The sequence below is a fragment of the Agelaius tricolor genome, unplaced genomic scaffold, assembly GCF_023055355.1.
Source record: "Agelaius tricolor isolate 1412-34295 unplaced genomic scaffold, bAgeTri1.0.p SCAF_15, whole genome shotgun sequence".
In the NCBI taxonomy this organism is placed as follows: Eukaryota; Metazoa; Chordata; class Aves; order Passeriformes; family Icteridae; genus Agelaius; species Agelaius tricolor.
The window spans coordinates 10,137,011-10,281,189 of record NW_027269275.1 but is presented as its reverse complement, the minus strand read 5'-3'; positions in this window follow the sequence as shown (position 1 = coordinate 10,281,189).

The following is a 144,179-nucleotide window of genomic DNA, read 5'->3' as shown; positions in this document are numbered from 1 at the left end:
AAAATTAAAATAGTGGTTTTAGCAAGCATAAATATATTTAGTCCTGTTTTTCTTTTATAAATAAGTGTAATCATGAATACACATGATAGAAATTACAAAATGTTGTGTATCTGAATTTAGCTTTTATATTTGTTTCTAATAATGGCAAAATTTTTTGCTCTTCATGAGCTACCATAAACATGATTTGATGGAGTCAAGACAAGGAGGAGCTTTTTGATTTTTTCAGTCTTATGCTACTGTAAATATTTAATCAAGTTTTAAACATTAAAGAAGCACTTGGGCTCTCCTTGTACAGTTTTCCCGGTAGAGTTGTAGATCTTATTAAAATCATTTGTTATGTTGGTTGGGCGCTTTTAAATGAATCAAGCTTAATACCCTGGTTCTTCACCTCTGAAGGAAGGGGTTCAAAGATCTAGCTCAGGTCACAAGGTAAATTAGCTGGGTAACCCTAGCACAGCCCCTCGTGGATGGACAAACTGATTCTGCTCTTCTTCCCCCAGCCCCCACAGAAAAGTGGCATTTTCATCTCTACCGAGCATGTAAGAAGAATTTGGGTTTGCAAGTCACAGGCATGTTTTGGCATTAAACACAATTCTGCAATTGCATGTTCTGTCTTAGGGATCCAGGCTTTACACAGGCTCTTTTCTAAGCATAAACACACTTGAAAGTTTTGGAAATTCCCGTAAATAGTTATCCATGCTCTACTCATAACCTTATTTATTCAGATAGAGTTCTGTCTTTATAGCGGACCACAAACCTATTCAGTACTCACATATCAATAACTGTTGTGTTTAACAGAAGTTACTTGTTTTTCCAATGAAGCATCCTTTCAGTTTTTCAATTCTGCCACTGCTTTCCAATAGAATTGTGATCCCAGACTTTATTAGGGAGTTGCGGTCTCAGCTTCAATGCAAACTTGATGCCAATAAACTCGTACCTTGTTTCTCTTTTTATACTTTGTTTTTCACACAAAAATATCCAGATATTAGTTGAGAAGTTGTCTGACTCTCTTCTTACCAGTAGGAAAAAAAATGATGACTTGAAGCTTTTTCTTCTCTTATGATATTGAGGAACAGTTGAAAGAACAATTCTCAGTTGGGGACTAAATGGGAGATACCGACATTGGGAAGACTCACATCAGCCAGCTGCACTGGGGAGCAAGTAAAGGTTTCTTTTCTTGATCCACTAAATAAAGCAATGGAACAGCTTCTGAAAATGTTATTTTGAGATAAATATTAAAGATCATCCTGTCCTTTCAGTACTCTTACCCAGAGGACCCACTTATCACCCTGAAACTTAAATTTTTTGTCCTCAGAAGGGGAATTTCTCTTTGCTTGTATTCACAGTGCTAAGTGTATGTGAGATCTTGCCCATAGATTCTTTAATATTTGTTACAAAGTTTTTATTAATTTAAAGTTCTCTTTGTTCTAAAATGGCTGTAAAATAAGCCGCAGTAAATGTGAATTGGGATGGATTCTTGACCTCAGCATCTGATCCTGGTCTCAGGGGAAAAATCATCTGGAGAAATTGTAGACATTCATATAAAATTGAACCAATAACATAAAATTAAACCTGCAATATATTCATTTGCAGTTTATTTCTAGATTTGTTTGAATTTCTTAATTTTATTTAGTTGATATAAAGACTCTTTTTTACTTTTCAACTGTGTAATTCTTGAAAGAATGCAGAAGAAATAATTGGCTTCATCTTTTCAGTACTGTAAACCACAACATGGTCTAATAATATTCACAGCTAATAAATAATGCAAGACTGGCAGGCTGTACAACCCTGTTTAACAGCAAAGACTTTAGGAAAGCACACAGAATCTTAAGTTCTTTCATTATTTTTGACATTGATTTGTCATTAAGAAAATATATTAGTTCAGGTTAAATTGATCTGAAACATCCATTAATATAGGTGATAGATTCCTTTTTTTGTTTCACTTCCTTGATATCTCAAATTAGGCAATGCAGAAAAAGCTAATTGTACTGAATATTTTTCTCTGATAAATTTTGTTCTGAAAATAGGACTGGAGATCTATGGTGACAGGTAGATGCAAGTCTGAATTAGGCTTGCTGCTAATAAGGTCGGGTATAGTTGACATCATCCATCTATACAATGGATTAAACATTACTTACCAAAATGTACCAGAATATATTCACAACTACATCTAAAGAATGAATGACCCCATAGTGCCCAGAGGTGCTTTGATGGAAAAGAATATTTTTTCTCACCCTTTTTGATATCCCACATGGATTTATTTTTATGCTGTTGCTTATCTATGCAATTCATGCTAGCTAAAATACTTTGTGTACTCTACATGGTTGAGAATCTTCAAGTGCTCTCATTTTAACTGCTGAAAGCAGTTTTGAAGTTCACCATTCTCCCACAGCAAATTTTGTTCTCATTTCTTTCACTGAGCTCCTCTTCTGCTCCTTACCTGCTTTACTCAAAAAAACAAATCATAATAATTATGCTGATCTGAGCTAAAAGGACATGTTTAACTTTTTCACAAGAGGATGCAAGTCTAACATTTCCCATGCTTTGTTTTGTTCTTTACAAAATGTTTATTATTGGTTTATAATTTGGTTTATTATTTTTTTAGAAGAAATCTTTTTTTAAACTATTTTCAAAGCTATACTAATTTACTTTGCTTCCCACAAGAAGTTGTCTCAAAGAAATGTCACAGAAAGATGAGGCAGCAAATCATAGGGAGTCCTGTAAAATTATTGGTATTAGAGTATCATATACTGCTCTGTCAGTATGATCTCCAGCATGTCTGTATTTGTGGTATACATTCCTAAAAAGGGATTCTTTGAAAAATCCCTTTTCAGAGTCCGCTTTTATATGCAATTAACCTGTTGTGAGTTCAGTCTTTCAGTGAAAAGTTCCTTTTCATTATACTGAGTTTATTCTAGAAGGCTCTAAGAAACAGCAGTGAGAGAAAAAGCACCATATTTACAAATAACATCCCCTAAAATCGACTGCAGTGTCTATAACGTGCAGCTCTGTGTTTTGGACTGGAAGGGTGACTTGCTATGCATGACATTCTGGAGCATATTTAAGCAATTTTAGCAGGTCTTTGGAACCATGGGAGGACATTTATACAATGTCAAAATCTGTAGATGTTTTATTGTAATTCTTTGACATCTAGGTGCAAAAAGCTATCAAATCTCACGGTTCTTATTTCACGTTCGTATTTCAAATTTATCAAACATGGAGATTATCCAGGTGTGCCTCTTCAGGTTCCTCATCCTTCTGCCAGGTATGCCATGGAAGCAGGGACACTCAGGAAATTTTTCTGACACTCAGCAGCTACAGTTGGAGTAAGACTGGAAGCAGGGCATGCTGTCCAGCAATGCACAGCCGCCTGTCAGCTCTGGGGGCAGATAAATTTTGGTAGCAGTAGGACTGTGGGACTGCGTGTGCATTACACACATCCTGGAGTGCCTCACTGAACACGTGGTTTTGATACTGCAAAGGTAGACAGGAAGTAACCTTTTACAGCAAGAAGAAAGAAAAAGTGGTCTGTCAAAATAATGTAGCTGTTTAACTTCTTGTGGCAAAAATATCTGTAATGTGTAGAATTTTTGTTGGTGTACAAGGATGCAGACATTTCTTCAATGCTGACTACACAGATGTACTAATGCAGAATTTTTTTTCTTTTTTCACTTTTGGGAAAGTGACCATATATCCTAATTATTTTTCTAGATAATGTATAGAGGGTTTCTCTGTGTTGGAAAATGTTTTTTACAATGTTAAGAAATATCTGTAAAACCATCAATGGCTCTGTAAAAGTGGAAATGGAAGACATTTTCCAACATCAGAAAGCTTTCATAAAGAAGATTTTTCAAGCACACTTTTAAAATTAAATAATTAAAATGCATCTCTCCATTCTCTTACCATTTTATTTCAAATCAAAGAATGTCATATTGACACTTCATTATTTTTTTTAATAATCTACCATTTATAATGACCATGTTTAATTGCTCTAATTTAAAAAGACGCTATCTGATTGCCTGCATGCATATAACAAAAAACGTAATTGTCTTGTGCAAACCACTGAATAGATTTAGGAATCTTCAATAACGAAATTACATTAATAGCATATGCTATTAAAGATGATTGATGGCAAAATTGGAAGCATACTGGTTTTACACCACACAAAAGAGTACGGTGCTTTGAAGATGGTTCTGAGAGTGTCAACAACAGTACAAAGAAGAAAAACAGTGTAATACTCAAAGTCCCACTAGACTCAAAAAATGGATTTGGTCGTGGTGTACATCAAATTTTACTTTAATTGGCATGACAGTATTTCTCTACTTGTTCTGAATATCTCTTGTGTATATGATTACATATTTCAACATATATTGTGCTTAAATTTGTTTAAATACCTATTTTATCTCACAGAAGAAGATGAAGAAGAAGCTTAACTTATAGCCAGGTTTCAGAGACAAAAAAATCTCAACTCCATAGTATTTCTCAGTTCATTCAATCTATTTTTACAGCATTTCCTACTGTGAAAACATAAGCAAACATGGGTTCTGTTAATCAGTTTGCAATATTCTGACCTTTCAAAGCTTGTTTCTGTATTTAAAAGAAATAAAAGCTAGAAAAAAAACAATGCAGGGCAAGTGATGATCATAACATTCTTAAGTTAGTTTGAGAATAGCTTCTAGTTTTTATTTATGCAGGATTGTAATGTGACGTTCTCCAAAACTAAATTTTTACAGCAGGCACATTTTTAATACATACATTATTATATTTTAATATATACATATATACACACACATGCACACACATTATTATAAAGACATTAATTTAAATTACATCTACTCTACTCCAGTTTTACATTATAGTTCTGAATTTTATTTTTTGGTACCTTTTAAAATAGCAGGTATTTTTCCATGTCCTTCTGAGATTTACAGTCCAGGTTTTAAGGGGCATTTGATATTAATCAGTTTTCCAGCATTAACATGTATTACTTTTATATTCATATCTAAAGTAATTCTTGTACAACATTATTTTCACTTTTTGTAAAATAATTAAGATCAATAATTGGATTTGTACTGGTGGATACATCCAGGAGCACATATTTACAGTTTTACCTTTGTTTTCGTTTGGTTTATTGAATTATTTAGTTCTTTACATTCTTATTTAGATAAATACTTGATTATAATATTTATTTATAAATCAACTATTTTACGTGTAACAGTGCATAATATTAATGAATATGATACTCCTCTATCAGACTCAGGCTGATAAAAGAGCAAGTTCAAAAAGAGCAAGTATTCTTACTTTGGATCATGTGAGTTTTATTCTTTGGGTTTTATTGCTGTGTTTTTGCATCTTAAAATGTACTTACATGATAACTTAATAAAACCTATTTGAGAAAGTTTGGTTTATATTGTGACATCATTCATTTTGCATATAGTTGATAGATCCTAAAGAGAATTTTCCATCTCTAGTAACTACTGCTGACAAATATTATTTTTGCTTTTTTCAGAAAGTTCTTTTGTACTGCAAAAGACTTATTGGTGATCTCAGAGTTGCATACAATCCTTTCAAATTACCTGTAGATTGGTAGCTATATTTTAATACCTCATTAAAAGATTTTAAAATATTTTGAAATCAAGGATTTTTCTTTTTGTGGCAAGGAGGTGAAGGGGTACTGCCTGCAAGACCCACTTTGTCAGCATGGAACCAGTCTCATAAATTTTTATTGAAATGAGCTCATTAGTTTTCATTTTTGCCGGCTCTTTAGTAATTCAGGGAACAGTTTTCCATTTTTTAAAAGCAACCAATCAATTACTTAAATATATGCATTATTAGATGTGTGAGCTGGCCTTTCCAAGGATGGTATTAAGGAAAACGATATTGTTGCCATTTAGGGTATGGGTTGGAGCATGGTTTCTGTGATTAATGAGGACCCAGAACATTTTTTGTCTTTGGCTGGTTGGCTGTCCCCTTCCCCACCCTGCAAGGTATCAACTTTATTCAGGCCAAACTGAGCATCTCTTACCTATAATTAGCATTTCTCAGACTGTAACAGATTCAGTTACCAACTTCGAGGAAATAAACCTTCAGGTGGTGCAGCTCATTAAAAGTGTAACTTTTCTCATACCTGCTCAGTACACAGCATTTTTCAGCGATATGGTGAGAAAAGTACTTTTATAATAGTCACTTGCTGACAACATTTGAAGTGAAAATTGCCAGAGTTCTTGATTCTTTACACATTTCTGTGAGTGATCATCATTTCCTTAGAATTCCAGAGTCTTGTGTGAATCATGCCTACGGGGTACATATGTTAAATGTTAACGAGAAAATACTTCCCAGAAATCAAATGGAGGATTCTTAAAGCTTTTGAAGTGCAACTACAAGATTGAATGATGAGATCCTTGTAGTACAGAATGAAGAACTAATTCATTTGAGAGCTAAAACATCAGAATTACTTTAGTCATAAAAAAGTACTTATTATTTATCAAACAAAATAACTGTTACTGAATAAGTGTAAATCTATTTTAGGTGATATGTCCTATGGAAATGCTTAATCACTAATACAGAAAAGTAATGTCTGGTGGCATGTTCTTTCAGTAATTTATGTGGATAGAGCTGTTATACCCTATTAAATGCAGCTTGGATAATATATATTTATATATATGTAATGGCTATCAATCAGAAGATTGGCAATATTAGGCATTCATTTAAGTGCATCAGTGAAATGGTCTAATTTTATATGACTGCATATAATTCCTATTGTATGTATCATTGCATTCCTCCCAGCCACAGGCAATCATATAAAATCAGTTATAAATACCTTTATGAATTTCTTTGTCACCATGTTCCAGTCTCTAATTAGTATTTCAGTGGTGTGTCCTATGTTCATATTTAGCATATGTTTTTTTATTTTTACACCAGGATTCAGTGTAATGCATTCAGGCTTTTAAACTTTCAGCCAGACCATTGAAATTAAAACAAAAAAAAAAATTCCCTAGTAAAAGATGCATTCATATATGTATGTAAAATTAGATTTTATGATACTGACAATTTGTGTATTATGTTAGACCTTAAAGTAGGTCTGGTCCTTACCCAGGGCTATATTGCTGCCCTTAATCATGCTATGTTGGACTTTTTTCCACAAGTGAACTAATTAAAATCAATACACAAAAGAATTTACCTCATTAGTAGGAGTGGTGGAATAGGGCTCTGCCTTGTTATTCAAGCCTGGGTATTTAACAGACTCCCGAGATCTGACTGTTGTGCTCCTGGTGCTCTCCAAGCAGGGCTGGGAGAGGCAGCAGGGCTCTATTGAGCTCATTTGTCACTACTTACAATAAAACAAGAAAATATGATGTTAAGGGTATCACAGTCACTTTAAAATGTACCTTTAAAACCACTTTAAAATGGTTCCTGACTGCTACAAAACTCTTAATACACAGAACTATAAATTTCTTGTTTGAACATTCTTTCATAAGTTTTATGGACGCTTAAGAATGTATTAAGACAAATTGTCAAAGAGTAAGAGAATTTAAATATAGATGCATTTGAAAATTTTAAAAGACATCAGTAAGTTTGATGAAATGGCACAGTTAAGGTTTTCAAAATTTGCCAGTCACTTTGGTTGTATTTGTATTTGCAAACATAGTTACATTAGAAATTTTGGAGAAATTATGAGAATAAATACACTTAAAGTCTATTCAAAAGGTCATAAAGATTTTCTAAGTTAAAGGACTTAGCTGAAAGTTGAGGTCTAGGGTTTTTAATTTAATTTTTTTTTTTTTCATTTAGAAAATATGTCTACTGGTCAGGACACACCCCAAAATTGTTGCTTTTTCTGTAATGTGAACAATTAGGGTATCAGTGTTCACAAAGTGGCTGGGAGAAGTAAAATCTTCAAATATACCAATTATATTTATCAGAAATTTCACAATACTAATACCTTGGAATTTCTAAATTCCAGGGGAGAAAAGGTACATAGTTCATCTAAACTTCTGCTAACTTTTAATTTTTTCAGTGAATTAAGAACCAAGGAAGACTTTGCAATGATTGCTTAATCCACGCAGTCTTTCCAAATTTCATTTGTCCTGCATTAATTTTAAAATCTCCTACAATACTTGATATTTTTATACTTTTTTTAAAATTGTGTAAGTATGGTCATAGATATCTAGTTTACTGGATATATCTGGGTTGTGATATGCCGTTACCTTCCACCTTGAGTAGTCCTTTTTCAGACAACTTACCCTTCACCAATGAAAACATGGGATGGTTTTGTTACCCAGGTTAAGGACACAAGTGAAGTGTTTCAGTTCTCTGCCTCCAGCACTGGTATTCTGAATGGATACAGAAAAGAAAGTTATTTGAATAGGTGCATAATTGCCATGTGTTCTTCATGTTTAACTCAAAGCTCCAAAAGCAGTTTTGAATCACTTCAATTCATTGCCAACCTATTTTCTTAATGAATAAATTCCATGATCTTTTCTTCTGTTTTTAATATTCTCATGACGAGAAGCATCTGTAGGTTGCTTGCTACTATGAATTGTTAAACTTGCTTAGGTGTCATGGGAATAGTAATTGCTACTGAAAAGTTGGATCGAATTTTAAGGCCAGTGGTAATATCTGGATTTTTTTCCTGGCCATGCTTAGAAGACTTAAGCTAAATTAAGGACAGCAATCCAATATTTATATTTCTGCAGAAAAGATAAAGTAGCGTTGAAGTAGTCTCATTTTCATTTCTTATGCAAAAAACATTGATGCTTCATTGTGCTGAAGTACTGTAGGATTATGTTACAAGTCACAAAGTCATTCCTTTTCCTAAAAGATTCTTAGTTTTCCTAAAAAGTTTTGTAAAAATTCCTTCACCTGTTTCCTTCACAACCTTCCCCACCCATCCCCCAGATTTCTGTTACAATTAAAAGACTCTCAGAAAAATTCTTTGAATACAGTGTATAGGTAGATATGCTAAACTACTTTAAGTGAATAGCTGCTTCTACCAGAACTCAGGTTAAAAATATTTCCAATGAAAATTAGTAACAGAAAATAAGAAATAAAAGGGGCAATCTACAAAGTAAGATAAAATTTTCAATCTTCTTACAAAGATATACAACACTTGTGTCTAATATAAGACAATTTACCTCTAGAACCCATTTCCTATTTCTCCTAAAATAAATGCTGTGTGAGTGTCATGTGCTAGTACAAGAGGTAATTAAAGGCCTCCTGTAGTTCTGATAAATTTTTCAAAAGAAGTTTATTCTACTTTGAAACAAGCTAAAGCACTCCTGTACTTACTCTTTTATCTTACTCTTCAAATAAAAATAAAAAGCTTCATTGGTTAATGTGACATCCTTGAGGGATTAATGGATTTTCTTTTTTTTTTTTTTTAACTTCTACTATTACAGATCTTTAAGTAGAGTGTAAATAGTGTAAGTGAGCTGATGTTGCTTAGATTAGTATCTCAAGTCACTGAAACTGTCATTTTATACACTCTGATTTGGAGGGTTCTGAATTTAATGGAGGATCTTGAAGGCTTTGTTCATCTATTGACTTGGAAGTTTAGCAGCAGGCTGCTGGTGAATGATCTGTTTCCTAGCAGTGGTCATCCACTGCCATTGGAACATGCAGGCTGATCTAAAACTGCTCAGCTAGATATGACAGCTGGAGTGTTTATAAAGAGAAACCTGCAGCATAAATCATTTTAGAAGATAGAATTTCTATGAATGTCATAGTCCTTTGAAGAACATAAGACAAGGCATAACATCAGGCATTTGCAAGTGGGTGCTGCCTCACGTGAAATAAAGGCTGACTTCTGTCTGAGCACTCCAAAGCATGTGAAGATCTGCACAGTGTGGAGGTGAATCTACATTATATTTGTGACCAGCTCACTTTTCCTTTCTTTTTTTTTTTGGAGTGTTGAAGGGGGAAGATGCTTAATGCACTTTAATCTCACTGTTTTGAGGAGAATAGGTGTTTGTATTGTTAAACTGGTTTCTCCCCATAATTTATTCAGGAGTCTAGAATGTGAGATGAATAAGTGTTGTCTGAATGCATTAGAGGAAGCAAATAAGGTATAATGAACTTTTGTCAGGACCTCAGGAAGATGAGGTTTTCAATTAATAAAAAAAGCATCTCCTACTAGAAATCCTGTACAATGAGGTTAGGTGTTATGCACTATCCAGGGGAGATCAAACCTTATGAAGAAGTTTTCTTTCTTAGAAACGTGAGGCTTGGTAAGTATGTAATGGAGGCAGTGACAGCTCCTTTGAGAGGTGTGACTGAACTTCTCAGCCTGTTTCACTGGAGCACTGATAAGTCTCAGTCTATCCCATTCTTTTAAAGGACCTTAGTAGATTTAAACTGTCATGACTGTTCTTGTTTCTAGATTTCTCCATGTGTCTGCAGGATGCAGTTATTGGGATTATGAGACAGCAGTTTAAAATCTGTTTTCATTTTCAATAGCAGCTACTGACTTCAAGGGTCTTCTGAGAATGCCCAGAAGTATTGAGCTGATTTCAGCATTTCTGCATGTCAACAATTGTCTTGGACTGAGAGACACGATGCAATAATAGTTTTTTTGGCTGATTTATCTTTAAAACATGGCTGGTGTACTGCCTGGAAAATATTTCATATATGTGGTACTGTACTAAATCACCCTGGGTTCAGCTATTAAAAAAAAACCCTACAAAATAAGTGCTGCCTTTCCCACAGTGTCTTTCCTGCACACACACACAAAAAAAGAAAATGTTTTGAGCATCTTTGTTACTATAAAACTGTTGAACGCTTTAGTGATTGTGGAAAAAATACCAGGAAGGAACAGGCTCATTTCACACCTTCTTTAAGCAGATATATGGAAAAGTCATGAGAGATTTGTGAATGTGATCAATGCTGTTTAAAATTGGGGTCATAGTGTAGAAGTCTTTAGTCTTTAGTATACTTATTATTTGGCTCACAGGTACATCTCAAATGTTAAGAAAAGCAGTTCAACTGTTGGTGCTCTAATCAAAGCAGATTCAAAAACATTGGGAGCTACAAGAAATACATATGCTTAAATAGTCTGCAGAGTTGTTTAACTGAATAAATCCAACACAGTTTCATTACATTAAAGACCAGCTGTTAGGCACAGTCAGGATGCCAATATAAAATCAACATATGTAATCTTGGCCAAGTTGGGTTTTTTCCCCATCAAAAAGAATATTTTTGCCAAGAGCATATGCTGCAAAAGGACTAAAACACAGTCCCATTACCACTGCAGGGTACATAATTACATAAATTTACCTAAATATGGAAAAATTGTAACAAATAGGGGAGACTTGGCAGATATTTTGGTTTCACATTTGGTATTTGGCATAACACAGTGTCCTGTTTAATTCCCATTGCTGCTACTTAGTGTTTCCTTTAATTGTGGAGCACATGGCAGCTCTTATTCTATTTAATTTTCTCATAGCAGCTCTCACATTTTGGCTACAACCACATTACATGAAAAAAGCACGTAAGTATAGATTATACTGTACTACAGCCTGAGGGTATAGCATATAAAAATAGTAATTTCTCAAGCATAAAAGCTTCTTGAATATAGAAGTTAAACTCTATTTTAGAAAACAAGTACAAGACACAATGCATTTGTATGCACGTATTGAAAAGTTTTAGTGTCCCAGAGTGGTAGAGGGAAGAAAGAAGGAGGAAGATCTATTCCAAACCTCAGCTAGTAGCTTTTGGTCTATTTGGCATTCTTTTGCATTTGCAGTCTGGGCACTGACACTGCTTTCCTTCCCTATAACAAATCCCTTATTCCTGTTGTGTACTACACATGGCTTCTGTGTTAAGGAGAATCCTAAAATGTCTACGATTTTCAGTGGCTCTGAGGATAGGTTCAGGGATCTGGTACGCATTTAAGGCAGAAAATTAAAAGTGCAGATCAGTACTATGTGAATTTAAAACATGCATTGTTACCAACTGAGTTGTTTGTTTTGATTGAAAGGACTACTCCATAGATCTATTCTGTGTGTTGCATTAAGCATGATTTTATTTTTCTCCCGAAGTTCACAGAGGTCTCATAAACATTGCATCTTAGTGTTTGATGCACAAATGGTCTTGGGCCAAGTGGTTACCTCATTTTATTATTTTTCTTCTTCTATCTCCATATGTATCTCTGGGCAATCTGAGTGTAAAGTTGTGCTGTAGTGCTGATGGGGCTATAGAATGAGAGCCTTTATTCTCAGCTGTGGGGCTCTGGGAGCCCTATTACTGTGTTACCATTTTACTGATGCATTCAGTAGCACAGATCTGTTTGTAAAGTAATTTGGGAACAATTTCTTGCTATTTTAGTTGCATGGAAATGTTGTTGAGAATGATCTTCCAGCTTGTATGGATGGTGCCACAAGCCCCAAAGAAATCCAGTGATAGTTTGTTAATAACCTTCAAAATAGGCTGTATTGCAGCTTTGAGGGAGGTCTTGCACTTTTACTTACTGGTGTTTTTTTTTTTAATTATAGTTCTTGATTAATGCACTCTTGCATTGCAAAATAACAGAAAGCCATAGAATAGAAAATGTTGCCATGTATTTTAAATTGTGTTTGAACAAATCTGAGCATTTGTAGGACAAAAATTGACAGCAACAGTTTGATGAATTAGACTGTTTAGTCACCCATGAGGAGAACTGTAAGAGGCTGTAGTGGTATGTTATTGCACTACTCCTGAAATGAATATCCAGTGTGCCCATCTTATACAACACCTTGAAAGAATGAATGTAAAATGAGGATAATAATTGAATAATCATGACATCTGTTACTCCAGCACCTCTTAGTGGGAAATTAACCAAGTAAATCGCAGGTTCAAATTCTGTTAACAATTCTATAGAAAATATAGCTGAACTAAGTGGTGAGAGAAGGGTAATGGGGATGAAATTGGACTCTCAGATAATCATTTGACACACAGATAATTGAGCAGCTATCCAGTGGACTCATGATCACTTGTAAGGAATTATATTTATTGCTATGTTGTAGGTACCCAGTTTGTGGTGATTGGGATGGGGCTGGGCCCAACCTCATCCCCAATGAGCTGCAGCTGTGAGCAGCAGGTGAGCAGCACTGACAGCAATGAGCCATGGAGTGCCCAGGGGCACTGAGCAACACCAAAGGGAGCAGAGGGCACACAGGGGCAGGGCATGGACAGTGAGGGGCACACAGGGGCAGGGCATGGACAGTGAGTGGCAGGGCATGAACAGTGAGGGGCACACAGGGGCAGGGCATGAACAGTGAGGGGCACACAGGGGCAGGGCATGAACAGTGATGGGCACACAGGTGCAATGCATGAATGCATGAACAGGAGGGTTGGGCTAAAGAACAAGAAGGGCAGAAATTTGCAGCCTTCTGAAGTGACTTGGTGTTACTCTTCATGGGCAGATGCCTGAAGCCTTCTGATGTGGTAAGATGTTACTCTGTTTGGGAGAATGCTAAAAGCCTTCTGAAATGATGTGGTGATGCTCTGTGTGTTGTGGCCATCTCAACTGTGCCATGTGCTGTGCTATTATGTGTGGTGGGTTTTTTTTGGTGGAATTTCTTTTCTTTTGATGGCTATTCAGAATCTGCAGTCTCAAATTAATAGGGATCAGTGGGAAATAAAAGGTATATTTTTTAATTGCAAAATAATTCTCAAATATCATGTTATGGTACTGATAAGCGGAAAAAGAATCTTGAGCATTTCATCCTAGAAATTGTGTGAGCAATGACTTTAACTCTGAAATGGCTTATCAATGTGGAGTTCTTGTGTGTTAAAAATGTCAGTCAAAGTTCTTCTGTAATATGGCAGCTTAATCCATAAAGAGCAGAAGATTATTCTATTACTTTGCTTTTTTTTCTCTAAATAACTTGTTGTCCTGTTTATGGTTTTAGTTGGAGAATGTCTGCATACTTTTTCAGAGTGTAAGATTGGTTATCAGAAATATGAAGGAATATGTAATCTGTGAAAAAACAGTAAACCTCATTAAGAAAGGTTATTGCACCTATAGCTTCTTCTCTCAGTGCTCATTGATTAGAGATTAAACATTATCCTTTGTGCTATTCAGATTGGGATTTTTAATTAGGATGTCATTATTACACAGATATACTAAATGCTAAATTGATTTTTGAGACCTTTTGAAATAATGGCACCACTTCTGCAAAATGAAAATCATAATAGATTATTGACTTATACTTGGCTTTTGGTTCAAGGGCACATCTCCAATGTCAACATTTTCAATATTTTTAGTTTCATGTGAAGAGACACTCATAATTAGGCTTATATTAAAAGTTTGTGCCTATTGACTCATATTTTATTAATGACAATACTATAGCATTGATTGTCCTTGATTTATAATAGTAAGCCGTGATGCCTGTTGCTGACAAGTAAACACAGCATAAACTTTCAACCAGATTATTTTATTTGAGAATTTGTATTCATGCAAGAAGTATCATAAGAGCTTTGGCATTTTAAAGCAGATATTCCCTTCAGCTGGAAGTTGGTTTTATGTGAAGAAGTTCTCTTTTCTCTACAGAATGCATCAGGTGATTGGGATTTATAATGTATTCTTAAAGAGGATTTCAGGATAGACCTTCAGAATAGAAACAGCATTTCAAAGCAGGCAAATACTAATACTTTTGTTTATTAGTGCCTATTTACTTAAATTCGGTTCAAATATAGTTCAATTCTACTTTTGTGATCAGACCCATTCAGCTTTTGTTTTTCCACAGACTGAAACAAACTTATCTGTCTTGCTAAAATCATTTAAAATCTAACATTCATGGTGGCTTTTGTTTGTAGATAGACTTGACATACACTACTTGTCAGGCATTTCCAGATCAAACAGAAGAGCTGATGTTGACAAATTTGTGTGTTAGGATTGGAAATTCTCAGAATAGGGACTGTATTTCCTAGTAAAATGTGGTCATTGTTGGTGCATTTTTGTTTCAAAACAAGGAGAAAAGTCTCCCTGTAGCCAAGCCTCTCCAGTGTCTGTTTTGAAAGGGATAATTTTTCTGTGAGGTGGGACATGCCCATCAACTCCATAGCATTTCAAATAAGTCAGTATTAATATCCAGTATGAGTCCAGGGATGCCTTGTTGCCCTACTTGCTCTCCTGGAAGAGTGGTGTGTGGTGTGTTCTCTTGGAGACAGGCACAAGGGGAACACAGTGATATCAGTTACCTTTCTGTGTAAAATACCCTTCTGCATATCATAATTTTGTTGTTGCCACAGTCTTAAATTTTTTGCTTAGTTGGAATTCCATCTATAAGGTCAACGCCTCACCTATTCAAGAACAGGAATCATCCCTCCTACAGCTAAGAATACACAGTGCCTTGGAAATCTATAGAAATACTTTCCTTCAGATGACACAATTCATGTCTGTTCTTTGTTGGCACAATAAATCTTCATGCACCACTTCTCTGCTTCGTATTTATAGTTTGATTGAATGATCTTAAATGCCTTTTCCAACCTAATGAATTCTGTGTATGTAGTGGTCTAAAATATAAGTTCAGATCTGGAGGTAGATGGCAGTTGAAGGTATGTGCAACTGTGTAAATTTGAGGAACTACACATTGCTTCGTGCTAATACAGAAGCTGTATTCTATATTCCTTATTTTAATTAGAGTGTACTAAAGTAAAATGGTAGTCTAGAAAACATTGGGAAGTTGTCTTTTTATTAAACACTTAGCAAAAAGCATAATTTTTATTGGTAGTAATTTGATGTGAGATGTCTTTCTCACGATTCAAATGACAACAAATGTAGGACATGCATTTTAGAAGGATTTATGATAATTTTAAGTGTAGTGGCTAAGTATTCTTGAATAAAGCCTTTTAATTATGGGATGGACTAAATTTGGTTTAGACACAGGACTTCTAGTAAAGTTGGCTATTTATTCTTTTACAACTCTCATACAGCAATTTTATCATTTATTCATCCTTAAAACAGTTCTTTGCAAGTTTGTCAATGCACCTCCCTATTTGGTAATGGGAGCTGATGTGACTGCAAGAAAAAAATGGAAAAGATCCTAAAATACAAACCACAGAATCACAAACTGAAGTGAGGGTACTGTTTCCAGTTCTGTCTTTTCATCTTTGACTAATATTTTTCTAGAAGAAATTTGGCATGTTCATTGGTTGCCACAGTATCATCTGTGCAGCACCATTATGTCTAATATTCATCATAGATGACTAACAAGGCTGGGACTATACCACAGCAGGGAAATTTCTCTGAAATAAAAACTCATGAAGTCATGCTGACAAAAAAATACTTATATGACTTTTCTTCAGATTCAACCAAGTTCTTCAGTTGCATAATTGCCTGTAATTTGGCTGGGACATTGTTCTATTTTTCCAAGTTCTAGAAGATGATTGCCTGAGAAATTTATGTGCTTTCAAGTAGACAAATATTCAAGCTTCTTGCTATCACCATTTATAATTTATTACTCTTTAATAATATGCAACTACACAAAATAAGCCTATCTCAATATAGATAGGTATAGCTACATAAGATACAGGTGTTTCTCAAATTAAGTATGTACAGTTTGGCATTTTAATACACCTCTGAAGAATTTAGCAGTGATGTTGTGCAGCATGTTCAAAGCTTTTTTATAATTTTGTTGTGCAGATGATATTACAGAAAAGGAGAGCTGTGATAACACTGCTGATGTGTTTTTCCACTTTGTATATGGTGGCTTCAAGAGAAGATTAGACAGGTTTTTTAGGTTGTGAAGGATAAATTTCTGTAGTTGTCTACTGGATGACAGACCACTCTTGTTTAAAGGATATACACAAGGTGGGGAGTAACATAGTTCAAGAAATATTTGAAAAGGCACCACTAATGATGGAAAATAAGGGATGCAATAACTCTTCACATGCTGTAAATCTAATTATGTATACATGCAATAAAAACTTCCTGAATAATATATCAGTTTTATTCAAAGTAATATTATGTTATTGCATTTTACAAGGATGCCTTGGCAGAACAGATTAGCTGTTAGAACACTTCAATTATTCTACAGGGACAAAAAATTTGGAGGACCCAAACCAAGCAAAACCTTCCATGGTTGACTCTGCATTGTGAGGCAAAGCATGAAATGGAGATCAGGAAAAAAATTTTGCTCAAACTACTAAATAACTTAAAGATTACTGCATTCACCTTTCACTGTCAATTCTCCAAAGTATTTTATCTAAAGTAAGAGGGGGGTTTTAAAAAACAAGTCCTTAGAATACTCTAATAAGATTTTCTTAACTAGCATTTTTTGTTCCTGACAGATACCTTGGTGCAGATCTACAGTGCATTTAGACATGGAACTTGTGCCTATGGGCCTTGCTTGCAATCATGTTTCTGCTGCATTTTTCTTAAATAGTTCTGTTCATACCCCTACAAAATAATTTCTCAGAGTCTATCTTAATGGGAGTTAAATATCAAAATACTTGTATGCAATAAATGCAAAGTCTTAAAATCTTTAGCGGGACCTCAAACAGGGAGATGGAGCCTCCCTTTGAGACAAATCATTTTATTTTTGTGAACAGATAAATTAAAATTCTATCTCCTCCCATTGAAATAAGTGCAATTGGGGGGGGAGGGGGGGTGCAGGGTGAAATAAAACTGCAGCTGTTGTATTTTACCAAAAAAAGGATATATCATGTTTTTTCCCCCATAGCCTTTAGTAGCACATTTCTACATTGTGCTGTGTATTGGTATAAGGGGATTTGGATCAACACAAGAGCACAGAGAGCTACCTGCAGGCACTCTTAATGAATTTGGAATAAGATTCTTTCTATGGGAACAGCCTATGAAGAACCCATGATTAAAGAAAAGTGTAAAATTCAAGTTCATATATTGGTGAAGATATAAGAAAAGGTTCAGGAAGTCAATTTTACTAAAACTGGTTTTAAGTACTCAGAACAGGAAGCCATTTAGCATGGATGTTAGATCTTTCTAATGACTGTCTAACTGGAAACAGGCTATCTTAATTCTCAGCCCCAAGCAAGTACAAATGGCCCTGTTTCCAGACTTCATTGCAATATTTATTGCAATTTGAATGGAAGACTTTTGACACGGTAGTCATAAAAATTACAGGGGACCACTTCTCTGTGTTTGATATGAGACAGAGTGTGGACCTGGAAGTTCCAGTCTCCAGCAGGCTTTAACATTACTATTTAATGGTCTTGGTGGCCAAAGACCAGTTCAAAAGGTAGTGGTGATCCAGTACATTTCCTTCAAATATAAAATTTTTCCTCTCTTCTGAAGAAAACTGCATGTGTACTGTTCCTGTTGATGGCAGAAGACAAGTCTAACTAAGTAGGCAGAGAGTTGATCATTTCACTTAAGAAACTTTTCTGTAATATTTATTACATGACTTGTTATTTAATCCTGCAAAACATTACTAAGTAACACAACAAGTTCTAAAAAACAGAATTACAATACTTCTTTTATTACCTTCAGAGGTTGCTAAATTTGTACTGTCTTTAGACATGGCCATAATACTTTCTCTGGTATTAACACTTTTCTCAGGTAGCTTGTCTATGTTTCCATCTATACTGTAAATTCTGGAAGATTTTTACAGAGTAAATAGTTTTATTAAATATTCGCAGGAATATTCTTGTAAGCTAACATTTTTCATATTTATTAATGCATACCAGGTCTTTCATGAAGTAATGTATAAAATGAAGACATTATACTTGTCAGTCCTGATCATCAGTTCAAGTGATGATTTTGTTGTTAAAATTCACTTATATGAGAATAAGGAAAACTGTGTCTTGTTTAAACTGTAAAATAAGTTACTTGTTTTGACCTATTGCATATCCTATTTCAAGCTGGGTTTGCACTAAGCACAGAGGTGGTACCTGCTCAACATTCTCCAGCCATCAGGGTTTCAAATCTCAGAAAGGGGGAGGCTGCTCTAGCAGTCTGTCTGCTGCTTTAGGCTGTACTTTGGGCTAGGCTGGACTAATTGTCATATTGCCCCTCAAACCACAAGTTTGCAGCTTGGTAGACTTTCTGTGAGGAAGTGTGTGGGGGAATCTCTTTTATTGAACTAGATAAAAAGTATCAAACCTTTTAATAAACTTGAAAGTAAGCAGTCAGAAAACCCCAAATAAGATAATGGAAAGAAATTGATTAGATTTCTTTTTGTTTTCTTTTTTCTTATATTCTTCTATAGCTCTCCACTATTCCATGTCTTTCAGAAAAAGACTTTAAGAAGATGTTCTTTATAACTGGGGAGCCAATGTTCAACATGGGTTAATCAGGGACCTGTCACTCAATTATGGAGAAATGTTTTTTTGAAGTGCCCGAACCCTAAAAGCCATATACTTACTGTCCATTTATGAATTCAAATTAATGTTTTTCATTATTAAGATGGCCTGTATTAATAACTGCAAACTCAGTGAAGAGCAGATGTGATCAATTTCTAGTTTAAGACAAGTCATGAATATATGTTCCACATATACATAGGACAATAAATATTTATTCCCTTATACAAATATTGGTTAAATAGCAGAGCTAGAACACTGAGACTACTGGGAGGGTGAGGTTAAAAGTTTATATTTTTTTACTGTGTCACGTCACAAAGTTTGGAGTTATCAGAGGTGGTGTTTGACATTGATCCATCTCAGGTTTATGCAAACATGGCTCATGCTGATCAATTGCACAGTAACTGTATTTAGGTAATTGAACAATGGAAAGCAAATTATTTCATAGTTCATCTCTGAAGGGAATCCCTTGCTGTTTGTTTAGTAAATTCCTGAGTAAAAACAAACTAGCTAGGCAGTTGATATTATGTAAACTAGGCCTAGTCTCTATTCCATAAGCATCTTTGGAAGCTTGTTATGCTTCATTTATACTCTGAATTTGATGTTTACATATCCCAAATGTGCTGTTTTGCTGTTTCTGGTTTTTAAAGCTACCACAAATGGCTTAACCTTACTCTCCAAGTATTTTATTTAGCCACTAAAGCTGGATTTTACTTTTGAATAGAAGCAGATATTCTGCAGTGTTTTCTTTTAACAGATCTCAGACTGCTGAACAAAGAAAGCAAAGTGCATATTCTTCCTCCTTCCATGTGGAGCAACTGAAGGGAGAGGAAGTGGTATTAAAGGAATGTGGGAGTAGAGCTGAGATCTAATTAATTCACATAGTTAAATTAGGAACTTAGAAATACTGTAGGAAGTTTAATTAGTGGCAAGAAATGCTCTTTAAAATAGGCATAAACAAGGTAGGAATTTCAACCAAGTTAAATGTGCTTAAAATACTTTTGATAGACCCAGGGCATGGCATCAATTGCAGGTGAGGTCTGGAATTTCTGACATTTAAATAAAGAGCCTAAGTTAGTGTAATTTACAGTTTTAGTAGGAAATAGAGTCATGTAATATTCAAAGTAAAGAATCATGTTGTTCAGAAATGGGCAATAAAGTTAACAATGTAGTTTTCCTTGAAATAAATCCACTCATTTGGTTTGACTGGAATTTTTAAAAAATTACTATTCAGGTTGTTTTGGACTGGCCTGCTCATTTTTTTCTTTCCTGTAATGTGACTTGGAGAAGCATTCAAGACTTTGTCACTAAGAAATATTTCATCAAGTTAATTAACAATTAATGTCCACGTTTTATCACATTGACCATGTCTGTTATTACAGTCAGCAACAGGGCTGTTATATTTATTTGCTCTAACATTATATTTACTTGCTCTAAGATGCCTTTTACCTAATTGGTCAGTAGGATTAAAAACATTCTGATGTAGTGAATGCATTTAATGGCCTCACACCTCACTTCCCATAAAGCTGTATTTCTATTCCTGTTCTGCATCCTTTTAAAGCACTCACCCAGCAGTTTACTGATGTGAGCAATTAGACTACAAAAGAGGTGAGATTTCAGAAGCTGTTTCAGAATTACTGGCCCCTTTCAGATCTACAGCAAAGGAAGCTTATTTACAAATTTAATTATTATTACTTTTATATGTTGTTTAAAAGTTTAGTTAAAATACATTTAATTTGCAGTAATTTATTTTAAGACGAGAATTTAAGTGGACTTGGGATTCATGTAGATGTTTTGCCAAGACTTTCTGAAAATTGAATTCATTCAAACTAGCATTTATTTTAAAACACTAAGTAAATATGTAGATTCTCTCACTAATATCTTCTATCTAGAAAGATACTTTGTTCATTCAATGATCAGGATGACACATCTAGGCCAGGATTATTTTATTCCAGTGATAATTTTAGGTTTTTTCCTTCATAACATTGATTACTGATTATCAACTTCTTGAAGAAAAAGCATGCCACTTAGGTTCATGCCACTTAGGTTCAAGCATCTGTCAGTTTATCTTTAAGCTATACCATGTTTTTAAATGTGAGTAGGCAGCAGAATGCACTATCAATGTCATCCCTAACCAGTGAGCGAGGAAACTCCATTCCCTAAAAGCTGCAGTTTTTTCTTTCTATGTTCTGTATTTGTGAGATATTTTATCTTTGAGTAGTTCAGTCCCTTTCTTCAATTTCAGTGGCAAAATGCTGTTTCCTAGAATGGGCATTATGGCTGTTTAGAATAAATGTCCAGGTAAGGGGCAGGGCAAAACCATCAGGGTGCTGAGATTCAGGTGTTACCATGTACCTTTCTTTAGCTACATTAACCATTAAATTGTCTAATTGTCCAAATAAATTAGATTTTCTCAGAGACTTGAGGTCTATTTTTAGTGATATATTTCCCTCCAAACTTTGCTATGCACAGCTCTCAGGTATATTTAGCTTTGCAATACAAGGCCCTTGCTTTACTAAAACAGGAAAAAAAGTCTGGGAAAAGTCTCATACATTCAGATACCAGTAGAAATTGTTTAATAGCCATGTTTTCCCCTTGTTGCTTGTGTTAAAAAGAAAACCTTAGTATTAATTACACTTAAGCTGACTCTAGGATTATATTCCAGAAGAATTTCAAGGACTAACAGAAATCAAGATCTTTTCTAATAGCCTGGGAAAGTTAAAGAAGTGCAGGTGATCGAATGATCATATTTCACCAATACCCTGAAAACTATTGAATATTATACTAAGAAGAATTTTTTTTCTCCAAGGAGAATTTTGAATGAAATATGAACATTCAATTTTGTGTGCAAACAAATGAACCTGAGATGCTTTGTTATGTAATCCACTTTCTTAACCTTCTGCTTATGTACAGAAGGTCGTTGATTCACAAGGGGGATAAAATCAGGTGGTTTCATGCTGCAACAGGCTGTTTATTTGTTTAATTTTAACTGTCAAATCCAATAAAAAATTTATAAAGTTTCATTAATAGAAGTAGGCCATAAAGGGTACCTTGTTATAGTCAGATGTTCAAAAAGATGCTGATTTCTAAGCACACAGCTGCCTGTCCTGCTGTGCCTGCAGCAGTTCTTATCACCCATGCAGCATTCTGGCAGTGTGTTCAATATCAAAGGCATCCTCATAGTTTAATTTTCAATAACTGACATTGAGTTAATTATGAATTTTGTTCTCAGCAAGATTAAAACTGGGATTTTCAGTAATAACTTTCTGTGGAGCTCTCAGAATAAACTACAGGCAGAATTACTGCACTTGATTATATGCTTTGTTTCTAATCATTATCAAGTATGTGCCAGACACCTCTTCATCTTTGGCTTGGGCTTCTCTGTGCTCCTGCTGTTTGTGTTGCAGTGATATAATGAACTTTTCTTTCAGACATGCAGAGTAAATCTTTAAAGGGGTACAGTGAAAATGACTGGAAACTTGGCAAGAATTTTGACGGTGTGTGTTTGTAAAAGGTGCTGTTTTGGGTGGGCACAAGATGTGCAAAGCTTTGCTGATGTGTAAGAGGACTCTTACCTGCCTCCTGCCTTGCAGAATTGTCTCCTTTGGTGAGCTGGCTCTACATGCAGTCATATTTTCCATGTCCATGCTTCTACCAGAGATTTGAATGTTCTCTGTCTACTCTCCAGGTCTGCCCTTCTTCTCTGTACCTTCTACCAAACATGCTTGTGTGAAGCACAGTAATATTTCAGCTGTTCAGTGGAGTCTTGCATTGACAAAAATTGCCATTTAATGGGCTGATGCTGCAAAGAGTCTCTTTGCTTACTCCCCATTTTGGAAGTGCGTATTAGAAGTTACCCTGCCAGGTTCTAAGAATCTGAGCTGTGTTTTATGAAGTTTGTTGCTGTTGTGAGTGTTTGGGGCTTTTTTAATTGATTGTTTTTTTTACTTCTCTCATTTGGCACAGGGTTCAGACAGGATGTTGTGAGTGGGTGATGTGGATTATGGTCCTTGTTGTGGTCTAGATTAGTAAAGCAGTTCTATATTGAGAGTATTAAGAAGATATTTTCCACTGTGTGAAATACATAATATTTTTCCCATCTGATCTCTATCAATATTTGTATCATTCTGTATGATTTCTGTCTGTTGTCTGCTTAGGTGTCTCTAAGCCTGTGTTTAGAAAGTGTTGATCAAAGTATTCAGGAAGGAACAAAACCAGATGGTTTATTGCTTTCTTCTTTTATTGCAACTAATACCAATCAAGATCACAATATTGTAGAGCCTTAATAAATAAAATGTGGATAGAAGGCTAATTTTTGAAGTAGAAATGTTTGTTGTGAGTAAACCAGAATTTTTAAACCTGTGAATGACTTCATATTGTTTTAAGCTATATGTACACAACTGAATATTGTGTCTGTACAGTACATCACCATGGTAAAGAGCCTACTCTTCAAGAGAATTTTTTCTTAATTTAGGTCATAAGCCAACAGTGTGGTGTCTGAAAAATTGCCAAATTCTGAGAATAAATGTCATCTCTGATGTGATAGTTAAGGTCTGTCATGAAGCAGAAACCTGTAAGTAGTGATTCAGTTTCGTCTTTTCATTCTCCAAACAGCCTCTGTTTCTAGTGGCAGATTTAATGGTATGATTTACAGCTCTAAAAGACCTTTATCAGGGCCAGAAAAATGACAAACAATAAATATATGGAGCATTATGTTAACAGCCACCACACAATACCTTGTCAGTTCCAGCTTGATAGTGATACATTTTAATTTTGTCTTTCATAAAAAATCTTGGCATGTATGCCTTCTTTGAACACAGGCTTGGAAGTCAAGTGTGTCATCCAAGCATGCAGTTTATCACCCTCTATATTTTTTGTCCTTTTCACTTAATGTCATCTCTATGGCAACAGGCATCGCCCTGGAAATCATTTTCAAAACAGCTTGTTTGTTTGAGGGGGCCTGTCTGAAGTTCAAAGATGTTTGGTTTAGAAGAGCAACTTTAGTTTGTGTTTAATAATAATTCTGAAGAGTTTCATGTAAACAGCACCAGACTGGATCCAGAGAGATTAGGAAGACATCCTTTTAACCAGACAAGGGTTGTACCAAGCTGTGCTGTTTGGTGCAGAAATGATAATTATAATTGTCTGCTTGGGGAATGACTGTGCCTGTGTGGGAAAGGGCTGTGAGCCTCAGGTGCTGCTGGCAATTTGGGATTCCTCTGTTCCCACAGCCAGGCAGCAAACCCCTGACCCCACCCAGGGCTGGTTCTCTGCCTGGGACGTGGTGCCAGCAGCTCCTTGGGACAGGAGACCTGTGCAGGTGCAGGGTCCTGGCTCACAGGAGCCACCACTGAGCCTTGTGTGTATCTACACTTGGTAGAAAGAAATAATTTAATGGATTTCAGCATTTCATGGATTTCCAGAATTCCAGCCATTTCTGGGGCTGTTCCAAGCCCCAGGCTGAGCTGGTGATAAGGGTGAAGAGGACATAATGTTTTCAGATACCCTCCTTCCTAAAAGCTGCCTATTTTAAGTAGGATTCTGAGGAAATTTTAAGGACAGAAAAAATAGATTCTTACCTAAGGACTCTGCTTTGTTTCTCATTGCCCTCAGTGTTCCACTGTGAAGCAAAGTGAATTGCAAATATAACAGTTGGATGGGTTATTGTGACGTTTTTTGTTTGCCTGTGTTTTACTGAAAAGGTAATTTTGCTAGTAATAAAGCTCTTGGTTTACACTATATCCCAACTCTAAAAATAGGAATAGATGTGAATTTTAGTAGAATTCCCTAATACAACAGATGACTAATTATGTTGGGTTTTGTTGCTGGTTTATTAAACATTTTGTTTCTTTAATGTAAATTACACAGTTTCCTCTCAGACTTTTCTAAATTGCATGATGAGTTTAGTTGCATATATTATTCTTCCTAGTTCAAGGGCCAGGCTAATTTATTTGTAAAACCTCTTCAGAAAAGGAAATTCCATCTTAAGCATATAGGGTGGCTTTCTGTTTGCTTCAAGTAAAGTGTTGGTGAGCATGTAGTAGATTTGCTTTATGCTTAATGGTTATGGAAAAGCCTTATTTTTTAAAAAATCATGTTTCTTTCACTGTGATCTTTTGTATCGCACAGCACAATCCAATGTGAGCAATGTTTGCCATCTGCAATTTAACACTGAAGTCTTGCAGAATATCAGATATGTATAATTATAGTTGTATCTGAAGTAACTATAAATTGGCACACTCACACTCCTAAATGCTATTTTAAGAGAAATTTTTAAAGATTCTAAGAAATTAAATGCCAATTTCACTATTGATAGTTGTTTGCAGGCTTTAATGAATAATTAAATGAAAATTTCAAGAACCTTACAGAACCCTACTCGCACACTTTTTTCCTTGGTGTTGTGCACTGGAAAAGGTGCAAGAGAAATCTGGTCCTCAAAGCTCATTGTGAGTGATGCTGCTCAAGGACTTAGAAGGGAGCCTGTAATTCCCTTCCAGTACCCAGCCCAGGTCAGTGCTCACAAATGCACACCTACATTTCCATTTCTTAGCACCTGGTAAAGGGACCTTTGCTTCAAACCATCCAGAGTGTGGATTCAGGAAAAGTGCAGATGAAAGAAATTATAGCAACTTTCCACTTCATCTGGGTTGATGCAGTTACCACTAGCAGCTTGCTGTGGAGAGCAGTTGCAAGGGGATTATATGGAAAATGGACTAGTGAAAGATATGGGATAAAAAGCAACCCCAAGGGAAGACCTCCCTTTTGGTGTTTTGCCATTGCATTAACTAATGGAGTTTAGTGGTTTCCTTCCATCACCGTAAACAGACACATGCTCATAAACACACAGGGATATTCAGACTTCTAAAGGAGGGGGAGGAGATGAGAGTTTTCTTAGCAATAACTCCAAGCACATGGAAAAAAAAAATATTGTTTGTTATAGCTCATGGGCTTATGATATTTATATTAAAATAGATTTTCCTAAATAAAAATAGTCTTTATGACATATGGCTATTAAAATGGTGCCATTCTGTTTCTCGGCATTGTTAAAAAGTAATGTTTTTAAATGTTTCATAACACCTTGAATTTTTGGCTGGCTTTCAACAGCACTGAAACTTGCCATTCAGAAATTAAAGCAAAAAAAAGAAAAAGAAAAGAAAGGCAGTGTAGATAATAGGATATCTCCATGGCCCAATTACAGCTCCTCAGTATTCCCCCTTTGAGGATTTTTCTTCTTGCTTTATAACTACTTAGAAGCATAAAAGTTTTAACTCAGTATTTAAAAAATAAACAACAAATCAGCAAAGAAAAGCTAGTTGTGAAATGATGGCTGGGAATTTTCTCAGTGATGTCAACTCTCGTTAAAATTGAGCAGATTGTTTCCACAGCAAACATCCAACAAAGCACAAATCCAGGTGCTTTCCTACTTCCCACACACCTCTACTTTTAAATTCTAAGAACAATCTTATTTTCTCTTGAAAAATTAATTATTCATTTGACTGATTGAAGAACACCTCTCTTCTTGATGAAAATTTATCTGTATGTTTATCTCTCAAATTAGAATCCGTACTTGGGCTCTCTGGGTTTTTAGCACTGTACTCTAAATCACCTGAAAATTGATCAGGTGTCCTAAAGCTTTGCATTACAGGGGAGGCTTTTTGGATCATGCAAGAGATGTGGAAGAAATCTCAGAGACAGAGAGAAGTTGTTACTCTCTGCCTTTTTTCAGGCAGATGTAAGTTCAGGTAAAGGGGCAGACTGAGATGTTGGCCAAATTCAGCCTTTGGAAAAGTTCTTGGACCTGGCAGGAAAGGCAGTAGAATTTCTCAGGCACAGATTTGGTGGGCATATTGGCCCATATAAAATCTAATGTGCATTTAAATGGATTTATAGCAGAGTTTTCCACTGCACCTGCCTTTCTAGTTCTTCAATGTGGGAAACTGTTTTAAGGGCTTAAAACAAGTTGGTCTTCAAAGCTCATTTAGCATGCTGCCCTGAGCATTGTACTCAGAATTTGGGACAGACAAGTGATTTTGAAAACTGCCAGGGGCAAAATATATTGAGTCTTTGATATCTTGTTGAAGTGTGAGTGCAAAGAGATCTGTTCTTCAATTTTGTAATGGCAGAACCTGATGGCTGAACTGGCAGAGCAAGAGGCTCTGCAGCCAAGTTGTGCTGCGGTTGTGGTTTGCAGGGAAGCTGGGACATGGCTGTGCTCAAGAGCTGAAGCTGGGTCCAGGTGAGAACTGCCAAGGGGAAGCTCTCAGCTTGGACTTTCACCTTTGTTTTTTTTGTGAGAATAAACAGGTTTTGAGACAGTGTGCAGAAATGTATAGAAGTGCTGTTCACTTTGGCAGTGCTAGACAATAACCTTCCAGAGTGGAAATGGGAGAATATGGGCTTCACAATAATTCCCTCTTTTTCCAGGGGACAGGCTAACAACATGAACTGTTGATCAAGAAGATAGGAAAATTTAAAAATTTGGAGTCTTGCTGGTAAACAGAAACCTGCACAAACAATTTCCACTTTTTCTTTTTTAATTTCCTTTCTCTTTTTAAGGATACCTAAGGCTAACATTCTGTAAGTGTCATTTGAATGAATTTCAAATTTTGAAATGTGTTTACATTTATTATAGTGCATTTACCCTTATTTTTAAAATCTGATTAGGTTCACTGGAGGAGATATACACAAAGTGAGATGAACCTGTCATAAAGAAAAAAATAGAGGAGTGGGAGTTGCACGATATTTTTTAAATGACTACAAACATATCCTAACCCAAACCAGTTTGCACTACAGGTCAAAAAAATTGCTTATCATGAAGAAAACTGAGATTTTTATTATAAGACTTTCACTTACTAGCAAACTGTATTCCTAACACACTTTTCTGACACAAATAAGGCACAGAATGCCTTGAATATTAGAACTCTTACTTGTAGAACTTTCAGTCTCACTTGTAGGGGTTATTTCCATACAGAATCACAGTCAGCTGGAAACAAGCACAGGCCTTTAAAGAGCATCTTGGAACAAGATATTAAAGTAGTTAGCTGTGGGTTTATTCACAATGAGCTTGGATAGTAATTTATTATGTTACCAATTCTGTTCCCTTAAAAGTGCAGCCTGTATTTTCATGGAACAGAGTTAATGAATTACCACTTTTTCCTTCATAGAAAAATGATAGCTTCTTGAATATATGGTGTGAATCAGGGATACCAGTGGTAGGAAAATGGCTATTTGTTTACATAAATATATTGTAAAAATCAAGAAATGTGGTATATTAACAGAAAAAACAAAAAATTAAATTTCTATTAAGTAAATATTACTTTCTTAATTCAGCCTAGTTTAACGTTTGTGTACAAGCCCAATATTAGTTACTAACTTCTATTTCTCTTTCATTCTTATGAAAGAGAAATAGAAGTTAGTAACATTCTGGCAGTGTTATGCCAGCATGGCCTATTGATGACAATTACTTCATTGGTTAAAGCATTCCATGCATCTCATGTTGCTTGAATTTATATTAATACAGATATTATGCTCTGTTAAAGGATCAAAACAGAAATAACAATAACAAGTTGTTCTATTAATGCCTTAAACCTCCAAAAGTATTAGGATTAAAAATTCAGTCAGGTGAAAAGGCTAATCAAACATTCCTATATAATAGACCAGATCCTGTTTCAGCAGATGCTTAGGGTTTGTTTTTCTTGGGTTTTGTTTTGAATTGCAAAATTATAGTGTTTTAAAATAATTTTTCAGGTATTTTGCATGTCAGAACCTGGTTAGCCGTAATCCATAACCAACCTGGATTAATTTAGAACATCCATTTTAGTCCTTCTATTTGTATTTTACAGCTAAGGAACTGGTTGTGGTCACATAATCAAGGACATCGCTATTTTATAGGTAGAAACTGGGTTTTTAATAAGTACAATACCTGAACATCTGCTTTAATAAAAACAACAAAAAAACAATAACCAAAACCAACCACATTCAGAGATATTATAAATTGATTATTAATTAACTTGTATGTTTTCTGTCTCATGAAAGCTTTGCTTGCTTCTAGTATATGATGTGTGCATATCCATTCCCTGTGTGTGTGCACTTAGAAGTAGTCTTGGGATAAAAAAAGAATTTACAGAAATTTTCACAGAGCAGGCTACGGGGATTTTGTCATGTGCATGAACAAGTCTTAACTTAAAGAAAAACATACATTTATGTGAAGTCATAGGAACAGATTTACACTAAGGTCTTAATTCTCCTCTAAGTCAAAGCTGCTTTGCAGAGCTTTAGTTCCTACTGTTGCTGTAACTGAATGATGGAAACAATTTCCCTCCCACTATAAGCAGTGAAGAGATGCCCCAGACAGAGCAGCTACTGAGGAAAGGGGGTGATGGGGTCCCCCCTGCATCCCAAGCAGAGTAGCTCTGTAATGATCCTGAGATTGATGGCTTTGCTGGTACACACTGGGAGCTAGCCCAGATTTTTGGGCATAGATCAATGGGGGAATCTTGGTGCCCTTTATTTCCTTTCTTGTTGAGCCACGTTTAAATGCCTTGTGTAGTGAGTGAGCCGGGAAGTGCTGGACAGATTTAGATGTTACAAAATCTTTAATTTTAAACAGAATCTTTTTTTGTACCATAATAAATTCAAAACTTGACTCCACATCTTCTTGTAGAGCTGAGGAGTGGGAAAGTCAAAGCATTCTCCTGACTTTGTGCTTTGCTGGGATTTTTCTCAGCAGTAACACTGCTGAAATATTGTGCAAGAATTTAGCTTGTCTTTAGATTGCCTTCTGACAATCCTGAGCAATTGTCATTCAGCAAGCTGCATGATAAGAGACCATGAATAAGTTGTTCCCTTGACCATTTTTTCCTTTGTTTATTTCTGTGTATAAAACAAAATCTACAAAATTGGATCAGAATATTATTTCATAATGTAGTGTTCTGGTTGTAACCTTCCTGTTTGTTTCGTGGTTTTCATTGTTTAATTCTCTGCAGTGAACATCATTAACCTAGAGACTCTGGGATCCTGTGAGTTTGGGCTTGGGGAAGTTTGTCTTTGCAGTATGACTATTAATGGTGGAAGTTTGGAATATTTTTCAGATAAACAAGTGCCATTTAAGTGTTTTGATATAAAGTAAACTGAAGTGTGTAGCAGCAGATGTAGTAATAGATTTGTGTTCAGCCATCAAAGTTTTTCATTGAAGGGAGTATCCAGAATATTAAGTATATTTTTAATACCAGTGCTATAGCAGGTAGAGTACAAGCTGATATAAGAATATCCTCTATTTTAAACTGTTAGTTTACTTTTATTTTGCACTATGCTAACTGCTTTGCCATTTGAAACTTTGCAGTACAGATAGTTTAAGTCTGAGTACAGTTTCATGTTGTTCGGATTTCCTTTCTATTTGAAGATAATGAAAGTTTGGGGGTAAAAAATAACAAAAAGAGGAAACAAAAGTAATTTTATTAATGCAGCTTCTTTGAAGGGCTAAACTCCCTGTCATATCCTCCTTCCAAGAGTTGCAAAACTAAAACTATTTATTGCCTTTTCTCTTCCCCATGTTCTGTGGCTTTCAAATGAATAATTTTTCCTTATCTTATGGTGGCATTTTAATGATTGTAAAAGTGCAAGATGGTGGAGTAGAGAACAAGACTTCTCCAGCACAATAGAAATGAAGTCTCATGATTTCAAATTTAAAGACTAGAAGAAATAAAAATTAATGGTGCTTATAGTAAATATATAAGTTCAAAATTGCCCTTTAGGTTAAGGTTCTACCTTGGAATGAGATGAACACATTGGGCAAGGAATGCTTTCAAAATAATACAGGGGGGGGGTTTGTCTATTTTTTATATTGTACAAAAATAGATATTATTGCCTTTGAAGGTTGGTGACATCACTTACAGCTATGTTATCATTTACCTTGATATTGTCATCACTGAAGAAGAATTCAGTACATGATCTTTATTTCTTGCTATAGTCAACAAATCTGGAAAAGGCTTTTTCCATAGGTGAGTTTTCCTTTTCACCTTGATCCTACCTTACCCTTCTTATTTCCAGTGTCACTTTCAATCAAGTCAAAGCAAGTTTTGGTGCAATCCAATTTTTGCTTGAACACAGGCAGTCAGACATAGAGATTGAGAGGGTTTTTTTGTTATCAGCTTGTTCCCTTAAAAAATACTTAAAGACATTTGATCTGCTTGGCTGCTGTATCCAGGAGAAATGCACTTCACTTTGAATTCACTGGTCAGTGTATCAAAAACCCCACTGTCCAGAATTCATCAATTGATCCAATACAGATGGAATATTCTTTTCAAAGTGATGTGTTTTGTTGCAATACTTTGAATGGTGATGAGCTTGTTTATTTTGTTGGACAAAAGTAATATTTGTAGCCTAGATTGTTTTTCATGTGCCATCCTAAACTGCCTTTGAACCAAAAAAGTCAAATATCAGACACATCTTAGCCATTAGCAATTTCTTTTCCAGGCTTTTAGTCTTTCTCAAATTCTGTATCACATTTATTTCTTTAAGCTGAATTCTTGTAGCCTGAGAAACTCTTTCCTCTGAGGGTTGGTATTATATTGCTAATCATGATGGAGAACAAGTGACCTTTTTAATCTTACCACTAAGAATGCATCTCTGTTAAGTGCTCAAATAATTCCAGTGGCTTTGTTATTTGCTGACTTCAGTCATGTGAATGTGTTTCTCTGCAATATAAAAGTATGAGTTTATTGTATGCTCTCTGTAGTTTTTATTGTACATTGTTCACGTTTCCAGGCACACAGATAGGATGAAAACATGATATTTGCTTAGGATTTGTCTGCAGAAGTTGGAATGGCTTGTTTTATCTGAAAATGGGTATTCCCTCTGACTCCTCTTTCTGTCAAAATTCAAGTTAGTCTCATTTACCAAAATAACCTTGATCAAATATCTGGCAACTGATGCTTTGGCTGTTGTGAGGTGATTAGAGATAGTTTGGATGTTTTAAGGTGGTTAGTGATATTTTGGATGTTCTAAGAAATGAGCTCAGTAATTTGTTTTAATCTTCCCTCCAAGGGTATGTTAAAGCAATTCTGCAAAAACAGTCTTTATACTTTTAGGTCATAATGTGTAGCTGAAAGAAACATAGATCTTGATTTCAAAAGAATCTAATTAATAAAACATTCTTAAAACAAAAATATAACTAATCAAAATAATTACAATGTATAATAGCAAAGTGCAGTTGTTCAGTGGTACATATTAGCTAGAAAAAGAATAATTATGTTTTTTTCTGAAACCAACTGGCAAAACCCAACTGCACTCATGTTTTATTAAAGGCCACTTTTATTGCACTGGCTGTTTTGTCTGAAATGTAATTTACATTTCCATCTGCAAGTACTTTCTTATAAAATTCTGTAGATAACTTCCAGTTGTCAGTACTTTTATAGTGTAAACTTTTCTTTGGTATATACTGAAAAATTGCATGTCAATTAAACATGCTTTAAATATGTCTTTGTTAACTTACAAGGTTGTTCCACAATGTGTTAATGAGATTTGCTATATTTTTTTCTGCCAATTTACTTTATTTCAGCACTTCCTCTCTGCCCTTTTGCAACTAGATTTCTTTACATTTCTAGTATACTGGTTATTTATAGTTCCAGCTACAGGCATAGCTTCCAGTTAATGGGTGAAGTACATAAATACGAGTTTTAAATCAGAAATGCAGAATGGCCAAGCTGAGCTCAGTCCTGATTTGTGGTTGATTTCAGCACTGTGCAGCAGCAATCTGTGCAGGAACAGGTATTGAACAAAAGCACTCAGCAGCAGAATTGTGCAGCCAGAGGAGCTGGGGAGCATCCAATCTGAAGGCTTGTGTCACATGAAGCTCTTGTCCTCTTATCTCCATTGTGAAACCACCTGAATAAACCCTTCTGAACGCACCCTCCATGAGGTTTTGGCACAGATTAATTTCTGTCTCTGATGTAATAATGGTTTGGCAAGTCCCAGATTCCCTAGGATGTAACCTTCTCATGTATAATTTTAGTTTGGGACTAGAATCTAGATCTGTGTAGGATGTTTAGACAACTCTAGTGGTATTTGTAGATGGGCAAACAAACAATCTGTCACACTCTGTATTCCCTTGCACAGAGCACAAATATTGAGAATCTTACCTGAAACCCATGAAGAGTTGATCAGTATGTTTAGATTAAGTAGCACTTGTCTTACCCAGTTCCTCCTAAGAGGCTGGGGAAGGAAAAAGAGTAACCTAAGTTTTCAGTTTATGTCCTGTTGCTCCCTTTACTTTCCAAAAATATTTAACTCGGGTAAATCACCAAACAGACTCAAGATGAGTCCATTAAATGAAACATTTCCAGATATTCACCTCTGAAATTAAGTTTTTTAACTCATATATTTAAAAACAACTTATGAAGCAGGCTTATTGAGGCATGAATGTTAGAATGGACATGCTTCCAAAAGACCTTTTGCTGTTCCACTGTTGCTGGAGGTTTTTAAATCAGTGGCTCAGAAGAGAAATGACCCTGATTTAGGCAGGAGGACAGGTTCCAAATTTCTGTTTCCTGCAGATGTGCATACAAGTGTTATTTGGGCCCAGAGAACATTTTAGGAACATTGACACGTGAAGACAGTATGAAGATACATAATAGAGAAGGAGGGGGCTAATAAAGGAGTTTGAGCATGGAGAGGGAGAAAGTGATGATTTCTGTTAAATGTTAAAAAGTGTAGGTTGGTGATATTACCATAAAAAGGGAAATGTGTTTATAGGCTCTAGATGACAAACAGTACCCTCATAGATGTTAAATGTAATCTTAATACTGTCTACGCTTTCCAGAAAAAATTTATTACTGCTATGGATTCTTTGCCTGATGAGCACTTTAATCTAGGTGATGTTCCAGCAATTTACATTGGGAAACAGATTACGAAAAGTGCTAAGTTATTTTAAAAAATTAATTGATGAAAATAATTTTTTAAATGCTCTTTAAGGTATAAGATTAAACGAACACAACTGCTTTCAGCCCATTTTCTGTTCAGCAGCATCCATTTGCAGAGATCACTGCTTCCCAGAAGGGAATAATTCACATTGTGCTGCTCCCATGTTAAGATTTCAGGTAAAAATTGACATGTGAGCGTTCCTTAACAGATTGAGGTCTTTGGGATCCCAAGCTCTCTAGATGCACGTTTGTTGTTCACAAATGTCACTGAAAACAATTGTGATCTAATTATTAACCTGACACCCTTCTCAGTGAAGTGTTAGCAGGAATGTTTGTGAATCGTACATAATGAACTGTGTAAGAAGACCTAAAGAGACTTTGGTTTTTTTCATCTGCATATACACAAAAAACCACTAATGCTTATAATAGAAATGCACTAAGTGATATTGAAGTGACATGAAGTGACTCCCACTGAAGAATGAGGGAGAAGAAAAGCCATCTTCTTGCTCAAGAAAGCTTACCTTAAAACAGGAGACATAATAATGAACAGGAAACTGAAATAAAGTACCTGCTTTGAGATGGGTACTGTATGTGTGCCTTTGATAGTCCATCAAGCTGCATTTTTGGTGGTTTCATCTCTGTGTTTTATGGATATGGTTTGCTGGTGGCCTGCTCATTTATACCATGAAACAGCTTATAAACTGGCTTTTCATTTTATTGCCTTAAATGAGCTGGGTTTCAAACTGAACAGATAATTAGATAATCACTAGAAAATACTTTATTCCTTTTCTAAGTTTTTAGTCACTCTTAAGATGTCCATTATATACTCAGAAATAAACATGTACCAATGTATAAGCACAGCTGCACTTTGTAGGCATAAAACCATAAAATAAAATTTTTAAGTATCTTTGAGGCAGTGCTCCTGTTTGTTTTAGTCTAGTCCATCATGGGACCAGTATTTCTTTCCAAGAAAATGGATAATTTCAGAAACTATTTTCACAATGGGAAATCAAAAGTTGTTTAGCACAGGTGTGTCTATGGATTTGATGTAAGATAAGAATATATAGGCCTAAAAAATGTACTGCCACCTGCTTACAATGTAGCTTTGGGATACAATATAAAATGGTAAAATTGCCTGGATCAAGCTGTTTTAAAATGATGAGGAATTTTTTGTTTGCTTTGCTTAGGTTTTTGGGTTTTTTCCCTGATATTATTGGTGCTCTTTTGTTCATGTGTATATATCTATATCTATATGGTTCTGGATTCCCTACCCAAACCCTTTGTTGTAGAAATAACTATATAATTAATAGAAAGCTGGTATAAACTTTAGAAAAGCTGTCAGCCAAGATAATGCTCAGCCAAGACACAACTCCGTAAGATGAGTATGGATGAGATAGATGTATTTTTAAAATTGTACAGTTTGTTTAAGAATGCAATTTGTTTTAAGTTTATTTCTTATTTAAATTTTCATAAGAAAATTGTATTTTTACAATATAATATATTGCAACTGTTTTTTGAGAATACAAATGTCAAGTGAGAGCACCTTTAAAGATGCTTATTGTCTATATGTACATTGTGAAGCTATAGAAATACATAATGCTAAATACAAACACAAATATTTTTTTCTATGATTAAAAAAAGCAAAAAGAATACTTTTACTCTAAGTACTGTAGCATTTAGCAAGCATATCTGTGGAATTGTGAAACTGACTTAATGAATTCCATGGCATGAATTAGGTTTTGTGTGTTTACAAATAATTACTGTAGAACAGATTTATTTTCCTCTCTGCCTGCATTTACAGATCCATAGCAAAGCTTATCCTCTTCCAAACTATTTTGTTGGAGCAGCTTTATCTTGAAGTCAGATTAGCTATGTGTGTATTCCACTTTTGGTTTGAGATCATACCAAATTTGAAAGGTCATTAAACATGCAATTTCATGCAAGCTGGGGGGTTTTCTTTATGAAGATGGTGAGTTACTCCTACCACATGGAAACTTCAAAGCATTAATTTCTCTTGAATTAAGAGAAGGCAGTGCGTAAATGAATTGGTTGTCATATTGCATTTTCCAGTCTTGATATAATGGCAATTATAGATCCACTTCAAAAATTGAGCTGTCTTTCAAACACTAGTGTAGTGGTCAGGTTTTGTTTGTTTTTTTCCTCTCCAAGGCTGTCAGATGCAGGATGGGACTGCCAGATTTCTGATGATTATTACCCAGTCTGTCATTTCTGCAAACATTCCTCCATGGCCTCTTGCAACTGAAGTGAATTCTGGTCGCATCTCACCTCCAGTGTGTTTCCAACTAGTGAAAAGTGGATTTCCTGATATCAGCTGGGTCATGTGCTCTGTGCTGCAGCAGGATTACACATGTGCTGCTGTGAAATGTGAAATCAGAGCAGAGCAAGACCTCCCCTGAGAAACACAGGCTATAAATCCTAAAACCTTTAAATGAAGGGCTAGAAGAAAAAGGCTTGCCTTAGGTTAGGGTTAATTGGTTTTGGTACAAAGAGTTTTATGTTCATAACTTACTGTCTGTCTATCTCTCCTCTTCCTGGTTTCTCTAAAGTTGTTTAGCTTTGGGGCAAGTTTGTATTTGTTTTTCCTGAGAATGATATGGTTGAAATTGAACTGTTCTTTAGGTGTGATGAACTTGAACTTATTTATTCAATGTCTATCAGATCTTTACCTTGAATGAAGATTCAGTTGTGTCTAAAAAGTTCATTTTCTGAATTAAATTTCCTCTCCTCTTATAACCTTTTCTGTTTCAAAGATTGCTCCTTTCTGATTTCACGTTAAAGTCCTTTAGTTTCATTAGTTTCTTGCAAAGCTCAAGTACTGCAATTCTTACCAACACAAACCTTAACATGACAGAAATTTGACTGAAAAATAGTGGTTCAACCAAGTATTGCTTAACACAGGTAACTTTGAGGGTGTGTTCTGCTGGTTGAGAAATTTAGGACAGTTGGATTTTTTGCAGCATGGTAATTCTTGACAATTGACTCTAAAGTATGGTTGGGTTAATTCTTTCCATGAACTCATGAAACCTAGAAGTGTTTTTCAATCTAAAACATTCAACTGCTCTGAAACAAACAAAACAACAAATAGCTTTTTCTCTTAAAATTTCAGTTGCCTGGGCAAAACTTTGCCCTCTGACAAGTCCATTTGAAAGCAGCTCAGGCTTGCTGAGAAACATGAGTTGTTCTGTGTAAATTATTGGGCAGCCCCACAACATTTAAATGAAATGGTGCCAGAAGAGATCAGATCTTTCTCAATACTGTAGTGGCAGTCTACTAATTTGTTAGGAAAGTACCAAAACATGTTAGATGGGAAATGTTACTAAGAGGAAAAAAAATTAAGTCCCCATCACTGTGTTCTATGAGCCAGAATTATCCATCATCTCTAAAAGTAAAAATCTGTTTAATTGACACTGACTGAAGGTAGCCCAACATATTGAAACTGCAGCAGCTTAGAGGTGTAACATGTTCCAAAACACATCTCCATATACAGTGGAAATTTGTAAGTATCGTGGATCTGAAGCCTCACTTTATTGCACTTGGAGATGATTTCTGACCTGACACATATGTAGTCACAGGAGTCACTTCTGCTTAATGCAGATGAGACTGAGACCAGAAACAGATCACAGATGGGTCAACAGCAAAGTGAGCATGAAAGCAGCAGGCTGGAGTAGATGGGTTAAGAAGGCTGGAAAGTGAGTGCATCATCTATAGGAAGAAAATGGTTTTAAGTTGTCTGGAGAATTAGGGAATATTTCTACATCTGTCATACAGGCTCCATGGCCATGGACATATAATCCTGTCAGATCCCATCCAAGATCATATTCTAAACAAAGCAAATGGATTGTTCCCTGAGCTTTCACACATTTACTTTCTCTAGTATGAGCCCAGTGACTTGCCACTTGAAGTAAATAAGATGTGGGTTTGGAGACTGACTTAAGTTTAAATGTCTGCTTGTACAGCCAGTTTAAAGACATTTAATTCAACTAGATGGTGTGATACATCCAAGTTGGTTTTTGGGATAACTAATACTATAGACATAGATAGCCACCAGTGCTGCAGAATTATACTGCAGTACTAGAAAAATCAATTTATCATTTACTTTTTAGTGTAAACATCAAGCTGTGCTTATCTGACAGTGTGATGGAATGCTGAATTGTTGCTCAGAGCCTGTGGGCCCCATAGTGCCGAGCACTACCTAGCTATGTGAAGGGATTTAGGGAGACTTAGGGCTTCCAAAGTGGGCTGAAAACATTTTACCTTACATGTCTCTGCTGTAGTTTCCTGTCTTATAAGAGGTGTAGCAATACCTGTGTATTTGAAACCTCCCTAAAAATTAATGCATAAATGCTTAGGAAGGGCTTGAAATGCAGTGGGTCTGGTCATAGAAAAGCTGATGAGAAATTAGCAGCTCATTTGTCAAGCAGGAATTGCACAGTACCTACTAAATAAAGGATCAACTCATATGTTGAAAGAAGGAGTAAAAAGGAGTAGAAGTTAATATCTAATTTTGTGATTGCCCTCAACTCTCACGTTGGGGGTGAGGAAAAGCATTGGAAAGAGTAAAGGCTGTAGATACAGAAAGTTCATCTACCCTGTGCATCCAACCCAGAGCCATTTCTGGTGGCAGCATCTTCCCCTCATTTCCATGTTCCCTGGGGTCAAACAGAACCTTGCTTGGAGGCCTCCCAAGCCAGGGGGAGATGGGCAGCTGAGCCCACAGTCACCCCCTGCCCTTTGTGTGAAAGGCTGAGATGAGAAGAAAAGCTGTGACAACTGTTGTGCCAGCTGGCATGGCCCCTGCCTGCCCCACTGCCAGGGCATTCCAGCAGCTGGGCAAGAGCCAGGCTGCTCCCCCAGCTCCTGCCCACCAGCTCCACCTCTGCAAGAAATCTGCTTCCAGCATGGTGAGATGCACTGTCAAGCACAGGTGCAGTGTGCAATGTGCCTGGGCAGGAGAAGTGCCCCAGTGCAGTACATGGTCCTTCCTTGCCGTGGGCAGGAGGCACGTGCCCTCTCCTGTGTGAGGGTTTGCTCTGCTGGCATCGTGTATTGGAATGACAAACTTGCCAATTTCTTCTCTTTTGATATTGTAGCTTAAATTTTTATATGCAAATGCCTTTAAAGGTAACACGGCTGTTCATCCACATGAGAGGCATAAATGAAATTATGGATGGAACGGTAGAAAAGATTTTAAAACCAGCAGATTTTATTTTCCACTGGGTTGTTATTACTGAATACTGTAATGTCTGTATTCTTTCCTCTTTGCTGCAACAGATTGGATTTATAAATACTCCCACTCTTTGATTGTAGTTAGATTGTGGTGTTGATTAGATGAATTTGGCAGACACATAGCAATAAGCAAAGTACAATCTCAGCAATAAAGTGGATAGCAGCATTTAATTTCCAAGATGTTTTTTACTAAAATCAGTAAATTAAAGTTACGAAACATACATGGTTACATGTGCTGTGTAATTTGAGCCATGTTGGCAATAAGCAAAGGAATAATTTGTTGTAGATAACAAACAACAAAACAAATTTAATTTATGTAGATGATGGAGAGGCTTAGACCTATTTCTAAGAAATAATTTAAGAAATAATTTCTAAGAAAGATTACACATAGGGAAACTGAGGCATAAACAGCAGCATGAAATATGCCTGACCATCACCTGGGGAATCCAGAAGTTGTAAAAGACCATGAGCCTGAAGAAATCTGATCTTTTTCCTTCTCCTTTTAGCCTTATGTCCAGCATTCAAAGCAAATTATAGCAAGTAAAGCTCTTAAATTGTTAATTGAACACCTTGTGGTAAAATCCTTACTCAGACAGTTGCATTATTTCATTCTATTGCTATGAATATTTCTCCATTCGAAGGTTTATTTTAATAGGGCTTTTTGGTAAGGAGTTTACCACCTTTGTTACAGTGAAGGGGTCAAATTATGACCTCAGTTTTATCATGATGTCAATACAGGGAACTTTTATTGGATCAGCCCTACCATTCCCAAAATTAGCACTGGGTTTGCACAGCATGAATGAAGAATGAAGCTCTCTTGTGATCAAATCGTCTGTCATTAAAAGCTTTAGACATTTTATACCAGCTGAGATGAGAATCAGGTCTTGTACATAGGTTAAAAGCTATAAATCACTCATCTGGGTTTTGGTTTTTGGGAATGTTTTGGGAGTAATTGCTGATGTCTTGCAATACAAGAGGTCTGTCCATTTTGCAGTCTGATTGGTTTTTTTCTGCTTGATTCTGGAAGGGATGTGCTGATGCTGCCCTTGGCTGTGATTCTGTCTCCAGCAGCAATCTACTGCAAGGAAAAGACTTTAGTTAGTGTAACAATACCTAGAAACTGTTAAATATGTAGGACAAGTTCTTTTGACATGATACTGGTGTTTTGTGTTAGCTTTCTGGCAAAGCCTCGGTGGAGAGCTGACATAACAAACATGAGACAAACAGAAACACCACAGCGTGAAGATAATTCAGTGGAACTAAAAAGGTGCCTTCAATTTGTCATCAAAACAGATTGCACACACAGGGAACAGGAAGGGAAGGGGACAGGGTGTCAGTCTTTCAGGACCATTACCAGACAGTATTCCACAGCCTACTTAAATTCTTTTTCTGCTTCATATCAGTCCTACAGAGAGCGAGTTCAAAACTAAGGAAGTGATCGGGTAATTGATTACATCTTTCTTATGTTTTGCTTTTCATTTCAGTTTTAGTATTTGGAAAGCCTGCAAGAGCTTGTGAAGGCCAAATTTAATTTAGAATAAAAATAATTTTGCATCCAAATCAGGTTTTATCTTCACATGTGGGATATTTTACAAACAGCTGTTGGAAATATTAAAATCCGTGATTGTTAAAGTGAATGAAAGATTAAAAAAATCATATCAGATGTTAAACATTTGTGCACCAATTTGTATTTACAGTTTGTCTCATCTAGCTATGGATTGCTATGATGATGACTGAAGTAGGACCTTCCAGTTCTGTAAATGCTCCAAATCTCTCAGAGGCTCATCTTGTGTTGCATTCACATGCTTTGTACATTTGGCATACAACACACCTCAACCTAGGCTGAGCTTGTCTGATTAAATGTCACTTTTTGACAAAAATGCACCTGCATGGTGCAAATTCAAACAAAAAATCTCTGAAGAGCTCAGAGTGAAGTCAAGTCCCCTTCTATGCTGTCATTGTCTTAAGGAGAAATTCAGCCATTAATTCCAGCACGACTCAGTACAGACCTCCAGCACCAAAATGTAGAGATTCAATATCACATCTGCCATGATCATTCACTTCATAGGAGAAAAAAAATATACCACTATTTTCTTTTCAGTAACTGGAAATTTTATTATACAAAATGTCTAACTGTTTCTGAGATGTTTAATAATTAAGTGGAGCTGTGCTAACCTGGAATGTAAGCAAAATGTGCATTTCTTGGAGCATGAGCCAAAGCCTGTTAAAGTAAATGGGAATGTTCCTGTTTATGTAAGTGGGCTTTGGATCAGAGCCTGCACAATCACCTGAGAAGCAATTTGCTACCTGTTTTTTTTCTGTATCCTGAAAAGTCTGTTAAAAATGCAGCGTGTGCTGTGCTCAGCTGACTGCCTGAGTGCACTGAAGGGATGCTTGCAAGCATTGCAGATTTGTGTTCATGGCCCATTTTTAAGCTTTATTTTAATTTTAAAGGAATGTGAGCTAACTTTTTTTGGGAGGAGTAGACACTACTCTGAGTGTTCAAAATGCCATCTGATGGGACTAGTGCTCTATGATGTGCACTACCATAAAAGTGATCATTAATTTCTGAGATGATTCTTGATTAAAAAGGCATTGAAGTTCATGTTCTTAAATCACTTTTTAAAATTGCAGTTTATAAATTGTTGGAGTATCCTGATAAAATTGCTCTAACTGGCACTTCAGAGGAGCATCAATTAGCTCATTTTCTGTGCCACCTTTACATAACCTTTGACTCATACTCTCCTTGAGTAGCACATATTTCACAAATACTTCCCTCAAATGAATGTGTATGTTAGCATAGCAGGGCTGTGTGCTAAATATTACTATATTTCAAGATGCTCATACTTTTGAGAGATCTTAAAACTATAACTTAAATGTGGACATAAATGCATGTGCAGAATCCTCAAACTCAGAATTAATTTTAGTATCATATCATTAGTTTGATAACCACAGCAGTTTCCTCTTGATCAGTGGGAAAGGGAGTCACCATTTGACTTTGAAAATTCATCTGATTTATCCCAATCAAAAGTGTGCAGACAGAACTCGTGACCCAAGTCATTTGAAAATGCTTTATGTGTCACTGTTTTTAATACTGTTGTACTCTCTCAGCAAAGGTTCTTGTGAAAAATGTGGTGGGATGCTCATGTTTTATCCTAAAGAGCAGGAGCCACCTCAAACCTTTAGAACTTTTGCAGGCGATGTTTCCCTTGAACCTCTTATCAGTGTTCAATTTAGGTATTGAACTACTTCTACCAAAATATAATTGTACATACATCAGAGGATTCTCATAACAATTCAAAAGACCAAATTAATTCTTAATTAATTCAAAGAATCTGCCAAGGACAAACAATATATTTTAGCACTGACTATTTCTTCTTTCCTGATGCTATATTTAGAGTCTGTTGTTAGGCAGAGCCCTTGTGTGGGCCATTGGCCAGGTCAGAGTTTGGAAATACAGTTTTTCATTAAAACTTGCTTTATTGAGAGGCTTATTTGAGGGGGGGTGAGTAACCATATTATCATGTTGTTTCCTTATTAATAAATGAGATACCAAATACTGAAATAGATATTAGGCAGAACTTTATAATATGCTGGATCTGACAAAGTGAGAAGGCTTCTAAGTCCTTCTTTTACCTAAGGAATATGAAAATCTAAATGTTCATCTCATTTGGAGCTATTAGCAATGAGAAAAAAAAATTCTGTCCTTCCCAGAGTTTTACTTTGGGGACTTGAGGTGGCAGTGTGTATTTCTGATAGCTTTAACCATGTAAATGTTTTACTGTAGAAATGCAGTTGTGTTAGTCTTGATTGCAACCTTGAATTGCAAATAATGCCTTATATCCATATTCAAGGGAGAAACTGGCACTCATGAAGCCAGATTGCCATCCCGAAAGAGCAGGCACATTGTCAAGATTTCATTGGGAATTTAGACCCTTGTCTGGCTGCATACCTTCAGATTAGATTGCTCTTGATCTAATGTGGTGCCATTGTGCTCTAGGGGATACCAAGATCCAAATTTACTGAGAAGAGAAGGTGAAATCCCTGCCACTCAGGGATTTAATCCTGGTGCATGTCTTCAATGACTCACATTAAAATACTTTTTCAGTCTAGTCCTGTGCACAATCACCTTTAGGACAGTGTATTGTTTGAAAGGTTTGACTCTCAAGAACTCAGATTAACCACTCTCACATATGTTCAGGGAAATGTTCCCATTGACTTCAAGGAAAACTCCATGAACTGTGTGCACTTTTGAGAACTCTGCATGAAATCCAACACATTGTTCAAATGTTATTTTTGAGATCTGAAGTTTTTCAAGTGAACTATAACATTTTCAGTACAAAAACATGCTGGTGGCTTTTTTTTTGCGAGTAATGGAGAGTAAGGAAAAGAACATATTAGTACATATTATATAGGCCAGCACAGTGAAAATATAGTATGTCTGAAAATACTTAGTGCTTGCAGAGTAATTATTTAATATTTAGGATCATGCAAAGAAAGCCAAGGGGTTTTGGCCTTTCTTTGCAATCATCTGACTGATTTGCATTGATGTCATGATATATCCTTGAAAGGCTGGTGCCTGTGGAAAGTCCAAGGACACACACCTTGTGACTCTCCTGCATGTTGCTGGCGGCTATTCCAGTTGTTCCCATTGTGATGTGGGGAGTCTTCTACTTAATTTATTTTTAACTGTTGATCTCCAAAGACTGTTGTTTGCATCTGTTTATTAAATTGCAAACTCAGCTGTGAAAATGGTTTTTATGGTGTCATTTTATTACAGTCCCATTTACAATTGGAGTTGAGCACAAACATGATAAATATTTTTCTTTGTGGAGGCACACATTGTTGGAGGGCCATTGAAATAACATGAAACTGGAATTGTTTGTTTATGAGATCAGATTCATTCATTACTTTGGTGAGGAGCTGTGAAATGTAAATCTCACATTCCACTGGACAATAACAGCACCAGCTTGAACTCATTTAGAGGTGTGATATTGCATTCAAAGGACGGCTGTTAATTTTATTGACCAAATTTTGGAATTGGGGTAGCATTGATATTCAGGAATGCTTCTGAATTGCTTTACTTCTACACCATTTTTCATACCTTTGGGAAGGAGAAAGGGTTCATATTTATTGAAAAGTATTTCTAATTTGAGAAAAATGTAGTTTTGTTATTCTTTGTTAGAATTATTATTTTACGCATTTTCACATCTTTCTGAGAAAGTGTGAGTACAGGACTTAAAAAAAAAATAGTCATATTCTCTAGAGTTGGTCTTCATTCTCTTATGTAGGTTTGTCCTGGTGTACATTTTAGGCTGGTGGAATTCAACTCTTTTATCATGGTTCTGATCAGTTAGTGACAAAAGGTTTCATGCCAGAGCACAGACTTTGTAAAACAGTTGGAGCTGTTTGAAATAACATTTAAGAGACATTTTTAACTTAGTGACTGAAACTCCAATGTTGTAAGGAATATTATGGAATTGAGTCAATTCTTTATGCAAGACTTTTTAAGACCAATTTGTAATATGAGTGAATAATCTGTATTATGAATAAGACTAACAGAAACTGGAAACTGATCTTGTTAATTTTTTAAGTGAATTTCAGCTATAATCACTCAGTGTAACTAAAGACTCAGTATGAAACATTTTAAGCTTATGTTTATTTAACAAGTGGGTGTTCAGCACTTTTCTAAAATCAGCTGGTGTATTCCTGGCTTTTATTTGGCACCTAACCCCAGATACCCAAAACCTCTGCCTGGATAAACCAAGACCTGTAGTACTGTCTCTATACCTGTTGCCACTTCCAAGTATTTTGATTTATGAAGAAACAGAATTAACTTCACTTTATCCCCAGAGCTGACTTGTTAGGTCTCAAATAGGAAACTCATCAGACTAATTTTGTAACTGTTGAATTTCCTTTCCTCTGCTTTGTTACTGTTCCTGACATGCTGCTGTTTGGATGTGATATGAATAAAGGAAAATCAAAGAAAAACTGTCAACTGCTACTGCCCAAGTAGCCAGTAACAGCTTGAGTTTATCAAGGGATTTGACACAGTGCTAACCTTAATGTATTCCAGATATTAGTAATCTGGATCTTGATTATTTGGAGAAAAGGAGTGAATTATTTAGAGAGAAGGTTGCAGCTGGATCTACCTAGTGGATCTTTATATATAAAAGTTTTTTTTTTTTGTTTTCCCCTCTTCCTTGAGAAAGAGAATATTTACTGAGATGTTCTTAGGGAAAAGAATGAGAGTTTTGGGAGTATTGAACAGTGGCATATAAAAATATCAATGATGTCACAAAAGCTCTGTCATGAAGACATTTTATTGTTGATGAATTGTAAGAACCATCTGGGTACTATTCTAATGATTCAGAGGCCTCTGTATGGATGGTACAGATGCTTCTTTTGTTATTGATGTGATCTTGTAAATAGTTAAAATATTTACCAAGGCACCTCTGAGCCAAAGCTATACCATTTTATTATTTATACCTTTTCAGAGGGACAAAAATGGAGGTGTCCACTAAATGTGATGGATTAGGCTTATAAACAGCCATTATTGCCATCAAACCTCACATGTCAGCTCCCCCTTTTGTGTCTGTGCATTTCTAAGCTAACCAGTGATCCATGCATAAGATAGAAGGTTAAGAATGTGCAGAGAGAAAAGGGGTTGACTCCAAGCAAGATGTATCTTCTGCTGATTAGAAATACAGCTGTAGAAAGGGGAGAGAAAAGAGTTTTTGCAACATGACACTCCCCTTTTCATTTCACACAACTCACTGTTTAGAACCTGCAAATCACTAACTAGCAGAGTCACTTTGCTGTTTCATGTAACTTAGTGCAGCTGCCTTTTGTTTTCCCAAGATAAAAATCAGGAAATGCAAAAATTAAACAGGTCCAGAGAAGAGGAATAGCAGAGGGAATGAAAGGAAAAAGGTTGAGCAAGTGACTTCACAACTTGTTGACAGAGCAAAGTACCATTTCGTTATAATTAAGTATGCTTTAAAGGCTGGGCAGAAGGGAAAGCTAACAGAGTTTATTCGGTATAATCCCTGTCAGTAACTCCAGGCTGAAAAAGTAATTCCTACCCTACTGCACATGCAAAAAGAGAAATTATTTCGAAACTAGTAATGCATCTTTTAAAAATGTTTCCCTTTCCTCTGAAAATGTAGAGATTGTCATAGCAGCTTTTCCAAATGTCCCTATCTTTTAATGTGATTTTTTTCCCTTTTCTTCATGAAAAAGTATTTTATGTTAAAAGATTAATGAATATGAAAACACTGCAAATGAAAACTGAACACAGTAGGTTTGTTAACTTTTGATGTGATACTGGAATATAATGTGCTGTAGTCCAATTGTTTGTGATTTATTTCCTATTATCATTAAAATTGTTTAATATGTCAGTGTGTTACCCCTAAAAGAGGAGAACTGACTAAAAATCACATTCGATATTCTGGATGAACCATATAAGTGCTATGATGATTTATTTAGGCTTGTTATGTTATTACAAAGCTGATTTCTCTTTTGTCTTAACCAGAAAGTGATTGTAGCAAACTGTTAGATAATTCTCATGCACAACAGAAAGCCATATAGTTGTATATTCATGGGCTTCAGTGGGAAAAAAAAAGGATAAATATTATTTGTTTTCTCTGTAATATATTTGAAAACTCCAATATCACTGCTGAGAACTTTTACAGTGAGTTTAGAAAGCTATCTCTTAGAAGTAGGTGGTGAGACCAGAAGTTATGTTCCATGTCTAGAATTACGTGGAAGGGTCTGACATTAAACTGTGGTTTTACTTTAATTTATAAAATACTAACAAAGGCCAGTCTGGCAGTCAGCTGCATTAGTATGCTGGTGCACTGACCATCCTGTCTCTATAAGTACTGTGATCTGAATTGCACAACCAACGTGGCAAAGGTCCAGATTTCAGTTGCCACTCCCACTGGGAAAGAAAAAAACAAGCTTGTACACAATTTATGTCTGCAGTTGTTTCACTGTATACATTGAAAAAACCTCGTCAAGAGAATGGCATTCAGCCTTATTAGGGTCAAATGTAATGTGTACCAGCAGCATTCAAAAATGATTAAAAAATAGAGAAAAAGCCTTATTTTTTTCTAGAACTTACCAGTGCAGCAAAATGGATGTAGAAATATGGATGCTTTTGCATGCAGTAACCCAGGTCTGCTCCTCACACTTGCTGTTACCTGGCATTTCCTACAAGAGGAAAATAACAGTAAAATGACGAATGCCCAGTAAACTTGAATATAAAGTAAAGGAATATTTTCATCTCTGACCTCACAGTTTACATAAATTTCTGCAGGCTTTGATGTAGCTGTCTGAATTAACACTTGGGAATGTGAAATGAAATTACTCTAAGCAGTGAGTATGGGAAGAATTTCAAGTCCAGTTAGTCTTAATTAATGGTTTTATTATTCTGGGAGTTCTGCTTGGTAGCCTGTATGCATTTAACTACTTTGCTTATTTAGCTATGCCCCTTTGAATCAGGTTTTAATTTAGGATGCAGTCAGATTGTGAGTCACAACTATGCTGTTTAATACTCTATTGCTAGTAAAGCTTTACCTTTACTCTGTACTCCTTCTGTTGATGTAAAACATGTAAAGATATTCTTGAATACCCTTCAGAAGGGCCCAGGTCTTGTGGTGAATACCTGTAGGTAGCTCTGAGACCGAGAAATTTGGCCTGCATGTGTTTTTAGGTCATGAGAAGCTATCAGGTTTTTAGCCTTTTTAATTTAAAGAACAGAAATCTACATTCAAGTTCTATGTGATAACTCTTTTTATTAACATCTCCAATGGTGAGACTGTTCAATTATAAGTAAAAAGGGAAATGCAAAGCAAAAGTCTAGGAATGTGCATTGCCATTGTATTTTCATTTTTGACTGTGTCTTGTGAATAAAGTGGGGGTTGTTTGGGAGTTTTTTCACCAAGCAGAAGGCATACATCACTGCACTGATTTGTGGCTCAGCTTTCTTTGAGAGCTTGAAAAATGTTAAAACAAATCCTTCACCATTGTCTCTTTATGGCCTACGGAGCAAATGTTGGGGTTTTCAGTGTCTTAGACCTCCCATTAGTTGGGCAGAATCTGGAATTCTTCTTGGTTATGATTCAGTGATCATACAGACAAAAAGTGTAGGTTTAATTGAAAAGAGCATTTATAAACTTCTCGGCCTTTATGCTGTTACTGATGAATTCTGAACCTCTGACGGGCAAGAGGAAAGAGGTTTTTAAAAAAGAAGCCGAAATCCAGACTTTCTTGTAATCTTGTAGGTACCAGTGACTAATATCTCATGCAGACAAAAGCTAGTTAAAACTGACTTGAGATAAGCATTCTTCTGCAATGACTCATCTCCCCTAACAATAATGGAAATGTGGCCCCTGTTTATGAGATAGCTGAAGTGCAAATAGTAGTGTCCATGAAGCTGAGGTTAATTACAGGAAGGACTTTCATGATAATTGCTAATAAACAACACTTGTCCTCCTTTGAATCCGTATTATTCTCTGCAGAGGAAGTAGGCTTCTGCAATTTGAATAGAATTTTGAACATTTGCTCAGGAGGTATAGGCAGCAAGAGGCAGGAGTGAATAATAAAAGTCAGCCATAAAAGGGAAGGAGGCTGACCACATGTGACATTTTCTCTCTTATAAAATGTAGAATTCCGAGCGGGTGAGTGAATTCCCACAGATCGTCACTGTCTCAGCATGTAATGTGGGATGACCAAATGAAACAAGCCCCTGCATCCATTCTGAGCCTCAGCCTGAAAGCTAGGCAATCTGGGAGTGATCTGCAAAGGGACAGTAAAATATTCTTTTAAAGGCTTCTAGTTCTCTGGGGTGTCTAGAAAGCTGATTTCTGCTTTAATGGGTGTGTTCTGTGAGAGATTAAAATGGATTATAAATCCCCACACAAGTGAAATCATAGCAATTAGGCTTGGAAACATATCATTAGTATTATTTTAAACTGCAAAGAAAGCAATTTTGGAAGTATTTTGAGAGTTTTAAGTTTGTGATACTAATTTTATCAAGGAGCTAAAACTGAATCCCCTCTCTCCTGTGTGTCATCCTTCTTAAATTCCTGCAAATGTGCTGTAAATTCAGCTCCTTCCACAGGAAATACCCACAAAGGTCTGTGCTGAGGAGGGGCAGAAGGTGACCGGGTCTTAGTCTGTGCTTTTTACAATGCCACATAAGTATCTTTATCTTATCTATATTTGTTAAATCAATTAAAAGAACATATGGAAGTTAATCCATGGCTGACTTACTTCTGTGCTGTGACACGGTGTGAACACATGGGATTTCTTGTCAGTGTAGAAAACACAAAGTGGCTGCTTGAAAAACATCAGCAGGTCAGATTTGTGGTTGTGTAGAAAACAAACCTCCTTTGTCTTTGATAAAATTATTCAACATTTACTTGAGGTAGTTAATGATTTAAATTCCTTTTTACCACAAGCATTGCAACATTAAATAATGGTATGCAGCATTTTTGAGATGCAGAGTTCGACTTGCTTAGTGACAGAGCTGTTGGAAGCTGTCTGAATGTCACAGTATGTGAAAAATATAGATTTGGTCATCCAAAATTAATATTCTATAATTCTTCTTATCAGTCTGTGTGCATTGCATTACCTTAAAAAATTTGAAAATTCAGGTTACTTTTGTTGAGTGTGTGCTCATACCTCCAAGAAGTTGTCTGGTTGTCTTGGGCTGGAGATATGGGAACCTCTTCTCTTCAAGTAAAATAAGCATTTACTGGAGCAGGCACTAAAATCTGCAAGAGGTGGAGCTATACACTGCATGCAGATAATTAGGACATTCCCAGGAACTGGGGGATTCAGGCATGTGTCCTCCAAGGAAGAAGGAAAAAAAAGAGGGAAGATGAGAACTTTCTTTTTGTCTTTTTTTTGTGGATGCTCTTTATCTTGTGTCTAATTTTCCTTAGAAGCATCTCAAAATGAAATGCCTGATGTTAAATATAGGATTTAATACTTTTTGTATTTTTGTCTTTTGTCATTGCAAAAATTGTTTGAACCAATATTTCTGAGTGAGTTCAGTGGCTCCTCCAAGGTTTTTTATGGCCTGATTTTCACAGTGATGGTAAAGTAATAAACAAACTCATATGAGAATATGAGTCAGTGCAGGCACCTGTATCAGTAGGCATCAAAGTTGGTGAGGGCTCTGAGGTGCAGCACACTCCTAAACCCAGCTGAGGACAGAGGTGTTGCTGCAAGCTGTAGATTGAGTAGCATAAAGACCATGAACAGAACTCATGGTGTGCTTCTGAAGGAGTGTGACAACTGGTGGGGAAATCCAGAGCTATGCATGCAGGGAACTACACAGTATTCTTTAGGATCCTCTGTGTGGGGGGATGGCCAGCTAAGGGAGGAAAAGGAGTCTGATTTATCTATAATAACCTCAAAAACTGGCTGAAGTTCTGGAAATGGTCCTCTAGGTTCCCACAGGGATGCAATCCATGGAGGGCAGATATTGAATAAAGGACAGTGTCAGAGAGGAAAAGGCTTCTGCCTTTGCTGTGCCTGTCCCTCTCCTGGCAGTGCTTTGGGGGGTTTTGGACCCCCTGGTTACGGGGCTGCAGCTCCCAGGGCCACAGCAGTACACACACACAGAGATGCACAGAGAATCCCCACATTCTGTATCAGTACAGTCACCACTGCAATTGTAATTTACCCTGCAACAAGCTTCCAATTTTCAGGTGGTAGAGAAATCTTAGAAATTAGTGAATGTGTCCCACATATACTAGGGATTAAGTGCAGCCTTGATTGTTTCAGATTTTGTAATAATATTTAGTACTTTGGGAGTGATCACATAATTGGCCAGTAATATGCAGCATTTTGGCTTCCTAAGAGATCCAGAAGTTTCAGCATGTTCTGCCTAAATACATGTTAAAAGCAATTTGCAAATCAGAGTTAGGCAATTGCCTAGGGATGCAGCCTTCTAAAATGCAAAAAAAAAAAAAAAAAATTATGCCCAAAAGATCATGAATAATGTACAAATATTGACTTTTATGGTAGCTGCCTTAAAAATGCTCTATTTCTAATATTTTCTCAGGTTTTTAAAATGAAAACTGTCTTTTCACTAAATTTACTTTGGATATTTTAATGAAATTCTTCCTAGTTCATAGAAATAAAATTAACTGCACACAGTTTTGCAAGGGAAGTAGTTGGAGGCTTCAGCACAAAGCCTGGAAAACCAGATGTTTGTGAAGCTGCTGCTCACAGCTTACTGCCTGGGTCTGCAGAGCATGTCAGAGTCCTGAGCAGGCACTTCTAATGGAGTTTCAGACAATAAATATTTTTATTCCTTTAAATAGGTGTATAATCATCTTGTTAACATGGTTTTACTTAAGATAAATGGGGAGTGGGCAGAACAGAAGGGTAATTAATAGTGACCTTGGAGGAAAAGCTTCAGTTTGTCTTTGCCCCACTGCACTTGTCTCACACAGCCAGGCCACAGCTCCAGGCAGCAGAGCACTGGTTTCATAAAAGTTATGTGCCTGAAACATTCACACACAGTTTTTTTCCTAAATCACATTTCTCAGAGCGTAAATCTGGGCAGAACCTGAATGTAAAATTTCCTGGTACATTTTATGGTGCAAACACAGGATTGTCTGCTCCAATAATACAACTCCCATTTTTTTTATCTCTTTTGAATGGAGTGAGTTGTTTGGTACCTGAATAATGCAGCAGAAGGACCAAACTTAACTCCTCTCTCACCAGAAAACTTGTCACTAGGAAGTTGTGATATTGCATTTGACTATCAGAGAAATTGTTTTGAGAACAGCTCTTTCCTTTTACATTGGTAACGTACATTGTCAGAAAAATGAAAGTATTCTGTTAGGCACATACACTTGAGGAAGCCCAGTTCCCACCAGTTCCACAGCAGCTGCTTCACTATCACTGACTTTAAAGGACAGTAGCCCAGCCCACATGTCTTGGTTGTAAAACCTGGAGGGACTGTTTAGAAAAGGAATTCCAAGTGAATTAGAACCATTAACTAAAACATTACATTTATAATTTAAGCAAATGCATAAATTGAGTAAAGCAAAATTACAGGAAAGTTCCAGGTTAAACATTTCAATATAAGTAATTTGAAATAGTGTCAGAGGTATCAGTTCTACTTTACAGTTTTATCAGTAGTTTCAGTAAAAATTGTTATATTGATGAAACCTTTTGATTCTGTGATATTTTTAATTATGACAAAGATCAGAATTGTCAGGCTAGCTTGCATCTTTGTCTTATATTGTTTTGAATCTCTTTCACTTTTCTGTGACTGAGTTCCCATATTTACCAAGATCTTTGGCTAGCATACAGAACTCAGCTTCTCCCATCCAGGCTTTTTGGTACAGGATCTCATTAGACAAAGTTCTAGTTGGCAATTCATTTATTAGCATATTGTTTATTATCCTATTCCTCCATATATATGTCTTAAAGGAATTTATTTATTTATGTATTTATTAATTAATTTATTATTAAGATTCTGAAACTACTTGAAACATAGATCAAACCCACCTGATTAAATAATTGATCTACTTGTTTTTCTCAGTGGGGATTGCCTGGGTCATGGCAATACTGTCTAAAGATTTTATTCCTTTAAAGAGGTGTATGATCTGCCACTGTACTGATGAAATATAATTTTCTGTATATGATAGCTGAAGCTAAGCAATGGGAATCTTGGAGTCCAGAGTCTTCATTCAGCTTTTTAGAACCATTTTTATATCTTACTTATGAACATCTCCGCACCTCTCTTCATCTCTTCACACTGTGCTTAAATATCCAGGCAAAAATGGAATAAACATATTAAAAAAACCCACTAAACACATGTACACAACAGACAGAGGAAGGCACAGATGTAAACACATTTGTTTTCCCAAGCATTTATTACATGCATCTTGTTTCCATTGTGCCCTGGTCCCTCCTGATTTGTCTATGCACTCTCCTGTACTTTCCCTCCTAAATGGCTGTGATTGCTCACAACCTTCCTGTTTTCCTAATTCTTTGCTACTGACTTTAACTTCTAATAGTCACATATTTTCTTTTATGTAGGTACCTGGTTTCCTTCCTCTTTATGCTAATTATTGTTTTCATTATCATTAGGAGAGGTAGAAAGAGGGAAAAACTTTCAGAGGGATGTTGACTTTTGCTTAGCAAATACATAATCTTCTATATTTGTTGCTTCCCTCCATGATCTTTCAGAAAAATTAGAAGTTTATTTCATTGATTTGTGTAAAGCCTCATAGAATTGAGGGGGAAAGAAATCTTGCTCAAAGCAAAATGTGGTGTGCAGAAAGTGACTGAAATTTGAAAGTGTTTTCTGCACGTACCTAAGCACAATATCTTGTGTCCAGTAGAATAGAACCTTATGCAGTGCCAGTAATGCAAGCTTTTTTTCTGCTATTTCTTATGTTTAAAATAACTGCATTTAATAAGCTATAGACAGTAGCTCTACTGTCAGTAAAAGCTATTAACTATTAGTTGAGTTTCTTTCTAAATGTAAAGATGGGCATGAGGTCTGGAGAAATTATCACTGCTTTGGTTTCCCTCCCTGACCTGTCATCTGTGTGGTCTTCAGGCCAAAGAGTTTTTGTTTGTTCAATCCCTGCCTGAAGTGATGGGATGTTGCTTATTTACTACAATGCAAACAACAAAAATAACATAAACCACCAAAAGATCAGAACGGATCTGTTTAGTTTCACATGCTGAAGCATAATGGGGTTTGAGGACAGCAGGATGGCCTGGAATGGGAATTTCCCAAGTTTGTCCTGAGCTGGTCATTGTTTTGTTTGATGGCCCAAATGATGTTGGAAAGCAACTTGAATGAACCCCCAGGATGCTGAGCAGGGCCTCCACGTGGGCCTGCAGCTTCACAAAGGGCTCTCTGCCCACTTGCACTTTGGGGTTTTTCATGTATTTATGACAGACTCTGATTAAATAGCATTTTTCCGTGTTTTTCCACAAGATTTTGTATCCTTTGGTATAATTAAAAAGGATTAATGAGAATTTCCTTCAGTAAGTAATGAAATAGTTTTATTTGCATTTTAAGATTTTAAAGAATTCATGTATTTAAGCCTAAAAATAGTTTTCTTTCATAATCTGGGCTGCTTATGTCAGATATTTGATGATGCCTTGGAAACAATTGCCTTTGATTTTTTTAGAGGCTAGTGGTAATACTCGGGGTCTCTGAGAGATGCAAGAGCACATCTGAACTTTCTCATGGGTGGCTGTATGACTTTTTAAAGATCAGTCTTTGCTATTCTGATCAGTGTTATTTCTTTAGCCTTAGACTGACTCAATCTTCAGGTGTAGCTTTTCTGTGCTTCTTTAAAATAAAATAAATTTTAAAAGAAAAGAACAAAAATAGTTCAGCCCATATTTAGCTTCCTTGGCCTCTTTCTGAGCTGTTTAATGGACAACTGATTTGTTTTATTTATCTGACAGGGTTTCTTCATATTGTTTCAGGTTATCAGCACTCTTGCAGATCATATTACAGCTTGTGCTCGGATTTGACCCTCGCTAGGGTTCACTTTAAATCAGATCCTTATCATTAATGCAGTGATAAATAGAGATGCTTTGGAAGCAGTATACAGATTATTTATTTAGTGCTTCTCTGTATCATGTTTTATACAACCAGGGATCAATGTCAGACCTTTATGGATATAGCTTAGGTTGCATTCAGTAACTACAAACTAAAGGCCTTTAAATAATGTTAACTTAATAGCTGACGTTTTTATGAAATAAGTCTGCAAGGGGGAAATGTAATATTGCTCTACAGTGAGGAAGATTTTGATTTTTAGCTGCATCCCAAACCTAAAGGGATGTTTTTAGTTTAACAACTGCCTCTGAAGTCCCCATTAAAAAAAAATAAATAAAAAAGGAGGCAAATGCTTTTAAGGAAAAAAAAGAGTGCTCTACCACAGGTGTGACCTGGGGTTATTGCTTTTGTAGTGATACTTTTTGTGAGGCTCTAAATAATTTTTCTGCTTGTAACTCTTGCTGGTCCTTTCATGTCATAACTGATTTTCTTTTTTTGTCAGATAAATTCAGGCTGAATTAAAGCATAGTTTCCTACTTTCAGTCATAGTCTTATAACTTTATACAATACTTTCAAGTGTCATTCTTGCTCTGAAAAATGAAAAAGTTTTCTACCTTGGTTACATTTCCACTAACTTTAATTCTCCTTCTAGAGGAGATAACATGCAAATTCAGAGTGAAGACAACAAATTTTTCTATTGGAATTTCTGTGTAACAAGCAAATTAAACTACAGCTAGGTTAATGAAATAACTCATTTAAGCTTTTATATTGTTTCAGACTATTTTAACAGAAGGCTTCTTAAAGCAATTTAATGGCATATAAATAGAAGAGAGGTGCCCAGTCAAAAAGTGGTTTAGTACAAATTTAAGTTTTAGCAAAGATCAGGTACTTAGATTTGAAGATATACCATTCATTACATTGGTTTTAGGTTTGGGTATAAACACCAACATCTCAGCAGCTATTCTGATAAAATTTTTGTCCATACAGTAAAATTTCTAAGTCTTTAAATGCCTTCTTGAATGTTTTCTTCCTGTTCTTGGCATTTTTTTCTGGACTTGGAAATAAGATCTGCATGCCTAGGTTATTGGATTAAATTAAAAATCACTCTTGAAAAATAAGAGCAAATATAAAAATGGTTCAGCACTGTGGAATGGTTTTAAGATTTGCACCTGTTGCATTACCTTCCCCCACATTGGTCTGTTACTGTAGAAATGTGCTTTATAAAGAATTAAGCATTTGAGGTCCAGCACATTCAAGAAGAGCAGCTATAGGGATTTCATTACCTTTTCTCTTTCTTCCTCTTGTAACTGTAGTCCAAGCTGGGAATTGTATGGCTAAGATGGAGAGAAAACCAAAACTGAAACAAAATTCAAGTCCTTCAGGGGTTTGACTGATCTATAAGGCCTTCCATCTATCTACTATTCCATACTATCTTTATCTTGGAAAGGATAAAGTGATACTTTTCAAAGTGTAGGAATATATTACAATGTAAGTTTTGAAGTTGATGAAACACATTTTTTTTGTAAATGAAAAAAAATCACACCTGAAGTTTTGCTCATCCATTCAAATACTCAGGACTTAGCTGATGTACTCTATTCCTTGTAAATAGAGAAAACTGGAGGTACATGATTGATATGAGGTGTTCAAAGAAAATTTAAATAGAATTCATTCCTACTAAGCAAAGTATTAATTCATTTAGCTGGAAGCCATCCAAAAAAAGCAGCTGTCATCTCAGTTAAGTTTGTTCACATACTGTAAACTGTCTTGTTGCCTGTTTGTGGATGATCTTAGTGGCTCACTTAGCTGGATTCAGAAAATATTACTGAAATTACTGCTTTTTGCTTATGTGAAATTTCCCAGTCTTGTAAACTGGGGAGCTTGGGGGTGATTTGGTGGTTGGGCATGGTTTTGGTTGGTTGTTGGTTTGAGGTTTTTTTTATAACTTCAGTTTCTGGAGGTTCTCCCTTGCTTCTTCACATCTATACTGGCCATTGTAATAAAAGATATTAATTAATTCACCAGTTTCATCTGGCTTTCATCCTTCAATATTATGGTTAAAACAATGCTGAATCACTTATTTCTTGTCATTGATGGTTTTATATTATGTCATTTGTCTTCATGAGTATCCATGTAAGCCAAGAATTACTGCAGTGATTGATAATCCAAATTTCAAATAGTGTCTTGGTATAAATGTCACTTCCAGGTCAGCATTAATAAAGCAGGTACCTGTGTGGAGGTTTTCATGCTTGTCCCTGCTGCTGCCTTCAGTATGTGCTCAGAACACTGTGCATGAAGGGGCTTTAGATGGATATTTAACTGTATTATCTCTGCTTGTTGACGTGCTAATTGGCCTTAATGGATCCTGACAAACACTAAGTTAATGATAACTAAGTGCAACAGATGGATAATAATGAAGCCTAAAAACTGAAACCCAGATTTTCTCAGTGGAGGCTGAATTTACTATACAGTAGGCTGTTTCTCTTATAGCTCATTTTTAGATTAAATGCTTTTTGCAAAACTGCATTGTTCACTTTCTCTACCATAATTTCCCCATTTGTGGGGGTGAAAGGGTCCTAAGCCTTGCATGAAGATATTTCAAAATAAAGGGGAGGGTATAATATCAGGCAAGGATCTTATGAACATTTTGGTTTTGAATATATTTCTTGTGAATATTTGAGAAAGACGAGGTTGCACAAAGAGCTTAGTAGGCTGTGTTAATTCAATTCTTGCACAGTGAAATGAGAGAACATCCTTAAACTTTGTTCTTGCCAATCACCGGGAGTTGTGATACTGCTGCAATATTAAGTAGTGGGAGATACAATGCCACCATGCAGCATAGGCCTGTCTTTAAGATGAAAGATGTATTGATGGGCTTTAAATCCCACTTTAAAGAGGATGATGTATTTAAATCTGGATGCAAGGGGGAAGGGCAAGAACTTTCCTGAATGACAGTTACTGATATTTTCTCAGTGTTAATAGTGATTACTTTTACTCACACATCCCTGTGAGAATGTTAATATTGTTCTGTTGTCTTGGAACTGAAAAACCAATAAATCCCAATTTAAAGGAAAATTTCTAAACAGGAAAGTCCAGAAACACAAGTATTTTCATTCATATTGAATATGCTGTGTAGCAAGTAGATTAGAGTGCAGTGCTAAGTGCTGAAACACTACACAAATTCATCCTATGGGCTCTTATTATTTTGGGATTGTAATTAAGTGCCAAAACTTCGTGTTTAAATAGAATTAGGGGTTTGACAGTGATTGACAACAGCCAGGCAATTCCACATCATCCTACTTGCTGGCCCCAGCATTTCCATCAGACTGTATGAGACTTGAGTATTCAGTAGCTGTTTGAGGAGCTTGAACTTCATTCTGTAACTGTCTGTGTAAGGATCATGTGTCTTACTAAAAAAAAAGAAACTAAAAAAACTGCCACCTTTTCAGATATACTTGTTGGATTATAGCTAGAGAGAGGTTGGCACCATGAGCCCTGGAAATAGTGGAGAAATGGAGATGAACTGTACTGGAAGCCCTGCTTAGACAGAAACAACTGAAGTGGTTTGCAGCCCCTGAGTGGCTCCAGCTTGATTGAAGCCCTTGAATCTGTTCTCATTTCTGAGAATGTTCTCATTTCTGCTGGCATTGGTGTTTACTTAAAATGCCAAAATAAAAGGTTGGTGCAGATTAAAGACAACAGAATATAGCATCTGTAGAGGATGTCTGTTGACAAGTCTGCAGAAATTTCAGAGTGCTTATCCAGTGTGCTAAATTAAACCCTGTGTGTTTCTGATCCATTATCTTCTGTCTGAGCAGAGGCTCCAGAAGTAGGTGAATGAAATGCACAAGCCCTCTGACATCATGACAGTGCCATAATCTCCATATGGAAAAAAGGAAAATCTTTCCTAAACCCTAGAAGCCAGTTAGATTCTACCTTGATGATTATCTGATGACCCAGATCTTAAATTCTCAGCTTACACCCTATGAATTCCAAGCAGGTCTTTCAGCTTTAGGTTTCTCTTGGGCATACTTACAGCATTGTGTCTGGGGTTGTTCAGCATCTCTGATGCATTTCTGTTTCCTAGTCTCTAATGTCATCTCGCCTGGAAATGGGATCTGCAAATTCAGCTTCCCAAGGCAGCCAGAATTTGGTGCTGTGTTGTGACATTGCTGTCCAAGTCACACGTGCACTTGGTGTCTTTGGCTGGGGTCAGCTGTGAGCACATTCACATTGATTTAACTTTATCTCCTGCCCTGGAAGAGGGGGTGAGAAATAGACTCAGCCTTAGCAAATGCATTCCTGAGAGCAGTTACCTGATCCTAGCCCACACAAAGGATCTCTAAAGGGTTTGATTCTGAGCAGAAGATTGCTGAGGTTTTGAGAGTTTTAATTCCATGACCTTAAGAAATATTAGATTAACCTTAAGCAAAAATGATGGCAGAAAAAGATGAAAAATAATTAATATTACAGATATTTTTTCTTTGAGTAGATAAACAGAATTTTTATAAAACCTATACATGGATTTCTAGGATGTCATAAAGCTAGCAATCCTTCTTTATGTTTAGAAAAAAAATTGTAGGAATTTCCTTTTTTTTTTCTATAGCTGTGACACTTTTAGGAATTTTTGTCTCTTTTTATTCTTACTGCTGAAAGAAACTCCTTAGAATTAATAAACTTCAATGTGGGTTTTTTGGGTGGTTTTTTCCCAATAAAGATTCCATAAATATTTACCTCTTTTCCTTTAAAAAATATTAAAATTAAAACCTGCACTATAATGGGTTCTTGCTGTGTTGTTGATGAAACCAAATTTTTTTAAAATGCTACTGGTTTTATTGGGATGAAATGAAACCTTTCAGTCTTGTGGATGCGTGCATGTGCATTCCATACTCCATCACTCCCTGGATTTCAGGGTAAACACATCCAAGTTTCTGCTCTGAATGGAGCAGGGTAATTATTCCAAGGTATTGCTCCCAATATAGGTAATTACCCTGGATAGTCCTCACTGGTTTGGAAGCTGTTTGCAGCTGGCTGGACTTCAGGGCATGCCAAGAACCTTCCTTGATTAAAATTTTGTTTGGGCTGAAAAGGCAAACATTTCCTGATTTTTCCCTTGGGGGCAAAAATGTTTTATTAAGAAAATTATTGACAACGCTGAAATGAATATCTCATTTTAAAGAATTAATACTTTCTGTTCCCAAGTGGCTGTTAATGAAAGGATTCATATTCCTGGTTCCACCAGGCATTCACAGGTCACTGTGAAACAAGTTCAGACTGTGATATTTGGGGGGCCATTTCAGCCTTTCTTTTGGTGGTGTATAAGACTAACCTGGAAACCAGTTAATTGTCTAAATGATCCATTTTACATTTATACCAGTTTTTGACAGGAAAAACTGTACTACATGTTATCTTTCCTTTATTTTTTCTTCACAGTGTTGTGGCAAGTTAGTGTTAGATTTTTTATCTCAAGGAACAGATCAAGTTCACACATAAAAGTTATATTTCTTGGAAAAATTTGCATATATTATTTTATCAGCTTTTTTTCCTTAATTCATTACTCCTTTAAACATTTCCCAAATGCAGCTGTACTAAGTATATGTACTCTATTTTACAAAGTAACCTGGGTTTATATTTTACATTTATAATTCTTTTCAGCTGCAATTTTTCCTTCATATTATCATCTTTCATATTCTTTCAGTTTCCCTAAATGAGGCTACCTATGAAACTGCTGGCAGGTAGTGAGAAAATAAGTGCTTAATGAGTGAGGAAACTATTAGAGCAGTCAGGAAAGGGAAATTACAGCATATGTAATAGGACAATCATTACTTTTATAAAATTCAGTATTAAATTGTTAATGTCTCTTGACAGTTCTTTAGTAATTAAGATTTCATCTTGATTGTCTTTCTGTTAACATGAAATGATATGATAGTTAATATTGTTTAAATCACAATGTTAAGTGAATGAAAAATCATAGTGTAGAATCCTCTGGATAGTATTTGTTAGAGGCTTTAATGTTATACTCAATTTAGAAAAATGTTTTTTCATTAAATTGTGAATGTAGGTTTATAACATTTAAATTGTCTCTTGGTAATATTACATTTATAAAAGATATATACATGAATTCACATTCATACACTTTCCTGGCTTTTTAAAAATACATAAACTGTATAAATAAAAGCTAATTATGAAGTATGACTAAAAGGTAGACTTTTAGACTAATTTATAATCCAGTGAAACTCAGTATGTGTTAAAAATATTTGTAACAGATGTAATTGCTAAAAACATTTATAAGACAGGCAGACAGTTATTTTTTCATATTGTAGCTGAAGTAACATTTCACATTAGATATAATCTAGGTAAGAAACATCAAGGTAATAACCAGGCTAAGCAGGTGCTTACTCAGAGGATAAAGTATGTCATGGAAATCAGCCTCCCACAGAGCCTCAAGAGAAGGTTTTACAACTATTGGGTCTTGTCATAATGATGCATGACAGAAACAGCCAGCCCCCCAGCTGAAAAATAAAGCAGAAACTTTCCACCAGACAGAGAATTATGAAGGGCAGATTAACAGAAATAGTAGTAAAACATGAAAAAGTAGCTAAAATAGAGAAAATTGATACAGTAAATTTAATAAAAAACAGTCAAGGCCTTTTGACAAGCACACTATGCTTAAATTTAAGCAGTCAGAGCTGGGACCTACTCTGTGGCTATAGGAAAGTTAGTAGGTGATGAAATCTATTACCAATTCCTACTGTGGTCCAAAGATGTAAAATTGCTTTCTCGATGTCAGTGATTCAGTTCCTCAAGCATAAAACAGAAGGAATAACAATTTTCTGCCTTGAAGGCTCACAAGGATGCCAAAAAGGATGAACTTAATCATTCCTTAGCTGGAACAACTCTTCAATGACACAAGCACACCTGTTATAGTATGATAAAAAAATAAATAAATAGCACATTGTTTAAGAAAGGGAGGAAAGTCCTCGTGAGAAACTCTAATTCTGATATTTTGCATTTCATTCCATAACTCTTTCCCAAATCTTCTGTTACCCAGCAGTGAACACATTCTAGACACCAGGTGGAAAGCAGTGAATGCTTAGGCTGTGGAAGGTACAAATGTATGAAAATCAGTAGGGTTACTACCAGGAACATACTGACTTTCACTATCAACCATTTAAAATCAATTTGAAGGCATTTGGAAAGCATTTTAAAGAGCAACTAGGCATCAATAAAATTTAATTAATTGGGTCTACGGATGCACATGTAAATTGAGTGCTAATTGTGCTAGCAATGCTTTTCCATTAAAAATTAAACTCATGATTAGTAACTAAGAAAAAAACAAGCCAATGTTGTTCCATAAACAAATATCATTTTCTTTAATTGTGCCCCTACTTTAGATAACAATCATAATTCTCCATTTGCTTTGTTAAACATGAGCATCTCCTCAGCATGGGAAAGAGAGAACCATTGCCAGTTGTTCTAAGATATCACAGAAGTATCAACTTCTGGTGCAATGTTTTTGTTTAAATTGCCATATCCTCCCTTTTCTCTTAATATCTGACAGACTACTTAATTAAGGAGAAAACTAATTTTGTCACCCATATTTTTATAAAGAAAGGTTTAATAGTAGTGTGGGGATCAGTGGGGTAATCTACTTTATTTACCTATGGGTCTGAGGATACAGAGATGAAATTCAGCATGAGGGTCAGTTCAGGGTGCTGCAGGTATTTGAAGCTTCAGTTTTCTTCTTGCTCTTCCACAAATTCTGCTGTTGTGCTTTCAGAACAAACACAAATCTAGGGCAGGGAGGAATATGTGCTCAGTCTTGGTAGAAAATTCATGGATTTCAGGAGTGAAAGGTAGGATCTAGTGCTTGTCAAACAGAAATACATCGAAAAAAGCTGGGCTGAGGCTTCTGAAAGCAGATCCTCTCATGGCACTGTGCTGGAGTAGCTTCACTATTCTGGGTTCAGTTCCTGGGCAGGCAGCTGGGAGTCAGGAACTGGAAACCCTAAATTTTATTAATTTAATTGAAATCCTGGCAGTCAATGCTGATCATTTGTCTGATCCCACAAGTGTTTGTCCACTGAAAGATTTTCAGAGCACAGAGATGTTCAAGTGGGACTGGACTGGGTTTCTGTGGTATCTGCTCAGGTAGAAGGAAGTAAAGGCTCTTTACAGAGTGTGCACTGGCCTGTGTCTGAGCCACAGAGCAGATCCTGCTCATTCCTTACTACTCTGGCACTCTTGATTTAAAGCTGCTGTTAGGTGGACAGAGAGCTTAGGAGTAGCTTGGTTTTAGTTTCCCTCTTGCAAATCAGGAAAATAAGGTGGCTTTGGAAGGCAGAATAGCTGACTGCTAGTGCAGGGGAGGAGAGCAGAAGGCATTTCAGACCAGGCTGAAGAATACTGGGGCTCTGTAAAGAATCCTGCTGGCAACTGCCCCCTCCTCCCGTGTCAGATAAAGTTTGCCAGCATACTTTCAAGCAGCTTAAACCTCCTCCTAATCTTATAAGAGAAATGGAACCATTTGCTTCTATCTACAGTTGGTTTCTCTCTTTTCTGTCAGGTGACCCAGATCCTAAACCTCTTTGTAAACTTCAATTAAATGTTTAGCCATGGATGGGGGATGTGTTTCACACAAGTCTTGGCCAGTGCAACAACATGCCTTGAACTGTAAATTGAGATGATAAAGAAAGTAGATGGAAATTTGCTGTTCAACCTCTATCTGATCTGATAAATTCCCACTCATTTCTATGAGTGCTAACAGTTAAACATTCAGAACTGATGACAGAAATTTAAATCTCTTTTTTGTTAAAGATTTGTATTCATTAGCTTTCAATCAGAATGGATTAAGAGGTGGGAAACACAATTGTGCTAAATAGAAACAGAAAGATAAATACAGTTTTTGAGGTTTGCTTTGAGGTTTGAAGTTTTGGAGATTTGGGTAGATTTTTTTTGTTGTTTTGTTGTTGTTTCCCCCCCCCCCAAACCAGGTAGCTACCTTTGCATTGCAATATCATTCCTCTGGACCAGGCTGCCCTCCTGACATTACTTTTACAAAATTTTACACTTTTTAAATACAAAGTCAATTTTGGAAGTGAGGAAGAAATAATGTGTTTTCCTGTGGAAATAGTTATTTTGTTTAGAATATTTACTATCCCATGCTTATTACCATCATATTAGCAACTGAAAGTCTAGGGAAAAAAATTAGGAAATCTCAAAATAGTAATTTTCCATTAGCAAAAGCTGTTTCCACAAACTAATTTCTTAGCATTATATTAATTTTATACACTTAAATATTAAAAAGACACAATCCAAATATTTTATTTTGAGAAATAGTTCTTTAATTATTTTTTCTTTTTGTTACTTTGAGTTTTAAATTTCACCACAAGACAAAACAAAATTATGATGCATAATGAATACGAGGTGAGAATTTATTTCTTTATTACAGATAAATTGTGCTTCTCATTTGGAAAAGTTGATATAGTTCAAACCCAAACTAAATAACTAAATTTTCCAACTTGTTTAAATCTAAAAAATTGTAATCTGTTCATTGACATCCAGTAACTTTTCACAGGCAGTAGAATTATGACAGGCTAATATTACATAATGTCACGCATTTCAATGTATGTCAAATGACAAATTCAGCTATAATATGACAATAGCAGTATTTTATCGTATACATTACTCCTACACAGATATATAAGAGAAAAGTAATGCTAAATGCATACAGTGAAAGTATGTGTAACTGCTCTCTGAAAGAGAATACCAGGACTTGATTGATTATAAACTCAATATTTTTGAAAATTAATTTAATGGGAGTTTTTTAAAATGCTATTTTTATTTAGAACATAATTCTTCATGAGAAATCAATACATTTTAATAAGTGGAGGGCTCAATTTAACACAGAAATTCCAGGACTGGAAGTGGCTGTTCTAGGAACTAGGATGGGAATTTCATTTTTGAATTAGATTAAGAAATGCACAGAAAGACCAACCATGTGAGGACAGTTACCACAGTCTCTCTTCAAATCCAGCTGCTGGATTTGGTCAAGGTGTTAAGCAAAATCTCCCTTTGATAGCAACAGGACATGCAGTAACCAGGGGCCAGCTCTTGCTGTCTCAAAGTGCCCGAAGGAAAGACCAGGGAAGAGTTGAAAATGCTGAACAGCTCTCCTGGACAGCAAAGTGGCCAGATCCAAAACTTTGCTTATTCTCAGGAAAATATTCTATTATATGACGCTGATTCTAGTTTATTTTTGCCTATATTTTTATTATTTTTATTTACGCTGTAAAAGACAATATAAAAAGGCCCATAATGAGAAATGCATTTTTTCCTCTTGGCTATTAGTTCACAAGCTGACCAAGCTTCAACATTCCTAATCATTTTCTAGATAACTGCATGTGTTGGTGGTTGTTTGATGCTATTCTCTCAGGGGTATCCCATGTTGGTGACTCACTCCTGTGAGCTGTTTCTGAGCTCTGTATGGTACTGTGAGTTTGGATAGTTTTAAAACCTAAAATAATTTCTCATTTTCCTCTGACCTAAAATGCCTTTTACCTACAAAAGGAGATATCAGAGCTTTATGAAATCTACTAGGAGAAAAACAAGAAGTAGGAAAAGCCTCTGCTGTTTGTTTTTCTCATGCTGCTTTGCTTGTGTCAGGTTTCAGGCCTTGAATGCCTTTTGGTTTGTCCATGTACTTTTTGTTTGTTAAACTTCATGTGCTTATCTAACTTCCTAATCTCCTGTGGGGATTTGATAACCTCAGTGTTTTTTTCATGCTGCTTCTAGTGCCATGATTAATGGGATAGACCACTAAACTGGCCACCTCCAAAATTATGGAATGCATTAATCAGATGGGCAGATGACCTCAGGGAGTGCAATGACCCCAGGATCAAAGGTCAGATTTTAACAATATGACAAATACAAGGATGTTGTCATTTCAAACTAAAAAAGGGTAAATAGATAAAGGGTAACTTGAGAGTGACATACTTATTTCTTGCAGGTTTTATGCGTACAAATGGACTTTTGCCATTAAATAGCGAGTAATGTATGGCTCGCTATATGAGGTCAAAGTTCCAGGGGAAAGATTGTTGGAAAGGTACATGACACAAAGAACAAAAGGTTTGGTTTCAGTTTTAGCATTTGATGTAAAACAACCTGTTATTTCTGAGCCTTCGTTTTCCTCTCTACAAATATTCCAGAATAGGATCCCTGGTGGAGCTGTTCAAAAACCAAGCACTCATGGTGGTGCAGGAGGGCAATGCAGTGTTGCTGTCAGTGCTGCTGATGAAGAGCTCTTTCAGATATTATCTATTTAACTGGAAACATGACACCCTATGGTGGTTTAGTATGGAATTTTATTTTTCTCAATTGTTCAAGTGATCTCTGTGGAGTTGTGGTACAGAAGGAAAAAGACTCAGTCTACAGCCTGCTACAGCTGAGAAAGAGGAGTTAATATACAAATCTGTGCTGCCATTGCACTGAGTGGCCAGATAACACAACAGACTTGGAAATAATTTGAGAGAGATCTAGGTTACACTAGCTGGGAACCTGTCAGGGGACTGTTTGATTTTTCCCAACCATGGTATGAAATCTGCTCAGTACTTCCTAACTCAACCTTCAACTAGGCCTTGAGATTAGTACAGAAATGCTTTGTCAAGGAGAATTATTTGTTCTCCTTTATGGCAGCTTTATAGTCTCAGCTTTGCAGACCTGTTAAATGTAGGGCAGGAGTTTGAAGCTTAAGTGATTTGAGCCAATGAAACATCAAGCAGACAGTGCAGTATCTTTAGTGTGGTTTTTATTCAGCGGAATTCGTAGTGGACAGCATAGTCTAGGGTACCTTGGCCCAGTTATTTAACACTTTTTCTTATCTGCAGCCCTGATTATTTCACAAATGGCACAAGAAGCAGTACGAAGCCCCATGATCTCTAAACAAACCAAGTATTGGAAGTGATGTATAAACTTTCATAATGGTACTGCTGTCCTAGCTGTGCTGGTTCAAGGACACCAGCAAGTTTTGTGCTGGATCATAGTACCCTTTGTTATTATCAGCATATCAGCTTAGATTTATTCTCAGCTTCCATGTTTTTCCAAGTTTGTTGCTTCTGTTTCAAACTTAGGAATTAGTCAAAAGCATCCCTGCTGATTCCCCACCTCCTATGTTGTTGACTGGTTCAATACAAAAAATTTCTTCTCCCCAGAAGCCCAGATTTGCCTTAGGAAATTGTCATGAATGCCCAGATGCTCTGTTACATGTTGGTTGTATTGACAGTAAAGGAGACAAAGCACTGAGGAATAACTCATAAACCATCAATTCACCTTTATTACTTAGAGACAGCTCAAACTCGGTTGTGGCAGTGTGAGTGAGTAAAGAATGTAGCCCAGCACAGGAGCTAAAAGGGCTAAGTCAGACTGGAAAGGTAACTCTTTGATATTTTCAATTAATATTCAGCTTTAAGGGCAACCTCCCTACTAGAGAAATATTTCCTTAATAGGTTCCAGATTATTTTTTATTTGTAGCTAATAATGGAAATGAGTTCTACTGAATATGGTCAGTTCAGACTTGGAATGAAGTATTCTTTTCTGGGGGCATATGTATTTATGTTCTATGTTCACAAAAAATGGTTTATAACAATAATAAAAAAGAAAAGAAACCATTTTGCATGAAAACATGTTTTAACGGTATTTGTAACACTCAGTAAATAAATTACAGGTTTTATATCATTCAGAAAGAGCTGCGAGTGATTTATTCAGTTATTAACTTCACACGCTTGGAAGAATGAATTAAATACCAGTCCTTGTTGAAGGTTTTTGGATTATTCTGCCAGAATATACCACTTAAAAGTTTTGGCAGCTCACTGTGTGTTGTGTGATGAGCAGGAAGGTTTTGTTGGAAGCTGAAGCAGATGAGTCTGTATCTTGACAGTTTACAGCATCTTATAAATTCCATAAAATGAAAATGAATTATGTATTATTGGGTTTACATAAGGTCACCAGATGAACTCTGACCCTTCTCTTTTCTCATTTGGCTCAATTATTAGATGAAATGACAGATCTGATCTCTTTTCAAATTGTATTAGAAGGGGCCTCTTTATTTTGCCCTCTAGCAGCAATTCTCTGACAGAACTAGGCAAGTGCATTAATTATGATTGATTTAGTGGGTCTATAAGGTGATTATTTCTCAAATTCTACTTCTGTGAGAAAACCTTTTGACCTCTCTCAGGCCACACAGCAAATGAAATCCATAAGAAGATTTAAGAGGGGACTGACCAGCGCTGCAGTTTCTTTCTGCTGTTTGAACTCAAAACACTTTGGGACACCCAAGCAAATCCAAAGGATTGTATTACCAGGACATAGTGTGGTTAAAATGTTAAACAATTTGATATCTCTGTTTAAAGTAAATGGCATGAAATTGATCACAAGGGGGAAAAGTCCCCTTTTTGGAGGGGGGGAATAGCAAAAAGGATTTCTTGCTTTGTAAATTAGATATGAGAAAATGACCAAGATGCCTAATATAGAGACTGATGGAGTGTGTTACATTGCAGTGAGAATAGAATTTCAGCCATGTTCTTCTAATCAAATGGCAAAGTAATTTCATAAATCTGTGTAAGAGTCTACTTTTTCTTGGTGTGATGTGTGTATTTATATGTGTGTGTATAGATATGTTTATGTACACATATATAAGCATAGGGAAGAATACAGTTTGAAACCAAATGTGAGTTCAGAAAGAAAAACTGCACACTATAAATTTGTTCCTAAGTCATGTTTAGCTGATGTTTTGTTTATAGGCTAATAGAAAAGCCAATCCTGTTTCCAGATAAACCTCTCTGGTTTTGGCAAGCATTCTCTGGGAGGCCTGCAGTCCTACACCATACAAGTGCAGTAATTCTGGATATGAGCTTGGTGTAATGATGCCTTTTATAGCTCTGTTGTTATTAGCAGTCAGAGGAGGTGTGCATCAGGACAAGATTCTTGGGAGCAGACCTGGCTGATCCTCACTGCCAGCTCAGAGCAGTATTTCCTCTGCCCGGCCCATTTTACCTGATTAAATTTTTGCTGAGTTTCAACTTCTGCTAACTGGTCTCCAGAAACAGACTTGTAGAGGAATAGAAATAATGTTAAATAAGCTTCTCCTTGTTAGCCTGGATTTCTCACTCTATTATTGGAAGAGTGAATGTCTTGTAAGTGTGAGATAAATGCCTTTTTAAAAATTTTTTTGGAAACCAGATATTTCTAAGGAGGTAATCATGACTAATAATCTAGGTAAGGCTCAGTAGCTGAATTAAATCTGTATTTTTAATCTTTTATAATTTATTCATTAAGAGTAATTTAAATTTGTTAGGGAGTTTTTTCATACACTATGTGGAGATGGATGCTATTGTTCAAGTGATCTCTCAGGAACTCCTGAAAAAAATTCTGAAAATCCACCTAATCAAGATGAGGTTTTGACAGTAGACTTTAACTTTTAAATGTAAAACTAAACAAGTTAAAAAACAATCAAAATAGAATGAGAATTGCAGACAGATTTCTGTACTCCACAGGTAAAGAAACTTTAGCTGCAGCTTAATATACTACAGTAAAATCATTTAGTTCTAATTAGTTACACGAAGCAGAGTATGAACAGAAAACGTCTGATGCTTTTTTTGTGTGTGAAATAATTTAGAAATTGCTCTAGGATGCAGAAGGATGTTCATATCTCTACTCTGCTTGAGATAGAGTGATCAGATATGAGAATCTCTGCTTTGAATCAGGCAGAAAAATAACATGACCTGGCTCTTGTGATGCAGGAAGCATCCCTGCTGTTTGGTACATGCATTTGTGCACATACAATAAAAATGGGAACCAGGAAACAATTGTTTTTCTATGGAGCTGTTCAAAGCAGCGTGTGTGAAACTTGGACACCAGTCACAAACAGCCTTGGCTGTCCTCTAGGCAGATCTGATAGTGACACCATCTCAGGGAAACAAAAAGCTTGGGCAGTTTTCAGCTACCCTGGACCATGTTAGCCCATGTTGTGGCCTTGCTTCTTCAGTATCTGTTTTCCCATAAAACTGTTGCTGCTGATCAGCACTTATTTTTCAAGTCCCTCTATCAGTAGGAAATGACACATGGTGCCTCACCAGATATTGTGGATATTTCACTTTACAAGCATAAATGAGAACACTGTCAACAACTTCATTAGCATCCTTTGCAGTGGGCACAGAATATTTGAACAGTAAAGTGCCTGTTGAACATTTATTGCTCAGTTTTCTGGGGAATTCCTTACTGTCTGAATTAATCTCTTCAGCCATTCAAATTCCGGTGCCGGAGCATGTGCAGAAGCAAGAAAAGCACAGCAGTTGTCTTTGTGTTATGTATCAGCTGTTCTTCCAGATCTCTGCAGGAGATCTTAGCACAAATCCTGTCACATTGAATGGTTTGGCTGCTTTATCTCTGTGCTCTGCCAGTAACCTTGGTAAAGGCGTAGCACCTGCATCAGTCAATGCTGTGCCTCTGCTCCTTTTCAATGATACCACTTGTATTGAACTTGTTATGGTTATTACTCCACTGCTCTCAGAGATTTGCTGGCATAGGCACTCCTGCTCTGATGTAGGATTTCTGGGGTTAAGATTCTTTTCCTTGTATTAAAAATTGGACAAAAATCCTAATGTCCATTTGTTGACACTGGAAAAGTAAAGAATGTCCAGTGAAAATCAGCTAACTGAAGTCATGCTAATGAAATAAATTACCTTAATGTGGACTGTTATTCAAAGGCTTCCTTAGAGCTGCCCTGTGTGTCCTAGCATTGTGTGGGAAGCTATAGCAGCATCTTAGACCTTAATAAAGAGGTTCATTCTCATAACTGATAATTCAGACATTCAGTGTAGCCATTAGAATCTTTCAAAAGACCCCTTTTTACTGTGGTAGAATATAAATAAACCCTTCCCCAGCTCTGCTGCCCTTCTCTGGACACGCCCGTTGAGACATAAAACAAAGGAGATAGAAAAATGGGCAAGTTTGCTCCCACTTTGTAGGCAATCCATGTGTACTCATTGTGAAATTCAGTGATGTTTTCAGACATGATATATTATTGTTTTCTGTAGGATTCTTAGGGGTTATTTATGCTGGGCTTGCCACGTTTGTGACTTAGTAATTTTTTCCTTTATAGTTGGAAGGCTTTAGAAAACACAGAGACTTTACCAGTGTTTTCCCCAAGGAAGTGATGGAAGACTTTTTCCAGACATGTTTATATAAATAATGTAGTATGTTTGATTCTTCTCCTGGCAGGTGTTGCTGCTATGTTTGCTATGCACTATAGATACTGTATGTTATGATATTCTAAATATATCTAGCTAGTAATAATAGACTTTGGATCTCAGGAGACCAGTAGCAGCTTCATGTGCCCCGTCCTACGCCATGTAACCAGCCATTTGTGTGGTGCTGCTCTGTCTTAGGGTAAAGTCCTGCAAGGGTGTTTAACCTTTGAGATGCCCCATGATCATCTGACTTGGATGCCCCATCCTACCTGGCAGAACTGTACATATGCAGTCTAGTAGCAAAAGTTACCTTTTTCCTGGATCTTTGCTCTTGTCCTTCTGTACTTCAATAGACACTGATGTTCCATGCATGCATGGAAGGTTACTAACGTGTGCACCTTGAGTTGTCCAGGTAGAAATTCTCAAGAATCACTTATATGGATTCTGCATGGCTCAGTATTCATTTTGATCCTACCACTGATAAATCAACTTGGATTTCTGTACAAGAAATAGATATTAATAATTCCAGTGTCTGATTATGTCAGACTAGGCCCCTAAAAGCCTTGGGTTTACAGTTTATTACTCCCTTGCAAGTAGTAATGTTAGTTATGATAATGAGTACTGTTTGTTTGTGAGCAGCTTGATCTCAGACCTGATCTGAGACCATTGTTCTCAATATATCTAAGAGCTGCAGCAAATTGCAAATGATGTTCAAAGGTTGCATTTTAATCTCTGAGTTCTTTGTGCCTTGTTTAGAGATAACTTCCTAAGAAGACTCTCCTCACTTGGCTTGAATCTCAAAAGAAAATGTATTACATTTTAATACTGACACAAACAAATGAGTTGGTTTTAGATTCTGTCATCCACAAACTGCTATGTTTATAATACCACGAGTATATTAATGGACAGATTTAATGATATATATATTATTTCTGTCAGGATCCTCTAAATTACTTTTGCTACCACAAGACACAAAATGATGATGTATTTCAGTGAACAAAGGAAGGTAGGTTACATTTCTAGTGCCCATAAATTCTTTGTTTTAAAAACATCAAGGCCCTTGATACAGTACAGTGCTTTTCAAGAGATTTGCTAGTAAAAATTAACCAGTGGGGTGGAAGAAGGTTTCCTGATGTACCTTCTTGTATCACATTTCCCCAGCTCATCTTCTTTCATTCTGGAGGTGGCACTGACTGACTCCTCCTTCATGACAGTTTCTCAGTTTTGGTGGATGCTGGCACAGCTGATGTGCTACAATGAAAACCATGCTGAGCTGTGGAATATAAGTATTTTTGGGGCCAGAATTATCTTATAATCTTGGGAAGCTTTTCATGCCACATTACTTATTTTTATTTCTCTTTAATGTACTTCTCATCTTCAAATGTCTTTTAAGGAAGTTTGTGCTTTGCAGTTTAGTTTATTCCTATATTCAGCTCTGATAGTTGGCAACTATCCTCCTACTACTGTTTTGGGTTTTGTTTCACTTGTATGGGGTTTGAGGAATGGGGGATTGAGGGTATCTCAGAAATACACTTACTTCCTTCTTTCTTCTTTTGTTCTTGTCAGGAACAAGATTGAAATCTTATCTGTAGTAGAGCTCTCTTCCTTGTGAACCAACACAAAGTAGATGGAAGTAATACAGGCAGTTTATTTAGATGAAGATAAACTCAAATATTTCCTCTTTCTGTTTTGAGCTTACATCAAGTAGAGTAATGTTACTCTCTAGTTTTTCGGTACTTTTCAATTATTCTCATCAGTATTTTCTAATCTAGTCTGAGAGCCTGTTGGAGAAGAAAAGGCTATCCAGATTACTTGTTTAATTTGGTATTTATTTGAGACTTGCTTTGGTTGAAATTTAATTTTTGGTGTAATTAATTAGTTTTGATTGTGGTATGAATAAATATGAATACGTTCTCAATTCTCTACTGCAAAGACAAGTAGAATTTAGTTTAGCCTTCTGTTTGTAAGATGTTAATCTGAGTAAATAAAATTCCCAATAGTAAATAACAGTTGAGGATTACAAGTGTTGTGCAACATATTGCAAAAATTTAAATAATCATAGAACGGGTAAAAGCAGCAAAAAAAATTACAGTTGGAGGGAAGAGTTGTGTGTACTAAATTACTTCCTGCAAGCTGTTTGCATTTGTTTGCTATAATAGAGCCCAGTATTTCAGAGCAGATGCCATTCTTTGGAAAATTACTTAGATAGGAGAAATATTGCTTGGATTTAAGGTGTACAACGAAGTGACAATTACAGTTGACTAGATGATTAAAATGAAAAAAAGATAAATCCTTGCACGTTGTTGGCTGATTCTAGAGAATTATTTGCCTCACAGGGTCAGTAGTTTCATGTGGCTCTTCTTTACTCTGTCCTGCAACATGTTCTCTGTTTAGGAGTGGTGGGGATCTTAATAAAAGAGCAGAAACACCACAGTAATATAATGCAAAAGGGGACTTGCTAAAAAGAATCAGGGCAGGGTTTATATTCAGTAAAGAAATACAAATCCAGAGAAAGATTCTGAGAAGGGGGAGGAGGGGAGTAGGAAAAGGGAAAAAAAAAAGCCACACCACAGATGCTCAAGTGTTCATTACCCAAATCTTTGCAGGAAGCAATTGAATAGAATTACCTACAAAGAGAATGTGGCATTTTAACATTATACAATCATGTTCCTCATGGCAGGTGACATCTATCTCCTTGATGGAGACTGTATCTCAAAAATACATTCACCGAGCTGTCTATAAATTCAAATAAACCCTGCAATTTAATTTTCAACATATCCATATGTTTGAGAATCAAGCTTTCAGCAGTTGAGTACAGTTTGTGTTGATACTACTGTACCCAGTGAATAAGGAGGAAACAATGTAGTTCCACTGCAGCTATAGCCAGGTTTAGCAGGGGTCTGCAGGGAGAATGGATTCGTCCCAGTGTTCTGGGTCTAATTCAAGATCCAGTCAATAGAATTTCCAAGAAGTTCATCCTTTCTTGTTTGGTCAAACGCAACCTTTTTCATGGTTTAGAGGAACTATGTCATTACTTAGTTAGAAACACAAAGAACCAAATGTGTCATTGTGCACCATGGAAATGCAGCCAAGAATCTTTTAAGATAAAATAAAACCCTTAATTCTTTAAGAAAAATAATACAGTAGAATGCGCATTCATTGAACTTCTTAAGTATAGATTTTTAGAATATCTGATAAATGATATTGTTTGCCAGAAAGAGAATACCTGAGGCAGCTGCTGTAACAAAAAGAAAAACGTTAGTTATTTTTTGGTTTTCAGAAAGCCATTTCCCAAGTAAGTCTCATTTCTCTGTGTGTCCTATTTTATTTTTGCTAATGAAAAATGCGGTCTTATGAGCTGAAGAAACAGCTTGAAATAATGAACAAACAAGTAAGGACTTTATCTGAAATGTGGAATGTGATAGATACAGTAGGTTGAGAAATGTACTCTTCCAGTGGTGGGTCTTTTCACACAGTCAGTAGGATCCATGGGTGTGTTGGGATCAATCAGAAAATAATTCCTGATAGCCAAAGCCATTTGAAGATGCTTCTGGCAGTGATCACCAGCAGATCTACAAAAGGCTGACTGGGGTTTCAGTGCTCAGTGATTTCATTACAGGTTTTTGGCACAGCCCCTGCCTCTGTAATGGTCATATGAACTTTTGGGTAAAAGCACAGCAAAAATAAAGCTCCTAACTTGGCTAGATCTTAGTCCTAGGGTGGCCTGACAGGGCACACCTCAAAGGAGAAGGCAAAACTCCCTGTGCACAGCTCGCCCTGCCACGACCTCAGTGCTGGGAGGGTGTGTGAGCTCGGGTCTGTCCCCTCCTGCCCAGGACAGGACAGCTCTGTCAGAGCCTGGACAATGTCCTGTGAGCAGGAAAGCTGCAGGAGCACCCTCCATCTGCTGAGGTGGCCTGGCCTCACCGGGTCTCAAACTCCTCTCAGTCTGGAGATGACAGATTCTGGGAAACTCGTCAGTCTGGGGCCTCACCTGACACAAATTGTTGCAAAAGTTGGGGTTTTTTTACATATTTGGCTTTTATAGGGCTGGCAGAGTATTGTCTCATGTTTTATCACTGGCCTGTTAGGTTGCTGTCTTCATTTGCATTCTTCAGCCTTTTCAGTGCCAGTTAGGATGTGTCAGACTTCCAGAACAATGAACATTTGGATAAGATGGAGTGAATTTGGCTACTAAAACGAGTAAAAGTCAGGACTGGGGTTCTCCAGGATCAACTCTTTTCATCAGGGAGAACACAATGATCTCCCATTAGACCATTAGTGATTTGGTATATGAGAGGCAAGAAGACAATAATTTTTCAAATCTTGGATCATATAATACTATTTCTGTACTTAAGAAACAAACTTTCTGAGCTGCCCCAAGTTGCCAAAAGTTTGTTACTTGTAGCTATAATGATTACAAGGATCAATAAATTTTCCCTGCCAGGTAATAATAAATCGAATAACTTAAATTTTTGTGTGGAGGAAAATTTGGTGTTGAATATTTGGCACATTAAGAAATTAAACATATATAGCTAGCTAATAAATCATGAAAATATGTATTTACATGACCTGATGTAAAGACACAAGTTTTCATGTCATCTTCATCCTCTCATTGTGAGGCCTGCAGATTTGAACCCTGGCCATTGATATTTTTTAAGATAATAGAACTATGTTGACTTATGCTGCCAAGCATATGGTCCTTGAATTAGTGGAAGTTTCTGCATAATGTTTCAGAAAACATTTCACTGATGTTAGATAGCAACATTTTGTTGTGGAACAACTATATGGGATACTTCAAGTTATTCACATCTAACACATTTTTAAAAAAATAAATAAAAAGAGGTGCTAAGTTATTTTAGAAGACATTAATTAACTGCAGTCCTTGAAAACATTCCTGTAGTTGCAGCTACGTTCTATTCAGCCACAGTTTGCTCATAGTTCAATTTTCGACATCCGGGATCATCACTGTGTATAGGAATTTTCCCAAGTCTTCTGTTGTTCTTGCTTGTTCTTTTTCTTTTTTAAAAAATATTTTAACTAAAAAACACGGGAGCAAACATTTTAAAAAATGCAGTGGTGGAGCTTTGAAAATTTATTGCACAGCTGGGGGCACTTAAAGAACTTAATTAACAAGCTCCAGCCTTAACATTCTCTCTCTTTATGGGGAAAAATCAGTTAAGGTTTGTCCAATTAAATTTTAGAAGAGTTTGTTGATAAAAAAAAAAAAGCTGTGATTGTGAGCTTACAGTTTAAAAAGAGAAGCTCCAGAATAATGAAAACTTGCAAGCTGATTAATTCAGTGGAAAGCTGCTCTGTGCATAGTTTCCACAAACTCATAAGCACTTGGGCATTTTTAGCCCAAATTTAATTATAGCCTTTGATAATCAGGCTTCGCTCAAAAGAAATCCCCTTCTTCCCATAATACTTGATGATGTAATGCTCTATTATAACTCAGAACTCTTCCCCCAGCACCAAAAACAAGCCGTCTTCATGTCAATAGGAAAAAAAAAAGGTGACCTCTCCTCTCAGAGTTTTACATTTCATGTTCTGCTAACTGATATAGATCATCCAAGGCTGCATTGGTGTGTGGAGTTCTTTTTGTTGTGTTGTGGGCTTTTTGGTTTTGGGTTTTTTTAATTCACTACTGACTGAAAACAGCTAATAAAGGCTCAGTTCAAAGCTGTCTATTTCTTAGTGGGGGGGAAAGATGTTATTCTGACATCATTGCTCTGAATGAGCAGCCTGTGGTTCATACAGTATACGCTCCCCTGGAATGACAAATTTTCTGCCTTTTTCTTGGGGGGAATGTTCAGGCAAAAGGAAAAAATGCATAAGAGAAGCAAAGAAAATTCATTTGTATAAGCTGGCCCCCCTACTGTGGAATTTTCAATTATATATATCTAATTATGGCTGTCAGTTGATGAATTGAGAAAAGACATTTTTTGTCCCCCCTCCTTTTTTTGTCTCTTCGTCATCTCTTCTGTTAGAATGATTATAGCACACTTACACAACTAATTGCCTTACTGCTTATTAGTGATACAATTATGCAGGCCAGACTCCTTGTGTGAACAACCATCTGCAGAGAAAAAAAAAGTGACACTATTCAAAACTATCCATAATTTAACCAATGTTATTCCAATGCACTGAGCTCAGACAATTGTTGGGCCTTCATATTTCATACCCACCCTGGAAAAAGAGGGTTGAGGGTTTTTTTTCTTTTTTCCTCTCTTTCTCTCTTTTTCTCTGTGCACTGATTCACCTCTTTAGACTCACTGTGAATTGGAAAGAAAGAAAGAGAAAAAAAGTGCTTCATATGTCAACAAAAAGGAGGGAAGTGAAGCATGGCTAATGCCCATTCCTCCTGTGGGCAATTTTTCTTCAAATTTTAAACTAATAGGCATTTTTTTTCTGCTTTAGAAACAGTTGAGAAAGTGCAGATGTCCTGACCACAGAAATCTGTGTATGTACATTTGTTGGCTTTTAAATGGTGTTAAAGCAACTGATGTACAACACAGAGCAGAGCAGAAAGTTTGCAGTGCATGTAATTGGTTCTTAGGAGAATGTGCAAGGAATGTCTCTCTCAGCTCCTGGAGACTGGTAGGTGTTGGAAACCAAACAGGTGAAGATGCAGGAGTCAAAACACAGCTTTTTGTGTTGCTGATTAGGCTAATGTGGAATATTTAAATGTCTAAAAGATCCTGCTTTTCAGTTGTAGCTTAGAGATAATGTCAAAATGGCTTCCCCAGCAGCGAGGCAGAGAAGAGCTTTATTTCTGTCATTTACCTGGGTTCCTCTGTATGGCTGTATTTGTCAAGTCTCTGAAACGTCAATCTACCATTAATGTATATTCAGAATAAATAGGCAGAAATAAGTTGTTGTGGAAAGCACTTTTTTTTAAATCAGTATGAGACTGCAGAAACATACACAGGAAGAAAGAGCAAAACTTTGGTGTCAGTGCCTCTCAATGCCTATGCAGAAGGCTTGTAATTCTTTTGGCTCACTAGAATGTATCTAACTGTAAAAAAGGGAAGAGCACAGACATTTACAATCTCTCTTGGAGGTGCAGCTACAATTGTCTTGGAGATACAGTTTAGAATGCACAGTTCTTGTGTTTCCAGTCTTTAAAAATATCATTGACCATATCAAGAAGAAGCCATCAGATGTCTTGGAAGAGAAAATTGCCATTCCCTCCTCATTCTTCCCACTCTGTCTAGTGTTGTTTGACTGCTATCTGCACTGCAAATACAGACTGAAGTGTACATGTTTCTGCTTTTGCTTGTATTTCTACAACTTTTTGGTTCTGTAAGTGAGCGTTCTGATATAAGCTTGGATTTGGACCACTGGATCTTGAGCACTTAGTGTTTAGAAATGTACTTGTTCATCCTGATGCATTCAAACTCCAGTGTCATTTATCTGTAACAATTTTAATGCAGTGCCCTGTTATTGTGAGCATGCTTATTAGAACAAGAATGAGCTCTATTTGTCTTCAAATAGGAATCCTGCTGGTTTGTTCATGGGGTCTCTGAGGGGTCTCCTTTAATCCCTGTGATTTAAATGCACGTTCAAAATTGAGAACTCCAAATTCCTTCAAAATGGTGTACTTCTGATGTCCAATTGATACAACGGGGGAGTTAAAAATACAGCTGCTCATGATTCTAGTCCTGAATTTCTCAACCTTGAGACTTGTCAGCTATGACAGGAAAGAAGAAAAGCACTGCCTTGTAAATTCATGTTTTACTTGTGTGTCAATGTCATGGAATAGACCCTTTCTACTTTCTTTTTTTTTCCCCCAGGAGATGCATCTAAGCAGTTTAGTGTGAGTCTGCAGTTTGGTGGTGGTGATCCCAGCAGAGTTTTTGTTCTCAATGAGTTGTACCTTGGGAGTAGCATAAGGTACCAGGTATTTTCAGTGCTTTGTAGAGAGGAAAAACTGACAATGAAATTATGCAGATTTAAAAAAATACTTCCAATCAGCATGGTGTGATGAAATGTCTGGAAATAATCTGGGCAATACCTGAACACTGGAGATCCCAAAAGACAAATCAAGATGTTCTGATGTTACAGCCTATTTCATAGTTCCTGGAACCTTCCCCGGGATGTTTCAGAGGTTGTGGCAATAAAACTGCATTGCACAACAAGGAGAACAAAAACTCTGCTAGTATTTAAAATTGTATCTGCATGCACGCATGCAAGGCAGCTGAAGCATGTGGAGCCAGTTTTAATGCGGGTGTATCCCACACTGTGTGTGCCCTGCTTAGTGTGCTTCAGAGTTTCTTTGCACCATTTCTTGTGTGCCTGTCCAGACTGTCTTGAAGCAACCTAAGTGGAGTATAAGATTTAACTTAAAATAAGCTTATTTATCTGCCAAAACACACTCTGCAAGTAGATTATTTTCTCTTCACTGGTTTTATCTGTCTCCTTTACTCACTCCTAAAAAAAATTCAAAGCATGCACAGGCTTAAAAACCAGAAAATGGTTCCACAAAGAACCATTTGAAGCTGGAGATGTGACAATGGCTGAAGGATGGTTATTTAAACTATCTTTCTTTACAACTTTTGAACTTATTCAGCATCTGTGCTCCTAAAATATTTGTTGAATGCAATTCTTAGAGACTGTCAGGAAGAATTATCTGTAGGCACCTTTCCATTTGTACAAATACTAATAGCAGGCAAACAAAAATCCAAGAATGAGAGGAAAGAAGCATAAAGTTGCATAAATGCCAGGTACCTTTTCGGGCAGCTCAAGTTTGTTCAGAGGAATTCTTGATGTGTTTTAGGAACACTCTAGAAAAGTGGACAGGGCAGACTGACAGCTTGGAAAATCAATGTGGTCGGGATTGGGGTTGTTTGGTTTGGTTTCTCATTTAGGATGTGATGTTTCTAAAATTTTGATGAATACCTCTGATCACCAAGCTGTTGAGTCACTGAGATATGTGGTACTTTCTGACAATTTTTTCATGGTAAATGACAGCAGGTATTACTTTTTTTCTCATGAAAAGCATCATAATTCAGAGTGTTAATTTTTCATGAAACAGATGCCTTGTCCCCCACTGAGTCCTGCTGTTAAGGGGGAGTGCTTCTTTCATGAGCTCCATTATCATCCAAATGCCTCCTTTTGGGTCTCTCTAATTTCTGATATACCTTAATGGTTTCATGTTTTGAAGAACTCCAGTGGATATGCACAAAATTGATAAACTCCCTTCGTGTTACTGAAATTCATATGATTTTGACATGTTCTAGAAGGTGTTGGGGTATTTCCTTTGTAATCCACTTCAATGTACAGAAACCTTTACAGGAAACATTGCATTGTAAGGGATGCCCATTGTCTCTAGAGAGCTGAGAACACATAGGAAGAACCATGAGCTGGTATTTTGCATTCCAATTTCTCCATCTCTATCATTAAAAACTAATTATCTATAAACCATATTTCACAGTCCTTCTAGTTCCTGATGCAACACTGGGAACCAGCCTCACAAATGCACAGAAATTTGCTGTCTGCTGTTTTAACTTTGCTGATGTCAAGCTTTATGATGTGGTCACATATAATATATTAGAATAATTCAGAAGTAGGATATAAATATACATTGTACAAGAGAAGAAAAATAAAAGGGTTTTGAGATAAACTGCTGAGCCAAACCAAGAACTCCATCTCCTTTTACTGAAAAGCACTAAGATTACAGAAAATGTAACAGCCTCAAGTTTCCACTGGGGAGAGAACTTTTAGGTGTTTGCTTAACTTTATGGAAATTATTCTAAAACAATGCCAAATATGCACTTATATTCTGATCTGAAATTTCGTATTTCCCTGCATTACATCTTAAGAGCATTTTTATGGCAACTTTTTCTTGATTTTTTTTTTCCCTCTCTGCTTTGAAGAGGATAAAGCAAGTACATGAAACAAAATGACTAAACAATATTTTTTTTTTTTACCAAAGATGAGAAGCTTTCTGCAGGATTTTAATGCAAGAATTGCTCAAGAATGTTTCTGATAAATAATGCCAGAGTGGCTGGTGGTAGATATAAAGTAGCTGACAATGGACTGAATGTTAGGATTGGGCCAATAAAATTCCAAGCATGAGTCTGCTGAGGAATTGAGGCTTTCACTTCAGCAATCTTTTTGTTTTGCAAGTTTTTTCTAAAAAGTTAAAAGGAGAACTAAAAAACAGCAAACATTGCCAAGAATCTCACCCTCTGTGTTTAAGCAGGAGTCTGAATCTTTGAGCAGAGGCTCAGAAAGTTGATAGTTTTAAATTTGTCCAAAGAAACAGAATTGTTACAGGTTTCTCATATATTTCAATATCTATCAACTCTTTTACTTTGTAAGTGTAAAACAACTCTTACAGAAGCTTTATTGTGGTATTATTCATAAATATTCTTCTTGTTAAAGCAGCATAATCTACGACTAAATGAAATCAAATGTCACATAATAACCAGTGTTAAGGGACTTAAATGAGGATGTATTTGGCCTGTTCTTGTCTCTACTGCTCTAATAATTCTGCAAAAGCCTCAGGAGCACAACATTCAAAACTAAGTTACATTAAAATTATTTTATTTGTCATAAGAGTTGCAACAATTTAACCTTTTTAAACAAATTACATAAGAGTATGAGTATAAGCATATTCCAGGAGTATTTTGAGTGATACATTACTGAAATGAATGAAGAAATTTCTGATTTCTGAAGGTTTTTAGGACCTTGCAAAAGTGTGGCAATATCCATTGGTTGAATATTCATCTAAACGGAAGTTAAATGAACATTATCTGTAATTTTTTTTTCTTTTGTCATAAAGATGAACTGCTGAAGCAGTTTTAGCTGTTGACATGGCAGGTTTGTCATTACTTCTTCAAAGATGTCACAGTTACTTTTGCCAAGTCAGACATTGCACTTCTTTTTCTGTTTTCTCATTTTCATATTGACCAGCTTTTATCTGGGCACTGCCAAGATAACACCAACACAGGAACCTTAAAGAAGTCATGCACCATCACCAGTATTAAAGTGGAGGGGGGGAATTAAATAATGACAAGTGAAACAACTTGCTTTGGTTGAGAAATCACTTAGCCTGTCATCATTTTACACAACCAAAAACAGTGCTGGCCATAATCTGCTGCCTTTCAAGTGGGGAAAAATACATTACTTATGCAGAGAATGTTTCTAATGTAACAAAGAGAAGGAATAAAAATGCCTTACAACAGTTTTATTAAAAACAAATTCCCACAGTAAATACATATACACTCTAGTACCATGGTGAAACAGCCAAAGACATCACTGTTAAGTGCTATGGGAAGTACTTATAAATTACTTGAAATAAAAAACATTGTTGCCTGGACATCAGGGTTGAAATGCTGCAGTTTGTAATAAATTAACACAGAACTTCACTTCCCCTCCTCTAACAAAGCAGCCATTTGTCTGAATAACCCACATTCAGCTGTGAGTTATATTTTCACAACTGCAACTGCATTCATTTGCAAATCATTCTCCAGTTTTAATGCCGAAGTTTTAAATACCTTAAGAACTAATAAATAAAGCAAAGTAGAGCAAACAGTTGGCTTGTAGCCTAAAAACTGGCCTAATTTCTGGGGGGCTTTCTTTCTTCTTTTTCCTCTTTCACAGTAATTTTGTACATGTCTGACGTTTCTTTAAGCTGTGTTTTGTTTTTAGTCTGAATGTTTTTTCACAATATTTAAATTTACTGAGAACGTTTCATATTGGCAGCAGAAATCAAGACTATAGTTATTCAGGTTTGAATATTAAAAAGCTTTATAAGGATTTCATTCCTTGACTAGTTTCAAATAATCTTTGAGTTACCTTGAGATTTTTCTGTTGTAAATCACTTTTATCTCTTGAAAACAGTTTTCTATTTGTATTGAGTCTAAGCTTTATGCAGAAGTTTTACTCTACAGTATGAGTCTCTCATTTTCCCAGATTAATTTTGAATATAAATCAGGGAACTCTACCACTATAAGGGAATCTGATTTCAATACTTATTGGATAAAAATAAAATGCAATACTTTATGGATACTTAAATAAACTCTTCAAAGTAGTGCGATAGAAGCATTTATTTACAAAAGTTGTATTCTGAGAGTATTTTCCTGGCCTTATTGAAGGCTGGTTTCTATAGATAGAATCCTAGGCTTTGTTCCACTTACTCGTTTTGTTTTGAATAAATTCCTGTGGGCATGCCTGAAAGGGTTGGTAGTCATTTTCAGGAAGTGAAATTTAGGGAACAAAGTTCTTTGCAGGGACTACTTGGGTTTAGAATTGATCAAGTTTTCATGAAAGAGGATTTGAAACACTTCTAAAATCTCTTTTCTCCTTTTGTCAGGGTAGCCCATCTGCATGGTCAAGTGTTTCTTAGTGTAAACTCTGTGTCCCATGAAAAGAAGGATACAACTTTAATTCAAAACCTCTATTTACAAAAATACCTTGTGTTCATATCAGTTAGACTTGTACCCACTACTTCAGAACTAAGAGTATCAAGGTCAATTATTTGAAACTATTTCTTTCAAGTGTAACTGCTAATTTTTAAAAGATTACAGCAGTTTTTGAAGAAAAAACATTCTGGTCTGAGTTCTATTCTGTACATCCTGTCCCCAGCCCCCCATTCCCCCAGTTAGATGCATGTAAATCAACTGTACACAAACCAAACATCTGTGTGCTCAAAACTGGAAACTTCTCATCTCTGCAGATTGAAGCAGATAAATTTGAGTCTTCCTTCGCAAAACATCTATGCTATGTGAGAGTGAAGGAGGCAGTTCTAGAAACCCCTTCCCTCCCACCCTCCATTTAATTTAGATGTAAACCTCTCTTCTTGCTGATCCTGTGTAAAGCTATTCTATTTTTCATATCAGCAATAGAAAATTTTCTATATTCTGCTGAACCAAATGGAGGAGGAAAAAATGCAAATACCTATCTGACACGATAGGAAGTGAAAAGACTGCTCCTTGTGAGATTAGATTACACAGATTGCTTTAGCTCTGTGCTCCCTGTGAAATATATTGTGGAATTGAAGATGGGGTGAGAAAGTGAACCCATTTTCTGGGTTTTAGAGGTGTAATGCTACAACTTCTCAGGCATTTCTGTAACCTCTCCTTTGAGGAAGCTGTCTGCAGCTCTTCAACTAAGAGATCATTTATTTATTTATTTGGGAAATTAAATCTATTTAATCATTGATCTTATGGCCTTGCCTCTGATAAGTTGCAGTTATATTCAAGCCTACTTTAAGCAGACACCATTTTTTTCTGTAAAGAAAGTGAAGGATGTGCAGGACCTCCTGCCTTCACTAGCACAGATCTCTGTGAAGTGGGGCAGCCTGACTGCCCTGTGCAGTGAGCAGCATTTTAACATGTGCAGCAATAAAGTGTGGTACAATTATTAGGCACAGACTACAGAGCCAAGACTTGCTTACCTAAAAAACCAAGTAATTCCATCACTTTTTTTTTTTAATAAATAAAGGTTTGTCTATGAAATTTGCAAGAAGTTTTCCTATTGCTTACTGGCAGTTAACAGAGAGGAACACAACCCTTGATGTGCACCTTTGATAAATTCTTAAAATCGATAATGTACAGCTACTAAATTGCAAGTAAATTTTCCTTATGCACATAAATGTTCATAACAACCAAAAATTGAGTTCCTTTTATTTGTGAAGGATTTGTATGAGGATAAAAAAGATTGGGGTTAAGATTAAGAGGTAATGATGTGACAGGCTTTAGTTAAGACAAAATCACTTCTCTAGTTAGCAGAGTAATTTCAGCAATACATCTTCTGTAATTTTTTTAATCACTTAGTGATTACTTGTGTGGTGCTATTTGATTCATTGGCCATCAGTACCTGATTAAGATTCTGTGCTTAGGCCATCATTACTTTTCAGCAGGCCACCCATATGGTGTTAATGTTGAGCCAGTGCAAATCCCTCAGCTTAGCACTGTATATTCTGTTAAAGAAGACTGCGTGGAGTGCTGACATTAGCATATGTTCTCCTCTTATTCTGTTGACCTTTATCCATGGCATTACACTAACACTGGATCTTTGGAGTTGGTCCAGTAAGAAATTGGGTTGAAATTATAAAATTAGCCATCTGTCCATTAAAAACTTTACTGAGCCAGCAAGTTGGAACAAATGAGCACAATGATGCAATGAAACGTAGCTATCAGATATAAGGTTTACTTTGGGGTTGATTTTCTGTGTGTTTTTTTTCTCTCAACTATAAATGGACTTTCTTTCTGTAAGTCGTTCTTATATCAATACATGGATGATTGATATGAGTCTTTGTATTTAAATTTATTAGGAAATCTCCCTCTGATCATTAATAACAGAATTATTTTTTTAATGAAATTAGTTACATGAACTTGATATTGCTGGTATTTTTCTTAAGTTATTTTCCTTTCAGTCTGGTTTCCCTTTTAGTCTAGTTACTGTGATTTTGATTTTATAAGTACTGATAAAATATTTAGCTTAAAACATGATTGCAATAGTTATAATTAGTTGTTCAAGAGCTACAATTTCCAAGAGCTTGAGTGTTTTCCCTCTTTGATTGCAAGGTCTCTGTTAAAAATAGGAACTACAGTAGCTTGGGCTATAAAGAGCCTAGTGGAGCACTTTTGAAAAATAATTCATTTACTAATTAACAAAATGGTGTTTGTTTATTTACAGTACATAAAATGTTTCTATCAGGAAAGAGCCTGCTAATACTCTGCCTCTACCCTGCTGTGCTGACAGCAGAACATCTGCAGTTTAATTTAATACATTTACTAAATGAAGTGGGTAAATAAAGGGATGTTAAACAGCTACTTCCCAGCCTCTGATATTTTTGCTTTTCTCTGGAGGTCAGAAGCACTGATGAATGATTCCCCATCTTCCCCTTTGCACTGTTCCAAGAGGCTCCCACGTGCCAGTGCTGTTCCAAAGGGTGCCATGTTCCAATTGTGATTGATGAAATTACATTGGCCCATGATACCTCACTTTATCTGCTCATCTGTCTCTTTAAATGCTCTGTATGTTACTGTCAGGGATTATTTTACTCAGAATATGACTTTATGCTTTTCCAAATGTGTATTTTTGAGTCTCTCTTGGTTCTGAATTGTGTTCCAGGCTGTAGAAGGCAGATGATAAACCCAGAATAAGAAAAAGATATGGGTTCATACCATACCCAATGGTGGATATTTTATCAAATGTGGTACTTGAAACAGAGGTGTCTTTCAAATGCTCATCTTTGCCTCATTATATTTAATCCAATTCCAGTGTGCCAGGTGAATATCAGAAACAGCAGTAAGAGAAGAACTGAATTAAGTAGTAAGTGCTTAAGCCACTGCTTCTTGTTAGAAAAACTCATGAATTTATGGCCTGAATCAAAGATTTATAGAACATTATTCAGGAGCTCTAGGACCAAGCACAGAGGAGAATGCAGTTTCCCTCTTTTTTAGTCAGGTATCTTAACCAAAATTCCACTCCTATGAAGTGTTCAAATATTTTTCACGGGACAGTTGAAATGTCTGTTTATCTAAGGCTAGGCTCTTTCTGTTACACCTTATAATAAGCCTGTAATTCATTCTAAAGATGATTGTTTGTAAACTTTGCCTTTTTTCTATATGAAATTCAATTCCATGCCCACAGGTTTTACAGAGTAAACCCTGGTACTTCCTTAGAGCTGGTGATGGAGGGGTGGGTACCAGAATGACACTCATTTAGATGAGCTCCTGGTAACTGATTCCTTTAGCCACTGCATGGCTGTCCTGTGTGGGGTTCAAGGTTAGGATTTAGGAGAAGAGCCCTTGCCTCACATTTTGCTTTCACTGTCATGTGGCTGAATCATGGTATCCTGATGGCAATTCCATACTATAATGGCAGCATACCTTGAATGGATGCTGAAAATGCTGTTGTGTAGATAGTAAGTGCATTAATCCAATAATATACAAATTTGTAAAAACAGTGACTAAAAGAACCAGTCTATTGGAATACACAAAATCTGATTCTGAAAGAGTGAGTTAGCATCTTAACACCTCCTTCCCCTCCCTCCCTTTAAACAAGGAATTTAGCAGGCTTGCAGAAGGAGTCTCTGTTCCTGATAGATGGTGAGCAGGATAAAAGGAAATACTTTTTCATCAACTAAGGCTAGTCTATTTCAATGTCACAAGCAGTACTGAATAATTAGAGATACATTATGTAAAGAATACATTATTTGTTACCAACAGCTCATGATTAAACCTTGTGAGCCTCCAGAGGTGTGGGGGTTTCACTGTCGAGGAGAAGAAGCAACAGCTTCTTTCACAGCTGCTTCTTTGAGATTCCACCACAAGAACCCACCTTTACATTTAAAATGTAAGGATGTTATGAGCAGTTATTTTCTGTGAGGCTCAGTGAATCAGATCTCCCACATCCATGGCCTTTCCCTGGCTTCCACCACCTACAGCCCTGCCCCAGGCAGTCTGGTCCCTTGGCACAGAGGAGTGGTTCCATCCATTTGCTGCTAGGGTGGTTCCCTATATTGGCTCATTACAACTGGAACTTCCCAGCAAATGAACAGCACCATGAATCAAGTAGAGAGTTAGAGTAGCTGCTGCTGCAGCATCTGTTTGTCAGAGCAAAAATAAAATTTATTTAGCAAAACATGATGTTTACATATTCATACCAAGGAAACTAATTCAGACTCAGTTGTGTGCACACACATACCTATATCAAAGATTCTCCAAACATGCATATGCATTCTTTTTTATTTTAAGGAAGCGCATAAAAGTTTTCTAACCATGCTTTGAACTTATTCATAAGATTTTATGTGTCTACCTGGAGCAGATTTGAAATTGCTTTTTATAAAATATGCTGCATTTATAAAATGCTTTTTTGGATGCCTTTTTATTTTTCAGTGTTTTTATCAGCCCCAGCTCTAGATTTCATAGTGCCTGGGGAATTTACAAAGGAGCCAACTTGGAGTAAACTTAAGTCACAGATATTGTACATACAATAGCCTGTCTGCTGACGCCAAGCCTCACTTTCCTCCTCCACTAATAAAAGCCAGTAACAGTTGTCTGATCTTTTGCATCAAAGACAGTGTTTATGAAGTGGCCTGTATCTTAAAATATACATATAATTCCTGCATTAAAAGCTTGAGAAGAATTATGAATCAACATTTCATAGTAAATTGTACACAGATTTGAGGACTGAAATAGTATGTTTCATTCATGAATACAGAGCCTTCAAAGTAGGAGCACCCATGAAACAGACTTCCCCCTGACTAGCCTGATTGACCTTTTGTGTGTGTATGTGTGTGTGTCCAGTATTTTAAAAATTAAGTTAATAATATTCCTTAGTTTTCCTGTTCACTGATTTTGGGACTCTGATTTAAGTGGGATCCAGCTCTTTGCATAAACAGCTTGCAGCTCAGAGTCCTCTGACGATCTATGGAGAAACACAGAGCAGAAGGCAGGAGTGTTATTCCAGCAGTGGTTTTGCAGGGCTTAGGGCTCACTTGACTCCACCTCAAAGTAGAGATCTCATGCCCAGTTGGGACTGTTCAGTCTGGCTGGCAATTTACTTTGCCATGAAGTTCTCAAGAGTTCTCTGTGGTCTGGGCAAGTGTCCCAAGGCTGGAGTCAGCTCCAGAGCCCTCCTGCCCCTTATTTACAAGGACAATGGTCCAAGCTTGTCCTGGGAGGGAGCTTTGCCAAGGGACTGTCAGGGAGCACCCAGGCAGCTGCAGCTGCAGGACCCTGAGGGGAAGGGACCTGGGGTGCTCAGCCAGCAGCAATGGCCCTGTCCAGCCTCATCCCATGGGCTCTCCTGTGTGGGAGCAGCCCAGGAGCAGGAGGGACACAGGGAAGGCTGTGCTGTGAATTGTGTGCTTCAGGGGCTCTCTGCCCATGCAGGTGGTTTGCCTGTGGGTATGCAATATGTCTGCTCCAGAGCAGCTGGTTTGAAGATGATTCTATGGATGATGGGGAAAAAAAGGGAAATGTTGTTTATTTCAAATGTATTTTTTGTTCTTCCATGATGAACAAAAAACACACAATCCAATGGGCAATACTCTCAGGATACTTAAAGTCACAGTAGCTATCTGGAAGACTTCTGTTTGTTTGATAAATACCAATTCACTGAACACTTTGATTCTTGGCGCCTAAAAGTAACGATAAATTCAGGTTAAATTTGGTGAACATACTCAAGTAAAAAAGACATGTTGAAATATCAAAATGCTGAATCTGCCTCCCACACTCTTTTCATGTGTCTATCCCTATATTTCTAACCTGCAGAAGCCTTTACTTTTCATAAGTAGCTAAAATGCTCTAATGACATTTAATTTTGTGCCAAACAGACATTTTAATTTTAGTTTGTTAGAGAATAAACTTTTTTTAACCTGGATAGTAAAACAAGTTGACACAAATCCTAAACTTTTTTCTGGTTTTTTTTGTTTGTTTGTTTGTTTTGTTTTTGTTTCTTTATTTTTTATGTGTCAAGCAGAACAGCTGCAGCTAAAAGAATTCAAAATTTATTTGAAGTTGTAGTTTGATTTGAAGGTGGGGTAGAACTAATGTTTTGGAAAGCTTGATCTTTATTTACCTCGATAATCTCAGTGTATAAATAAGCTATTTTAAATAGGCTTCAATGTAGATCCATTATGAAATTATATACTCACTTATAGTCACAAATATTGTAACTGCTGAACAAGTTTGGCAATGATTTCAGAAAAACCTTCCAGAAACTTTAATATTTTTGCCAAAGTTCTGCAAGATCTCCAAGCACTTTCCTTAGCCAGAAGGGTGCATCAAGAAGCACAGAGCAAATCAAATTGAGATAAACTAATGTTCATGAGAAACAGAAATCTGTCTTTTGTGGTTTTGTTCATAAAATATTGAACTGGGAATATTTTGTGAACAAGGGATAATGGGGAGCAGAGGGAAAAATCTAGGAAATGTATGTTGCTCCCTGAAGTATAGCAAAATAGCAGTCCTTGAATGTATTTCCCAGATAATTTCTAGGCTAAAGAGATTTTGGGCTATCAGAATTTACTGAAAGGATCCATTATATAATTAACTGTTTCAATGTATGAACTGTCTTAGTTCTTTCACTTTCTTCATGGTAAATGCAATATTTTTCCGTACAATGATTTAAGAAATATACCTACATTTAGAGAGGATGACTTTGATCACTTACTGGTATATATTTAATACAAAAATTCACAAAGTATTTAAATTTGCATGCATCTGGTGTTCCTATTTCATAGCTCATGTTATAGTTTACTTATTTCTTAGTCATTTACATCAATTAAATTGAATTGGAATATTTTTCTCCTCCTACTTTAGCCCTTCTTCTTCAGCTGTCAACATGCATATGCCAGTCAGCAGTGTAGCTGTCAAAGCTGACATCAACATCTGTACTTGTATTTTTCTGGTGTCTGTATCTGTCTTAATTCTGAGTATTTCTTAATGTTTTTCTTGCTGCTAATAAAAGAATTTGCAGAGAATTAGAATTCTACTATCACCATACTGAGGGGCCAGTGGAAATTTCACTGTAGAAACCTGACTTCAGCAGAGTTGCTGTATTTCCATAATTAGGGTCAGATTCTGGATGATTATAAGCTTTCAGCAGTTTTTTTCTTTGCCATCAAGAAATCCTACCTTCACTGATGTTAGTGAAAAAATGCTTATTTCAATTTAAGCAGTTATTCCATAATTTCATATTCTCCATAATTCAGCTAACACAAAAGCTGTGATATTTCTTCTGACAAGTAAAATTGGAGAGTGTGAGGATAGGCAAAGGTGTTTACAGGAATCTTCATAGTAGTCATGCAACCAGTTTGTGAGAACATTGTTGCTAAAAATATTTCCAAGTGATATTCTACCACTGAAATTAAAAACTTCCTCAGTCGCTTCAATGGGTGCGCTATTTGTGTGTGTTCCAGATCACTGGACAAAAAAATGAAACATTTCAGACCTATAATTCTTCATGTAGGGATTAGGAGAGTGTACAAATTTGGAGAAAACAGTGGAAGCAGCTCAGCAATAAAGCTTTTATAAATAAATAAAAAGCACCTAATTTTCAGAGCAAATGAGAGGGTATGATGAGTGATGTGCTCCTAATGAGTTCTGAAAAGCTTCCAGTGTAAATAAACAGATGGTAAAAATACTTAAGTTACAAATTTCTCAAACCACAAATACCTAAGTCACAGGTCTGTGCTGCAGAGTTCAAAGACAAACATTGCAGCCAGCTTTTCCACGGTGTAAACATTTTCTTCCTCTTCAGAGGGAGATAATAAATTGGTACTTCCTTCACACAGGAAGGCTGTGAAGCTTATTGAGCAGCTCAGGTTTTGAAATCTGACGGATGCTTTGGTCCAGCAGGTGTTGGTAACACAGGGAGAGAGGAAGTTTGGTGTTGTGGATTTGCCAGAAGAAAGTAACTTCAGATTTAATAACTGCAAAAGCAAGTTAGCACATGGGCACTGGACTCAGGGATTATCTCATTGGCCTCCAGAGACATTTGGTTGGTGTAGAAATGTGCTGGGAGACAGACATTTGTGTGAAATGCATCTCACTGTGTGTACTAATCTCTGAGTTACTGCATGGTTTTATTCTAAGGTAGCTCATGGATAAGTCAGATACACTTCAGAAATTGAAGGCAGCATCTGGGAGACTTGGACACATTTTGTGGAATACTTAGATCTATACTGAGCCTCAATGCAAAGAGAAAATTGAAAGGATTTTTTGTTGTTATTTAGGAATCACACAGAATTATCTCTGAATGTCAGGATAGTTCAATGCTCAAATATTTCACTTATGTTTTTCGGGGGTAAGCTGATAACTCATGTCCATTACATGACATGTCCATACTTTCCAGTGTGCCTACCATGTTTACATCATAATATCATGTGTTCTGAGTTGTTTTGGGGTTTAACATGTTTCATATTTTGATCAAGAAGTAAATATGTGGAAGTCATATGGGATTTAGTTTGTGTTTCCAGGACTGAGCCCTCGGTCTTGTGCCCTTGTGGATCAGCAAACACTGATTTACTCCTTTTCCTGGCAGAAACTGGAGTGCCTCTCAATTCAGGGAAAGGACTGAGTTTTTAACTTGGGCTTAGCCAAAAATGATTTCTCAATAAATCTTTTTCTTGTTTTTTGCAAGATCTTGTGTTTGACATTTCCACTAGAAAAAAAAATGGGAGTAAGAAACAGTTTCAGGCACTCAGTAGTTGTTTAGATTGTTGTTTTGACTCAGTTGTTCTATACACCAGATTAATTTTGTACCTAGTGCTTTAGCCAAAATCAGAAATGAGAGGTGTGCATCTCATAAACCTCCTGTTGGTCTTGATGTGTTGAGCTAGTCTCAATGATGCTGAGTTTCAGAAGAGTCCAAATAACTCCCAGGGCATAAAAGTAAATTCCTTTCATGGTGACTAGGACATGGCTGTGCTTTTTCTCTTGCCAGGAGGCTGGTGTGTGAATTTAGGAGACTTTTCCTAGCTTCATGGAAATGGCAGTTTAGCTACTTTGAGTTTACATGTTGGGTATCCTGAGTGGGTGAGATCCTGTCCACTTCTAAATCCCATTCCAGACTTTCAGATTTTGTCTTGGTGCTGATGAATTCCCTCCAGTGCACTTCAGAAACATTTGTGCTTCACTCCTTTCATAACCAGATACTCCACACAGCCTGTTCGAAATGATTCTGCAGCATCTTTGGCTCCCAGCAGGAAAACTCTGAATTGCTCCTGGTAATTGCTTCCAATCTTCAGCCCTGACAGGTATTTTTAGGTCTGTCTCGAAGAGATATCAGCTCCCATACACTTCAAATCCTTTGTCTGGAGTCACTGCAGCTCCAGACACATCCCTGGAATGAGGTGTAATTGTGGTCTCATGCCTTCTCTATCCACCCACCAATCTCAACTGCCTTCGAGCAGCCTCCTGCTGTGCTGCAGGGAACATTCAGAGCCTTTCTGAGCAAAGAAAACTTGAGCTGTGGGTTGTGCCTGAATTTAAAGACTACCTTGGAAGGAGGAGGAGTGTGAAATCCCTCCTTTAGAACAGTGTGATTATAACAGTGGAACATTTCAAGCTATGAATTTCATTGGAATTGTATGATTTACTCTGCTCATCATCCTGAAATGTTGAATTCTCTGTATTTTCTGTCACTATAGCAGAAGTGGTAAGATGTTATAAGGCTGACTAACTGGATAATGGAAGTCTAAACCATGCTGTTATGAAAGGGAGTGGGATTTGGTGAGAAGTAGGGAAATAATCTGGTAGCATGTAAGTGTTCAAAGAGATGTTACCAAAAAGGGCAAGAGAGAGCAGGAGAAAGCCCTTTCACTGCTCCACATAGATCAGGTTGTGTCCATGCTAGAGCACCAGAACATTTATTCCCAGAAATAATCCCTTTGAACTCAGCAGAGCTGGTAATGGAAGTTTGTGTACAGGCTGCAAGCAGCTTCACTGGGCAGCTGCTGGTTAGCTCATGCAGCCTCAGTTTTTTCCTTTCAACAACTTCTAGATGCTTTATAGATGATTCCCAATAAAATAGGAAAGGAGGTGGAAGGAAAGGCTAATCAGAGGGTTGGGAAGTTTAGAAAGAAGACCAAGATATGACGGTTTGGGGTTTTTTATTATTTTTACTACTTTTATGCAACCCAAAGGATAAAATTAGCAAGACTGGAAACCTTTTTAACCGGTGCTGTATTTTCACATTTAAAATATAACTTTTAATCTTCTGTAGCTGTTGAAAGATGTGGCCCTGGCTGGCTCCTTGCTTCTAATCAGTGAATAAAGTACAAATACCACCAGGTCTGTCTTTCATCAAGCAAGTGAGAAATCTGTATGGTCACTCTAACACATCTTACCAGAGAGCAGCTGGGATATCCTCCGTGCTTTGGCAAACCGAAGTTTTTTTAACTGCTGGAATAGAGTTGATTGAATTGTTGGCTTTTTGCAGTACAAGTTTTTATGACTTCTTCTAATATAAAACAGAAGATAAAGAGGAAACAATACAAAATAATGTATCAATGGTGGATAATGTTAACCTGATAGTGTATTCTATTGCATAGTTTCAAGAAATATTTTGGACTATTCAAAATGCCTTCCCATCAATTTATATTTGACGAAAGCACTAAGTCAGGAAAATATCAGCTCAAAGTCAGTGCACTTAATATGGACAGCAAATGGACAATAATGTGGATAAATTTTTCTGAAGAATGTAATGTGTAGGAATACCTCTCCTAATTTATATCAACTCCATGTCAATCAAATAAGGCTGATCACTTATTGGAACAGTATATTATATTAGAGAGGGAAAATGCACAAACACGAAGATAAGTCAATAAGCTAAAGTGGTAAAGGGACTATATTTTTCCAATATGGAAATGTATTTATCTCTTCAGATGTATTTAGAACTAGGGCCAGAAAAAAAAGCAAACATCAGCAGTAGCAACCACAACCATGTCTTACATAGAGTGGAAGTAATCTGTTACAACTAAAGCTGAACTATTTTTCTCAGGAAGTATTCTGTAGAAATAAAAACATACAAAAACAATTGAAAGAAAATATTTTCTTTGGTAAATGAGTTCATACTCATTGGAAGAACAATTGAGTGATTTAGCTTAATTGGCACAAGTGCACATAGAAAAATACAATTATGTCTATCAGAATTTTCAGCAGTAATAGTAGCACATGAGCAAAACTGGGAAAAAAAATCAAGTAATTTTAGTGTCAAAGAATGTTTTCAGCAATAGAAGTACCTAAACAGAAAAATTATTTTCTTATTTGAAGATAAGGTAACACATCTACTTCCTATTGAGATAAATTGCCTCTGTGCAGGAGCCCACTGTGCTCAATGTTAATATTTCCATATGTTTCTATGGGCTTTAATCAGGCCTGAGTTTCCAATTTGTCTGTCTGCATCTGTTTGTCTGTCAGCAACCGGTCCTTTGTAGCTCCTTCTGGGCTCACTTTATAAAGGTTTTACAAATCTAAACTGGAAAGAAAGCATTTGTTTAATGGCAGTTCAGCTCAAAACACAGACTCAGCTGTCAGTCTGAACTTCCCCAGTTATTACAGGGCTCTTTGCTGGGCTAGGGCAGCCAAGACTCCCAGCTTTGATCTGCTTGGCTTCAGCTGGACTGGCCCCAGCTTCAGCCAGGACATAGATGGGAAGGAACCCTCTCAAGGAAGCTGCATTTAAAGCTAGCAAAAATGTCACCATCACATCAGTGAGAATGTCTTGTTCCTCAGGGTTTTTCCCTTTAATGTCTTCACTCAGTAAGGTCTCCCAGGCAGTGATTGCTCTTTGTGTGGGTGTATGTGAGACTTAAAAGGGTAGTCACTGCAGTAATGCAATTAATATTAATGCAAAATTTAAAGTAGAAAACTATGCTGTGATATGGATTTGGGGAATTTAAAAACAAATATGCCAAAAGAATAGCTTTAAATTACTCCTCTAATAATACATCTGTGGTTACATGCAATATAGGCTGTGTAAATGCACATTCTATTCTCCCTTGCATGAATTTAAGTCTAATGCAAAATTGACAGATCCATTCATGCCTATGAAATTAAATCCAAAAAGGTTCATATAAGCACTAGGCTTAATGATCACTGCACAATATAATTAAAAGATGATGTTACTTGAATATCAGATTTTCTGTATGTGTGTTTATTTGGCGTTTTTAATTGAAAATAAACAAAATCCGAAGTGCAAAAAAAAGTAGAAAAGATGTGTGAAATGTAATGATAATGGTTGACTTCTAAACAGCCAAGGAAATTATAGTCATCTTATGTGTGGGACAGGAACAAACACCTCTTAATTGCACTTCATTATAACGTACCTTTCTCTTCTCAGTTGTATATATTAATTATAAAAATCATGTTTCAGAGACGAAAAGCTGTACAATAGGGTTTTTTTCTTTTCCCTCCCTCCCTTGTGCTGTCTGCAGCAGGATGGAAGAACAATATCAACTGTCATCCACAGGAAGAGCTTAAGAGCTTTCAAAGACAAATCATAAAAAGAATGAAAGGCCATTATAAAAAAAGGAGGAAAATGCTTTGATTTCACAGATTTGCTACTTATTAATGTTTAAGGTTCTCTCTTCTTCTTAAAAATATCTTCTCATATTGTTTTGTGTGTGTTATGTGCAGGTACATCACTTTTTGATGACTATATCACATGGCACGTGGATTACACAGATCATTATTAGCGGATGGAGGTTGAGGGGATCAGATGGGGAAGGCACAGGAGCAGTCCTCCAGGGCTTGTGTCACTTCTTCAGGTCAATTGTAGAAAACTTGGACAGGAATTTTGTGGCACAAAGTGACACTGTCTTTTGAGGTTTTGAGTTTTTTTCCATTCCAGTTCATTCCAGTGTTTCACTGGAGCAGCACTCAGAGACCCTTGAAAGTAAGGACAAGATTGTCTCAACTCTTTTGTGGCCACCTGGGACCAAGCCTTCCAGTGGGTGCAGATTGCTTTCTTGGTTTGGATTTTCAGTTCTGCTCTTTCCTATATGATCAGCCAGGATGTTTCCTTAAAACCTGCCTTCCTGCTTAAAAAGCTGAGTACTCTCACTGGTTTTGTTGAATCTGGGAGCTTCCTTGCTGAGGGAGATTTTGTGACTCCTGGATGTGCCCTTTCAGCATAGCATACCACTGCAGGACACTTGGTGTGCAATTCCTGGGTGATAAAGCAGTAAGCTATTACCTGCTTATCCTGGCTTTTATTATCCATCCTCTTGAAGCTTTTCCCATTTATCCCGTTCTTTTCTATTTCCCTCTACACTTTCCCTGAAACAGGAGTCTGTGGTGCTGGGGGTCTCAGGTGCTTCCTCAGGCTGATGTTTTGTTTCTCCTGAGCCTGACAGCATCTCCTGCAGCCTCTGAGGATCTTACAGATGCAATGTTCCTGTCAGAGTTAGACACAACCCATGGCTCTTTGCTGCATGCATGGCCTATTGATAGCAGGTGAAGACCTGCTGTAGCATGTATGTTATATATATTCTTGCAGGGGGAAAAAAAAGCATTAATGAACTGTATTTCATTAGTAGCTATGACTGCCAGGGTTTCCTGAAAGGTTAAGTGCTCATAGAGATACAGGTGCTGAGATTATGCCCTGTGGTTTCCTGTATGTGCTTTCCAAACTTTTTAACTACAGCTCCTTCAGAGAATAAAGAAAAGGAAAGACCCTCCTGTCCAAATGGCAGGTTGGTTACTTGGGTGCATTCCTGGGGGTGGATGCTGGCTTCTGTCAGCTGAAGTTTTCCTGCTAATGCATTCACATTTCAGCTGTTGTTTTTCCAGATAGATGAGGGAACTCCTCTCAAAGCTGCCTTATACTTTACTAGGGCTTATTCTTGTTCTTGTGGGAGGGAAATCTCCCAAGGGTGAGAACTTGAGGCTATTTAAATTTAAAGTGGCTATAAAATAGGTATGAAGGAGATGATTTCTATCAATACATACTGTTCTCAGAATACAAACTTTTACTTTACTGATGAATTCTTTTATTTTTCCTGCCTCCTGCAAAAACCCTACCAGTTATTAGTGAAAATGATGATAACTATCAAAGATAGAACTCCTTTTCCTCTCTCATGAATAGTTGCAGCTTGAATATTTTTTCAATGGATTGGTAAATTTACTAAAAACAGATTAAACAGTAAAAAAAGAAAGATGATCTATTTACAGAATTACTCGAAATTGTGAGCAGAACTAGTCTGGCTAGCAGATCTTCCTGAGAGAACAGCAAACAGTTCTCTTTTTCTTCCCTATCCTGTGCAGTTCCATAAAGCAGCATATGCTTCTCTGAATGCATTTTCTTCATTCTTCCTATTATGTACTTTGGTCTGTGTTATGTGTCAGAGTAATTCAAAGACACAACAGAATCAGTGGAAACTCTCTGCACTCCTCTCTGGTTTAATGTCATTTCTGAAGTGGTTTAACCATTAACATGTATAAAGCTATCTAGCTACATGAAGAATAATCACATGATACAGTTTTTTTCCTAAGGAAATATTAACTTTAAGCTGGGATAACCAACTTCCAAGAATTCACATAAAAACATAATGAAGTTAATATTAAATAAAAGGCTTGTGCAAGCTTTTATTTTTACAATATGTGCTGATGTGTCCCTGATTTAATCATGTTTTGTTTATGATTAATGAATGATTCACCTTGAAGATCAAAGTTTGATTCATATCTCATTAAGAATTTGAAGAAATCATCTGTTTAGAAAATAAAAGGAAGCTGCTTTGTGTCTTACTCAGTACAACAATTTTAGCCAAATACTGAGAATTGAAGCTGAGAGTACCTGGGAAAGCTTCAGTTATGACAAATGTTATCAGACCTCAGACAGTTCAAGAAATCTTCATGTATAAATTTGGATAATTTAAAACATGACTTTTTTTCCCCCACTGTGTTTTATCATAAATGTTTACTTATGCAACTGAACTAAAACTTTAAACATGTGGAATTTTTTAGTTTATTTTTCATGTATTTATAAGGCAAAATGAAATACATTCATAAAGAAAAACTACAAACGTCACCAAGTTTCTTTTGTCAAAAGAAGATGCACAATTGTGCAAGTTTCAGTTTATATTTCACTAGGGGTTATAGCCATTTCTGTGACACTTCACCTACATAAAATATTACTAGGTAACAGATCTTAGGAAAGATCTGAAGTAAACTGCAACACTAAGGAAAGTATCTCTCTTTAAATACAGAGCACAAAATTATTTGTCTCTATGTTATAAGTTTATTGATCTTAATGTGTTGGGTTTTTTCTGCTCACAAAATAAGGATTATTTTGTAAAGATCCATATTGGAGTGTGAGCAGGTAAATTTGCAGAAGCATTATTTATAAAAACCTGATTTAATGGGAGCATTTTCATGTGCCAGTGACTTGAGATCTACCATGTTGTATCTTATAACTTTTAGAGGAGAAACACAGTCTGAAGATTGTCTGGGTGGATAGATAATGGTTAATTTGATAGCCTAGCATTCATTGCACCTAACAAACTTTTCTGCCAAAATGGTTTTATTACAGTGATAGACACATGACCATTCTGCTGTTATCACTGGACGACAGAAAACAGTTCATGCCCTAGAAAAGTGACATAACAGAATTATTGTCCAAGTATTAATGCAAAATACATGGAAGAGTGAGTGAGCAGGTTTTACACATTACTTCTGGCCTGTACTGCATTTAACTTTCTTAGAATAGTTCTTTGGTGGTAATGATGCATGAGCTACAGGATGACCAGTTGAAAAACACAATGCAAAACCAGACTGTGTGAGTGGGAGTTTATGCAATGGTTCAAAATGTGTCACTCCAGGGAAAAGTGTTGCTGATTTCCTGGTGGAAGAAATATTTCTGTCTCTTGTTTTCTTCATTTACTGATGGAAAAGTGAGCAATTAATTACTTATTTTAGGTAAAATCTTGCAAGCAGAGGATTATCTAATTCAAGTGGATTCTAGTGGAATTAACATATTACAGTAACAGAAGAAAGTTAATTTGCTCTCCTGTGAAGTTTCTTCATTATTTGATGTATAACTTTGTATCATACTTTCCAACTTAAAGAAGTTTGAGAACTTTTGAAAAACATGTCTGTTTTCTGGTTCAGTGAGTTCACTGCTGTTCATGCAAACTCCACATGCTTTACTTGGATTTTACATTTCATAACTCTGTGGCACATTTCATTCAGGCTGGTTCACTTTGATATTGACATCGCAGAGTTCAATGTCTTCTGTATGGTTTGTTTCCCCACTTAAAAATAATATAGCTCTGAGAATTGAGTGATCTTTGTCCTGTGGTTTGCTTAATATTGTGGGTTTATGTTTTTTCTATTTGTTCAGAACTATTTGTACTTGGATTATTAATCTATAACTAAATGTTGTCCTTTGTGTTCATCTTGCTGACAGTATCTGGAGTCAGACCAAAGCTCTTTTCCTTAAATTGTGCAAAGCATGTTTATTGTCACTTTCTTCTTCATTTATCATCTTCTGGGGATTATATCAAAAGGGGGAAATATTAGCACAGTATTAGTATTAGTACCTGTACTAGTTCCATGTTTTTCAGCCAGCAGATATCCTGCCTAAACCAAGCCTTTATGGGAATTCTGTCTGTCTGTCTGTCTCTCTCAATGGCAGTGTATCAGACAGAGGATCTGAACTGTCACTTGAGCAATTAGGGTTTAACAGGAGCTATGGCCAGTCACTGTCTGACCTCACTCTGTAAATACCAACAAACATTCCTAAGGAAATGTCCTGTCCCACAGGAGCTGCTGGGCAGTGGAGCCACAGGCACTGTGCCATGCCCAGGTCCCTCAGAGGAGGCTTCAGTGCAGTCACACAGCCTGAATGAAGCACTTTGCCTCTTTGCCTCCCACTGCCTGTGCCTATGGCTGGCTGGAGGGGGGAAATCCTTTTTCCAGGGAAAATTTCCCCCTGAGTCATTGCTGGAGTCTAAGTTGTGCACAGTCAGGATCACAGGTTCGATCCACCAGAGTTGTGCAAGAATTTCAGTCTTAGGATTTGTTTGAAAGTTAGTGCCACCTTTACCTAAAAGGAAGCAAAACAAGCTTGAGGCCATAAGGAAGCTTTTGTTTGGGTCAAAACTTCAGATTCAGATGTTCTGAAAGATTAAACAAATGAAAATGAAAAGAAACTTCTTATCAAAGGTGGATTGAGTTTCCTATCAGCTTCATGGCATGAGGGCTGCATAACTTCTCTGCTGGTACAGTCATTGTGCTCTTGTTAAAAGCAGCCTTAAATGAGACAGTTACAGGATGGGTTTTTGTGTATAGGTAGAGATCTATATGACAAAAAAATATGAGATTCTTAATGATCATGTAGCAGTTTCATGCTAGTGGCATAGTGTGTTTCCCTTCTCTTTTTCACTATGATGGTGTGTGGCAGATGGCATAAAACAGAGCACCTCAGCTTCCTAAAAAAATCAGTTTTGATCATCTGGAAGCAGAAAATGCTGAAAAATAGAGGCTTTCTGCAGAGTTTTCAAACAGTTGTGGGGACACATAGATTCTTGTATGTCTGCTTCATTGGCTGCAAGTGTGCCATGCTATTGGCAAGCTTTTTAACCTGGGCTAAATTTCACCTGCTATAAGCAGAATTTTTCTGAGTAATCTGTGCCACCTGATCTTTAAAGGCATTGTATTGAAAAGAAGTGAGGAATTTCTGATGCTGTAGTTGAGATACCCATCTTAGAAATTAACTATAAATGAGCATTAATCTATGCCATTGTATATGTTGAAAGTTCTCTATGGGTAGAAATTCTGCGTGTACTTTTTCCCAATTGTTGTCATTGTGAAAGACTGTGGACCAATTCTCTTTGAATGAATCTTTTTGTCCATGTATTTATCTTCAAGTGTATAAATAATCAGTTTTAAAAACATGTTCCCATTCACATCCTATTACAAATTTGAGGGAAAATATAAAAAATTTACCTGCTCACATTAAAGTTAATAAAGTTGGAGACTTCCTTCATTGTAAATTACCAAGAAAATAACTTGAAGTGAGGAAGTTTGCTGACTACATCAAAATCTTCCTAATCATAACTTATAATTATAATCATAATCCTTATCATAACATCTTTTAAAGAGTGGACTCCTAGATGGTGTGTACAGCACCACAAATATACAAAAGAACAAGAAATAAAAATGCCAAAGTTTCTCTTCCTCTCCTCTTTCATACTTGCATAATTTACGAGTAAGGTTTGGTTCTGAAACTTGTTGAAGACTGATGAGTTCAGCAGTTTTTAAGAACCCTGTATTTAATGTCTGGCAAAATGTATATTTACATTAATATTCACCAGTGTGTACACACCAGGTCAAATCCCTGAGTCTTACAAAACATGATATGAATGGTAATTTTTATTTCAGTAACAGAATTAGAAATTATTCCAAAGATGCTGCTAGGCAGGGGGGAACAAGTGTGTGAAAAGAGAGGAAGCTTTAGTTAGTACTTTTACAATAAAATTTTCAATGTAAGTTTAAAAGTTGCATCAGAGAGTTAAGCAAAATCTCATTATTTTAGATCAACTTATGACAGATTTTCAAATTAATGGCATTCATAAATAAGTGGGAGATAGGACCCAAAAGTAAGAGGGTATTTTATCTGGTGATTATATATTTATGCTGACCTGGACCAAGTGTATTTCCATCTGCTTACAGTTCTAGTTACTATTTGGTCCTGTTCTTGAGACAAATGCAGCCTGATTGCTCTAAAACAAATACACTGGATTTGAGCTGTATAAATATAATTCAGAACATAGCTTGTTATCTAATAATACAATAACAAGCAACAATACAATAATGCTTAAGATGAATGAATATTCATCCAAAATATTACAAAAGCCCTTATTTTTTCGAACAGAAGTGGTTGCCATAAATTGCACTGCTAATAGGACTGCACAAACCTTTTGAATTCATTTAGTTTCTCTGAAAGAGTTAATTTCTAATTATTTTATTAGCAATGCAACAAGCTAATGAAAATGGAAGCTTGTACAGCTTCATAGCCAAGGCCTTCCTGACGTGCTCGGAGCCCTTTAGTTCTGCTGTTGTTCCTGTGTAAGAATCAATACCACAGGCAGCAATTATGTGGTGTTGTTTTTTGGCTAAAATTCCCACACATCTGGGATAAACAGATATTCTATTCGAACTTCCTCTGTTAACTCCACCAGTTTCCATGGAATGACTCTCTATATGCTTGTTAAGTAAATGATTGTTATAAGACTATGGAGACATGGTCGATCAAATTAACCCCTTTTGTCCAGCCTCCAAAATGGTTCCCTTCATTTGCCTAAATTCAGCTGCTTTGGGGAATTTTTTCAAGCTTGAAGGACTCTCTGGATTCATCACATTAGCAAACTGTAACCTGAGAAGAGGGTCTTTGGAACAGCAGGACTTCTTTGGCCCCCAATTGTTTTGCTAATCAAGATTATTGCCACTATTGAGATGTGGAAAGATAGCCTAGCTGACAAAATTTGTCAGCTTCCCATGAAATAGTTCTGTCAGTTTAGTCAGGGTGCCGGCTAATATTAACATATAAATGAAGTCTCTCCCCCTCACCCCTTAATAGATGCAGAGAAAATATAAACACACACACAAAAAACCCCTCTGTGCTTAAATCAAACAAGCTTCTTTTCTCAGCTCTAGCCCATGTCCCTGGAAATCCTGTGAGTAGTGGAGCTAAAGGGAGGGGGGAGGGAAGCAGAATTTGCACAAAACTACTTTTAAGCCATAAAGCAGCAAAGCCCCACTCCCCGCTGATAGCAACAGGAGATTGATTACGCCTGCAAAAGTACAAATGGTTGCCTGAATGCAAGTGGCAGACCTCCAAAGCAGTGCACTCTATGTGCTGGTTTTACATTTTATAGCGGGGGGCTTGGATACCGAGTGGAAGAGTGGAGCAGGGCTGTGGAAGGATGGTTATCTCTGCCCGGGGTCAGGGCTGGGGACTGGGATACTGAGCAGAAGAGTGGAGCTGAGCTATGGAAGAGTGGAAAAGGGCTCTGGAAGCTGTGGTTATCCATCTCTGCCCAGGGTCAGGACTGGGGACTGGGATACTGAGTGGAAGAGCAGAGCAGAGCTGTGGAAGCTGTGGTTATCCATCTCTGCCCAGGGCTCTGGACTAGGATACTGAGTGGAAGAGCAGGGCAGGGCTGTGGAAGCTGTGGTTATCCATCTCTACCCAGGGTCAGGACTGGGATACTGAGTGGAAGAGTGGAGCAGAGCTATGGAAGAGCGGAAAAGGGCTGTGGAAGCTGTGGTTATCCATCTCTGCCCAGGGTCAGGACTGGGATACCAAGTGGAAGAGCAGACAGGGCTGTGGAAGCTGTGGTTATCCATCTCTACCCAGGGGCAGGGGACTGGATACTGAGTGGAAGAGCAAGGCAGGGCTGTTTTGGACATCTCTGCCCAGGGTCAGGACTGGGATACCAAGTGGAAGAGCAGAGCAGGGCTGTGGAAGTTTTGGTCATCTCTGCCCAGGGTTGGCAGCGTGGCCCCGGTGCTGCCATCGGCCCCGGAGCCCCACAGCCCAGCCCTCAGCACCTGTTTTCTGCCTTTCACTCTGTTTTCTCATAATCAGAATACATATTGTATTTTCCAGCTGACCTACAAGGTGGTATAATCTAATGCTCTTTCACCCACTTACACAAATTTTGCCTTACTTTGTCAAAGGCAAATGCCTTGCATCATTCTGGCGGCAACCCTTTCAAAGCCCAGCTGTAGCCAGATTATGGAAAAGTAATTCAAACTTATGCTCATTTTAATTGTAAATGGATCTACTGAAAGTTCTCTTAATCTTTTAGCCTGATTTAAATATAAATAAATTAATATCTCGTGATATTTGTAATCTGCAAATCAGCAATATTGGCCTTTTGGTACTAAATTAGCCTTTGAATGGCAACTGTGCAGCAGCTTTGTGTAGTTAGTGTAGGCATCGGAGATGACTCTTCTAGCAAGTTCAATAGGCTTTGCAAAGCATAGCTTTAAATAGAAGAAATCCTTCAATCATGGTTTGTTCTTGCTTTATGAGAAACAATCAGATTATTCCTTTGTGCTGGGCTGTGACAATACTCTAAAGCATGAATGAAAACTGGAATATATGTTCCCCCAGTGGATTACACCAGCCTTCTTGATCATTGGGCTAACATGAAAAATAGATTTAATGTGTAAAATGTCTGTCACTGAAGAGAATATTAAGAAAATTACTTGGAAGCATTTTGGAGAACTTCAGAAGCAATGAGTTAATGACAAAGCACAGCATTTGTTAAGAAGTTCAAGCCTATCATTCCTAAAGAGTTCCAGGCAAATAGCTAAGGTCCCTGCTTCATTATTTCAGAAGATGTAATACAGAATTGATTTCATCTTCTCCGAAGTGAAATATTGTGTAAAATATTGCATCAGTTGCCCAGAATGTGGAGCTAAAGAAGCATAATCTAAAGAGTTCCACTGGTGCATCTTGCCCTGAGTTAATGCAGTGTTTGTGCTCCTACCTTTGATCTGAACCTTCTGAAAAAAAAAAAAAAAAACAAACTGGGAGGCACAATATTAAGCACTGTTGGCAATAAGAAAGAGTTCACAATAATAATGTAAAAAATTATAAATCTCCTGGTTAAAATCTGCTCAGAATTCTGATTTCAGAATCTTTGTGAATTTTCTGGATTTCATTTCCAGCTCAGTAAAGTTTACCTTCATTGAATCCTGCTCCCTCCTGTGACCTGACTTCTCTGCTGGAGAGTGTGAGATGGGGGAAGGCTAAAGGATCTTACTGCCCACCATGCTGTGTGTGGATGTTTTTATACACATTAACAGAGTAGTCTTTCTCCCAGGGAGTTTACAGTCTGGAACAGCTTTTAATTATCTGCTATAGCATCAGTTCATCCAAACTTAGATATTCTAAAGTTTAAGTTCATCCAGCTCTAGATCCTCTTGCATTCTGGCTTCTGTTATGAGCATCAAGTCTGAAACTTCCTAGGTACCTTTAAATAGTTAAAGGAGTAATATTGGCAGAGAGGAGTCAGTCTTCAGCTGAGCTGTCTTTCAGGCCAGTGCTATCCAGAACTCATGTAAAGTTTCCAGGAGTCAGCAAGACACACTTGGCCATATGCTTTGAAACCTCAATTTACTGTGTATAACTTATTTTCATGTTTGTTTCTGATCACACTGCTTTATTTTGGAGCTGCACACCATGTCAGGTGTATAGTTCCTCTCAGAAAAAGAAGTCCTGCCCAAAGGCCAGGGTGTGGAGCTTTCTCCACTGCAGCGATTGCCCAGCTTGTGAACTTGCCTTGGAAAGGGAGTGGGTGCTGCTCATAATGGAGCCCTTCATACCTCGAGAGAGCAGCCACAGCTGCCTCACACTCCAGTGCACACAAACAAAACACCTGCTTCAACCAGAAAAACCAGTAAGCACTGAGACTGGGTATGTGGTGGATGGTGTTCAGACTTTCTCTTTTATCTCTTTGGAAATGCTATAACTTATTTTTCAGCATTGTGGTAATTTTTTTAAAATTGTGTAGTTTCATTTATTTATAGAACGATTTTTTTCTTCTTTTTTTGAGATATGTTAAAAACTACTGCTAATATTTTGCTTTTTGTCATTAGTAAAGACAAACCTCCTTAAGTTTGGTCTGGCTAAGTGTCCTGCAAACCTGGCTACCCAGATTTTAGACTGACTTCAAACTGTATCACTTTAACTTCAGTACAAGCAGCCTTTCATTCTTACCTATCCTTTTTCCAGGTATTGGACAGGTGCTGAATTCTGCTTAATTAGCTGGTTTTCTCTTGCATGTTGTTGATATATGGATAGATGTAGATATATTTCTTTCAAGCAGTAACAGCATTTCATTGGTAGAATTGAAGGGTGTAACATCAAGGATCTTTGTAAGGCAAATGACATTTTGACATTCTAATTTTAGCTATCCCTTTCAATGTCTCTGACTGAGAGACAGAAATGGCTCTCCAGGAATGGCAGAAAGATAAGTAACTCCACTGAAAATAACTATATAACACTGATTAAAAGACGATGAACTTATATCTCAAGATTACCAATAAGATTCTGTAACTTCTCACTTTGTGTTTTGCTCAGATTCATCCTCATTTCTGACAGATTTCCCTTGTTTTCAGCTGAAATGCCCGTCAGTGCAGGGAAGCTCTCCATAATGGCTGTTGTCAAATGGCAGCTGTTATCATTTGCACTTTGTTATACAAATTTATCATCTCCATCAGTTCATAATAAGCCTGACTGATGCCATAAAACCCTATAATGCCAGCAACAATAATTGTCATTCTACTTGGATGTTGTAGAAGAGAGATTAAGGATTTAATGTTTACATTTTAAATGAAATAGTCTCTCACCATTATGGGTGGTCTCCTTCAGTTACAGTATAGTAACACTGCCCAACACTACTGCCTGAACTGAACATGAAAAAAAATACCCTCAGTGCTGTCAGCCTTTAAATGTTCTAAGTTGAATATGCACATAGAGCATACATTAAACAAAATAAAATTCAGCTTCCCTTTTTTATTTTTAGTTTTGCCCTAACTTTTATTGGACTGGCTAATTCTATGTAATAAGCATAACTATTTTATTTAACCAGGGGAAATGAGTGGGAACAAGTTCTGACTGACAATGGCTCTCTGCTGGAACCCAGAGAAGCAAATGCAAGCAATGCAGTAAGGAAGATCAAACTTGTTACACTGCTGATATTCTAAGAGTTTGAACTCGGACTCCCTGCTGACCTCAATTTTACAATGATAATCATTTCCTAAAATGTCTTCATTTTGTAAATGAAGCTGTACCTCCCTCTGAAGCCGGGGTTTGCAAAGATTAAACCATTTACATTTCAAAGGCTTCATTTTTTTGCCAGTGTGAGAAATACTCAAGCAGGAAAATGAGTGCTCCTTTTAATTTTTGAAAGCTGGGAGAGCATTCATAGTGAAAATAATCACAGCCTATTACAGCAGCCGTGCTTGCCCATTCCCACTTCAAAAGGATGAGCCTATCTTTTCCCCGCCCAGCAGTGAATGACCACTTAAAGGAGTGATGGCTTATTAATACTATGACTCAGCCACTTCTCGATAAGGAGAACAATGAGGGGTCAAAGCTTGAGCATCCCTTACAGGAATTAATGAGAACATGTTGCTGGTAATTTGGTCTTTTGGAGATTACATTTAAATTAAAAGGTTCTTATGTCAGGCTTAGTGGTGAGACTGGTGTTGTCACTATTTGAAATCCAGAGACTGCATTTTTGTCCTTTCTACCTGTATAATTTCATTGACTTTATCAAAGTTGCCTTGGGGGCTGGATTCCATTTAAAAAAACAAAATCAGAGAAACTGGTAAAACAAAACCTTGAGGAAGTTCTCCAGAAGTAACCCCCCAAAACTGCACACGTTTATTTGGGCCTAGTGTTGTTTTCAGTGTCAGGATATATAATTACAAAAACAATTAAATGCGCATATCTGGGATGTGTTGCATCAACATTTCTGCATAAGACCTGGAACCAATTCATCGCCAAACAATGTTTACTCTGAAATTGCATGGAAAACAATTTACCAGGCAGTGTTTGTGCAAATGTGGGGGCCTTTTCTTTGGTTCCTCATCCTTCTTTCCATTAAAGACTTAGCACTTGGGATGTCTGGTTTTATTCTTAACTTTTATTTTTATATTTTGTAATCGATATTGAAACTGTTGTTAACAAAGTCACAAAGCACAATGGTGGGATCAAAGCTGCTTAAAGGAGTTAAATTGCTTATATTGTTGTGTGTTATTAACTTCAGCAAAAAAAAATCCAACCTACAGCTTTTCTATTATCTGTTCCTTGAAGTTATGAAAATACTGCATTTAGCATCTTTTCTGACCTGAAACTAATGCAAAGATGGATTCTAGGTGAGATTACAAATATAAACCAGCATTCATTGTGCTAATTAGTGCATTGTATACTAACTAATGCACATTGCATTTTCAAGGAGCTTTGAAAAGGTGAGAGTCAACTATTTATAAACATTTCAGATGTAATTCTAAGGGAAACTAATAATTCAGCTGTTTTCTCATTGTGCAATGGTATTTAAAATGTAGAAAATTTGACAAATTATTATAAAAATAGGGAAATCATAAACATGAGAATTTTTGTGGTCTTGATATGGGTTTTTTTCTGATGTATCTAGAAGTCATATAATAATTTTCCTTTTTTTATCTTTTTATCTATAGTAGGATGATCTTACTCTATCTGATGGAGAATTACAAATCCTAAGAGATATAAAACTGATACCATGCTATAAGAAAAGTAAATATAGTTGTTCTGAAATTAGTTGAAAAACTTATGAAGTATTAATGGAAAAATATTCACCTACAATACCAATCCATAGTTGAGATTATCTGTTCCATGCAAAAAAATATTTAGACTTGCACTGGAAAAAAAAAGAACCGGTTCTAGTGCAACTATACAAAATGCTGAATACAGTCCTAATCAATCTTCCTCATCAGGAATTAGTTCAACTCGTGTGTGATTCTTGGGGAAATAAAATGTCATTTTGAGCAACAGCATCACCAGATTAGCAACTCAGAAGGTGGAGGGAGGCTAAATCCTTATGGTAGTACCATGAGAGCAAATGACACAATGGGAAAGACAAGGGACTCCTTCCCTTGTCTTTAAAGATGCCTAAAAAAACATTTTAAAAAATGTGTATTGCAAATGAGGTCTTTTTGTATCTTGTTCCCCCGTTTTTTATTAAAACAGAGTTTTTGGGTGGCTGAGATTGTTTCTATTTTACCAGGCTGAGAAGATCCCTTGATTTTGTGGTCAGCCTTTGCTGACATCTGTGGGATGTTCAAGATGCACTTGTTGGGTGCTTACAGGGACTGTGTAACTCACTTTTCAGAGGACCTCTGTGCCTTCCGGGCCCTTAAGGAATCAGAAGCCTTCCAGATCCTCTATCATGACCCTTGCTGGGGCCCCAGTGGTTGTGTTTGTCCTTTATTTGGCCAGTTAACCATTGATTACTCTGAGCCTACTCATGATGCAGTAGCCTTGTGCATATTGCTCTTGCCAGAGGCGATGAAACTCGTCCCATTTGGAAATATAGAATGTGACTACTCTTTAATCAGGAGAATATTTCATGGCTTGCAGTCTGAAACTGCCTCTCTTTGCTGTTCAATAACTTTATAAAAGAGTGTGATGCAGAGCAATGAGGAGGGGTTGTAAAGAGAGGGGATGAGTGGAGAGCCCAGTTTGGCTGGTGCCAAGGAGAGAGGGGCTGGCAGCCCCCAGCACTGGGCACTGGGAAGCTGGAGCTGCCTGGAACTGCTGCCAGCCAGAGCCTCCCTGGGGGTGGCTGGCTTGGTGCAGGGGACTCTTGTTTTGTGACTAGTGACTGACTTATTGTTCCTGAGAAGAGTGGCAACAAGCCAAGTAAAAGCCCTTTTTGTCCTTTACTCCCAACAGGGGACTTGGTAATGGTTTGTCATGTGCCTGGGCATAATCCAGGCAAAGTCCCCATATGCAATTAAAATAGATTTTGCTACTGTATGTGTTTCTTAGGAAGTGGCACTCCAAGTTACGGGTACTGCTCATTCTTTTATTTAATGTTTTTGTCTGATTTCAATGCTTAATTTTCTTGGGGATTGTTTTTTGTCTTTTAATCAATACTCATTTTTCAGTATCAGCACTCCTTTAAATAATTCCAGTTTGTACATTACATAGAAGAGATATTATTTATAAACAGTAATATCTATGAGTAACCATCTCTCTTTAATGTAAATTCCAATATATGTCATGATCAAAAATCTCCAAAGTATAGGTTTACCATTTAATAAAAATATTACTAGCACTTAAATCTCACAAATATATTATATCCCTTTTGAACTGTATTCACAGTAGTCTGTCATCATTGGTTTTTATGTCCTCATAGCCTTACTTAGACTTTTATTTGTAATTTTAAAGATTATTATTATTATTCACTTTTAACATACTTGAATGCAATAGACCTAATGGTACTGGAAAATCAATCTTGGTTGTTTCTCGTAGCTGTTGTGCAGTTTTATGCCATTTTCCACAGTTTGAATACTGTGGACTATAGCTATCTTAGATGATCATGATAGATACATGGCAGGCAGAGTCTCACAATTATTCACATTGAGTAGTAGTTCTCCAGGAGATTATTTCTATGAAATTCAGTGAACATTACGGGAAACAAGGGGCTGGGCAATGCACTTTAGCTACCTTTGCTCATGACAAATCTATGTTTTGTAAGGCAATAGTAAGAATCATTTGAGAAAAAAATGTCTTTTGACAGAAAATACAATCTCATTAAAACCAGAGAGGTTCATACAACACTCTTAAGTTACAAAAATATAACTTTTTGAGGAAAAAACAGATAATTGCATCCAGATTATGGTGATTTGTCTAGTGTTTTTGTTTCTGCACTCGAATATGAAATGTTGAGATTGTGCCCTCCTATGTGAAAGCACATTTGGAATTTCAGCTCCAGTAAATATTTCTACAGTACCATAGAAACATTTCTGCAGTAATTCTATGCTATCTCTGCATAACTGTGAAATTCTACATTAAAATCTTAATGGGAGTAGTTGAGAAAATTGATACGGAAGGTGTCTTGGAGGGGGTTAGAAAATTCACTGAGAATCTGCAAGGCAGGAGGATGCTGCCACGTCTCTATGACTGATTAGGCCATATTAGATACTTGTTTTTTCATCAAAACCTTAAACCATTCCTTTTTCTCTTGTGCAGCTGTAAGGGCAGAACTGATTGGATGTGAGACACAGTGGGTAAGAGGAAAGTGGCACTCAATTCTGCCTTTTCAAAGAGTATCCCAATTGTAAGTATCCTCAGTAGTTATTTATTTCTTGCATTTTTAACAGATCAAGTAGCCTTGCTGTGTAATGCCATTGCTGTGCACCTGATGCAAGGTAGTGCAGGAGTTATCTCTTATTCTGTGGTGGGAAGACTCTGGATCTTATCCAGATTGCTTAACAAAACACTTTCATTAATGAAACAGTGCTGGCCATGACAAAGTCAGCTGTATTCATGTGTTAATTACAGTAGCTCTCAAATTCTTCATGTTTATTCAGGACTGGCTCTTTCCAAATATTAGAAGTACCATAGCTCCCAAAAGCATTTCTTAGCATTTCTCTTATGAGTAACTCTGAAACACTCCAACACTTTCTGTTTATTTAGTTTTGTATCTTGGAGGTCCTGATTCCCCAGCTGAAATATTTAACAGGGAAACATCTGGGAGTGGTTTATTGATGAAATGTGCATAGTCTAGGAGGTAGTGCCAGATTCAGTGGGAATCCCAGTCTGACCTGGGGCTCTCTGAAAGTGCTCCATGAAATGGTCTGAGAGCAAGGCCCAGGACAAAGTGGAATAATTTAGGCCCACTTGCCTATGTAAAATTCCTGCATAAATGATTATATTTCTCTTGATGCAAAGAGAAATGCAACATACTCTCAGTTGTTATCTGATAGTGAACCCTCTTCTAGAACACGCACCAGTTTGATTGTGGGACATTTAGTCCAGGTGGAGTTTCTCCAACTAGCTGGAGTTAAAATGTTGCCAGGGTTGTGTCCTGTATGTAAAAAGAGGTCCTGCTGGAGACTTTATTCTCAAAAATTTATTTTTATTTTTAAACAACTGGCATTTCTGAGAAATTGTGTAAAATGTTTCAAGATAAAAGAACGTTAAATATAGCTAGAAATAAGAGAGCCATATGTTTTGAAACCATGCACTTAACCCTGGAACTCAACAAGATTTCACATTTTAAATAAAAAATTTAACTTCCTGGAAAGATAAAGTTCATTCATCTTGAGGGTAGCCTAGAAAAAAATAGGGAAACGTGATCCATGAAGAAGCCCTTCACTAAGATAAGTATCTTTGACATTTGGGAAAAGAAATAATATAATGTGTAAAAATAAGATGGGTCATATCCATTCCTAAAAAAACTCTGCTGTTATAGTTGTACATCAAAGTAGGAGTAGGGTTATTTTCTGAGTGGTTTTTTTGGCTAACAAGTACAGTATCTTACAAAACCATTGCCAGAAATATAAAATCTTTTTCAATGGGAAAGAAATGCACCAATTTAGCACTCCTATTTGAAACATTATGCAGAACACAGGCTGTTCTAAGTTCAATGCAAGTGTTACGTAAATATACTATTAAAAGTTTGGTCTACTAGAAGAAATTTATCTGGTTGGTTCTAAATCATATTGATAAATGTCAACATTTGTGTTTAACACAATATACACATTTGTGCAACCATCATCTCTGTTCAATGGAATTGATTTTATTGCTTGCACAAACCAGGATGAGCTTTCATCCTGGAAAATGTTTTCCAGTAACACAAGGGCAGATCAGGAAATGTGTAAAGTGGATCAGTGCCCAAAATACTAAGTTATACATCTATTCTTGGAAAAACATGAGCGCATGTAGTCTTAAAAAGAAAGGCATAAATTACAGAACATTAAGTTCATTTGAACCACCATCATATTGAGCTACACCATCAATACAGATCCTCAGTGTGTCCCACTGCACCATGAAGGGTCTATTTTGAAGGTAGCTGCCTGGACATACACAGGATGGGGGCAGTGAGTGCCAATGGAATAGATTTATCAGCTTCCCCAGGGATTTTGCTGATTTCCACAGGGGGCTCCATGAATAGTCTCTGTGTCAGCACCCAGAGGGTGTTTAATCTTCACTGGAGTTTGCTTTCTTCCAAGAGGCATTCAAGTTCTTGCCATTTTGCACTGCATTTGAAAATGTTCTCTAGGCTGAAATCTTACAGGTGTCATTGTAAGGCCCTTGAGGCCCCGGTCCATGGCCCCACCACAGCTCTGCCTGCTCAAAGGCCTTGCTCACCTTCTTTAGGGCACTCCAGATGTGTGTGCAGCCTGCTCAGACCCTGAGAGATGCATTTGGTGTCCAGCCCTTCAGCTGTACCCAATAAGACCTGCTGAGTTTACGTTCCTTTTCCAAGGATGCGCACAGCTGAGCTGTTGACACGCTGACAGTGCCTGCACACAAACTGCTCTGAGGTCCTTTTAGAAATCAGGTTTAGCTTTCCCCATTTGTACTGGCCCTCCACAAACCCCAGTAAAGGGGGAAACGTGGAGAAACAGCACGTGGTGCCACTGGTGACAGCCTCTGAGAAACAGGGAAAATTTAGGGAATTTAGGGTACAAGAATCTTCAGTAAAACCTGCCCACGTATTTAGAATCATAATGCCTTTTGGAACAGTGTCATGTTCATTTTACACCTTAAGAGAATCAAACACACCTTTGCTTGTCTCGTTAAGAAAAAAAGTAATATTTTTTAATAATATCCAAGGCATTTGTTTCAAACTGCTGGAGAATCAGTGATTAAATAAATGCAATGTGTTTATATGATGAATGCTTTCTCTAGATGTTGCCCTACCTTCTGATGATTGAGTCTAACCCTCTTTAACTACTTTGACAAGATTATTGCCTGAAGTAACTTTTTTAATTAGCATTCTTGTTTGTTTATGTCTAGAGATTGAGGGGGAAAATAGCTAAAAGCTTTGGAACAACTATTGAGTCTGCACTTGCTCTAAGCTGGAAGAAAATAATTTTTAGTATATGTTTAAAATTATATAACACGTTTCAGATGTTGGTTCAAATTACTGTTAAAATGACATTCAAATCTGGGAGTGTTTCTCACTGGCTTTATCCTTTTAAAAATTTCCACTGTGCTTTTTTTCATCTTTAATTAAATTTCAATTCATTTTATAATAGTAATTAAAGTATTTACAGCAAGAAATTCTATCCATTTGCAAAACGGCAATAAATTGTAACATTTTCACAAACAAACAAACTTCTTAGAAGGCTTGCAAAGTCTTTATCCTGCATTTGTAAGGCATTGAGGGGTAGATTATCAGCTGGTATAAGTCACTGTCATTCACTGGAGTCAGAATAGTAATTTTGATTTACAACAGTTTAGAATTTGGCCAATAATGTAATTAATATAATCAAAACCATGTACAGACACCAGAATAAACAATACCAAACTGTAAGGCAAGTAACCTATCTTACAATGAAAATAAAATAAATGTCCCAGGCTTCTTAAATCACTGTTTCATTACATAGCTTTGCTTTCTATCATCTTTGATCTCCTTCATTTCATTAGAGCAAACTTCTTGTTGGAGGCATGACTGTCTTCCTATGAAACTGATCTCACATTCAGCACTGATATCTAATGACTTGTTCCAGTTTCATCTTTAAGTCTTTTTATACAGCACTTTAAAAAAAAATAAACACAAATTATTACATCATCAGCAGAGGAACATATGGCCCATCCAAAAGTGAGTACACAATAAATATGTTTCTAATAAATACCTTGGTGCTGAGTAAATTTCAGAAGAGAGCAGGCAATAAACCACCATTCTGCTATTAATGCCTCCTCTTAGCATGGTAGCAGTTATTACATTAGTTTAATCATAGCCAAGCAGTTGAGGTGCAGTAGCACTGCTTATTACACCAGCCATTATCATCTCCCTGTTTCCTTGGGCTTTCCTCATCTGTTTTGTATTCACTGTATCACTCACATGCATGGCTTGCAAGCTCTCTATGTTGTATAAAAAATGGGTGTATTTACATGTCACAACAGGGACTTGATATATGATTATGGCCTTCAAGTTTTTTCAGGAATAAATACTGATTACAATAGTTTCAGGGCAATGGGGGGAAAAATCATTTAGCCTCAGGATAGAACATTCTGTAAAAATTCTACCTTGTTTAGCTTGCATTGATTTACAGCTGTGTAAAGAAACACAACAGAGAAAGCTTAGAAGAGCGTGGCTACTACATACCAATTTTAGTAATTGTTGTCTCCAAAGTAAATTCTACAATGTTATTTTCATAAAGTGATGCCAGTTTATTTGTGGTGTTTGTGAATTCTGAGTATTGGGACAAATTAGGATGTTTTCAGTGGGTTCCCTTATCTATAATAAAAGTAGTGGAAGAGCTGCATTTTGACAAACTCTCTATTTAGGGACAGATTCTTATACATGGAGTCTGGACAAATGAGGCTTCTGCAAGTACACTGTCCCATTACAGCTTTCTAATTAAAGATCAGCTGCAGGAAACAGTAAATTCAAAGCAGTGATGACAATATTAAAACTTCCCAGGGAAAAAGGAGGGTACTGGAGATAAGGATGCAAATATTCTAATAGAAGAAATAGCACTAAATGCTTATGGTGACTCCAAGGCATTGTGCAACTATTCACAGTGGGCTGTAGATGGGAATATGAAAAAGATGAGTGTTCTAACATCAAGGGGTATGAATGACAAACAGATGCTAAACAGACAAATGAGCTATGGCTGAAGGAGGCCAGTGCTGTTGTATGCTGAGGGAAGAGAGAGGAGAGGAAGAGGTGGATAAAAAAAAATATAGCCCCAGAGAAAGCTGAAAACCATGCTGAGAAGTAGTCTGGAGAAGATCACAGGAAACAGCTTATGGAATTAAAAACATTTGGGAAATTACAGCACTTAGGAGGAATTAAATATAAGAAAGTAATGGTCATCTATGGAAATAGAAACTTCAAAAAGGAAGGACTGCAGCACTGAACCTGTAGGAGAAGAGCTAGAAAATCAGTAGATATGATCTCAGCATGAATAAAGAGGGTCATGCTAAGGACCTCATGCAGCAGATCAGTCTCTGGTAAGACCTTTCATGAACAGTTAACAAGAGACTTTGGCAAGAGAGAGCAAGGAAATGTCTGAGAGACAGGAATATCTGACTGAAGTGATGGTCTTACATCAGTCCCATCATGACTGGGAAGAATGTGTATCAGATATAAATAGCAGCTTAATTTATTTCAAGTGGATGCAACTTGTTTTTCACTGATACTTCTTATTGCTAATTTGTTAAAGATGCTGAGATTATATAGATAATTATAAGCATAATTTACAAAGTAATGTAAATTTACAATTACAGTTAAGTAAGAGAAGTACTAAAGGAAGAGACATACTAAAATTGTGCAAATGTATTTTTTATTTTCCTGATGAATTAACCATATTGAAAGTATTATTTTCAGACTCAAACACCCATGTAAGCCAGTGGAAATATTTGTCCTGTGTTTAGATTTAAGAAATGGACCCAAGCATAGATAAGAAAATGAGTTCATAATGAGAACAGATGCTACAGAGACAAAAGATATCTTTAAAAATCGTATATGGCTTAATCCCATAGCCATTTTCTGTGCATTTGGAGTCTAGCTTTTAAAAGAATTTGACAGCTGTTCTGCTCAGCAGTGCAACGTGGCTGATGCAGAAGCTGCAGAACCAATGCTCACCTCCCTGCCTGTGGCAATCAGCTGTCTTTGCCTGGATGTTTGCCAAACCATTCCTGTACCAAACCTGACATGAGGTTTCATGGGAAACCAATTTTCATCTCATTTCCTTTGTGCCAAAATCTCTAAGGTGCAGACCACGGGAATTAAGTTCCAGAATCTCATTGAATGGGACCGGGATTAGGGACCTTGGTACCCAATTTTAAGGGTTTATTGTCTTATTATGAACAAAACTTGCTTGTTACTTTGTTAAAAGTTTTGTGAGACAATCCTGAAGTTCCTTAGACTAATGTAGAGTAACCTCAGTAGAAGGCAATTTTTCCTTTCAAAATTATCCAGAAGGTAGCAAAAATACATTAAAATTACTCTAGGAATGGTTCCAGCTCCCTCAAATACTGAGCAAAAGAGGTGAAGTCACTGGAGAAAAGGAGTGACCAGCTGTGCTTGGAGAATGCAAGTTCATTCAAACCATGGGGTGTAGGAGAAAGAAAGCTGAAATTGTGGGTTCTGTGAATGATGGTCCAAGTGTGCCCAAGAGCAGAACCTCAAATTCTGAGTGAAAACCTTTTTTGGGGTATGTGTGTGTTTGAGCTTCTCCATGCCTCTGAGGCTGAGTACCAAGAGAGAGCTTCTGACCTTTTGGTTTTGTACATTCTTGTGTGAGACTTTGAGTTGTCTCACCACACCAGCTTGTTTTCAAGTTATTACAAAATCACCAAATGCTTCTGTGATCATTGTAATGGATGCATTTTTCTGTTATATTGTAGAATGGCTGTGCAAACTGACCATCAGTGTGATATGCATGAATGAATTCAAGAAATGTAACAAACATCAGAGTAATGAGAAATTTTAGGGGAAAATAGAAAATCTCTTGAGCTACCTGAGTCCTATGAGTCTCCATTTTGGAGAGCAAAAGTGTAGCAAGTTTGTCAGGAAGGCTCTTACAGTCATTGATTAGAAGTCGACCTAGATATACTGCTGCAACTGTGAGCACAGTTTGGAAATGTGCATTAAATGCTGTTGATCGTGGAAATTGTAGCTGAGAATAGGAAAGAGAGAAAAAAACAGAGTCAAAGGTTGCTCCAAATTCCATATGGCAGCAACAAGTGTGAGCAAGCTAAGATTACCTCACCAACAGAAGTCTCAAGTGTTGAATGCCACGTTAGAGCCCCAAAATAAGTTTTTCCTCATTCACTTTTGCAGAAATTTAGTAACTGCAACTCCAACTGCAGCTGGAGAGCAAGAGGAAATGAAACATTTCTCAGAAAATGTAAAGGTAAGATACGCGCGTGTTAATCAGGCAGTGTTTATATCCTCCTCCTTTGTTCTTCCCTGTCCACTTTCCCAAATTAGAAGGGTACCCTCAGTGTTCTGGCAGCAGGAGTATTCAAAAGAGAAGTTGAACTGCTTTTTTTAGAAGTTCAGCCAAGCTAAGTGTAGCCAGTGCTCTCAGAAAGCAGCACCTACCTACCCTAAGGAAGCTGAAGGTTGTTTTACTCCCAGAAGAGCACATTATTCCACCTCATGTTTCTTCAGGATTTTTCTAAAACCATTGCTACTTACAGCTTTGCTTCTGGGTAATAAAATCTCATTACAGTCCTTTTACCTTCCTAGTTCAGAACTCTGAAATGAAAATATCTTGGTCTCTAGGACTTCTGCTGGGTGTGCTGAGCTTATGGCTCTTTTCTCATCTTAAAGATGTCCTCAAGCCAGCAATACTTAACTAAAATTCTCTACATGTTCCAGTTTTGAGAGGCTTGGAAGTCATCTTGACCTGAAGCTCTAGAACTGTGAACAATCTTATCACAAGTCAAACTGCAAAACCATCAGATATTTCCAGGCAGAGAATACAAGTCTCCATGGGCCAGCAAAGTGGCAAATGGTATAATATCCTAATTGCATCAGCATAATACAATGCCATTGTTTTCCTGGGTAGCCTTTTTAATTCTGAGTGCCTCAAGGTGCACACTAATTTTTTTTGCAACCTGCAGCTCAATTCTCTATTGGTAATATTGAAAGTATAATTTTTACAAGTTTTACAGAAAGGTTCTTATGTTCTATACACTTAAGTAGAGAATAGGTAAAGAATGAGGCTTTCTAAGCCTTTTGAATGCATCTTATTGTGGTAACTGCATCTAATTGTGATAATTTTCTGTATGTATTTAATCTTATTTAAATTCTCTGTGATGATGGGTTCTGTGCATGTGATACAGAAGTGTTTCTAAAAGTAGTTGTCATTGTGATCCATTAGAGTCTATCTAATGCAATATCTATCCCATAAAGTCAGGGATTCATGAGACTACAAAATAATTATTAAGATAATAGTGTAAAAAAGGGACAAAACCAAATTATGTAACATTAGCTTTGATAAATTTTTGTTACATAAAATTAAATCTTGAAGTAGAAATCTACTAGGTTGAGCATATAAGTATCTGCTCTGAAAAAGTATATTTTCTCATATTAAAAATATTTTTCTTACAGCACTGGCTACAAGTGTCTTTTTCTTATCTCTTATGGTTTCCAGTACTATGTAAATTCATAGCTCAGAGGAATGGTGTAATTCCATGTAATGAGTTACATGATATACTGAGCCAGTTTTAATGTATCTTAGTTTGAGAGAGGATTTTATTACTTTTCCCAAATATTATTTTGTTGTTTCAATATTACCATAAAACCTCATTCAGATAACTCTAAATATCTTCTTTAAAGCTTACACAGGCACCAGAACTGAGGGGGTACAGACACAATGCAATCCTTAACTCACCCCTATTGAGCAGGAACAGAACAGGAGCCTCAAAGCTGCTGGGGGTCTTACATATCTCATATGTGCTGGAACAATGAAACAAATTATGAACAGGGCTTAAGGCTCAACTCTGAATTCTTGCCTTTGTGAGTTTGTGTCTCATGCATGGAGAGCAGTGATTTTCCAAGGTACTCTGAGATGTGGCCTGTCTGTCTGTGAATAGAACCAGATGGATTATTTTCTGAAGTTTGACATTCAGACAGGGATCTCTCCTTCTTTGGTCCGGCACTTTTATTAAGTCTGCACATGGAGGTTTTATATATTAATTCATTCATTTCAATAATAATGTATTTATATTGATAAAAGCATAATTGCTAATCTCACACACTACAATGCTGTTCTGCTCTGCTTTAAAATGTGCTAGGGTAAAAAATGCAATTACTCTAATGCACGGAATCTAAACCCACCCAATTTTAGGCTGTGCTGAAGAAATGATTATGAGGTCAAAGATGCACATTCAGAGTTATTTCACAGAGAACATCTGAAGTGGTAGCTAGTTTTACAGAATGTTTCAAATGTGTTGAATTGGCCAGCCAAAGAACTCCTTGGCTGATATCATGACAAAAGATGTGTGAGTGTTCAGGGCCCCAGAGCCCAGCAGTGAGGCAGAGCCAGGTTACACAGATGCCATTCAGCTGAATCTGCTTTTGGATAACCTCCATGCGTTTACTCCAAGAGAAAATACGATTGTGTGACAAGCAAAGCCTTTTGCTGCTCAGAAAACAAATGCTGTGTTAAGTTTAATTACTTCAGCCACCTACTGATGATCTGAAATATCTTTTAACAAACTGAGAGTTCTCAGCTTGGCTGTTGCCTTGCCCGCATGATCTTTCACTGTACAGCTGTGGGGAAGTGCAGCAATCAGAGTTTAGATTATTCTTTTGGCAGGTCATGAAAGAGAAGTAGTTTTTCTTTACCCTTCTACCTTATATTTGGATTTGGTGACATTATGAGATTTATCAAGATGAATCTGCATCTGCCAATACAGACAAGTGAACAGAGGGGGAAGATGTCATTACAAAAAAAAGATCAATAATTATGGGCCAAATGCTGCTTTGACTGAAATGACAGAAATGGCATGGCTTTCAACAGAATTAATACTTGCAAATCACTGACAGTAAAACCTTATAAAATTTTATTTCTATTCATTAGATTGTTCACAGTTCATATATGTATGATGCAAAACAAACTTGGAAAATCCTTGCCATATTTTATAGGAATGGCACTTTTTCATTCTTTTTCAGACTACTGTGAGGAAAACATGGTATATGTAAAAGATCAGCTGCTGGCATTCAATTAGGGCTATAGGGCATACAAGAATGCCCCATCTTGGCATAAGCATCAGCAACTGGATGCTGTTCTTCCAAAACTCAGTGTTATGTCTTCTATTCACAGTCCTGTGATTCTGAAATGCAAAAGTTTCTCAGAAGGTAAAAAATCAGAGTGGATAACTTGACCCCTCCTCTTTCTGAAGTAGAAAGATTGAACATAAAGTGGTTTTTTGATCTTTGAAATTTACTAAGTGTGAATCTTAGGGGCACCATAGCAGCTTTCCTAAGAAGTAGGTGCAGGACACCTGTGTATGGCTTAGGGAGCTCTCCTTCACTGTCTTCTTTCAGTGTGCTTTATTCACAGGGGTGGAACCCACTCAGCAACTTTCAGACAGCAAAGTTTGTACAGTGGGATGCTGTTAACTGGACAATTGGATTATTTTCCGTTTTTAGAATAGCTACTGCATTTCAGAAAAGCAGAGGGAAGCTCTTGTAGTTTTGTTTTGGTTACAGCTACATGACAACATTTTCTCAACTTCTCAATAGAGCTCGTTTTCTTACAAGAGGAAAAATCACTGGCCTGTTCACAAAAAAAAATGTCTTTGGTCTCAAGGCTTATGTATTCACTGGGGAGGTTGGACTGTGCTCCAGCAAACAGAATTAATCAGCAAGTCATTGCCTTCCAGAAGTAATGTGTAACACCTTGTTTTGTTCCTTGGTTCAAAAGGCACTGTCACTGTTGTACACCAGTGTGGTTTTTTTAAAGGCTATAATTCATATGCAAACTAAGCAGGGATTCATGATTTCATAATAAAATGTTGAAACGCTTTGATCATGAGCTGGAAGGAGGTGTGAAACAGTGCTTCAGAAACAGACAGATATTTGTGTAATCAGCCTTTATGTATTGCCAGTTCAGAATAATAACATATAAAAAGCCCCAACTTACCTCATCTGCCTGGTACAGCCAAGGCATAAATAAAAGAGAACAATGGAATTACTATTACTCACTCACTGAGCCCAGCTACATCACTGTATTCTTTATAATTGCTGGCAAGAAGATTAATGTTTTGTTAAATATCAGAGTAAGGTCACAAGGGGGCTTGCAGGACTGTCTAAACATCTAGGTTTTAAACTCCTTCCTTCCTTCTTTCCTTCCTTCCTTTTTTTCTTTTTTTCTATTTTTTTTAATTTTAATTTCACAGAGATGAACTTTCACCATTTCCTTTAATTGTGACTTTTATTCTTTTGCATTTGAAAACTTTTGACAACACAAAAATAAACAAGGACAACAATTGCTGTATGGCTGATAAAGCTTAATCACCATGTTGATGGTAAGGAGTTTAGTGTGTTAGAAATTGTCCTATTTCATTTTGCCTCTCATGTCTCTGTTTTTTCATGTCTGTTAGTTCTGTATCTAAATTGGGATTTTTTTTTCCTCATTATATTATTAATGCTAGTTATCCTAAATTGCAATCTATTTGCTCTTTCTAAATGTCTGCTAACTTACAGCTTGTGGTTACAATGACAAGACAGTTGAGGTGAAAAGCTCATAGCTTTGCAGATTGAGGAGATTTACACCTTCTGCACCTTCAGGTATATGTACCTGAGGTTACCAGCTCCAATTTCAGATCTTTTGCAGCAAACAGGTGTTGACATTTTCTCTTTGTACAGATAAAACCTTATGGTTACCAGTTTCCTCTGTCATTCTATAGAAATAGTCATAGAAATATTGCATCATAATTTTTTTTAAGAAAGTAAAATATCTGATCCATATGGTAAAACAGCTTTAGTTAGAGATAAATGTTCACATAAGAGATTTCTGGTAAATATAAACACAGTTGTTTCTGGTGAAGGAGCAAAGAAATTATATAGTCATCTTAATCTCTTGTTTAGACTACTGCCAGTCATTTGCAAAATGCAAATATCTTCCTCATTTGGCTCAGATTATCCTCCAAATTACACAGGAGCAGTCTGGGCAGCAGCAAGCAGTCTCATACCAGAGTGGTGAGTGTGTTTTCAGGCCAGCCCCAGCCCCAGCCATGGCACAAGGGCTCTCTGAAGGTTTTGGCCCTGGAGGTGCTCCTGGGGCCAGCTCCAGGACCTGGGTGCCACAGGACCGTGGTGTGCCCCCTCTCCCTCCTACCTCTCTGTCACTTCTGAGAACACAGGGGGGCATTAATGGCACCAGCAAAGCAGAGAAAGGTTTGTATTAAAGAATTCTAATTTCTTGGTGTCATTTGCACACTAACACTGAGAGGGCTCCTTAAAAAAATTGTCATTGGAGTCCATTTGTGGTTTTTAGTGGAGCAGGTTTTTCCTCAAAGACAGGTAATTTTATGTGGTATTACTGATTTTATGAATTATATCTTCAGTTATCTAATATTAAATGAAAAGAAGGACTTCAAATATGGGCAGCAGTGGTGAAAGTCATAGATTTAAATCCTACCACTCTGCACAGAATTAGCAGTGCTGCCAAAAAGCAGAATAAGCAGTCTGCAATACCTCAACAGCTCTGACTGACTTCAGAAAAAAAGGTTTAGCAATATGAGCTAAAGGAAATAACAGATCCAAGAACTCCTGCTCTTGGTCCAGTTTAATCTATGACTCTTGGAAAAGTATTTTATTCTGCCTTACTCACTTTGCCTGTTAGAAATGAGAAATAATGAAAAATCTGTTCCTGTTTTCTTAGAGGTCAGTCATGAAAATACTGTGTGATTAATTATATACCAATAGGTGTTAAAGTGTTGTTATAAGAATCCTATTCTCTACATTCTTCAATGTAGAACTGTGAAAATTAGCTGTAGAAAATAAAATTTGAGTCCTAGATTGACTAACACTGAAAATATCCTTCAGTTTCATCATTTCTTGTTATCACAATTAGATATACCAAGATTTATTACCACATCATTGAAAAATTACTGCAGTTTTTCCCTTTTGTTACAATCCACTGAAATTTTAAGGACAAGAAAAGGCACACAGGAATGTTGGGGAATGGAATTTGTTAGAATTATTTTTAAAATTAAAATAAGAAGTAGTAAGACAACATATGATTCATTTAATTTGTAAGAATTCTTTATGAGCCATCACAATATTGTGAACTAATTACTCCATAATTTCAATTTGTAGCTCTGCCCTGGAGACATGAATGCTATTCCCATTTGTATCAGCCAAAGATCTGCTGCAGTTTTCTTTTCTTAGCAGCTAGTGTGGGGAAAAGCATGGCCTGGAGGACTTGGCAGTCTAATTTTGGTAAAGAAAAATTACTAAATATCAATCAATAATTGTTAGATCTTTCCCCTCTGACATTGCAGCCTCAGAGAGGCTTGCAGAAAGCCAGTGTCCAACGAGATGTTCCAAGCTTTGGCACCAAGTGTGGTTGACACCAGGGTCTCTGCAGAGAACAGCCACAGGTTTGCACTCTGCTCTTGCAATGACATGTTCACCCACCTGGTTTTGATATGGTTTATCTAAAGAGGGGAGCTGAAGCCCAAGCCTTTGGAAGGAAAATAAATGAAGTAGGAAAACAGGGAGCAGGTCCAGTTCTTTAGTTTTTCTTAGTGGAAGAAACTGAGACTTTGACAAATTTTTTAGTCTGCTTTCAAAATGTTCAGCTCAGTACCACAAATCTCAAATAAGGGGTTTCTTAGAGCTTTCTTTGTCAGAGATACCAGTGAGATTTACTCACCAATTCTTGTCAGACCAGGTCACATAAGTCTAAAACTAACCTTTATTACTTGCATGTGCTTGATCAAGGAGCTCATCTGTCAAAAGTCCTTTATCTTTCCTCACATCACATTTCCTTCCTTGTGCATGCTGCTTTGGTGATGTTTCTGTAACAGTCAGGTCACTAAAATTGTTAATGAGGTTTGAAGAGGCAGAACCTAGGTTTTGCCAAAATTCAGGGTGGTTTTGAACTAAGCCAAACCTGTGGACAATCAGCTGAGACCTACAACCCTGAGTTATTGCAGCTCTTTTAATCCTGGCTCTTATCCAGCTAACTCCTTAACCCCAACACTAGGAAATATGCTTCTTAACTATCCTCAGTGGCTCTTTAACAAAGTGTGGATAAATTTCTTCTCCAGTTCCTCTGGAGAGGCAGGAGGCAAAGCACTCTGCCATTGTCACAGCCCTGGGCTAAGGGTCCCTGAAGGGCAGCTTCAGTCCCTCACACAGCAGATTGGAATCAAATAATGAGGAACCCTGAGAAAAACCAAGTTTTAGCTTTTTGTCTTTTATACTGTCAAGATCAAAAAAAAAGAAGTTGGTAACCAAGTGAGGGATGGAATTTATTTTTCCAGACTCAGTTTCTCATGATGCATATTAACAAAATGCTTTCATTGCACATGTAAAAACTGAAATTATTGTTGTTCAGTTGTGAGATTATTTCCACTGGTTGCCTTCAAAGTATTTGCATGGTCAGAGAATGAAATATTAATCAGTGAAATTAAATAAAACAGAGTGGAACATCTTTAATATAGACAATCCTTTATAATTTATAGAGAGAGAAGGCACAGTATTTGTATGTGTAGAAGTATGTATGGTGTGCAGAGGAGAAAAATAAAGTGGAAGAAACAACACTAGAAGTTATGTATTAAAGACATATAACACATTAAAACTTAAAAAGCTAAATGACTGTTCAGGTTAAGGACCTATAAAAGGTATATTAATATGTACAAAAACAAGAATGTGAAATTAATTAGTCTTGCTTTGAAGGAGAATTTGCCAAAGGCTGGAGTTCTTGTGACTTATGTTGGGGAGCAATGGGAAATAGTCCTGCTTATTTGTTGATCCATTCAGCTGAACTTAGTGTAGTTGTTTGTAACCTTGTTAATTCAGACAGATGTGATGTCATCTCTCACTGCTCCCATCCAGCCTCTCTTTGCTGCAGTTAAGTTAAACCACAGGAAAAGAGCAGTCAGGAGCACAGAAGAGTTCCATAATTGAAAATAGGTGCATTTTGCAGTTGAACATTCCTGCAATTTGGAACTGAAACCAAAAGTGAATGTACAGCTTTGCTCCTGGGAGAACAAGAATGGGAATTTTCCTCTAACTGCCTTTTCTATGCAGTTCAAGTCAGTGATCATATTTTAATAGAGACCATCTCTCCATTATTTCTTCTAAGTACAACAATGTTACTATGTCAACTTCTTTTCTCAGGTGACAAGTGAGTAAATAAGTTATTACATGTCTAGAAGAGGGGGAGACACTATAAATATCAAAGGTAAGAATGAGAAAACTCAGAACTATAGTGTGCCACTGATAGACTCCAGGCTAGAATCTACCAGCAGAAAACATCTTTTTAATCAGAAGACAACTCTGGCTTCTGGAATTCTGTTTTGCCAATCATTTTGAGGTAGCTGCTGTAGTCTATCAGTAAATAGCAAAGCAAACAAGGAGGACACTGAAAGCCTGGAGAGGGTTCAGCAAAGGGCCACCACGAGTGGCTCAGGTGTTGGGTCTTGTCCAACTTGGAAAGGACAAGGTTTGGTGGGACCTCTCAGCAGGCCCCAGTGCCTGCCAGGGGATTTGGGAACAGGGACCAGGTCGCAATTCTCGAGTTAAAAGTAAGCTGAGTTTTCCTTTTGAAAATATGTTAAAATATGATCATTCCTTTTTCAAATATTCTAAACCAGTCGGGAATCCAAGTCCCTCTTTCAAAATGTCATGTTAGGGCATGAATTAGTGAGCAGGGTATTTTGATTAGAGATGATATCCAAGAAAATTGTGTAATTGAGAAATAGAAGCTTGAAGCTTATGTGCCTAAACATTGACAGTGATGGTTCTTACTTTATTGATTAATCTAAATGTAAAAGACAGGTTGCAAAAACCTATTAGTAAGCTCCCTGGGAGTGTTTTCCTCTGATATTTTTTGTGTGGTTATATTGATTTTTGTATGGCTGATTTGCCTCCAGAGACACCTGCGAATCCCTCAGATTCACCTGCAGGGCTGGGTTTGGCTGCAAAGTGTGGTCAGCATCATTGTTCTTGCTGGAGTACATGGTTCAGACTGCAAAGCAGCTGTGCTGCTTGAGGCTCTGTGCATCAAAACTAATCAGTAAAAAATCAGTTTTTGAGATTTCAGTCAGCATGATGAAAGACATTAGGTGGCAGCTTTGCAGAAGCTGGGCACACAGATACCTTTGAAATTCTGGAGTGCTCACTGGGAAGTAGGACTTGTTTCAGCACATTGGGAGGTGTTCCTGGCAAAGCCTGTAGTGATGTACATCAGACATTTAGATGGCAAGTATATCCTCTTAATTATATGCAAATTTACTGTAAAATCTTTTCTTTCTTGTTAAACCTTAGATTGAAAGAGAAATTCTGAAATGGAAAAGATGGATGTGACCTGGGTTTTGCCAAGTCACAGCTGCCCTTAGAATGTGGCTCTGTGAACAGACTAGTTGGAATAAACTTTAATTTTAGTTGCAAGACAGGTTAGACAGCTTTTATATTTGTGACCAGCATTCAGAGGGACCCTGTGACAGGCCCTAAAATACCAGAGACCTCCAACAGTTTAGTTTTGAACAGTCATCACATTACTTCTTTCATAAGGGCAAACTTTACAACCCAGTCACTACCTCTAGAGTTATTATATCTGTTTCATCTTTCCTGTACATGAATATGAGAACTGCTCTTGCAGAATTACAGTTCGGTAAAATTGAACATGTGAAATTTAATTTGTTAAAATGCCACAAAATATACTATTGCACATAGGCAAAAATCAGTGAGAGCTGCAATTTTTTTTTATTGTAAAAGTAAATAAAAACCAATCTAGCTGCTGAGAAGACAATTATTATGAAGAGTAAACAAGAAAAAAAAAGAGTACTGAGGGATAGTCTCAGTGTTCTGAACATTTAATTTTTTGCCTGCCATTCCATGTACAGAAAATTCAAAATAAAAAGGAGTAACAAAATTATATTGTAATAAGAAGCTCAGGAATAAAGGTTAATGGATTACATGGGACATTGGTTTTTGAGTCTTACTGTACTCCATATTCACTTTTATTTTCCTGTACTTGAGCAGGGGGAAGTGTTTTTGTCCTTTTTTCCTCACAATTAATATATCAGGGGAGCTGCCTGCCTGCACGTGATCAAAGGCTGCAGGCTCTGGGACTCCCATGATCAAAAAGTATCACAAAGTCAAAGGAAAAGAATCAAGCAGGTTATATGCAAGGTATTCTGAGACCTTCACTGCTACAGAACTATTGAAAATGTGTGAGAAATAGCAGGAGGGAGTTAGGGTGAGGACAGGAAACCCAGGAGGGTCAGAAAGGGTGGATGTGCAGTCAAGGCTCAAAATGTCACCGCATTTCTGGTGGGAATTTTCCTCTCGGGATTAGCAGCTCTCCCTATAGGTCCGTGGTTCCCTGAACCCTGGCAGGAGCAGTGCTGGGGTCAGTGACAGCCTCAGCTCCCCCAGGGCTCCCCAGGCTCTGTGCCCAGGGCTGGGCTGGATCTTACTGGTGTGGGAATGCTGATACTGGTGTGTGGTGATGGTGATACTGGTGTGGGGATGCTGTTATTGGTGTGGGGATGCTGTTACTGGTGTGTGGGGATGCTGTTACTGGTGTGTGGGGATGCTGTTACTGGTGTGTGGGGATGCTGATACTGGTGTGTGGGGATGCTGCTACTGGGGTGTGGGGATGCTGATATTGGTGTGGGGGGATGCTGTTACTGGTGTGGGGATGCTGTTACTGGTGTGGGGATGCTGTTACTGGTGTGGGGATGCTGATACTGGTGTGGGGATGCTGTTACTGGTGTGTGGGGATGCTCTTACTGGTGTGTGGGGATGCTCTTACTGGTGTGTGGGGATGCTGTTACTGGGGTGTGGGGGGATGCTGTTACTGGTGTGGGGGGATGCTGTTACTGGTGTGTGGGGATGCTGTTACTGGGGTGTGGGGATGCTGATACTGGTGTGGGGGGATGCTGATACTGGTGTGGGGGGATGCTGATACTGGTGTGGGGGGATGCTGATACTGGTGTGTGGGGATGCTGCTACTGGTGTGTGGGGATGCTGATACTGGTGTGTGGGGATGCTGATACTGGTGTGTGAGGATGCTGATACTGGTGTGGGGGGATGCTGATACTGGTGTGTGAGGATCCTGATACTGGTGTGGGGGGATGCTGATACTGGTGTGTGGATGTTACTGGGTGTGCACACTGGAGGGTGCTCGAATTTAGAGAAGAGGGAGCTCCTTGTGCTGGGGTCCTCCCGCGGGCAGGCAGTGAATGCAGGGCTGAGCTTTTGGCGTGTGGCTGCTGTCAGGGAGCAGCCAGTGACTCTGGGACACTGCTCTGACTTCGCTCATCACCCAGCCTGCATGAACTTTAAGTAATTTTTTGTGCTTATTGAAAAATTTGGGCTCAGCTCGTGATTTGCATTGCTTATATTACACGTGCTTAATGTACCTCTGTGCAAGCCTGCACTTAAATGATTTTCCTATTAGTGTATTTCTCCTTGTTTATATGTCTATTTATTCTTGTTTTCCTCAGGCTGTTTTGAACGTCATTGGGAGTTAAAGATGATGTATGGCACATTCCAAAGAATTGTAAAAAAAAGACAATAGAGCATATTTCTTTCATGCCTGAATATATTAATTCTTGTTTAAATAAGAAAATGCACCCAAAAAAATTGTAAACAAGGAATCAGTTGCAATCAGATTATGCATGAATAATGATTTGCAACCTCATCTCAGATAGAAACAACAAAAAAATCAGGTTTAACTGCTAATGGGTTTAGGAAACATTTCTCTTTTTCAAAGGAAATTACTCAATGGAATAAAACCACCCTTTTTAAAATAAATTGATTAATTTACCTTTTGTTCCAAGATAAATAAATAATCATAAATACTGTCCTTAGCATTAAAAGAGGTATAATTCTCTGACACATGTACTTGTGTTGGTGATGGAATTTGACCTTGACTTTATGACACTCATGTCTGCTTTCTTTAAAAACTCTTTCTGGGTTTTATGGCTGCTCCTATACAGGCAGTCCTGCAGTTTGTTGGTCACTGCCTCTGATTCAAAGCATATCAATGGGAAAATTCTTTCCAGCTTCACTGGGTTCTTGTATCAGGCTCTGATTTGATCTGGTCCTTTTGCCCATAAAGTCCTGTGAAATGCTTCTAGAGACTTCAGTGTCTCTTCTGGCCAGCATTTCTGTGCATCATTATGTACCTATAGCCATAGGTTCACTTTTTTCATTGACTTTTTGAAGTCTGTTGCAACAGAAATTTTTTTCCACATGATTTTTTTTTTAAATGCAGTTTCAAAAAGGTTGTGGAGTTATTATCTTTTTTTTAAAACACCAGTAACATATAATTTCTTTCCTGCCTGCATAGTTTAGCCTTAATGCCAGAGGATAAGAAAATAAATAGCACTGTATTTACATTTCAGATTCAGTTTAAGTGTGTGAGTATAGAAAGAGAAATTTTTCCTTTTGGTTACATGAATAAAGCTTCATAAGTGTTTGCAGGATTGAGGTTTTAATTTGTAACCCTGATCTGGCTGCACGAACAATTCTAATAAAGTTTAATGAACATTATTAAAAGTTTATATGCAGGCAAATAGGGTTGCACATTTGGAGTAGTCATTACTCCCCTCCAAAAGAGAAGTGGCTTGAGGTAGCTCCAATTTTCCATTCACAGAAATAGGGGCATCAGGACAGTAAGGAGCAGAGCAGGATCCCCTCATCTTCCAGACAAAGCACAACGGAATAGTGGGGTTTTCATGGGAGCCAGAAGTGCTTCTTTTGCAAAGAAAGAACAGCACATTTCCATAGAATGTTCTTGGAGTTTGCACCTGAGGTGTAATGCACGAGCTGTGAGTTCCCATTCAGCAGCCCCAGAGTGCAGGTGAGGAGCTCTGTCCCTCTCAGCTGGCCCTGAGAGCCAGCCCTGTCACACTGGGGTGCAGTGAGGACGAGCACAATGTCCCATTTCCCTGGGCTGCACCAAGCCACGTTGTGGAGCTGCTCCTCACTCACTGACTCATTTTTCTGTCTCTATTTTCTTTCTCTTTCTATCTCTCAGAAGATATTACAAATACTGGTAAAAGACTTTCACTGAAGCCAACTCACCAGCACAAAACCTGCTTAGCTTCCCTCCTTCTTTGCTTTGGCTTATCTTTATCACAGAACAAAATCTTTACCTGGAACTGAATCCTACTGTAAGGTTTGCTCAGCAGAAGTTAGTGCCCAACTCAAGTAGTTATTCCTGTGAACTGGGTCCTTCACCTGTGGCTGCAGACTGAATGTCTGAGAAGAGAGGGTCTGACCTAGAAGAGATAATCATGTCAATAAATTGATTTTTTGAAAAATCTCATTGGTTCCAAGGGAGGTTAGTCCTGCAAATGAAGTTACTCATGTACTTAACTCTTTGCTGGATCAGATACTGTAAACTCTCTGGGGGAGGACCCACGTTTTCTTTTATTTGTCTGTAAAGTGCCATGTATACCTATGGCACTGTATAAATAAATAATAATAATAGAAACAATAAAAACCATCTAGGGATTAAGCAGGCCTTTTAAAGAGGCCAACTGTTCTTCACATAAATCTTGGATCTAATTTGAGCTCTAATAAGCTCCATTTCCTGCTTTCCCAATATTTTTAAGCTGCATTGCAATAGCTATCTTTTTTTTTTTTTTAACAGGTGTTTTAAGAGGGCCCTAAGGCAAGTATCTAATCAACCTAATGGAATTTTCCATGCAGTTAAGTGTTTTATTCAGCTCAAAACATTGTCTTTGATTAGACTTACCACCTTCCCTTTTTGCCCTTTTACATTATTTTGGCAGGCTCTGCAGGTGGATAAGCTCCATCTCCACTGCAGCTCCATCCTGTGTGGAACAGCCTCTGTGTGTGCCTGCTTGGGTGCCTTTGAGCCAAAGGAGAGAACTTTGGAGGCAGCTCCACAGCCCCAGCCCTGGGTGTGTGCAGGATGGCCTCTAGTGCAAGGTACTCAGTTCTTAATGAGCCCGCTCATATCCTGGGAGTGACCCCATCCCACTGCCTGCAGTCCAGGCCAACTATCCAGGATCTGCCTGGAGTCTGGGCTGGGCTGTGGAGCCTTGCTGAACCCTGGCTGCTGAGCCTGACTCTGAACTGGATTAATTAAAGCTGACTCATGTATGCCTGTGAGAACCACAGTCCTCTTAGGTGGTAGTGGAGGTTTTTCTGAAGAATGTGGCCAGCTCAGGTGCTTTAAACAAACTCTTTTAGCCTCCCAGCCTTCTTTTTAGCTTGGTTTTCTAGAATGAAAGTTGGTTTTAATCATATGAGGATATAACTTATTACATTATGCTTAATATTTTCCCACCTCCTGAGGTGTTGTGAGGATTTTTAAAGTAATATTTATACAGCATTTTGAAGATAAAAAGCATTGCATAAGTGGTAATTATTATCTACATTTATTTTCATGCCTCAGTTGAAACATCTTTTTCTCTTTGTCTAAGATACTTAATTTTTCTTTTGCCTTTCTTTTTTTTTAATTACTGTGTTATTTTACTTTGAGATTTCGGGCTATAATTTTGGAGAAGAAAACTGCTGTACAGATTATATTGTATTGTGTCAGATAGTTCTTCTCTTTTTAGTTTTTCATCCCATGATGAACTGATGCTTTCACCAGTCCAATCTGCAACCAGAGGTTTATTCATGCCAGAACAGAAGAATAGTTTGATTGTTCAGGAAATCAGCCAAGACTCAGAAGGCCTAGATTCTCTCCATTCTGATGCAGGTTTCTTGTTTGACATTGGAAAAATCACTTAATTTCTTCATGTCTCAGCTGGCCATCTGCAAAGCAGAAATGGTGCTTCCCTACTGTGTACTCGGGTTTTAATATTACTTTTCTATATGAGGCAGTGTTCATAAGGGTGATAGGAGAACCAATATACTTCAAAAGGCATCTTTGATCATCAGTGATCAGAGCCACTGATGAGTGAGTCTGCAGCTCACTCATAGATCCAGTGACCTACAAAATGGATATGGGGCCTATATTTCAAAATGCATACTAATTTAATTCTCAGTTAACTATTTGGTAAATTTTATTCATAATACTGTATTTATGTTTTTATTGAATTTATTATAGCTATATTTAGTCATTAAATAAGACAGTTTCTATCTTCTTTGGAAAGAATCAATAAACAATCTTTTCAAGATCATTAATAGGCATATCTCTATGGTTCCTGCCAGTGTCTGTACTCCCAAAAGAAAATATATACAGTACCTAGGGTTTGGCCCCCCAGAAAAATGATGATGAAGTTGTATCTGTAAATTTTGCTTTGGAGTGTATTTCTGTGATTTTCTGCTGGATATAAGCAGCCATTTCATTCTGTTACCCAGAGACCATTTGTTCTTGCCATGATATGCAAAGGCATATTTTCATTTCTCCTCATATCTTTATCCATTTGTGATGTGGTTGCTGCTGGTGGACTGTATATTGGTAATCAGATATGGAAACATATATGTTCATCCTCCTTTCTAGGAGTAAGCTGTTATACTCAACTTATTCTCTAATTTACGTAGTAGGGGGAAAGTATGGAGGTATTGTAAAACATATGATGAGGAAAAAGCTTCTAAACATAAACACTCATGGTTTCATTACTTTCTTGATCAGCCTACAATGGTGAAAAGGTGGGTAAGATGGAGATAAAAAGTTTATTATATTTCAGCTGAATTTAGTTATGCTTTTCAAATGGTTCTTCTATCCCAGTGGGAATGAACCATGGCAAGATAATGTTACTTAATAGTTTTATTTCTAAAATGCATCTTCTTTTCTCTATGCATGCAAGTGCTTTACAGCTTCAATAAAAACCATTGTGAAACAGACACTAAAACATTATCCTAAATATCATTTCACTTTCTACCTTAAATGTAGGCACTAAAGTAGTAAAAGGAGATCTACTACAAAAGTAAAAATGAAAACCAGAACAGTTTGCATGTGGGGATAGTGATCATTCTAATCATGCTGAAGTTTCTATCAGCTGCAGTTACAGTATCTTGAAATTGCACTGGATAGGCTCAGATCCAAATTTCCCCCCGAAATGAGGTTGGTTACTTGAGATATCAGACATATTCTGAATGCATTCCTATGGAAGAATGAAGTTACAGCCCACGAAAGGCTTTGAACTCTTTATACTTTGGCAGTTGTTAATGTTGAAATAACCGAATTGGCTCTTGCTGGAAGCTGATCCCACAGTGCCATGGCGTTCCTGTCCAGTGCTGCTGGTCTTCCCTTGCACGTGCAATGCTGAAAGGGGAACCTGTGCTTCCAGGCCATGGCTGCCATGATCCTCTGCATTTGGTCAAACTAACCAGGGAACCTGCTTGTAGCCAAGAACCACTCAGGAGAAATGCACCTCAGGAATTAACCATTCATTCATGACTGTCTGAAATACACTTTGGCACTATGTCCAGAAAATTTGTATGTTCAACTTTCTCTTACCAAAAAAAAGGTATTGAAAAACAAATTCTGCCCCACTAGGGAAGGAGGTTTGTAAGTTGTGTTCTGCAATCAGTATTGTTTTAGATAAATTCTGTTAAAATGGCCAGCACTAAGGCAGTAGGTCTGCACATCACATGGTTTTCTCTTAGCCTTGTTCCTATTTGTGATACAAACACCAGAGTATTTTATTGTATTTTGATATCTACTGGCTTCTGACAGATGTACTTTTTAACCTGCACATTGCTATTGTTAAACTGCCTAAAGACTTGCTTTTCAGCTGAAACTTCTACAGAGCTGAAAGGTGAAAATGCCTCTGAAATTAATTTATTTGCCTTTCACGGAGTGTGGTGATACAGGCAATATAAGAGAGTACTGTGATTTCTTGAGTGAGGAAAAGTAGCTGTCTCCTATCTAAAATTCTTTTGCCTAAAACTTGAAGCTAAAAATAGTAATAGAATCTCACTAAGAAGTGACTACTCAAACCTGAGGTGTTAAACAGAGTTCTCATTAACTTAATTATTTGTTTGGAAGTTATTAAACTTTCAGAAAAGTCACCTAGAAATGAAAGAGCAGGGCAGTAAAATCTCAGTATTACAGAACTAAACTTGTACTTACTAAACAGGGAAGTAAATGTTATGATGCCAGGTAGATCTTAGAGTGAAAGAATTGTATGTAACTCTGGACAGTTAACAGGAAACAAGATGATGTCAAGAAATTATTTCCTATAGGTCAATGGTTGTGTGGTTGTTGTTCCATTGCACATTGATAAGCATTTTGATGAATTTGCCAGCCATAAGTCCAGAACAGGCATGAGGGATCCGTGATAAATCCCATTTTAGGCTGAGAACAAGCTAAAGTAATGAATCCACTGAAGAATTGCTTCAGGAGCAGGAGCCCCTGGAGTCTTCTGTGGTCACTGCCTGGAGTGGTGTCTCACTGGAATGCTCTCCTTTTCTTGTGTACAAAATCTTTACACACAACCCTAAATTTGTTCTCTCCTCTTCACTGAGGGAAGTCTTCCATTAGCTGCTGGTCTGTTTGTCACCTTGGCATCTCTTGTGCTCATGATCTTTTTCTGCCATTACCATCAATTCATTACAGTAACACACTCTGCTCAAAGAATTCCAGTCAAGTGCTCCCAACCATGAAAGCCATTTGAAAGCCAAACCCAACTCTGCATCTAAATTTTGCAGTCCTTAAAGAGAATAAAAACAAAATGCATGGGTGTGATGTTGGCTCAGTAACATAATTAGCAAACTTCTAGTTGACTTCAGGAGAGCAGGTTGATCCCAAACATCAATAGCTCCAGCCACCAGCAGGGCTTGAAATAGGATGTGAATCCTGCTTTATTAATTTCTGCTGAAAACTGAATTTAACTTTGCAAAGTGTTTTCTGCTCACATGTTATTTTGTTACTGTCCCAACTAAATTTAACTTTGCTAAACAATCTGAGAATTTAAATGAGTTTCCTGTCCATGCACATTTGTGATTTTTTTGTACCACTCATTTCTTTTTTGATAGCACATTGTTTTATTCTTTCAGTCTTAAAAAAAAAAGAGAGAGAGAAAAGAAAAACCTGACACAAAAGTGAATTTTTTTTTTATTGCATTTCATTTTAAGTCGTCTTTTTAAAGATCTGTCATTTATACAATGACAAGAAAACTTTCTAAATTGGAACTAATTTATGAATTCCTTCTTTTTGGCATAATGTCACTTTGCAAGTTAAAATGATAATGACTGGAAAGATCAAATATGTTTATCTAAAAAAAGAAGAGGGGTTTTAAGAGTTTGTGCTCATTAGAAATCTTTGCAAACTCTGTACACAGCGGGCATTAGAGATTTTTTGAGTGCAAAAATCCTTTCAGTTAAGAAAAAGATGTAGTTGAGAATGGGAAAGGTTGAAGAAAGTTCAGAATCCCTTTGTGTAGCAACTATAAATGGGTGAAATATCTGTTTCTCACATATGTGATTTTTAGAATGAGATTTGATTTTGTCACCAAACCAATCCTTCATACTCTATGTATGTGATTGGATTCTTCCCATTCAACCTTCCATTCATGAGCAATCCTTCATTTGCACAAATATTCACAAGCCATTGTGTTACCTGTTGTTTTTTAATAACTTCTCCTTTGTAACAGTGATTTAGGAATGTGCTTCCAAATGGCTTACAGTGGACCTTCAGTACACTGGAAAACTTTCTGACCTCTCTCCTTTCATTATGAGGATTTTGATGCAGAGGAAACAACTAAGCTGTAGCAAATGAAGTAGAATTAATACCATTATGCTCACAATGTGCCCACTGCCTGGGGGAACGCTGCCGACTGATCTAATAATACCAGAATCGCATCCTCACACCATTGTAAAATGCATCCATATGTTTCTTATCAAGGCCACTGGTGGCACAAGTCCTTGATCCAGGCAAGTAATAGTCTTTAAAGCTGCACAGAAGAAAAGTTTCATTTGGTGCTGTTCCTGTGCCCTGCATCGTTGCTTCCTCTTACACTTCTGAATTCTTGTTCCTACCAGTAATGTTGGCATGTCACCATCTGTTCCCTTTTCCAACATGTCAGTTTGTGTCTTTATCCTATGTTTTAATCTCTCATGATGTGCTCTTCACCAATGAAGTGTTTAAAAGTGGTGTGAGGAAAGTATTAGTCTATGATATAAAAAGGAAGAAATCTGTTTCTCCCACTCATTTTCTTTCACTGAAGATGTGTGGATTTTTAAAGCAAGGGCTTAAAAATAATTATGAAAGAATTATGAAAATGTTACAAAAATGCTACATATGAGATTTTCTAATGTTTTGTGTAGGCACAACTGGATTCAGTGCACATTTCAGATTGCAAGTGAATAAGGAAACAATTTCTGCCTTATATTACCAAAAATAGATGGGCTTGTAGTTTCACCTTAATGTCATTTTAGGTGTAGCTTTTACACACACAAAAAAAAAATCCTTCTAATATCTGATGCAAAAGTATGCAAAGATTAGAAAAAAAGAGAGAAACATGAAAAGATCAGAAGTATTCAGACTACATTGTTTCATTTTAAAATCACTCTGAGGATTGTTTTCTCCCTCAAGATCATGAAGAAAGTTCCTATCCAGGGTTTTACTTTGGCACCACTTGTCACTGAAGAACATTTCACAGCTGCATGGTGATCTCTGGACATCTATCTTATTCTCAGAAGCTTCCACTGTCAGGTTCTGATGATGCTACTTTTTTTGACTAAACACAGCTTCTCATGATCAGTTGTTTTGGACATGCTGAAAAAAAAAATATTGAATTTGTATGTGTGATATTACCCAGTGACAAAAAAGTATGATTTGTCTTTTTGTTTATAGAATAATTTGTTGGGGTTTTTCCATCTTTTGTATGCAAAATCTCTAAGGCAGTTCCAGAGTGATATGGGACAAAAGCCCTCCTATATGTGCAGTACTCACACTGATACTCCTGAGCAGAGGATTCAGTAACATTCTCCATTTTCTGTTCAGTGTCGTGAAGACGAAAGCTTAAATAAGAAGACTACAATTAGTTAACATGCCCTGCTATACAAAGCTTCAAATCTCGAGTGAAATATGAAAAGTGAACACAAGAACAGGTGCTGCAGCTGGCTGGCATTACAGAAAAGGTTTCATTGCTGTCACATATTTGAAGCACAAGAAGATGGGAGTGTCTGCGATCAACATCATATTAAAAGCCTTTTCAAAGAAAATAAGTGATCCCAAACTATTTGGATGCTATCCAGATTTCTTTGGAAGCACTCTAATATGAGAATAATTGAAAGCAAATCTCTTGATAAAGATTTAATGTTTATCTTTATTCTGAGATCAGAAATTTATCCTACCACTTTACAGAGCTCAAAAGGTGTGTGGATGTGGCACTTGGGGATATAGTTTCGTGTTGAATGTGGTGCTGGGTTTACAATTGGACTCGATGATCTTACAGGTCTTTTACAGCCTTAAGGATTCTATGTTTAGCTGTCACATTTATAGGATCATGTTCTTGACTTATGTTCTTTATTTCAAAGATAATTTGAGAAACAGTGAAATGCACTGAGGTGCATCCTGCTAAGGATCCATAGCATTTGTGAATCAACAACCTTTTAATGAAGCTATAAGACAGTAAAAGATGATTATACAAAATATTCCTGAACTAGACTGTGTCAGCCTGTTACATGTAAAAATAGGTAAAGATGTCCTTAAAATTATGTATTTTAAATGTTTTAAGTTATTTGCAGAGGGTGATGAGGCAGAATTTAGATTTTTAATGAAGTCCACCAAAACCACAATTTACACCAGCTATTTTATAAAATAAAAGATAACTTTTTAATAATCTTTTCTCATTTTAATGTATTAAGCTAGTTAACAATATGACAGAGAGGACAGTGAAAATTCAGGTCCATCTCCAGATCATGAACTGAAACCTGTTCCCCTTCCTTTTTTCCTGTCTCCACATAGATAGAGCTTTATTTACAAGCATTAAGAGACTGTTACAATCTTTACATTTGTGGAGAATGACAAGGTATAAGAAGAATTAGTTCATGGTTGTTTTCCTTCCATACTTGTGCTGTTGTTTTAAGCCCAGCTAGAGATGAACCAGAGAGGTTTTCAAGAAGGAGCAGGATGACAGAGAGATCTGCTCCTGAACAGTTACTTGCTACAAAAATTATCTTTGTATATTATATTTCCTTGCTAGAAAGTCCTGGATGTGCCTACAAGTAGTGACAGCGAACATTTTTCCTGAAGACACGCTTGGTGCAAATGCTGAGTCACCACAGTGGTGTCAGGATGGAATTGCACTGATGTGTCTGAGAAAATGGGCCTGGGCGGCTGTTTTCTTTAGATACAGGTAAATAATTGTCAGTGAAAGTTTCAGAATTCTTCAGTGTTTGCACCAGTTATTTTATTCTGGAGGAAGTGTCTCCAGCAGGTGAGTGTTAAACCATTAATTTGGGAATGCTCTGCCCCAGCTTGCTGTATTGCCATCATATTGTGATATTGTCATATTATAGAATTACAATCCTGACCATTCAACTGGTTTTACCTCTTTCTCTCTAGAGCTGTCTATTTATCTTGACAAACCTTCAATTATTCAGACTTAGCATGAGAATAATTTCTTTCTGCAGTGCCAGTGCATATGTGCCCACAGTAATCCAGTGCTGGTTTGAATGGATATCCAAAGGAAACTCTGCCAACCAAGGTCACTGTTGTTGGATGCAGTTGTAATAATTCCAATAAAATCACCCAGCTGCTTAAAACCAGTCAAACTGCCAAACCCTGAGACTTAACAGAAATTTTTAAGATTGTTTGTCTGCTGTTCCTTTTCACCTTTAAAGAGATGTGGCTTAGCAAATTCTGTCATAGGCTGGAAGGTTTGTGCAGAAAGAAGGTAGTTAGCAAATAGAATTATGGGCAGAAAGGCTTTAATCCCTGAGGCCCCTATATAAGAACATCTGCTTGAATTAAAGGCCATACATAAATTGTGTGTGCTTGTTTTTGTCACAGATCCTTCCCTTCCACCCTCTGCTCCCCACATCTTATATGATACACTGCAAAAAAACCCACCCAAAACAAGAGCTAATTAGTACTTCCAGCCCCCCCATTAGTGAAACTTGATATGTTTACTAAAAAAATAATTGCGACATTCCGTTCATAAATCTTGAGCAATGTCAGCATTATACTGATGGAATTATGATGTCCCAGTACAAATTGTCTGACCTGCTTTATGTTCCCCAGCACATAATTAAGGTGGTGGTGTGTTAAAGGAAGTAATTTTGTTCAAAGCTTTGGCACCAGCAGTGCAATGTCTTTTGCTCGTATTACTAACAGTTCCCAGTCAAGGTAGGAGCTGCACCGTGTTTGACTCTGAGATTAGACATACTCCTGTAGCTCTGAGCACAAGGCTTTGAGCAGCACATGCAAAATTTAAAATAATGTTTGGTGTAGTGACTTTGTCAGGATTTGAGTTTTACTCTCTTGAGGGTTTGAATGAGCAAATGAGTTAATGAATGATGACAAGAAAACCTTAAAAACAACAAGCTTTAAATTTCGTTCACAGGTAGTTTGAAATGTGACTTGTTTCCTTTCTTTGTAATCTTTGAACTTTATCGTTCTCTTCTTTGAAGATAGAAACTTTAGGAGAGTTTCTAACAGGCCCTTGAAACTTGTTAGCAAATTGAATTTTATTTTCAAAGTGCATATTCTGAATAATGATTTTAGAGGACCCATAGCAGTGTAAATTTCTGGAGAAAATGCCAGTGGCAATGTCAGATCCTGATCCCACAGACAGCTAAGATTGTGTGCCTCACTGAAGTTCTGGTCTAATCACACTGACCTTGTGTTAGTCCAGAACTTGTGTAAAGAAACATCACAATGTTTCTGTACAATTCAGTCATAAAAATGTCTTCCTCCCCGTTTGCAGTCCCTGGTGAGGTCTCCAAGCCTGTTGACTGTAACTTGGAGCTGAGCCTTTGTAGAATCAGATTTTATGAGCCTTTCTCATGTATTCTTCGGTGACTTCCAGGCACAACTCATATTTGCAATATTCCCTTACAGGATAGATCATAGGATTTGAGCATAAAAAAGTCAATGCATAGTAACTAACAAAGTAAACGTGATCAAATGTATTTTCCTTACCCCTGTGAAGCATTTAGGCTTAGACAGATGATAGGGAATTGCTACTATTACTTAAGTTTAGGATTTGAAATACCCAGTTCTTTGAACACTGTGAAAGTGCCTTTTGATTTCACTTGGCTTTAGCATACACTTGTAATGATGACCTCTTCTTTGTTATTATTTACTTTATTCCCCAGAAAAGCAGGTTTTGGTTTAAAATTTTCATAGTTTTACATAGGTTATGTCTTTAAAGAGCTATCAATGCCATTTCTGTTTACAAGTCAGAAATACATACACTTTCATTTCTGCTACGGCTAGCTCATGGGTATAATGTTTACTTTTGGCAAAAGGCAGAAATAGTCAGCTCTGTGTTTAGAAGCAGGTATACATATTTGAGCTTAGCCACCAAAACTTTTCCATTAAAGTCAGAAGGTTTAAGTCTGGATAAGTTTTATTTTGTCTTTCCAGCTTGTTACATGGCCTAAATATATATACTACTATGTCATCATTTATATTGAGTCTGCGCGTTTTTTTACATAGCATTCTAAGATTTCAATAAAGCTTGGAAGATATATTTTGGTATTATTACATCTTCAACACATCTTCAACACATTCAAAACAGGATAATGACCCAAAATATACATTTTAGAGCAATTTGCCTGCTGTGATATAGTACAACACTGGCCTTCTTGCTCTGTCTCTAAATGAAAACACTGACTAAAAGATCACAGAGATTCCTTGAAACTTGTGTTGTCCATCTCAGTGGGTCTGAATGATCCAGGCATTTCATTTCAGCATGCTTTTCTACTGTCCATTCAAAACTGCAACTAAGGCTCATATAAATTACACATCTCAACATATAGAAATAACTTATTGAAAATTCTGGATTTTAGTCATCTTATATCTCATAAAAAGACAGGTTTAAACTGTCTTTTTATGTCTATTATTTCTGAGGTCTTGGAAATATGTTGCTGGACGAATTGTCTTGTGAGGCCAAGATTAGCTGCTGTTCTCTCCTTTAAAATATTAACTGCTTAATAATTTCCATGCAAATACACCAACAATTAATAATTGCATTGCAATGACTTGGCTGTTTATAGCCTGTAAATTGAAGCATCAGGTGTATGTAAATATCTTGACTTCAGTGGGAAGTGGAAAGACGCTGCTTAGTAATAAAAGCTGTCCTATTCAATTAGCAGAATGTTACATATCCTGCTTCCTTCTAAACACCATAGGCTCTCCTAAGCATTCACAGGGTTGGTGTTGACTAAGCAGGCTGTTGCATTGCAGATTACAGGAAGCCTTGTTCTTAAAATTACCATTTGAAATAAAACAGAACAAAAATTTAACCAAGAATCAGTAGGGCTGTGGCTTAGCCATTTGAAAGGCAAAGCTAAGGAGTGGGGGGAAATCAGGGTAACATTTATTGCTCGGAAAAGGTTCAGAGTGGTTGAAACTATTTGACAAATAGTCTGAGTAGAAACAAAGCTCACAAATGTTTTCAACGCAATGTTGAAATGCTTCATTTTGAAAATGTCAAATGAACTGGTTTGATATTTCAAAATGTTTTGGGCTTGTGCATTGTAATGGAAGCCGAGGAAATAAAAGGCTAAGTTCATCCAGCTACTTGAGGACTCCTACCAAATAAATGCCAGGAGATGCCTTGGCTCAAGCACATCTCAGCCTTCCAAGGGCGCCCTCGCCCTTCCATCAGATGATGTGAGCTTTGATTCTTATCCTGACAAATGTTTCACTTTGCATGGTCAGCTTGTGTGTCATTGAGTAGAGAAGGAATCCTCACATCGCAGCAGTTCAACCATATGCCAGAAGAGCCCAAATTTCTGCCCATGCACTGAATTCAGCAGAGGCTGAACTGAGGGCTCTGAAGTCTCAAGGAACTGTGTTGCCCCTCAGCATCAGCTACTTTGTGATGAAACATCCTTAGGCTTCTCTTTTGTATGGAGTATTTAAATGTTATTTGTTGAAGAGAACAAAAGCAGTCATAAACTACTTTTGAAATATCATTGAGTAAAAATCCTTAGGTGCCTAATTATTTAGTTCTCTTTCTTAATTTTTCCAAAACAAACTTCCTTTATATATGGAGAATTTTTTTTAAACTTATTTTACTTCTGTTTTGAACAAGTAATCTGACAAGAAAAAATAATCAGTATTTTCACATTCCTCCCCCAGATGGTTAAATTTTCAGAAATCACAATATGACAGTGAGTTGGATTGCTGGAAGTTGCTGGAATGGAAGGATCAGAATTTCCCTTTACATCTCTTGGGTTGCTGTGTCAGTAGGTGTAAGTCAGCATAGCTCCATTCACATCAGTAAGGTGTGCTGTTTTATACTGAGCAGGGGGTTGACTCACTGTATTTTGACTTCTATTAGGTAAACTAAGATTACATGTGCTACTGGGTTTGGGGTTCCCCCCACTGATTTTAGTAAGTCCTTACTTACTCCTATGCATCTGCTTTTTTAAAAAAGACGTAACTAATTGACTAAGTTCATATTCATGAACATAAGGTAATTAAGGTTGTAACTTTCTGGAAGACTAAGATCTAGGATTGTAAGTCTGGTACATTTTGAAAAATAATATTTGTTCTATATATATTTGGTGTTAGCTGTGTGTGGTTTTGTGCAAGTATTAGTATTAAAAAGCATGTTTTCATTCTACCTCTCAATTGAATAAGATAAAAAAAAACCCAAGCAAACTTAAAGATATTATATTAGTCTCCATTCAAGCAATGGTATAATCATGTCACTAGTTCCTGTGAACATAAGACCCTTATAAGAATCTTATTTAACTTCTTTTTACAGGTGTCATCATCTACATCTGCATGGCTGAAGTCAAAACTTTTGTCATCAATATTTTATGGGCTTCATAAAAACTGAGGAATTTATGTATGTATTATTTCAGATTATTTCACAATATTGTTCATCTACCATGTCCTCCCATCTCCTTTTAAAAAAATTCCCCCATTCCAAAGCCATTATCACTTTTATGAAAACAAAAAGAGTGCATGTTTATTTTCCAAAATGTTC